The sequence below is a fragment of the Ranitomeya imitator genome, chromosome 1 (genome assembly GCF_032444005.1).
Source record: "Ranitomeya imitator isolate aRanImi1 chromosome 1, aRanImi1.pri, whole genome shotgun sequence".
NCBI lineage: Eukaryota > Metazoa > Chordata > Amphibia > Anura > Dendrobatidae > Ranitomeya > Ranitomeya imitator.
Genome location: NC_091282.1, coordinates 232,459,994 through 232,604,172, shown reverse-complemented (window position 1 = coordinate 232,604,172; position 144,179 = coordinate 232,459,994). Strand labels below are relative to the sequence as shown.

The 144,179-nt window shown below is 44.3% G+C and overlaps 2 protein-coding genes across 2 annotated transcripts; both read left to right on the top strand.

The window, feature by feature from the left end:
• The first annotated feature begins 30,905 nt into the window (after window positions 1–30,905).
• On the top strand, window positions 30,906–100,158 carry SUDS3 (SDS3 homolog, SIN3A corepressor complex component). Its single transcript, XM_069754495.1, has 12 exons — window positions 30,906–31,172; window positions 41,047–41,116; window positions 51,210–51,265; window positions 62,186–62,257; window positions 67,276–67,295; window positions 67,380–67,536; window positions 70,862–70,957; window positions 77,683–77,744; window positions 86,219–86,240; window positions 88,457–88,562; window positions 96,236–96,320; window positions 99,761–100,158. The coding sequence occupies exons 1-12, from the start codon at window positions 31,049–31,051 to the stop codon at window positions 99,857–99,859; spliced, it is 969 nt and encodes a 322-aa protein (XP_069610596.1). The 5' UTR covers window positions 30,906–31,048; the 3' UTR covers window positions 99,860–100,158.
• A 2,221-nt stretch (window positions 100,159–102,379) lies between these two features.
• On the top strand, window positions 102,380–103,451 carry LOC138666257 (uncharacterized). The gene is made up of 2 exons (XM_069754490.1): window positions 102,380–102,732; window positions 102,839–103,451. Exons 1-2 carry the CDS (start codon window positions 102,380–102,382, stop codon window positions 103,311–103,313), a joined length of 828 nt encoding a protein of 275 aa, XP_069610591.1. The 3' UTR covers window positions 103,314–103,451.
• Window positions 103,452–144,179: the final 40,728 nt, after the last annotated feature.

The following is a 144,179-nucleotide window of genomic DNA, read 5'->3' as shown; positions in this document are numbered from 1 at the left end:
AATCTCGGCTTATACTCGAGTATATACGGTAGGTAAGATAAAAACAGAACTGTTATAAAACATATTTACAGTTCAACGGAGCAATCAATGTATCAGGTGACAGTATGGTAATGATAGGTGTAGGACAAAAATTCCAAAAATCATAAGGAACGGTAAGACTATGCCCTCATGATGGGTACAAAGTGTGATATACTAGTACAAAATGTCTCCAAAGACTGCGGTACGATATATGGGAGAGAGGTAAAAACCAAATAGGTTAGTGAGACTGGTTATATAATGTATAAATATACAAAGAAAGAGGGGAAGGTGGAGGCCTGTATATGGAGCACAGCAGGTCGAGTAGCCTCCATTGCTCCTGAGCACACCCACACCAAATAGCCCAGAAAGTATCAATAACCAGTCAAATAGAGATATACAAGAACCCCAAAATGAGCCGTAACCGCAGCCATGAAAGAGTTAAGAACGATAATTACCCATATTATGAGAGGCAGGTGTGACCGGTCCTTAGTCCCCAACGCACGTTTCGGTGCGGGTACACCTTCTTCAGGGGGTGTGGTTTTGATGGAGGATGTAGCCTCCCTATATATTCAACACAAGAGGTCACATGGTATAATGGCACCAGTGCTGATACTGGATTGAAATCCAATAGGCCGCTCGGCCACATACACATCAGCGCTACAGAATCACGTGGGGCCGCCAACAACAACATCCGCTCCACAGCTGAGCGGGCAGAGGAGAGTCGCCCGGAAACGCAATAAAAACATGATTACACATGATTACCTCAATACACTGCAGTGACACACAACATTATTGTGGCTTTTTAAATCTAAAGCCTACCGATTGTGACGAGAAGACTGCAGACACGCTGCTGCTGCTTGATCCCTCACTATCCGACATCTGTGTACAAACAAAACATTTAGTACACACACATCCGACAGGCACTACACACTCAAATGATGTATACAGAGATATATAATACATAGAATTGTACTTACCGTATATACTCGAATATAAGCTGAGATTTTCAGCCCATATTTTTGGGCTGAAAGTCCCCCTCTCGGCTTATACTCGAGTCATATACCCGGGGGTCGGCAGGTGAGGGAGAGCGGGGGCTGTGTAGTTATACTTACCTGCTGCGGCGCGGTCCCTGCAGTCCCTGGCTTCCCCGGCGCTGCAGTTTCTTCCTGTACTGAGCGGTCACATGGCACCGCTCATTACAGAAATGAATAGGCGGCTCCACCTCCCATAGGGGAGGAGCTGCATATTCATTACTGTAAATGATCGGTAACTGTGACCGCTCAATTACAGGAAGAAGCTGCAGCGCCGGGGAAGCCAGGGACTGCAGGGACCACGCCAGGAGCAGGTAAGGGGAGCGCAGCGCTGCGCGATATTTACCTGCTCCTCGCTCCGGTGCGGCTCTGTCTGCAGCGTCCTCTGGCAGTGACGCTCAGGTTAGAGGGCGAGGTGACGTAGTCAGTGCGCGCCCTCTGCTGAGCGTCAGTGCTGGAGACGGAGCCGCACGAGGAGCAGGTAAATATTGAAAGCGGCGGCGTCCTGAGCGAAGAGAGGTGAGTATGTGATTTTTATTTTTTATTGCAGCACAAGCAGCAGCATTCTATATGGCACAGCATTATATATGGAGCATCTATGGGGCCATAATCAACGGTGCAGAGCATTCTATATGGCACAGCTTTATGTGGAGCATCTATGGGGCCATAATGAACGGTGCAGAACATTCTATATGGCACAGATTTATATGGAGCATCTCTGGGGCCATAATCAATGGTGCAGAGCAATATACCGTATATGGGGCACAGCTTTATAAGGAGCATCTATGGGGCCATAATCAATGGTGCAGAGCAATATACCGTATATGGGGCACAGCTTTATAAGGAGCATCTATGGGGCCATAATCAATGGTGCAGAGCAATACATATGGGGCACAGCTTTATAAGGAGCATCTATGGGGCCATAATCAATGGTGCAGAGCAATATACCGTATATGGGGCACAGCTTTATAAGGAGCATCTATGGGGCCATAATCAACGGTGCAGAGCAATAAATATATGGGGCACAGCATTATAAGGAGCATCTATGGGGCCATAATCAACGGTGCAGAGCAATATATATATGGCACAGCTTTCTATGGAGCATCTATGGGGCCATAATGAACGGTATAGAGCATTCTATATAGCACAGTTGTATATGGAGCATCTATGGGGCAATAATGAACGGTATGGAGCATCTGTTTTTATTTTTGAAATTTACCAGTAGCTGCTGCATTTTCCACCCTAGGCTTACACTCGAGTCAATAAGTTTTCCCAGTTTTTTGTGGAAAAATTAGGGGGGTCGGCTTATACTCGGGTCGGCTTATACTCGAGTATATACGGTACATTGCCTCTGATCGCTCACAAGATACACACACTGTGTTGCTGGCGTTTTCAGAGTGTGTTTGCATAGTATATGCTCCAAAATGGTTGCAATCATACTTCCTGTCACATGACCACATGGACTAGCCTCATTAACGCAATCCAACGTATGGTTTCATTTGGACATTTTGCTTGATTTGCTGCGTTAGCAATAGACTTCAATGGCAGAATTAACGCTTCCGTTACTCTTGCGTTAGCTTGACCGGACCCGAAAACGCTGCAGGCCATGTTGGAAGGTACATCATAAAAAAACGGAATGTTGCAAATGCATGCCGATTTTGACATGCGTTACGATGTGTCATACAAATGCAAGTGTATGGGTGCATTACAATGTCCGTTACATTGCGTTTTGCCTAGTTAAAAACATGTCCGTTAGATGGACTGCCCTAGCACAATGTGAACCCAGCCTTAGCCAAAATCTTAACATCTGCCGTCAGCAACGAAATTGGCCTATAGGATTCCGCCAATTTCGGGTCCTTACCTTCCTTTATAATAACTACAACTGTCGCCTCTCTCATGGATGCCGGCAGCTCTCCCTCGCGTAGCGCTTCATCAAAAACTATCTTTAATTTAGCCACTGAAATATCCAGTAAATTCTTATATATCTCAGCTGGGAGTCCATCAGCTCCAGGGGCCTTGTCATTGACATGACAGCAAGTCTAATCTCCTCTTCCGTTATAGGTTCATCCAACCTCCTCCTATCGCAATCCCCAATCCTAGGAAGTTTCGCCTCACCCAGGAAGTTTACAATGTCCCCCGATGTAGCCCTCAACCCAGATGAATACAACTGTTCATAAAAACTTCTAAACTCACCCAAAATATCCACTACATCTGTCAACAGTCCCTTCAACTGTCCTTAGTTTGTACACATACAGTGATTCTTTCTGTGCCGCCGTTACCACCGAGAGCAAGTGCCCCACTCTTTCTCCTTCCTCAAAAAAACGAATTTCTGAAAAGCTCTTCTTCTCTCCGTTTTTCATATACAACTTATTAACCGCTTCCTGGGCTTCCTTAGTCTACATTGCGATATCTCTTATGGGTCCGACACCATATCCTTTTCTGCTCTTTCTAATTTCTCTATGATCTCTTTATCTTCCATCCTAGTCTTGGATTTACATCTAGAAATCTCCCTAAAAAGAAGGCCCATCAGAAAAGCTTTCATTGAGTCCCAAACTACCCGCTTATCAGCGCTATCCTCATTAAATTGCCAGTACTCTGTGATCTCCTTCTCAATGTTATCCATATTAATATGTTCAAGCCACAAGGGGTGAAATTTCCACCCATCTCCCCGTCCAGTCCTCCCACCTGTCCGTCTAATCAAGAGCTCTATAGGCTTGTGGTCCGAAATCACTCTCAGGAGATATTCTATCCCAGAGATCATGCGTGTCATTAAATCATTTCCTAGTGCTAGGTCAATCCTGGAAAGGGAACTGTGGGTTGCAGAATAACTGGAGTAACAGACTACATTCTCATTCCTCACTCTCCAGAGGTCCACCATCCCCAATTCTGTCATATAATTCCCAAATGTCGACAGTTTCTTAGTGCCTCTGCTTAAACCTTTCTTACACCTGTCCCACCCTTCATCCATCACATTATTGACATCCCCAATAATCACCATTGGTAATCCCATACCCCGTTTATACAATTCAAATATTTCTTGTACCTTTTTCCCAGAATATGGGGGTGGGAAGTAAACAGCCGCCAGACATAATGGTTGCCCATAAATTTTGCAGAATAACAGAACATATTGCTCATCTCTATCTACATGACTCTCAATTTCTTCAAAAGGTGTGGACGCCCCAATCAGTACCAAGACCCCCCTAGCATATGAAGAATACGTAGAGTGATAAGACCTCCCTATCCACCTCCTTTTTAACACTTCTACCTTTTCTGCAAATAAATGTGTCTCCTGGAGACAAATGACATCCGGGCCCCGTTTTCTCACATATTCCATAATTGCCGTTCTTCGAGTTCCCTCCGACAGTACTCTTATATTCCAACTAACAACTTTAATTGTGTTTCCCACCATGAAACTGCACAAATACAAATTCCTGACCCCTTGAAATAGAATGTTGTTCGCAGCAAACTATAAGTCCCAATTTCCAGCAATAGATCTCACCCCTCCCCTCCCTCCTCCCCCCAATATTCATTAACACAATAACCCATAACTAATCCGCTGTTGTCTTTCACCTCTCTTATCAGAGAGTAGGTAGTCCAGCGTCTAGCTACCCTTCCCTCAGTACCTGTAATTCGCTGTAACTAGAACACCTCCCCAACCCCTCCGCATATAAAACAACATTATGACAATAAGTCATCTGAGAGCTGCAATAAACTATTAAACCAAAGTCCGGAGGTAACAATAAGGCAGCATCATCTTCATCTCCGAGATCTTCCTTTCACTTCCCTCCTTTTTTAATAGCCGTGAGCTTCTACTTATTTAAGTCCAGCCACTTAGTGGCTTCTTCTGGTGTCGGAAAAAAGTGAACCGCCCCCAGGGCCACAACCCTTAATTTCGCCGGGTAGAGAGTAGAATAAATCAATTTCAAGTCTCTCATGAAACGGGGAGGTGACCTATGACGTACGTATACGTCATAGGTCGTAAAGGGGTTAAAAAAGAAAGAAAACAGAATACTCACAGTGCAGCAGAAATAACGTAAGAGCAAAAACCTCTTTAAAGTCCGAGCTGCAGGTGACCCTGACTTCCTCTTATTCGAGTACCGTAAGTTGTTTTGACATTGCTGTGCTTATGTTCATTCATTTTGGCATTTTATTTCCTATTCAGGCGGGTTCTTGGTGGAATCTGCCTGCAATATTCGCCTTGTGCACATAACCTTAACCCCTTAGCGACTGCCGATACGCCTTTTAACGGCGGCCGCTAAGGGTACTTAAACCACAGCGCTGTTAATTAACGGCGCTGTGGAAAAAGTAAATAGCGCACCACAGAGTCGGATTTTCTCCAGGGTCTCGGCTGCCGGGGGTAGCCGAGACCCCAGAGAACATGATTCGGGGGTTTTTTAACCCACCCCGCATTTGCGATCGCCGGTAATTAACCGTTTACCGGCGATCGCAAAAAAAAAACAAAAAACGCGATCTCTTTAATTTCTCTGTCCTCCGATGTGATCGCACATCGGAGGACAGAGAAAAGGGGTCCCAGGTAGCCCCCCAATACTCACCTATCTCCCCTGATGCTCCTCGTGTCTCCCGGTGGGCGCCGCCATCTTCAAAATGGCGGGCGCATGCGCAGTGCGCCCGCCGGCCGGCCCCGCGAGAATCTTTGGGGTCTCGGCTGCCGGGGGTAGCCGAGACCCCAAAGAGCATGATCGGGGTCGGTTTTACCGACCCCTGTTTTGCGATCGCCGGTAATTAACTGTTTACCGGCGACCGCAAAAAAAAAAAAGTCAAAGTATAATTCTCTGTCCTCTGATGTGATCGCACATCAGAGGTCAGAGAAATAGGGGGATTTGGGGACCCTAGCATACTCACCTGTGTCCCTGGGTCCTCCTGCTGCTCCTCCTGGCCGCCGGCAAAAGAAAATGGCGGGCGCATGCGCAGTGCGCCCGCCATCTGTCTCTATCTGCCGGCCGGCAGGAGAAGAGCAGTTGGGGCTAAAATTAGGGTTAGGGGTAGGGTTAGGGGTAGGGTTAGGGCTAGGGGTAGGGTTAGGGCTAGGGGTAGGGTTAGGGGTAGGGTTAGGGCTAGGATTAGGGTTAGGGCTAAATTTAGGGTTAGGGTTGGGGCTAAAATTTAGGGTTCGGGTTGGGGCTAAATTTAGGGTTAGGCTTCTTTCACACTTACGTCGGTACGGGGCCGTCGCAATGCATCGGCCCGACATACCGACACACGTTGTGAAAATTGTGCACAACGTGGGCAGCGGATGTAGTTTTTCAACGCATCTGCTGCCCAATCTATGTCCTGGGGAGGAGGGGGCGGAGTTACGCCCACGCATGTGCGGTCAGAAATGGCGGACGCGACGTACAAAAAACCGTTACATTGAACGTTTTTTTGTGCTGACGGTCCGCCAAAACACTGATCCAGTGCACGACAGACGCGACATGTGGCCATCCGTCACGATCCGTCGGCAATACAAGTCTATGGGCAAAAAACGCATCCTGCGGGCACATTTGCAGGATCCATTTCTTGTCCAAAACGACGGATTGCGACGGATGCCAAACAACGCAAGTGTGAAAGTAGCCTTAGGGCTAGGGTTAGGGTTGGGGCTAAAGTTAGGGCTAGGGTTGGGGCTAAAGTTAGGGTTAGAGTTTGGATTAGGGTTAGGGTTTGGATTAGGGTTGGTATTAGGGTTAGGGTTGGCATTAGGGTTACGCTTGGGATTAGGGTTAGGTTTGGGATTAGGGTTAAGGTTAGGGTTGTGATTAGGGGTGTATTGGGATTAGGGTTAGGTTTGAGGTTAGGGTTGAGATTGGGATTAGGGGTGTGTTGGATTTAGGGTTATGGTTAGGGTTGACATTAGGATTGTTTTGGGGTAAGGGTTGTGATTATGGTTAGGGTTAGTGATTAGGATTATGGATCAGGTTGGGATTAGGGTTAGGGGTGTGTTGGGGTTAGGGTTGGAGCTAGAATTGGGGGGTTTCCACTGTTTAGGTACATCAGGGGGTCTCCAAACACGATAGCCAATTTTGCGCTCAAAAAGTCAAATGGTGCTCCCTCCCTTCTGAGCTCTGCCGTGCGCCCAAACAGTGGGTTACCCCCACATATGGGGCATCAGCATACTCGGGATAAATTGGACAACAACTTCTGGTGTCCAATTTCTCTTGTTACCCTTGTGAAAATAAAAACTTGGGGGCTACAAAATCATTTTGTGGAAAAATATATATATATATTTTTTTATGACTCTGCATTCTAAACTTCTGTGAAGCACTTGGGCATTCAAAGTTCTCATCACACATCTATATAAGTTCCTTGGGGGGTCTAGTTTCCAAAATGGGGTCACTTGTGGGGGGTTACTACTGTTTAGGTACATCAGGGGCTCTGCAAACGCAACATAACGCCCACAGACCATTCTATCTAAGCCTGCATTCCAAAACGGCGCTCCTTCCCTTCCGAGCTCTGCCGTGCGCCCAAACAGTGGTTTACCCCCACATATGGGGCATCAGCATACTCAGGATAAATTGGACAACAACTTTAGTGGTTCAATTTCTCCTGTTACCCTTGTGAAAATAAAAACTTGGGGGCTACAATATCTTTTTTGTGAAAAAAAAATATTTTTTATTTTCACGACTCTGCATTCTAAACTTCTGTGAAGCACTTGGGCATTCAAAGTTCTCACCACACATCTAGATGAGTTCCTTGGGGGGTTTAGTTTCCAAAATGGGGTCACTTGTGGGGGGTTACTACAGTTTAGGTACATCAGGGGCTCTGCAATCGCAACATAATGCCCACAGACCATTCTATCAAAGTCTGCATTCCAAAAAGGCGCTCCTTCTCTTCCGAGCTCTGCCGTGCGCCCAAACAGTGGTTTACCCCCACATATGGCACATCAGCGTACTCGGGATAAATTGGACAACAACTATTGCAGTCCAATTTCTCCTGTTACTCTTGTGAAAATAAAAACTTGGGGGCTACAATATCTTTTTTGTGGAAAAAAAAAATATTTTTTATTTTCACGACTCTGCATTCTAAACTTCTGTGAAGCACTTGGGCATTCAAAGTTCTCACCACACATCTAGATAAGTTCCTTGGGGGGTCTAGTTTCCAAAATGGGGTCACTTGTGGAGGGTTTCTACTGGTTAGGTACATCAGGGGCTCTGCAAACGCAACATAATGCCCGCAGACCATTCTATCAAAGTCTGCATTCCAAAACGGCGCTCCTTCCTTCCGAGCTCTGCCGTGCGCCCAAACAGTGGTTTACCCCCACATATGGGGTAGCAGCATACTCAGGACAAATTGGACAACAACTTTTGGGGTCCAATTTCTCTTGTTACCCTTATGAAAATAAAAACTTGTGGGCCAAAAAATCTTTTTTGTGTGAAAAAAAAATATTTTTTATTTTCACGACTCTGCATTATAAACTTCTGTGAAGCACTTGGGCATTCAAAGTTCTCACCACACATCTAGATAAGTTCCATGGGGGGTCTAGTTTCCAAAATGGGGTCACTTGTGGGGGATTTCTATTGTTTAGGCACATCAGGGGCTGTCCAAACGCGACATGGCGTCCGATCTCAATTCCAGCCAATTCTACATTGAAAAAGTAAAACGGCACTCTTTCTCTTCCAAGCTCTGCGGTGCGCCCAAACAGTGGTTTACCCCCACATATTGGGTATCGACGTACTCAGGAGAAATTGCACAACAACTTTTGTGGTCTAATTTCTCCTGTTACCCTTGTGAAAATAAAAATTTGTGGGCAAAAAGATAATTTTTGTAGAAAAAATGCGATTTTTTTTTTCACGGCTCTACATTATAAACTTCTGTGAAGCACATGGGGGTTCAAAGTGCTCACCAGTCACCACACATCTAGATAAGTTCCTTAAGGGGTCTAGTTTCCAAAATGGGGTCACTTGTGGGGGGTTTCTACTGTTTAGGCACATCAGGGGCTCTCCAAACGCGACATGGCGTCCAATCTCAATTCCAGCCAATTCTACATTGAAAAAGTAAAACGGCGCTCCTTCACTTCCAAGCTCTGCCATGCGCCCAAACAGTGGTTTACCCTCACATATGGGGTATCGACGTATTCAGGAGAAATCGCACAACAACTTTTGTGGTCTAATTTCTCCTGTTACCCTTGTGAAAATAAGAATTTGTGGGCGAAAAGATCATTTTTGTGTAAACAAAAGCGATTTTTTTATTTTCACGGCTCTACGTTATAAACTTCTGTGAAGCACTTGGGGGTTCAAAGTGCTCACCACACATCTAGATAAGTTCCTTAAGGGGTCTAGTTTCCAAAATGGTGTCACTTGTGGGGAGTTTCCACTGTTTAGGCACATCAGGGGCTCTCTAATTGTGACATGGCATCCGATCTCAATTCCAGCCAATTCTGCATTGAAAAAGTCAAACGGCGCTCCTTCACTTCTAAGTTCTGCGGTGCGCCCAAAAAGTGGTTTACCCCCACATATGGGGTATTGGCGTATTCAGGAGAAATTGCATAACAAAATTTATGGTTACATTACTGTTTTTACACTTGTGAAAATAAAAAAAATGGTTCTGAATTAAGATGTTTGCAAAAAAAAGTTAAATGTTCATTTTTTCCTTCCACATTGTTTCAGTTCCTGTGAAGCACGTAAAGGGTTAATAAACTTCTTGAATGTGGTTTTGAGAACCTTGAGGGGTGTAGTTTTTAGAATGGTGTCACACTTCATTATTTTCTATCATATAGACCCCTCAAAATGACTTCAAATGTGATGTGGTCCCTAAAAAAAAATGGTGTTGTAAAAATGAGAAATTGCTGGTCAACTTTTAACCCTTATAACTCCCTAACAAAAAAAAATGTTGTTTCCAAAATTGTGCTGATGTAAAGTAGACATGTGGGAAATGTTATTTATTAACTATTTTTCATGACATATCTCTCTGATTTAAGGGCATAAAAATACAAAGTTTGAAAATTGCAAAATTTTAAAAGTTTCGCCATATTTCCGTTTTTTTCATAAATAATCGCAAGTAATATCGAAGAAATGTTACCACTAACATGAAGTACAATATGTCACGAAAAAATCAGCGGGATCCGTTCAAGCGTTCCAGAGTTATAACCTCATAAAGTGACAGTGGTCAGAATTGCATAAATTGGCCTGGTCATTAAGTACCAAATTGGCTCTGTCACTAAGGGGTTAAATACTTTGCACTGGGGCCTTCGAGATCCAAGTCCCCCCACTGAGTATTGTGTGCAGTTCTTTGCAGTCCATATTACATATCCTATTTAAGTAAACTGTGTTCCTTTGCAGGTCCCCGCTGTGGATGTTCGGTACAGTGGGAATTTACAGCAACAAAATACGCACCAAATTGTGGATTTTGCAGCAGAAAAGCTGTAGATTTATCAAAGATTGCACCCATTTGCATTAAACCTGCAACATAGATGAATATGGCGGGCATTGGAAATCCACTTTACAAGTCAATTTACACTCTAAATTTTTTATTTGGTTAAATCATATCCACAATTTGAGTACTTTAGTAGGCCGTGGGTGTGCGACCTGCAAATCTGTGGCAGAAAATCAGTTTCATGTGGAAAATTATATCTATGTGTAACACAGGCAATGCAGCTTTAGGGCTTGTGCACACTACGGTAGTACAGCCCCTTATCAGCTCTATATTATACAGATCTGTAACACAGCTCCTACAGAAGTGGGCAGCACTGTGGCTTAGTGATTAGCACTGCAGCCTTGCAGCGCTGGAGTCCTGGGTTCAAATCCCACCAAGGACAACATCTGCAAGGAGTTTGTATGTTCTCCCCGTGTTTGCGTGGGTTTCCTTCGGGTTCCCGTTTCCTCCCACATTCCAAAGACATACTGATAGGGAATTTAGATTGTAAGCTCCATCGGGGACACCGATGATAATATGTGCAAAACTGTAAAGCGCTGCGGAATATGTTAGCGCTATATATAAATAAAATAGATTATGAAGTGTCCGGGGCCCTACTGCACATCCAAATGCATCAGAATTCCTGATAGATCTATAGAATTCTGACAGAAAAACAAAAAAATGCAAGGTTGGATCATGGAGGTATTGTGCCCTAAAAGGACTGCTGCTGAGGCCATGTTCACTATTTGGTGAGTTTTTTACCTGAGTATTTATAAGTCAAAACCTACCTTATAAACAACACAATTATAATAACTTAATAAGTACAGTGTGTCATATAAATATAACCCTTACTTAAAAAAACAAGCAAACAAGATTTCTCATCCACCCTAAGGCCATGTTCACACTATGCGGTTTTTACTGCGGAACCGCGGCGATTTTGCCGCTGCGGGTCCGCAGCTGTTTTCCATGCAGGGTACAGTACAATGTTACCCTATGGAAAACAGAAACCGCAGTGCACATGATGCGGAAAAACCCGAAAAAAACCGCGCAGAATTGCTGCGGAAAAAAAGAAGGACCATGTCACTTCTTTGTGCAGAATCGCAGCGATTCTGCACCCATAGAAATGCATTGATCCGCTTACTTCCCGCATGGGGCTGTGCCCACCATGCGGGAAGTAATGCGGATAATGTGCGGGTTATACCCGGGGTGGAGGAGAGGAGACTCTCCTCCAGGCCCTGGGAACCATATTTGTATTAAAAAAAAATAATAAAAATAAAAAATCATGTTATACTCACCCTCGGAAGTCTCAGCGCTGCACGTGGCCGTCCGGTCTCAGGTTTGCTATGCGACCAGGACCTTCGGTGACGTCGCGGTCACATGACCGTGACGTCACCGAAGGTCCTGGTCGCACAGCATCTTTGGAACCGGACCGCCGCCTGCAGCGCCCAGGAGATTGGGACGTCAGAGGGTGAGTATATATCATTATTTTATTATTTTTAACATTACTATTGATGCTGCATATTGCTGCATATGCAGCATCAATAGTAGGGGTAAATCCCGCAGCGGAACCCGCAGCGGAACCCGCAGGACAAACCGCGATAAATCTGCAGGGATAACCGCAGCGGGTTTGCCCTGCAGATTTATCAAATCAGCTGCGGGAGAACCCGCAGAATAAAAAGCAAGGTGTGAATGTGGCCTTAGACTCACGATACAAAGATCTTAAGGTCACATTATTAGTATTTATATATATATAGCACCATTAATTCCATGGTGCTGTACATGAGAAAGGGGTTACATACAGAGTTATAGATATCGTTTACAGTAAACAAGTTTAAAGTGACAGACTGGTACAGAGGGGAGAGGACCCTGTCCTTGCGGACTTACATTCTATACGTTCACGCTATTAGTATTTGGTCAGTATTTTACATCAGTATTTATAAGCCAAAACCAGGAGTGGAACAATCAGAGGAAAAGTATAATAGAAACATATGCACCACTTCTGTATTTATCACCCACTCCTGGTTCCAGCTTTCAAATACTGATGTAAAAAACTCACCAAATACTCAACATGTGAATGCCTTTTCAGCCCATGTTGATACAGTACTCGTTTCACTGTGGATATTGGCACAATCTTACCAGCTGTTAGGGCTAGCGGAACGCACCAAATAATTAGAGAACAGGAATAAGGTGCATTCGCAGCCCGGCGGTACAATGAGGATACACACATGGGTTAGCTTCACCCTGTGTGAAAGAAGCGAACCCTGTTGCGTCACAGGGCCTCAGTACCGAACATAACAGAAATAATAATATAGTAGCACAAGAGTGCATGCAGTGCCGCTCTGGCGGACGTCAATAACCACCCAGACTTGGGATTGGAAAGCGCAGTGATAGCGCACGGCGTCGCACTGGCGGTCACAGCAATAGACGCTGTTTGTGTACTTATGTTGGTAAGAAGTCGGGCGCTAGATTACAATCATCCTCCTTACGTGAGCATTCAAACACAAGGGAGGGGTTGGTTAAAGAGCGACTTTCACTCACAACACACACACGTAAACAAGAGTATACTAGCGCATGGCCATGCGGCCATGCGAACCTTTTATAGCTGCAGCAAGTTCAGGACCTTCCTAGAGGACCAATGAGAACTGCTGCAGTAACTGAGCAACTTCAGGACCTTCCTGGAGGACCAATAGGAGCTGCTGCAGTACCTGAGCATGTGACCCCAGACCTCCACTGAGAGGTCTTCCTTTGGGCATGCTCAGAAGGGAAAAATCAGGACTTAGTCCCAGAGATGTATGCTCGCCGCTGATCAGTACAGGCTATAATGGCAAAGCCTGGAAAGGCAACAGTAACCCTTTGCACAGAATCAGACTGAGCGAGGCGCTAGGACCAACGTCTCCGCTGAACAGGCTCCACTGTGGCTGATGCAGAATGAGAGACCGCAGCAGACATGGTTCAAGATTCCCCCTGAGCAGCGGCGGGAACTCGACTTCTAACATGCCCCCCCTCCTTGAGCCTCGCTACGCTCGAAGGCTGCAAAGAGCAGCAGAGCCCGAATGTTTTCCACAGGTTCCCAGGTTCTGTCCTCAGGACCTTGGCCCTTCCAGTCCACAAGATAGTATTTTTTGCCACGTACTAACTTGCACCCCACGATAGCATTCACCTCGTACTCATCCGTGGACGAACCCGATGTCCTGGCAGATGACTCAGAAAACCGGGACATATAGACAGGCTTCAAGAGGGAAACGTGGAAGGTGTCGGTGATACCAAGGCACGGAGGAATAGCCAAACGGTAAACCACAGGGTTAACCTGTTCCAGAACTTTGAAAGGACCAATGTAGCGAGGCGCAAACTTAGTGGACTCAACTCGCAGCCTGATGTTACGGGCGGAGAGCCACACTAAGTCGCTAGGAGCGAAGGTCGGAGCGGGTGCCGGTGAGCATCTGCAGAAACCCTCATTCTCTCCTTGGAAGCCCGAATGGCATCCTGTGTGTGGTCCCAAATGTCACGTGCCTCCACTGCCCAGTCTGCCACCCTGGAATCAGTGGATGACACGGGCATGGGCACAGGGACACGCGGATGCTGGCCGTAATTAAAGAGAAAAGGAGTCTGCCCAGTGGAATCGGCTATGGCGTTGTTCAGAGCAAATTCTGCCCAAGGTAGCAAAGATGCCAAGTCATCCTGCCTAGAAGAGACAAAATGTCGCAAATATGTCACCAGAGTCTGGTTGGCCCTACCAACCCATTCGTCTCGGGATGATAGGCAGAGAAGAGATTTAGTTCTATGCTGAGTAAACGACAGAGCTCTCTCCAAACCTCACGGATGCGAATCAGGCTGTAAGCACCCCGCAGATCTAACTTAGTAAATACCCTTGCTCCCCTTAGCCTGTCAAAAGCTCAGATATCAGGGGTAGTGGGTATTTATTCTTAACGGTAATGGTGTTAAGACCCCTGTAGTCTATACATGGACGTAGTTCTCCATTCTTCTGCAGGTGACACTGACTTCCTAATGAATCCTCTTGCCAGATTCTCTTGAATGTACTGGGACATTGCCTCCATCTCCGGGAGAGATAACGGATAGACTCGACCCCGGGGAGGCTCTGCACCAGGCAAGAGGTCAATAGGACAGTCATAGGGGCGGTGAGGCGGAAGGGTCTCCGCAGCCCTTTTGGAGAACACGTCCGCATAGGACCAATAGTGCTTGGGGAGAGAGGAAAGATCTGCGGGTACCTCTATAGAAGCAACCTGAATGCACTCCCTCTGACATCTACCCTCACATGATTTACTCCATCCCAAAATTTTCTCTGAGGACCACTCTATATGATAGCAAAGACATGGTAACCCCAACAGGACCTCATCAATTCCCTCAGGAATGACTAATAGGGAGATAATCTCCTGATGTGATGGAGACATAGAAAGAGTGAATGGAATGGTCTGATGTGTAATCTGTGAGTGTAGTGTCGACCCATTTACCACTCGAACGGTCACAGGTTTGGCGAGCATCACCAGGGGTATTGCTTGATGCTGGGTGAAAGCAGATGACATGAAATTGCCTTCTGCCCCGGAGTCCAGGCAAAGCTCTACCATAAGAGTGGATGGGCCTATGATAATTGTCCCCTTGAAGGACAATTTAGAGGAAAACGTCTCCGTGTCTAGTGTACCTCCTCTAACTACCACTAGACGCCGACGTTCCCCCGACTGCTAAAACACTTGGAGGCAAGATGTCCTGACTGCCGGCAAACATGACAGACCATAAGTGCATGAGCGGACTGGGACTTAGATCCCGCATGCAACGCCTCTATGGCCTCATGTGACTCGGATGCCTGGATCGGAGATTCCTGAGGTTTGGCGAAAGTGGGAGCCAGCCGAAACCTCTGCCTACACTGGGCTCGCTCCAACCTTCGCTCATGAAAACAAAGGTCGATGCGGCTTTCTAGGAAAGTTCCCACGCTCGAGGAACAACCAGCAGAGGGCGCATCACCGCGAATGAAAGTAAATATAGGTCATTGACCTACATTACCTTCATTCGCTGGGGTTTACAGCCACGAGCAGCACTGCATTAGCAGAACTCCTGGCTGTAAAATATTTTAACCCTTTCAGATGGATTTACATCGTGGGATGTTACAGATCTTCGGAAGGTATGTATATTGTTGGTTTATTATTTTTTCTTTGTTACAGAGCGAGGGTCTTCAGATGGATTGAGCGTAGAATAAAATATTACAACAACCTTTGTTTTTATTTCATTAAAATACTTGTAAATAATGTGTTTGTGTTTTTTTTAACCCTTTACTACTATTGGATTAATAATGGATAGGTGTCACAATTGACGCCTCTCCATTATTAATTTGGCTTAATGTCACCTTACAATAGCAAGGTGACATTAACCCTTCATTACCCCATATCCCACCGCTACACGGGAATGGGAAGAGAGAGGCCAAGTGCCAGAATAGGCGCATCTTCCAGATGTGCCTTTTCTGGGGTGGCTGGGGGCAGATGTTTTTAGCCGGGGGGGGGGGGGGGGGAGGGCAATGTTATGACCTGGTGGTCAGGACAATAATGGACCTGATGGTTAAGAGCACACGGAATGACCTGATAGTTACTGATAATAAAGGACGAGCTCTGGGACGTGGGAACTCTGCTGACCGCAATCCCTAATCCTATCAAACACACTAGAAATAGCCGTGGATTGCGCCTAACGCTCCCTATGCAACTCGGCACAGCCTAAGGAACTAGCTAGCCCTGAAGATAGAAAAATAAAGCCTACCTTGCCTCAGAGAAATTCCCCAAAGGAAAAGGCAGCCCCCCACATATAATGACTGTGAGTAAAGATGAAAATACAAACTCAGAGATGAAATAGATTTAGCAAAGTGAGGCCCGACTTACTGAACAGACTGAGGATAGGAAAGGTAGCTTTGCGGTCAGCACAAAAACCTATAAAAAGACCACGCAGAGGGCGCAAAAAGACCCTCCGCACTGACTCACGGTGCGGAGGCGCTCCCTCTGCGTCCCAGAGCTTCCAGCAAGCAAGACAACAATAAAAATAGCAAGCTGGACAGAAAAATAGCAACCAAAGAAAATACAAGCAGGAACTTAGCTTCTGCTGGGAAGACAGGTCACAAGAATGATCCAGGAGTGAACAAGACCAATACTGGAACATTGACAGGTGGCATGGAGCAAAGATCTAAGTGGAGTTAAATAGAGCAGCAGCTAACGAATTAACCTCGTCACCTGTGGAAGGAAACTCAGAAACACCCACCAGAGGAAGTCCATGGACAGAACCAGCCGAAGTACCATTCATGACCACAGGAGGGAGCCCGACAACAGAATTCACAACAGTACCCCCCCCCCTTGAGGAGGGGTCACCGAACCCTCACCAGAGCTCCCGGGCCGACCAGGATGAGCCAAATGAAAGGCACGAACCAGATCGGCAGCATGAACATCAGAGGCAAAAACCCAGGAATTATCTTCCTGACCATAACTGTTATGAAAGGCAATTCAGTATCACAATGGACATGGAGGTCAGAGCACATACAGTGATCTGACAATAACCCAAAATCATAGAACGAGCTCTGAGACGTGGGAACTCTGCAGACCGCAATCCCTGATCCTCTCCAAACACAACTAGAGGCAGCCGTGGATTGCGCCTAATGCTACCTATGCAACTCGGCACGGCCTGAGAAACTAACTAGCCTGAAGATAGAAAATAAGCCTACCTTGCCTCAGAGAAATACCCCAAAGGAAAAGGCAGCCCCCCACATATAATGACTGTGAGTAAGATGAAAAGACAAACGTAGGGATGAAATAGATTCAGCAAAGTGAGGCCCGATATTCTAGACAGAACGAGGATAGGAAAGATAACTTTGCGGTCTACACAAAACCCTAAAGAAAACCACGCAAAGGGGCAAAAAGACCCTCCGTACCGAACTAACGGCACGGAGGTACACCCTTTGCGTCCCAGAGCTTCCAGCAAAACAAAAAGACAAGCTGGACAGAAAAAATAGCAACAAATAGCAAAGAAGCACTTTGCTATGCAGAGCAGCAGGCCACAGGAATGATCCAGAGAAACACAAGTCCAACACTGGAACATTGACAGGAATCATGAATCAAAGCATTAGGTGGGGTTAAGTAGAGAAGCACCTAACGACCTCACCAGATCACCTGAGGGAGGAAACTCAGAAGCAGCAGTACCAGTTTCCTCCACAAACGGAAGCTCCCAGAGAGAATCAGCCGAAGTACCACTTGTGACCACAGGAGGGAGCTCTGCCACAGAATTCACAACACATAACCCTTCCACTTGACCAGGTACTGGAGTTTCCGTCTCGAAATACGAGAATCCAAAATCTTCTCCACCACATACTCCAATGTTGTGAGTTCTGTTTTTGGGCTCCCTCTGGTGGTTACTGATGGTACTGGGTGATTTGTGTTCTGCTGTCTCTGGTGTCCACCTGTTCTATTAGGATTTGGGAGTTTCCTATTTAACCGGGCTTTCTTGTCATTTCCCCACCGGCTATCAAGGTTATCAGAGTGTTTTGTTACCTCAGCTTCTGGCTTCAGTAATCTTCAGGACAAGCTAAGTTTTGATTTTCTTGTTCCACGTTTTGCTTTATTTTTGTCTTTTCCAGCTTGCATATAATTGTCTCTTTGCTGCTGGTTGCTTTAGTGGGCTGTAATTGCTCCTCATGTTCCATGAGTTGGAACATGAGTTCAAGTAATTACAGGATGGTTTTTTGAAGGGTTTTTTGCTGACCGCGCAGTTTACTTTTGTATCCTCTGCTATCTAGTTTTAGCGGGCCTCATTTTGCTGAATCTGTTTTCATACTGTGTATGTGCCTTCCTCTCATTTCACCGTCATTATATGTGGGGGGCTGCTATTTCTGTGGGGTATTTCTCTGGAGGCAAGAGAGGTCTGTGTTTCTTCTAATAGGGGAAGTTAGATCTTCGGCTGGTGCGAGACGTCTAGGATCTACGTAGGCACGTTCCCCGGCTATTGTTATTAGTGTGTTCAGGTTTAGGGTCGCGGTCAGCTCAGGTTCCATCACCCTAGAGCTCGTTGTTGCTTGTCCTTTTGTGATTCCCTGCCATTGGAATCATGACAGTATAGCCGGCCAAAAATGTTTGGGCTGAAGTAGGAGGAAAAGTAGTCTGAGGAAGTTTTTTTTTTTTTTCTCTCCTCTGAGGTTGCTGCCTAGCCTTAATTGCAGCCTGGCTGATTTTTTTTTTTTTCCTCCTCTTAATCCTTGAATGGCTCTGACCTTAGCTGTTTATCATGGACGTCCAGAGTTTAGCTTCCAGCTTGAATAATCTTGCTGCTAAGGTTCAAAATATACAAGATTTTGTTGTACATGCTCCTATGTCTGAACCTAGAATTCCTATTCCAGAGTTCTTTGCTGGAGATAGATCTGGTTTTCTGAATTTTAGGAACAATTGCAAGCTGTTCCTTTCTTTGAAATCTCGCTCTTCTGGAGACCCTGCTCAGCAGGTTAAGATTATTATATCTTTCCTGCGGGGTGACCCTCAAAATTGGGCATTTGCGCATTGGCACCAGGGGATCCTGCGTTGCTTAATGTGGATGCGTTTTTTCTGGCATTGGGTTTGCTCTATGAGGAACCTAACCAGGAGATTCAGGCTGAAAAAGCTTTATTAGCTCTCTCTCAGGGGCAAGATGAAGCAGAAATATATTGTCAAAAATTTCGGAAATGGTCAGTGCTTACTCAGTGGAATGAGTGCGCCCTGGCTGCAAAGTTCAGAGATGGCCTTTCTGAGGCCATTAAAGATGTTATGGTGGGGTTCCCTGCGCCTACGGGTCTGAATGAGTCTATGACTATGGCTATTCAGATTGATCGGCGTTTACGGGAGCGCAAACCTGTGCACCATTTGGCGGTGTCTTCTGAACAGGCACTTGAGACAATGCAATGTGATAGAGTTCAGTCTAGAAGTGAACGGCAAAACTATAGGCGGAAAAATGGGTTGTGCTTTTATTGTGGTGATTCAGCTCATGTTATATCAGCATGCTCTAAACGCACAAAAAAGGTTGATAAGTCTGTTGCCATTAGTACGTTACAGTCTAAGTTCATTCTGTCTGTGACTCTGATTTGCTCATTATCATCCATTTCCGTCGATGCCTATGTAGATTCAGGCGCTGCCCTGAGTCTTATGGATTGGTCATTTGCCAAGCGATGTGGGTTTAGTCTTGAGCCTCTGGAAGTCCCTATTCCTTTGAAGGGAATTGACTCTACACCTTTGGCTATGAATAAACCTCAGTACTGGACACAAGTGACCATGCGTATGACTCCCGTTCATCAGGAGGTGATTCGCTTCCTGGTATTGTATAATTTACATGATGTTCTAGTACTTGGTCTGCCATGGTTACAAATTCATAATCCAGTCCTTGACTGGAAAACAATGTCTGTGTTAAGCTGGGGATGTCAGGGGGTTCATGATGATGCACCTCCGATTTCTATCGCTTCATCTACTCCTTCTGAGGTTCCTGTATTTTTGTCTGATTATCGGGATGTTTTTGAGGAGCCTAAGCTCAGTTCGCTTCCTCCTCACAGGGATTGCGATTGTGCTATAGATTTAATTCCTGGTAGTAAATTTCCTAAAGGTCGTTTGTTCAATCTGTCAGTGCCAGAGCATACTGCTATGCGGGATTATGTTAAGGAGTCCTTGGAAAAGGGACATATCCGTCCATCTTCGTCCCCTTTGGAAGTAGGTTTTTTTTTCGTGGCCAAAAAAGATGGGTCCTTGAGGCCTTGTATAGATTATCGTCTTTTGAATAAGATTACCCTAAAATATCAGTATCCTTTGCCTTTGTTGACTGATTTGTTTGCTCGCATTAAAGGGGCTAAATGGTTCACTAAGATTGATCTTCGGGGTGCGTATAATCTTATACGAATAAAGCAAGGTGATGAGTGGAAAACCGCATTTAATACGCCTGAGGGCCATTTTGAGTATTTGGTAATGCCTTTCGGACTTTCTAATGCTCCTTCAGTCTTCCAGTCCTTTATGCACGATATTTTCCGTGAATATCTGGATAAATTTATGATTGTGTATTTGGATGATATTTTGGTTTTTTCTGATGACTGGGAGTCTCATGTTCAGCAGGTCAGGAAGGTGTTTCAGGTCCTGCGGGCTAATTCCTTGTTTGTAAAGGGCTCAAAGTGTCTCTTTGGAGTCCAGAAGATTTCTTTCTTGGGGTATATTTTTTCCCCTTCTACTATTGAGATGGATCCCGTCAAGGTTCGGGCTATTTGTGACTGGACGCAGCCTGCATCTCTTAAGAGTCTGCAGAAGTTCTTAGGCTTTGCTAATTTCTATCGTCGTTTTATAACTAATTTTTCTAGTGTTGTTAAGCCTTTGACGGATTTGACTAAGAAGGGTGCTGATGTTGCTGATTGGTCTCCTGCGGCTGTGGAGGCCTTTCAGGAACTTAAACACCGGTTTTCTTCTGCTCCTGTGTTGCGTCAGCCTGATGTTTCGCTTCCTTTCCAAGTTGAGGTTGATGCTTCCGAGATTGGAGCGGGGGCGGTTTTGTCACAGAGAAGCTCCGATTGCTCGGTGATGAAGCCATGTGCGTTCTTTTCTAGAAAATTTTCGCCCGCTGAGCGGAATTATGATGTGGGTAATCGGGAACTTTTGGCCATGAAGTGGGCATTTGAGGAGTGGCGTCATTGGCTGGAGGGTGCTAGACATCGTGTGGTGGTCTTGACTGATCACAAAAATCTGATTTACCTTGAGTCTGCCAGGCGTCTGAATCCTAGACAGGCTCGTTGGTCACTGTTTTTCTCTCGTTTCAATTTTGTGGTTTCATACCTGCCAGGTTCAAAGAATGTGAAGGCGGATGCTCTTTCTAGGAGTTTTGTGCCTGACTCCCCTGGAAATTCTGAGTCCACTGGTATCCTTAGGGATGGGGTGATTTTGTCGGCCGTCTTCCCAGACTTGCGACGTGCTTTGCAGGAGTTTCAGGCGGGTAAACCTGATCGTTGTCCGCCTGAGAGACTGTTTGTTCCGGATAGTTGGACCAGTAGAGTCATCTCCGAGGTCCATTCTTCTGCGTTGGCAGGTCATCCTGGAATATTTGGTACTAGAGACTTGGTGGCCAGGTCTTTTTGGTGGCCTTCCTTGTCGAGGGATGTGCGTTCTTTTGTGCAGTCTTGTGAGGTTTGTGCTCGGGCTAAGCCTTGCTGTTCTCGAGCCAGTGGATTGTTGTCACCTTTGCCTATCCCGAAGAGGCCTTGGACGCACATTTCCATGGACTTTATTTCGGATCTCCCTGTCTCTCAGAAAATGTCTGTCATCTGGGTTGTGTGTGACCGCTTTTCTAAAATGGTTCATCTTGTACCCTTGCCTAAGTTGCCTTCCTCCTCTGAGTTGGTCCCTCTGTTTTTCCAGATCGTGGTTCGTTTGCATGAGATTCCGGAGAACATCGTTTCTGACAGGGGATCCCAGTTTGTGTCTAGATTTTGGCGGACGTTCTGTGCTAAGATGGGCATTGATTTGTCCTTTTCGTCTGCATTCCATCCTCAGACGAATGGCCAGACGGAGCGAACTAATTAGACCTTGGAAACTTATTTGAGGTGTTTTGTTTCTGCTGATCAGGATGACTGGGTTACCTTTTTGCCGCTGGCCGAGTTTGCCCTTAATAATCGGGCTAGTTCTGCTACCTTGGTTTCTCCTTTCTTTTGTAATTCGGGGTTTCATCCTCGTTTTTCCTCTGGTCAGGTGGAGCCTTCTGATTATCCTGGAGTGGACATGGTGGTGGATGGGTTGCATCGGATTTGGAGTCATGTGGTGGACAATTTGAAGTTGTCCCAGGAGAAGGCTCAGCAGTTTGCTAATCGCCGTCGCCACGTGGGTCCTCGACTTCGTGTTGGGGACTTGGTGTGGTTGTCTTCTCGTTTTGTTCCTATGAAGGTCTCTTCTCCTAAGTTCAAGCCTCGGTTCATCGGTCCTTATAGGATCTTGGAAATTCTTAACCCTGTGTCGTTTCGTTTGGATCTCCCGGCATCGTTTGCTATTCATAATGTGTTCCATCGGTCGTTGTTGCGGAGGTATGAGGTACCTGTTGTTCCTTCGCTTGAGCCTCCTGCTCCGGTACTGGTGGAGGGAGAATTGGAGTATGTTGTGGAGAAGATCTTGGATTCTCATGTTTCCAGACGGAAACTCCAATATTTGGTCAAGTGGAAGGGTTATGGTCAGGAGGATAATTCTTGGGTGGTTGCCTCTGATGTTCATGCTGATGATTTGGTCCGCGCTTTTCATAGGGCTCATCCTGGTCGCCCTGGTGGTTCTCGTGAGGGTTCGGTGACCCCTCCTCAAGGGGGGGGTACTGTTGTGAGTTCTGTTTTTGGGCTCCCTCTGGTGGTTACTGATGGTACTGGGTGATTTGTGTTCTGCTGTCTCTGGTGTCCACCTGTTCTATTAGGATTTGGGAGTTTCCTATTTAACCGGGCTTTCTTGTCATTTCCCCACCGGCTATCAAGGTTATCAGAGTGTTTTGTTACCTCAGCTTCTGGCTTCAGTAATCTTCAGGACAAGCTAAGTTTTGATTTTCTTGTTCCACGTTTTGCTTTATTTTTGTCTTTTCCAGCTTGCATATAATTGTCTCTTTGCTGCTGGTTGCTTTAGTGGGCTGTAATTGCTCCTCATGTTCCATGAGTTGGAACATGAGTTCAAGTAATTACAGGATGGTTTTTTGAAGGGTTTTTTGCTGACCGCGCAGTTTACTTTTGTATCCTCTGCTATCTAGTTTTAGCGGGCCTCATTTTGCTGAATCTGTTTTCATACTGTGTATGTGCCTTCCTCTCATTTCACCGTCATTATATGTGGGGGGCTGCTATTTCTGTGGGGTATTTCTCTGGAGGCAAGAGAGGTCTGTGTTTCTTCTAATAGGGGAAGTTAGATCTTCGGCTGGTGCGAGACGTCTAGGATCTACGTAGGCACGTTCCCCGGCTATTGTTATTAGTGTGTTCAGGTTTAGGGTCGCGGTCAGCTCAGGTTCCATCACCCTAGAGCTCGTTGTTGCTTGTCCTTTTGTGATTCCCTGCCATTGGAATCATGACACTCCAACTCCCCCTCAACCAACACCGGGGCAGGAGAATCAACGGAAGGAACCACAGGCGCCACGTATCTCCGCAATAACGACCTATGGAACACATTATGGATGGCAAAAGAAGCAGGAAGGGCCAAACGAAATGACACAGGATTGATAACCTCAGAAATCTTATACGGACCAATGAAACGAGGCTTAAACTTAGGAGAGGAAACCTTCATAGGAACATAACGAGACGACAATCAAACCAAATCCCCAACACGAAGTCGGGGACCCACACAGCGCCGGCGGTTAGCGAAACGTTGAGCCTTCTCCTGGGACAATGTCAAATTGTCCACCACATGAGTCCAAATCTGCTGCAACCTATCCACCACAGTATCTACACCAGGACAGTCCGATGACTCAACCTGCCCTGAAGAAAAACGAGGATGGAAACCAGAATTGCAGAAAAACGGCAAAACCAAAGTAGCCGAGCTGGCCCGATTATTAAGGGCGAACTCAGCCAACGGCAAAAAGGACACCCAATCATCCTGATCAGCAGAAACAAAGCATCTCAGATATGTTTCCAAAGTTTGATTAGTTCGTTCGGTTTGGCCATTTGTCTGAGGATGGAAAGCCGAGGAAAAAGACAAATCAATGCCCATCCTAGCACAAAAGGATCGCCAAAACCTCGAAACAAACTGGGAACCTCTGTCAGAAACGATGTTCTCTGGGATACCATGTAAACGAACCACATGCTGAAAAAATAATGGCACCAAATCAGAGGAGGAAGGCAATTTAGACAAAGGTACCAAATGGACCATCTTAGAAAAGCGATCACAAACCACCCAAATGACCGACATCTTTTGAGAGACGGGGAGATCCGAGATAAAATCCATAGAAATATGCGTCCAGGGCCTCTTCGGGACCGGCAAGGGCAAAAGCAACCCACTGGCACGAGAAAAGCAGGGCTTAGCCCGAGCACAAGTCCCACAGGACTGCACAAAAGAACGCACATCCCGTGACAAAGACGGCCACCAAAAGGATCTAGCCACCAAATCTCTGGTACCAAAGATTCCAGGATGCCCAGCCAACACTGAACAATGAATCTCAGAGATAACTCTACTAGTCCATCTATCAGGGACAAACAGTTTCTCCGCTGGGCAACGGTCAGGTCTATCAGCCTGAAATTTTTGCAGCACCCGCCGCAAATCAGGGGAGATAGCAGACAAAATTACCCCCTCTTTGAGAATACCCGCCGGCTCAGGAACACCCGGAGAGTCAGGCACAAAACTCCTTGACAGGGCATCAGCCTTCACATTCTTAGAGCCCGGAAGGTACGAAACCACAAAATCAAAACGGGAGAAAAATAACGACCATCGAGCCTGTCTCGGATTCAACCATTTGGCAGACTCAAGATAAGTCAAATTCTTGTGATCTGTCAAGACCACCACGCGATGCTTGGCTCCTTCAAGCCAATGACGCCACTCCTCGAATGCCCACTTCATGGCCAACAACTCTCGATTATCAACATCATAATTACGTTCAGCAGGCGAAAACTTTCTAGAAAAGAAAGCACATGGCTTCATCACCGAGCCATCAGAACTTCTTTGCGACAAAACAGCCCCTGCTCCAATCTCAGAAGCATCAACCTCAACCTGAAACGGGAGCGAAACATCTGGCTGGCACAACACAGGGGCAGAAGAAAAACGACGCTTCAACTCCTGAAAAGCCTCTACAGCTGCAGAAGACCAATTGACCACATCAGCACCCTTCTTGGTCAAATCAGTCAACGGTTTAGCAACACTAGAAAAATTAGTGATGAAGCGCCGATAAAAATTAGCAAAGCCCAGGAACTTTTGCAGGCTCTTTACAGATGTCGGCTGAGTCCAATCGTAAATGGCCTGGACTTTAACAAGGTCCATCTCGATAGTAGAAGGGGAAAAAATGAACCCCAAAAATGAAACCTTCTGAACTTCAAAGAGACACTTTGACCCCTTCACAAACAAGGAATTCGCACGAAGGACCTGGAACACCATTCTGACCTGCTTCACATGAGACTCCCAATCATCCGAAAAGACCAAAATATCATCCAAATACACAATCAGGAATTTAGCCAGGTACTCTCGGAAGATGTCATGCATAAAGGACTCAAATACTGATGGAGCATTGGAAAGCCCGAATGGCATAACCAGGTACTCAAAATGGCCCTCGGGCGTATTAAATGCTGTTTTCCATTCATCGCCCCGTTTAATACGCACAAGATTATACGCCCCTCGAAGATCTATCTTGGTGAACCAACTAGCCCCCTTAATACGAGCAAACAAATCAGACAGCAACGGCAAAGGATACTGAAATTTGACTGTAATTTTATTAAGAAGGCGGTAATCAATACAAGGTCTCAAAGAACCATCCTTCTTGGCCACAAAAAAGAACCCTGCTCCTAACGGTGATGACGACGGGCGAATATGGCCTTTCTCCAAAGATTCCTTAATATAACTCCGCATAGCGGCGTGTTCTGGCACAGATAAATTGAACAATCGGCCCTTAGAAAACTTACTACCAGGAATTAAATTAATTGCACAATCGCAATCCCTATGAGGAGGTAGGGCACTGGTTTTGGGCTCATCAAATACATCCCGATAATCCGACAAAAACTCTGGAACTTCAGAAGGAGTGGAAGACGAAATAGACAAAAATGGAACATCACCATGTACCCCCTGGCAACCCCAGCTGGACACAGACATTGATTTCCAGTCCAATACTGGATTATGGACCTGTAGCCATGGCAACCCCAAAACGACCACATCATGCAGATTATGCAACACGGATTATGCAAAGCGGATATCCTCCTGATGTGCAGGAGCCATGCACATGGTCAATTGGGTCCAGTACTGAGGCTTATTCTTGGCCAAAGGCGTAGCATCAATTCCTCTCAATGGAATAGGATACTGCAAGGGCTCCAAGAAAAAAACACAGCGCCTAGCATACTCCAAGTCCATCAAATTCAGGGCAGCTCCTGAATCCACAAATCCACAAATAACAGAATAGGATGACAAAGAGCAAATCAGAGTAACGGACAATAGAAATTTAAACTGTACCGTACCAATGGTGGCAGACCTAGCGAACCGCTTAGTGCGCTTAGGACAATCGGAGATAACATGAGTGGAATCACCACAGTAAAAACATAGCCCATTCCGACGTCTGTGTTCTTGCCGTTCAGCTCTGGTCAAAGTCCTATCACATTGCATAGGCTCAGGCCCATGCTCAGATAGTACTGCCAAATGGTGCACAGCTTTACGCTCACGCAAGCGTCGATCGATCTGAATGGCCAAAGACATAGACTCATTCAGACCAGCAGGCATGGGAAATCCCACCATGACATCCTTAAGGGCTTCAGAGAGACCCTTTCTGAAGATTGCTGCCAGGGCACATTCATTCCACAGCACAGACCACTTTCTTAACTTCTGACAATATATCTCCGCTTCATCCTGACCCTGACACAGAGCCAGCAAGATTTTCTCTGCCTGATCCACTGAATTAGGTTCGTCATAAAGCAATCCAAGCGCCAGGAAAAACGCATCAACATCACGCAATGCCGGATTTCCTGGCGCAAGGGAAAATGCCCAGTCTTGAGGGTCACCACGTAACAAAGAAATAATGATCTTTACTTGTTGAACAGGGTCACCTGAGGAGCGAGGTTTCAAGGCAAGAAACAATTTACAATTATTTTTGAAATTCAAGAACTTAGATCTATCACCAAAAAACAAATCAGGAATTGCAATCCTAGGCTCTGACATCGGATTCTGAACCACAAAATCTTGAATGTTTTGTACCCTTGTAGTGAGATTATCCATCCAAGAGGACAGACCTTGAATGTCCATGTTTACACCTGTGTCCTGAACCACCCAGAGGTAAAGGGGAAAAGAGAGACAAAACACACTGCAAAGAAAAAAAAATGGTCTCAGAACTTCTCTTATCCCTCTATTGAGATGCATTAGTACTTTGGGCCACCTGTACTGTTATGACCTGGTGGTCAGGACAATAATGGACCTGATGGTTAAGAGCACACGGAATGACCTGATAGTTACTGATAATAAAGGACGAGCTCTGGGACGTGGGAACTCTGCTGACCGCAATCCCTAATCCTATCAAACACACTAGAAATAGCCGTGGATTGCGCCTAACGCTCCCTATGCAACTCGGCACAGCCTAAGGAACTAGCTAGCCCTGAAGATAGAAAAATAAAGCCTGCCTTGCCTCAGAGAAATTCCCCAAAGGAAAAGGCAGCCACCCACATATAATGACTGTGAGTAAAGATGAAAATACAAACACAGAGATGAAATAGATTTAGCAAAGTGAGGCCCGACTTACTGAACAGACTGAGGATAGGAAAGGTAGCTTTGCGGTCAGCACAAAAACCTACAAAAAGACCACGCAGAGGGCGCAAAAAGACCCTCCGCACCGACTCACGGTGCGGAGGCGCTCCCTCTGCGTCCCAGAGCTTCCAGCAAGCAAGACAACAATAAAAATAGCAAGCTGGACAGAAAAATAGCAACCAAAGAAAATACAAGCAGGAACTTAGCTTCTGCTGGGAAGACAGGTCACAAGAACGATCCAGGAGTGAACAAGACCAATACTGGAACATTGACAGGTGGAATGGAGCAAAGATCTAAGTGGAGTTAAATAGAGCAGCAGCTAACGAATTAACCTCGTCACCTGTGGAAGGAAACTCAGAAACACCCACCAGAGGAAGTCCATGGACAGAACCAGCCGAAGTACCATTCATGACCACGGGAGGGAGCCCGACAACAGAATTCACAACAGGGCAATAACCATGGACCCTCTCCAGGCTATTAATATCTGCCCTCAGTCACTGGCTTTACTACTCTGGCGGAGAAAATTGTGCGGGAGCCCAAACCAAGAGTGGGTGATATACGAATACAGAAGTGGTGCATATGTTTCTATTATACTTTTCCTCTAATTGTCCCACTCCTGGTTTTGGCTTACAAATACTGAGGTAAAATACTGACCAAATACTGCTAGTGTGACGGCAGACTTACAATCACAATTCATTTTTGTAATTGGGCTTCATTAAAAATGTTGCAGCATTTGCCTCAGGAGCTTATTTTAGGCGTTTGTGATCTTTTTCAATCAAAAATCGTCAAAATCAAAATCACCAATGCAAGTCAATGGGTCTGTGAAAAAAAAAAAATCAGACTCCACTCAGATGACATCCAGGTGCTGTCCGGTTTTCAAAAACCGTCAGAAAGGAAAAAGCCACATTTTATTTTTTCAATTTCTCCAAGTACGAGAAAAATGGATAACACTCGGACCACTCATCAAAATAATAGTTGTTTTTTTCGTACGTGAGCAAAACGGACGTCCGAATGAGGCCAAAAGCAGACGGTTTTAATGTTATGGCTGATCAGGTTAGATTATACATAACAATCTCTTGAAATTTTGGTCTGAGAAGTTCCCTGATTGACGAGAAACTATTTGATGACGTTCTGAGGTCCCTACAGCATAACAGAGGGGAGGTGAAGAATGAACCCTCCGTCCTGTCCCTCGCTGGATCCATTACAGCTCTGTGGGGGTCTCTGCTCAGCCATGTGGGGGACATCAGGTCATTCTGTGGGGGTCTCTGCTCAGCCATGTGGGGGACATCAGGTCATTCTGTGGGGGTCTCTGCTCAGCCATGTGGGGGACATCAGGTCATTCTGTGGGGGTCTCTGCTCAGCCATGTGGGCGACATCAGGTCATTCTGTGGGGGTCTCTGCTCAGCCATGTGGGGGACATCAGGTCATTCTGTGGGGGTCTCTGCTCAGCCATGTGGGGGACATCAGGTCATTCTGTGGGGGTCTCTGCTCAGCCATGTGGGGGACATCAGGTCATTCTGTGGGGGTCTCTGCTCAGCCATGTGGGGGACATCAGGTCATTCTGTGGGGGTCTCTGCTCAGCCATGTGGGCGACATCAGGTCATTCTGTGGGGGTCTCTGCTCAGCCATGTGGGGGACATCAGGTCATTCTGTGGGGGTCTCTGCTCAGCCATGTGGGGGACATCAGGTCATTCTGTGGGGGTCTCTGCTCAGCCATGTGGGGGACATCAGGTCATTCTGTGGGGGTCTCTGCTCAGCCATGTGGGGGACATCAGGTCATTCTGTGGGGGTCTCTGCTCAGCCATGTGGGCGACATCAGGTCATTCTGTGGGGGTCTCTGCTCAGCCATGTGGGGGACATCAGGTCATTATGTGGGGGTCTCTGCTCAGCCATGTGGGGGACATCAGGTCATTCTGTGGGGGTCTCTGCTCAGCCATGTGGGGGACATCAGGTCATTCTGTGGGGGTCTCTGCTCAGCCATGTGGGGGACATCAGGTCATTCTGTGGGGGTCTCTGCTCAGCCATGTGGGCGACATCAGGTCATTCTGTGGGGGTCTCTGCTCAGCCATGTGGGGGACATCAGGTCATTCTGTGGGGGTCTCTGCTCAGCCATGTGGGGGACATCAGGTCATTCTGTGGGGGTCTCTGCTCTGCCATGTGGGGGACATCAGGTCATTCTGTGGGGGTCTCAGCTCAGCCATGTGGGGGACATCAGGTCATTCTGTGGGGGTCTCTGCTCAGCCATGTGGGGGACATCAGGTCATTCTGTGGGGGTCTCTGCTCAGCCATGTGGGGGACATCAGGTCATTCTGTGGGGGTCTCTGCTCAGCCATGTGGGGGATATCAGGTCATTTCCGGTGTCGCCCTCAACATGGCAGCATGGGCCAAGTACCAGAGACCTGCAGGAGAGGGCCTAACACAGGTGTATAATGTGGTATTGCGTGCTAACCCTTTATCAGCCCACTAAATGGGCCAGTAAATGATGGCAGCCATTTTGCTGACTTGCGAATCTATTATAGCTCAGCTTCACTAGAAACCAAAACGTGTGGAAATTCGCTACGAATCAGTCTGCTTACATCTAGTCACCAAATAATCTCCTAACGCTTTGTGTCCTTACTGACTGACATGACACGTCCCTGCAGGCAGGAAACCCTGTACGGACACCCTGCAGGCAGGAAACCCTGTACAGACACCCTGCAGGCAGGAAACCCTGTACAGACACCCTGCAGGCCTCCTCCTGGCCCTCCATTGTTGTCAGCCTGATATGGCGCCCAGGAACCTGCAGGAAGCGGCGCAGTACACGGCCATGGACAGTCACATAGTGCGGGTGCCGGCTGCCCCTCCGCGGCCACTCTCGGTATCACACCCTCACTGTACAACCACCGAGAGATTTGTTTCCATCCACCACTGTACTTCCCGCCAGGTGGTGTCCGCTCTATTGCCTGTGTGGCCCTTGGGCGAAAATTCACTATTTCTGCCCTTAAAAGATGTAGTGTTGGCACACGAGGTGCAGCTGCATTCCCTCTGGTGGAACTTTGCTCTGTCTATAACGATATATTAGCTAGAGAGGCTTTTCGGGAGCCCTGAAATTACTGGCAATTCACAGGCTACGTAGAACGGAGACACAGGAACTCGGGCGGCGGAGGACCCCGTTGCTGTGCGCCGATTGTTGTAGCTGCTGTGTCGGTTCTCGTGTGGAAGTTTCCCGCTGCTGTTCCGGTCACTGAGGTCCGGCTGTGCCTGGCAGACATGAGCTCGGTCAGTGTGATGTCCCCGGCCGCGGCGGCAGCTAATGACTACTATGAGGAGGAAGAGCTGGAGAGTGCGGACGAGGACGATGACCGCAGCTTCAGGGGCCGGGAGTCAGACGAGGGTAAGAGGAGCCGGTGACAGGAGTGCAGGAGCGGTGGTGTTCAGGACTGAGGGTGGTGTTCAGGACTGGCGGTGGTGCCCAGGACTGGCGGTGGTGTTCAGGACTGAGGGTGGTGTTCAGGACTGGCGGTGGTGTTCAGGACTGGCGGTGGTGCCCAGGACTGGCATTGGTGTTCAGGACTGGCGGTGGTGTTCAGGACTGGCGGTGGTGCCCAGGACTGGCGGTGGTGTTCAGGACTGGCGGTGGTGTTCAGGACTGGCGGTGGTGCCCAGGACTGGCATTGGTGTTCAGGACTGGCGGTGGTGCCCAGGACTGGCGGTGGTGTTCAGGACTGGCGGTGGTGTTCAGGACTGGCGGTGGTGCCCAGGACTGGCGGTGGTGTTCAGGACTGGCATTGGTGTTCAGGACTGGCGGTGGTGCCCAGGACTGGCGGTGGTGTTCAGGACTGGCGGTGGTGTTCAGGACTGGCGGTGGTGCCCAGGACTGGCGGTGGTGTTCAGGACTGGCGGTGGTGCCCAGGACTGACGGTGGTGCTTAGGGCTGGCAGTGAGGCTCCAGCTGCTCCTGTCACCTGGAGGGAGCAGAGAAGATAGCACTTCACTTAATGCCTGAGATACGCCTGGTTGCTGACCCGAGACACTATCAGCCCCCGCTGCATCAGTCAGTCTCTCCCCCCCCCCCCCCCAGTGCAATGTCAGTCAGCCACCCCACGTGCTATGTCAGTCAACCCCCCCCCCATGTGCTATGTCAGTCAGCCCCCCCCATGTGCTATGTCAGTCAGCCCCCCCATGTGCTATGTCAGTCAGCCCCCCCCACGTGCTATGTCAGTCAGCCCCCCCCACGTGCTATGTCAGTCAGCCCCCCCCACGTGCTATGTCAGTCAGCCCCCCCCACGTGCTATGTCAGTCAGCCCCCCCCACGTGCTATGTCAGTCAGCCCCCCCATGTGCTATGTCAGTCAGCCCCCCCATGTGCTATGTCAGTCAGCCCCCGTATGTGCTATGTCAGTCAGCCCCCCCCACGTGCGATGTCAGTCAGCCCCCCCCACGTGCGATGTCAGTCAGCCCCCCCCACGTGCTATGTCAGTCAGCCCCCCCCACGTGCTATGTCAGTCAGCCCCCCCCCCCATGTGCTATGTCAGTCAGCCCCCCCCCCCCCCCACGTGCGATGTCAGTCAGCCCCCCCCACGTGCGATGTCAGTCAGCCCCCCCCACGTGCTATGTCAGTCAGCCCCCCCCACGTGCTATGTCAGTCAGCCCCCCCCCCATGTGCTATGTCAGTCAGCCCCCCCCCCCCCCCCACGTGCTATGTCAGTCAGCCCCCTCTAGTGTTGGCTCCAATCATTGCTGTTTTTACCCCCCTAGATGCAACAGCGCCCTCTGACTGGTCCTTCTCTAACATCATTACGGCAGATCGTGATTGTGGGTCCCGCTGGTTGCCATGGCAATGCAAGGCCCAGTAATGGCTGCAGGGTCTGTGTGTGTATATATATATATATATATATATATATATATATATATATATATCAAATATCTATGGAAAGGTAAATGGGGCGGCACAGCCTTCAAAATCTCAAGCCAAGTGGTAAATTCACACTTCAGTGCTTAAATGGGTTAACCTTTGCTGCCACATCGCACACCTCGGGTGCTCCTCGCATATGAAACAAGTCCAACTATGCAGTCCAAAAAGAAAGAGGAATAACGAGGGCACTCACCAGTCTTCTTATTGTGCAATAATCGCTTACTTTATTAATGTGACATCTAAAAATTCAAGGTCGGGCTACTGACCCGTAGAAGCGCAAGCATAGCGCGAAACGGCCGTCGTCTCCACTCCCCCCTGCTCACCTGAGCTTCGGCTCCATCGGTAGCCCGACCTTGAATTTTTAGATGTCACATTAATAAAGTAAGCGATTATTGCACAATAAGAAGACTGGTGAGTGCCCTCGTTATTCCTCTTTCTTTTTGGACTGTATATATATATATATATATATATCACCTCTCAATGTCACTTTTAAGCGGCACTCCAGTGTTTTTTTTTTTTCTGTGTCAGCGCTGGAGTAGTGACCCCAGTATTACATTTACCAGTTCTTCCCGGTGCTGCTCCCGTCGTGTTCCGCCATATTGTAACAGCAGCTCCTGACTGACCGTAAGTCCGATGTCACGAGCTCTCAATGTACAAGTGCTTCTCACAAAATTAGAATATCATCAAATATTTACGGTAATTTATTTCAGTTCTTCAATACAAAAAGTGAAACTGATAGGCTGCCGTCACACTAGCAGTATTTGGTCAGTATTTTACATCAGTATTTGTAGCCAAAACCAGGAGTGGGTGATAAATGCAGAAGTGGTGCATATGTTTCTATTATACTTTTCCTCTATTTGCTCCACTCCTGGTTTTGGCTACAAATAGTGATGTAAAATACTGACCAAAAACTGCTAGTGTGACAGCAGCCTTGTATTATATAGAGTCATTACATAGTGATCTATTTCAAGTGTTTTATTTCTGTTAATGTTGATGATTATGGCTTACAGCCAATGAAAACCCAAAAGTCATTATCTCAGTAAATTAGAATAATTAACAAAAATCACCTGCAAAGGCTTCCTAAATGTTTAAAAAGGTTCCTTAGTCTGTTTCAGTAGCTCCACAATCATGGGGAAGACTGCTGACTTAACAGATGTCCAGAAGGCAGACATTGACACACTCCACAAGGAGGGTAAGCCACAAAAGGTCATTGCTAAAGAAGCTGGCTGCTCAGAGTGCTGTATCCAAGCATATTAATGGGAAGTTGAGTGGAAGGAAAAAGTGTGGTAGAAAAAGGTGCACAAGCAACCGGAATAACCGCAGCCTTGAAAGGATTGTTATGAAAATGCCATTCAACAATTTTGGGGAGATTCCCAAGGAGTGGTCTGCTGCTGGAGTCATTGCTTCAAGAGCCACCACACACAGACATATCCAGGACATGGGCTACAAGTGTCACATTCCTTGTGACAATCCACTCATGACCAATAGACAATGCCAGAAGTGTCTTACCTGGGCCAAGGAGAAAAAGAACTGGACTGTTGCTCAGTGGTCCAAGGTGTTGTTTTCAGATGAAAGTAAAGTTTGCATTTCATTTTAAAGTCAAGTTCCCAGAGTCAGGAGGAAGAGTGGAGAGGTCACAATCCAAGCTGCTTGAGGTCTAGTGTAATGTTTCCACAAATAGTGATGGTTTGGGGAGCCATGTCATCTGCTCATGTAGATCCACTTTTGTTTTATCAAGACCAAAGTCAGCGCAGCCATCTACCAGGATATTTTAGAGCAATTCATGCTTTGTCAAGAGGAAGATGTGACACCAGACCCAACAATGCAGACAAGCTGAAGGCTGCTATCAAAGCAACCTGGGCTTCCGTATGTGCACACGTAGAAAGGACCTCTGCGGATTTTTTCGCAGCGGATTTTAGAAATCCGCAGGTAAAAGGCACTGCTTTTTACCTGCAGACTTACCACGGTTTTTATGTGGATTTTGTGCGGATTCCACCTGCGGTTTTACACCTGCGAATTCCTATTATGGAGCAGGTGTAAACTGCTGCGGAATCCGCACAAAGAATTGACATGCTGCGGAATGTAACCCGCAGCGTTTCCGTGCGTTTTTTTCCGCAGCATGGGCACTGTGGATTGCATTTTCCATAGGCTTACATTGTACTGTAAACACATGAAAAGCTGCTGCGGACCCGCAGCTGCAGATCAGTTGCGGATCTGCAGCAAAATCCGCAACGTGTGCACATAGCCTAACACCTCAGCAGCGCCACAGGCTGTTCGCCTCCATGCCACTCCACATTGATGCAGTAATTGATGCAAAAGGAGCCCCGACCAAGTATTGAGTGCATTTACTGAACATACTGTATTTTTCGTATTATAAGACGCTCCTGATTATAAGATGCACCCCAAATTTTGAGGAGAAAAATAGGATTTTTTTTCTTTTAATAAAATGGTGGTGCTTTTTATAATGCATGCGTCTTATTGCTTATGGGTGGTGGTGGCTGAGGTGAAGCAGGGTCACTGCTTCAGGCCACATGCTGGGATAAGGGGGTGTTCTGATGTGCTGCTGCGGGTGTCCGGCACTACTGCGGGTGACTCCGAATTGATATCTCATCTCCCCAGATTTTGGTGCCGAGATCTCCATCTGCGCATGCCCCCCAGGGGCCATTTTCCTGTAGTCCACCGCACAGGAAACCATGGGACTGCGGGGGGCTCTGACATTTTACAAAATGTCAGCAGAGCCCCCCGCAGCACCAGAGACACCGCAGCAGCGTTGGACACCCTCTCATCCCAGCCTACGGCCTGAGCAACGGTATCGGTAAGGTATATCCACATTATAAGACGCACCCCCATCTTCTCCCCAAATTTGTGGGGGGAAAAAAGTGTCTTCTAATCCGAAAAATACGGTACATTTCAGTAGGCTAATATTTCGGGTTTAAAAATCATTTTTCAAGCTGGTGTTTTAAAGTAGTCTAATTTTCTGAGATAATGACTTTTGGGTTTTCATTGGCTGTAAGCCATAATCATCAACATTAACAGAAATAAACACTTTAAATAGATCACTCTGTATTGACTATATAATATAAGTTTCACTTTTTGTATTGAAGAACTGAAATAAATTATTTTTTTTTATGATATTCTAAATTTGTGAGAAGCACCTGTAAGTCTATGAGAATGTACAGCACACCGAACACGAAGCTTAGGATTGAAGGAGGCAAGGTGAAAGATACCCACATTGGCAAGTCAAAGCTTGGTTATTACAAAGTATGTGTCTGAAATAATGTGTCCAGAAAAGAGTTCCAATATCTGCAAAAATTGTCCTCCAGTAATCGCTCTCCAAGAAAAAATACTACGGTACATCATTTCAAAGAGGCTAAGGTAGATAGTATAACTTATAATCAGTGGTGTGACTGGACTTTTGATACTTTTTCAAGAAGTGCAGAAGACTTTGTAGAACTTTTTTGTGACCAGCTGATGGTCCTTAAAGGGTTAGTCCGAAACCCAAAAGTAAAATTCAGTTAATAAATCTTTAAAAACTAATAACTTTTGTCATTTAAGTCATGGTAAAATTCCCTATCATTCACTTCCGTTCTGCAACTTCTGGTTCTGTTTATATTACCTGCTTCCTATGAAGATTTGTTTGAGAATCCCCAGTGCATGATGCACTTTCCGCTCGCTTGGGACATCCTGATACTCCCCTTTTTGGCCCTGACACAAAGTGACGCTCATTTTAAGGGCTGGTCCCTGTGGTGTCTCCCCAAGCACCCTGTGCGATGAGCGCAGCGTGCGGTCTGTTGTCTTCTTAGCTGATTAGTAATAAGCCACTTCTTACAGCCAGAAATAAAAACACTAAAGTGTAGTTATGATATGAGTGCTTACTTCAGGATTCAATAACTCTTCATTCATTCAAAAAAAAAAGATTTCAGTGATAAAAACTGACATTCTTCCAAGTTTGAGCAAGGTCTACTACTTCTCAGATGGCTCTTATGCACAGTATAACGCTAGATAAACCTTTATAAATGTACAGTTGTGGCCAAAAGTATTCACACCCCTGCAATTCTGTCAGACAATACTCAGCTTCTTCCTGAAAATGATTGCAAACACAAATTCTTTGTTATTATCTTCATTTAATTTGTCTTAAATGAAAAAACACAAAAAGAATTGTCCTAAAGCCAAATTTAATATAATTCCACACCAAACATAAAAAAGGGGGTGGACAAAAGTATTGGCACTGTTTGAAAAATCATGCAATGCTTCTCTAATTTGTGTAATTAACAGCACCTGTAACTTACCTGTGGCACCTAACAGGTGTTGGCAATAACTAAATCACACTTGCAGCCAGTTGACATGGATTAAAGTTGACTTAACCTCTGTCCTGTGTCCTTGTGTGTACCACATTGAGCATGGAGAAAAGAAAGAAGACCAAAGAACTGTCTGAGGACTTGAGAAACCAAATTGTGAAGAAGCATGAGCAATCTCAAGGCTACAAGTCCATCTCCAAAGACCTGAATGTTCCTGTGTCTACCGTGCGCAGTGTCATCAAGAAGTTTAAAGCCCATGGCACTGTGGCTAACCTCCCTAGATGTGGACGGAAAAGAAAAATTGACAAGAGCTTTCAACGCAAGATTGTGCGGATGTTGGATAAAGAACCTCAACTAACATCCAAACAAGTTCAAGCTGCCCTGCAGTCCGAGGGTACAACAGTGTCAACCCGTACTATCCGTCGGCGTCTGAATGAAAAGGGACTGTATGGTAGGAGACCCAGGGAGACCCCACTTCTTACCCCGAGACATAAAAAAGCCAGGCTGGAGTTTGCCAAAACTTACCCGAAAAAGCCTAAAACGTTTTGGAAGACTGTTCTCTGGTCAGATGGGACAAAAGTAGAGCTTTTTGGGCAAAGGCATCAACATAGAGTTTACAGGAGAAAAAAAGAGGCATTCAAAGAAAAGAACACGGTCCCTACAGTCAAACATGGCAGAGGCTCCCTGATGTTTTGGGGTTGCTTTGCTGCCTCTGGCTCTGGACTGCTTGACCGTGTACATGGCATTATGAAGTCTGAAGACTACCAACAAATTTTGCAGCATAATGTAGGGCCCAGTGTGAGAAAGCTGGGTCTCCCTCAGAGGTCATTTGTCTTCCAGCAGGACAATGACCCAAAACACACTTCAAAAAGCACTAGAAAATGGTTTGAGAGAAAGCACTGGAGACTTCTAAGGTGGCCAGCAATGAGTCCAGACCAGAATCCCATAGAACACCTGTGGAAAGATCTAAAAATGGCAGTTTGGAGAAGGCACCCCTCAAATATCAGGGACCTGGAGCAGTTTGCCAAAGAAGAATGGTCTAAAATTCCAGCAGAGCATTGTAAGAAACTCATTGATGGTTACCGGAAGCGGTTGGTCGCAGTTATTTTGGCTATAGGTTGTGCAACCAAGTATTACGCCATGTGCACATGCTGCGGATTCCGTTGCGGAATTTTCCGCAGCGGATTTGATTAAATCCGCAGTGCAAAAAGTACTGCGGATTTATCGCGGTTTTTTGTACGGTTTCCACTGCGGTTTTAGACACCTGCGGATTTTTAATATGGAGCAGGTGCCAAACCGCTGTGGATTCCGCACAATGAATTGACATGCTGCGGAAAATAAACCGCAGCGTTTCCATGCTTTTTTCCGCAGCATGTGCACAGCGGTTTTTGTTTTCCAAAGGTTAACATTGTACTGTACACTGCATGGAAAACTGCTGCGGATTCGCAGCGTCAAAACCGCTGCGGATACGCAGCAAAAAACGCAACGTGTGCACATACCCTTAGGCTGAGGGTGCCAATACTTTTGTCTGGCCCATTTTTGGAGTTTTGTGTGAAATTATCAATGTTTTGCTTTTTGCTTCATTCTCTTTTGTGTTTCATTTAAGACAAATTTAAATGAAGATAATAATACCAAAGAATTTGTGATTGCAATCATTTTCAGGAAGAAACTGAGTATTATCTGACAGAATTGCAGTGGTGTCAATACTTTTGGCCACAACTGTGCCATCACAAGAAAGCTTTTGGAGTAGAAGGTGAAGGGCACTTTTTTGCCGCAGGTCATGGCAGGTGTATGTGATGACTTAGGAGGCACCATGAAACGCCTTGCAGCTCCAGCTAGCCTCCAGAGGACATACTCAGACCAAATCTTAATATCCATGCAACTTTTTAACTGGAGTGAGAAAATGATTCCTTAAGGTACCTTCACACATAACGATATTGTTAACGATATCGTTGCTATTTGTGACGTAGCAACGATATCGTTAATGAAATCGTTATGTGTGACAGCGACCAACGATCAGGCCCCTGCTGGGAGATCGTTGGTCGCTGAAGAAAGTCCAGAACTTTATTTCGTTTCTGGATCTCCCGTGGACATCGCTGGATCGGCGTGTGTGACACCGATCCAGCGATGTCTTCACTGGTAACCAGGGTAAACATCGGGTAACTAAGCGCAGGGCCGCGCTTAGTAACCCGATGTTTACCCTGGTTACCATGCTAAAAGTAAAAAAAAACAAACACTAGATACTTACCTACAGCCGTCTGTCCTCCAGCGCTGTGCTCTGCTCTCCTCCTGTACTGGCTGTGACGTCACCGCTCTGCTTTCCGGCTCACAGCCAGTACAGGAGGAGAGCAGAGAAGCAGAGCGCAGCGCTAGAGGACAGACAGCGGTAGGTAAGTATCTAGTGTTTGTTTTTTTTTTACTTTTAGCATGGTAACCAGGGTAAACATCGGGTTACTAAGCGCGGCCCTGCGCTTAGTTACCCGATGTTTACCCTGGTTACCGGCATCGTTGGTCGCTGGAGAGCTGTCTGTGTGACAGCTCTCCAGCGACCAAACAGCGACGCTGCAGCGATCCGGATCGTTGTCGGTATCGCTGCAGCGTCGCTTAATGTGAAGGGGCCTTAAGAGGAGAGTTTGTTAAAACATTGGTTACAGGAAGCAGAACCCATCACAATACCACACTGACATTCCATGTAGTGAAATAGAAATAAAACCAAGGATTTTTTCATTCAGCAACAACAGTGAAGTCCTTGAAGTGATTGAAGGTGGCACAAGATTGGCGATGGATGACATAACTGGTGATGTGACCTGTGACTATGATCGTCTCTGGTGGCGGCTAATGTACTCTCCAAAGATTATGACAATGGAGACGTAGAAATGACTTTTCTGCACCTTCTGGTCCATCATCGTCCTTTGTGAATGCAAAAAACCCCCAGACATTTTAAAAGTAAAGAAAAATCAGATATCAACTCGGGTAAAGCCAAACTCAAGGAAATGACAGTGTTAGTAAGAGATTGTGGACAATAGTACATGTTACCCAGTAGAAGGGACAAATTGATGATGAAAGCTCAGTGCAAAGACTTACTAGTAATTATTTAAGACTAGGTCATACTGTCTTATTTTCTATGTAGGAACTGTTTTTTACCTTTTTTTGTGCAGTATGACGTTAAGGCTGTAAAGGCCATGCTCACATCTCATCTGTTTATGGCCTTGATATAACACATGTACTGTATATAGCTATATACTGGAGTGCATTGTATGGAATAGTCTGCTCCAGATGTATAGGGAACAGGAGGAGACCAAACGGATGCTCTTGTGGCCACCACTGGGAGGATGGCCCGTACTTCAGGAGCTTACACAGCATGTATGCGAAATGTATGTAACTGATGGAATGTGAACAACACAACAAATAGCTAATTGCATTAATTTTGCTCAGAAAAAAATAAAATGGCATTTAACTCGGATTCATGTGATTGTTGTCCTATGAGAAATAACCACATGTGACTTCCAATAACAGATAATTCTGATGTGATCAAGATATGTGCAGTAAATTGTTTGCTTGTGACCTCCCTATTTGTCTCAGTAGGAGCAGAGCTAAAGTTCCCGGAAGCTGCCACTTAAAGAGAAATTGGTCACCAGGTTTTGGTACCCCATCTGAAAGCAGCATAATGTAGGGGTGAAGACCCTGATTCCAGCAATGCATCACTCGCTGGGCTGCTTGCTGTCATTTTGATCAAATCCCTGTTTCTCCTCTGCAGATGTAGCTGTTCTCTGAATGCTGAGCTCTGTATAACCTTGCCCACACCGCTGATTGGCAGCTTTCTGCCTATGCACAGTGTACAATCCTTTCAGATTAGACAACAAAAACCTGATAACAGATTCCTTTTAAGAGCTGTGTTGATCATCCGGTCATTGGCTGGGATAACGGCTGAAGGTTTTTTTTTTTTTTCTGAAACTGGAAAATCATTTTAATAATTCAGACCAGAATGTAATGGGGTGAATCCTTGTTATCTGCCTTTGTGACCCTGACATCTTTGTTTTCCCTTATAATATAAAGATACTGAAGATGCGAGTGAGACCGACGTAGCGAAGCATGACAACGTGGACTACGTAGAAATGAAAGAACAGTATGTACACTTCATAGCATTGTGGTAATGTCCGTGCCTCATTATTGCCTCCTTTCTATAGTGTAGGTGTTACTGTGTGATGCCACACTATAAGAAAGTCCTGTCATTAGTGGTAAGGTGTGATCCTGAGGCTAAGTTTACATCGTCATTGTGCAACTTTGGGTTTCTGTCTCCATGACAGACGGGTACATGATCTGCCTAGCATTTACATGCACCAGTCTGGGCCGTAAATAGGTCCCGGCTAGCACATGTTGGCTTTTTTTTTTTTTTCTTTAAACTTGTAAAAACTACCATGTTCAAAAGCAAATAGGCTAACATTGGTCCTTGTGTAGTTCTTGAGAGCACACACTAAAATGTTTGTCCGAACATAGCCTAAATCTGCAATGTAGATAATTTATTCCCATAGTCCTAATTATAAGGTTAAGGACACTTCAAAATATTGGAATCAACATAATCTAATATGGTAGGGTGCCATAAAGATAAGAAGTGGTTTGGAGAAAGGTTACAATTGAATATCTTTATTAAATACCAACAAATATAAAACCAGTTAAAAAGACAGGGCAAAAAAGCCATCAGTAGTGGGGAGGAAGGCAGCAAAAAATGATGAAAAAAAAAATGTAATGGGGATGTGGTAGAGCTTATTTATATATCCGAGCACTGTTGTCTCCTGTATGGATAAACATGCTGACACAAAGGCCCAGCGAGTACTGAGAAGTTGCTTCATAGAACTGGGTTTTGCAAGTTCAGTGCTAAATAGATAACCATTGATGGACAGTGCTAAAAGATATAGGTGGATGGTAGCTAATATGCATCACACTAAAGTTCCCTCCCTTCACCTTGTAGACCCCCAGAGCCACAAATACCATAGATACAGATGTATAGAGAGTGTAAAGAAGGTTAGGTGAAGCATATTTCAGTCTCTGAAAGTACAAACGCAGGCTGGGGCGGGACAGGCACAAATTGTTCAGGGGTACAGTAATTATATTTACTTTACTAAGGATCATTGTATTTGTCTTTTTTTTTTTTTTTTATATATGGTTTTGCATACAGAATTTGTATTCACTTTGTATTCAATTTATATAGAAATACATTAATGTACTGTTACACTTAAGAAATAGTAGCCCATGAATGAAAATAGAGATAAATGTAAAAACATATATATATATCTCTATCATTTTTTTTTAATTTTTATTTTTTTACATCTTCACCTCAATCTCATGGCCTAGCGCATTACATACAGAAGGGTCCTAGGACAAGAACTCCATTATCTATTACCGAGAAGACAGAATAAGATGTAAAATAGAAGCACATTGTAGATGAGGAAAGTTTAGCCTAGTTGTGGCTAGAAATATTCAGGATCTGTTATGAATAGAATTAAGTACCTGCTGAGGGCTGATGATGCGGTAATTAACCATTTTGTGACCACATGACATAAAATTACATCATATGTTCATGGCATGTGTTTAGGGAGGGCTCAAGACCTGGGCCCACACCATACACGGCAGATGCTGACTGTGTTACACAGCCGTCATTTGCCTGTAACTGCAGCAGCTGAATATTGCTCCATTTAAATGTTGCTGTCAGCCACCCCAGCACTTTGACAGCTGGCTTTGCAGCGATGCACTGCCAAAGTGCCAGGACACGTTTACTGCCGCTGCTTACAGTCCTGTGAGCGTTGGTTGTCTTAGGGTATGTTTCCACGTTCAGGAAACGCTGCGTTTTTGAAGCTGCGTTGAGCCGCAGCGTCCAGATGTTACTGCATAGTGGAGGGGATTTCGTGAAATCCCGTCTCCACTATGCATTAAAAGACGCATGCGGCAGACCCACGAAAACGCACACGCGGCACGTCTTTTAAGAATGCAGCATGTCCTTACAATGCTCAAATAACGCAAGGACAACGTAGGTGACCTCAGGTGCAGATTTGGTCAGGATTTTACCTGCATCAAATCCTGATGCAATCCTGAACTTGGACACATACCCTAATGCTATCAACCTGCAGATTAATAGCTTTAACCAATGTGAAAGGTTCCCTTTAAAAATGTAAGTTCGTAATTCCAAATGCAAGCCCTCACACAGCTCCATTGACAGGAAAAGTAAAAGAAAGTTACAGATCCATGAAAATGGCAACCACTAAAATATCTTAAAAAAACCAAAAAAAAAACCCTGGAAGATCATGTTGCAGAGTCATTTTTACCAAATAATAAATGCCATAAAAACTAAAGTCTAAAAAAACAATGGTGGAATTGTTTTTTCCCCCTTATTTTTCAGTACATTACATGGCAAAGCGAATTGTGTCAGATATAGCAGAATTAGGTTTAAAAATTAATTTTTAATGTCATAAGGCTAAAATCAATCGAAACAAATGTAAGGCAAAACACTCAAAATGCAACAACAATGGACACAGACACTAAAAAAACATCGGCATGTAATATGTCAAGGGTTTACAATCCAGTGGTTCATACAGACTCATCTCTTGGTAAGATACCCAAATCTATTGTCCCCTAACAGGAAACGAGGTCCTAACAACCACCAATTTATTAAAAATAACAAAAGTGCCTTCAAGACCACCATGTAATTCATTCAGTATGGATCTAAAGGTCCAATTATGGAGACCCAAATCAGAATCCTAAAGGAAACATATACTACTTATATAGTGGTGGAATATACCAGCATTTACAAGCAATACCACTACAGTAATGGGGTACCAGCCAATCCTACAAACCACATATTCTGGTGATTATAAATCACATAAGTCCAAACAAATTTTAATGTAACCCCATGAGCGTAAATTTAACCAAAAAAAATCCCTAGTAAGATAATCAACTTAATGGGATTAGGATGCATAAACCTAAGCGATATAAAATGCATTATTTTATTTAGAAATTTGTTAAAAAATATTTAAAATTAAACACAGGTTTTTCCAAAAAAAGGTAGCCAGGTGTTTGCTATCAATAGCTGGGACTTTGGCAGCACAAGTAGGACCAAATAAATGTACCGTAGTTTATACCAAATGGGTATCTGAGATGACAATAATCCGTTTAGGGAATATACTATAAATACAAAGTACAATGTGCTTAGAATGATATGTATACAGCTGAAATCAGTACAACTGACTGAAAAGTTACAATAACAAATACATCTAGTGATGTACATAAATGTACAGCTCTGGCAAAAATGAAGAGACCACCACATCAAAACCCTGTCATGGGCAGCCCAATCTCCAGACCTGAACCACATTGAAAACCTCTGGAATGTAATCAAGAGGATGATGGATAGTCACAAGCCATCAAACAAAGAAGAACTGATTACATTTTTACTGCCAGAAGCAGTGTGAGAGATTGGAGGAAAGCATGCCAAGACGCATGAAAGCTGATTAAAAATCATGGTTATTCCACAAAATATTGATTTCTGAACTCTTTCTGAGTTAAAACATTAGAATTGTCTAAGTAGTATTCTTGTCAAAATGATTATGAACTTGTTTTCTTTGTATTATTTGAGGTCTGAAAGCACTGATTTTTTTTTTAGGGGGGAGGGGGGGTTAACCCCTTTCTGACCTTGGACGGGATAGTCCAAGCCCACATCAGCCCGCATCAAAGCCGCGACATGTCGGCTGTTTTGAACAGCTGACATGTGCGCGCAATAGCGGCGAGTGGAATCGCGATCCACCCGCCCCTATTATCTAGTTAAATACCGCTGTCAAATGCTGACAGTGGCATTTAACTACCGCTTCCGGCCGCGCGGCCGGAAAGGCGTGCATCGCCGACCCCAGTCACATGATCGGGGGTCAGCGATGCATCAGGATAGTAACCATAGAGGTCCTTGAGACCTCTATGGTTGCTGATGCTGGCTTGCTGTGAGCGCCACCCTGTGGTCGGCGCTCATAGCAAGCCTGTAATTAAGCTACATAGGAGCGATCTGATGATCGCTGCTATGTAGCAGAGCCGATCAGGCTATGCCAGCTTCTAGCCTCCCATGGAGGCTATTGAAGCATGGTAAAAGTTAAAAAAAAAATGTTTAAAAAAATAAAGTTTAAATCACCCCCCCTTTCGCCCCATTCAAAATAAAACAATAAAAATAAAATCAAATATTCACATATTTGGTATCGCCGCGTTCAGAATCGCCCGATCTATCAATAAAAAAAGGATTACCCTGATCGCTAAACAGCGTAGCGAGAAAAAAATTAGAAATGCCAAAATTACATTTTTTTGGGTCGCTGCAACATTGCATTAAAATGCAATAACGGGCGATCAAAAGAACGTATCTGCACCAAAATGGTATCACTAAAAACATCAGCTCGGCACACAAAAAATAAGCCATCACCCGACCCCAGATCACGAAAAATGAAGATGCTACGGGTATTGGAAAATGGCGCAAATTTTTTTTTTTTTTTTTTAAGCAAAGTTTGGAATTTTTTTTTCGCCACTTAGATAAAAAAAAACAACCCAGTTTTAGCATTTCGTGAACCTAGCAAAAAAGCCAAACAAAAAACCACCAATGATGTTGTTTAAAAGTACAACTCACATTGGCCATATTGACAGAAAAATAAAAAATGTATGGCTCTGGGAAGGAGGGGAGTGAAAAACGAGCATGGAAAAACAGAAAATCCCAAGGTCATGAAGGGCTTAAATTTTGACCATTTTTCCATTTCAGAAAAAAAATACAAAATTTATTGCTTTAACCCCTTAATCCCATATGACGTACTATCCCGTCAAGGTGACCTGGGACTTAATTCCCAGGGACGGGATAGTACGTCATAGTGATCGCAGCTCGCAGCCGACATCTGGCACTATGTGCCAGGAGCGGTCGCGTACTACCCTCGGCACATTAACCCCCGGCACACTGCGATCAAACATGATCGCAGCGTTCCGGGGGGCATAGGGAAGCAGGGAGGGGGCTCCCTGCGGGCTTCCCTGGGACCCTTGGTACAAGGCGATGTGCTCACCTTGTACCAAGCGTCTCCTCCCTGCAGGCCCCGGATCCAAAATAGCCGCGGGGCTACATCCGAGTCCTGCAGGGAGGTGGCTTACCAAGCGCCTGCTTAGAGCAGGCACCTGTAAGCCTGGAGCAGTGCACGTCAGATCGCTGATCTGACACAGTGCACAGCAAAGACCTTATACCATGATGTCCCCCCCCCCTTCCCTCCCGGGGCAATGTTATAAAGTAAAAAAAAAATATTTAGATACATACAGCGTCATCAGCGAAAAGATAAAAAAGTTATAGTCCTCAGAATAAAGCGATGCAAAAATAATAATTTTTTCTATAAAATAGTTTTCATCGTATAAAAGCACCAACACATAAAAAATTATATAAATGAGGAATCTCTGTAATCTTACTGACCCAAAGAATTAAACTGCTTTATCCATTTTACCAAGCGTGGAACGGTATAAACGCACCCCCCTTCCTCCCTCCCTCCCCCCCCCCCCCCAAAAGAAATTCATGAATAGCTGTTTTTTGGTCATACTGCCTCACAAAAATCAGAATAAAAAGCAATTAAAAAATGTCACGTGCCCGGAAATGTTACCAATAAAAACGTCAACTCGTCCCGCAAAAAACAAGACCTTACATGACTCTGTGGACAATAGTGTGTGACTGCTGCCAGTCATAAAAATCCGCTAAAAAACCCACTGTAAAGGTAAATCAAACCCACCCTCCTTCATCACCCCCTTAGTTAGGGAACAAAAAATTTTTAAAAAAATGTATTTATTTCCATTTTCGGGCTAGGGTTAGGGTCTGGATTACATTTGCGGTTGGGATTAGGGTTAGGGGTGTGTCAGGGTTAGGGGTGTGGTTAGGGTTATGGTTGAGATTAGGGTTAGGAGTGTGTTTGGATTAGGGTTTCAGTTAGAATTGGGGTTTTCCACTGTTTAGGCACATCGGGGCTCTCCAAACGCGACATGGCGTCCAATCTCAATTCCAGGCAATTCTGCGTTGAAAAAGTAAACCAGTGCTCCTTCCCTTCCGAGCTCTCCCGTGCGCCCAAACAGGGGTTTACCCAGACATATGGGGTATCGGCGTACTCAGGACAAATTGGACAACTTCTGGGGTCCAATTTCTCGTTACCCTTGGAAAACTAAAAATTTTGGGGGCTGAAAAACCATGTTTGTAGGAATAAAATGATTTTTTATTTTCACGGCTCTGTGTTATAAACTGTAGTGAAATACTTGGGGTTCAAAGTTCTCACAACACATCTAGATAAGTTCCTTGGGGGGGGTCTAGGTTCCAATATGGGGTCACTTGTGGAGGGTTTCTACTGTTTAGGTACATCAGGGGTTCTGCAAATGCAACGTGATGCCTGCAGACCAATCCATCAGGCGCTCCTTCCCTTCCGAACTCTGCCTTGCGCCCAAACGGTAGTTCCCCCCCCACATATGGGGTATCAGCCTTCTCAGGACAAATTGGACAACTTTTGTGGACCAATTTCTCCTGTTACCCTTGGGAAAATACAAAACTGGGGGCTAAAAAATAATTTTTGTGGAAAAAAAATAATACTGTAAAAAACTGTAGTTAAACACTTGGGGGTTCAAAGCTCTCACAACACATCTAGATAAGTTCCTTAGGGGAACAAAGGAAAAATTGGAGTTCCATACAAAAATAATAAATATAAATATATTTTATTGATTACATAGAAAAAGTAAACTATACATAAACAAAAAAGAAGCAAGGAGACCCTAGTACAAAAACATCCAAACCCCAGGCACCTATATATATAAAGAGAGAGATATGGTGTATAATGTATGTAACTGGCCAGCAATAGCATATAATACAAACCACCATATATCAGTAACAGCAATTGTTTCCATATAGACAAGTGTCACCCACACATGGAGGAAACAAAGCCATTAAAGTTCGTATAGGAAACAAGACATCTTACCCATGGTATGAGTGACCGGTGCCTGGGACCCTGGATAAATCCCCTTAGGGGATCTACTTTCCAAAATGGTGTCACTTGTGGGGGGTTTCAATGTTTAGGCACATCAGGGGCTCCTCAACGCGACATGGCATCCCATCTCAATTCCAGCCAATTTTGCATTGAAAAGTCAAACGGCGCTCCTTCCCTTCCGAGCTCTGCCATGCACCCAAACAGTGATTCACCCCCACATATGGGGTATCATTGTACTCACGACAAATTGTTCAACAACTTTTGGGGTCCATTTTCTCCTGTTACCCTTGGTAAAATAAAACAAATTGGAACCGAAGTAACTTTTTTGTGAAAAAAAATTAAATGTTAATTTTTTTTTATTGAACATTCCAAAAATTCCTGTGACGCACCAGAAGGGTTAATAAACTTCTTGAATGTGGTTTTGAGCACCTTGAGGGGTGCAGTATTTAGAATGGTGTCACACTTGGTTATTTTGTATCATATAGACCCCTCAAAGTGACTTCAAATGTGATGTGGTCCCTAAAAAAAAATGGTGTTGTAAAAATGAGAAATTGCTGGTCAAATTTTAACCCTTATAACTCCCTAAGAAAAAAAAATTTGTTTCCAGAATTGTGCTGATGTAAAGTAGACATGTGGGAAATGTTACTTATTAAGTATTTTGTGTGACATATGTCTGTGATTTAAGGGCATAAAAATTCAAAGTTGGAAAATTGTGAAATGTTACAAATTTTCGCCAAATTTCCGTTTTTTTCACAAATAAATGCAGGTAATATCAAAGAAATATTACCACTATCATGAAGTACAATATGTCACGAGAAAATATTCTCAGAATCACCGGGATCCGTTGAAGCGTTCCAGAGTTATAACCTCATAAAGGGGCAGTGGTCAGAATTGTAAGAATTGGCCCGGTCATTAACGTGCAAACCACCCTCGGGGTTTAAGGGGTTAAAATTCAGAGACATGTTGTCAGAAGTTTATTATTATTACTATTACTATTTATTGTTATAGCGCCATTTATTCCATGGCGCTTTACATGTGAGGAGGGGTATACATAATAATAACAAGTACAATAATCTTAAACAATACAAGTCACAACTGGTACAGGAGGAGAGAGGACCCTGCCCGCGAAGGCTCACAATCTACAAGGGATGGGTGAGGATACAGTAGGTGAGGATAGAGCTGGTCATGCAGCGGTTTGGTCGATCGGTGGTTACTGCAGGTTGTAGGCTTGTCGGAAGAGGTAGGTCTTCAGGTTCTTTTTGAAGGTTTTGATGGTAGGTGAGAGTCTGATGTGTTGGGGTAGAGGGTTCCAGAGTAGGGGTGATACGCGAGAGAAATCTTGTATGCGATTGTGGGAAGAGGAGATAATAGGGGAGTAGAGAAGGAGATCTTGTGAGGATCGGAGGTTGCGTGTAGGTAAGTACCGAGAGACAAGGTCACAGATGTATGGAGGAGACAGGTTGTGATTGGCTTTGTACGTCATGGTTAGGGTTTTGTAGTGGAGTCTATGGGCAATGGGGAGCCAGTGAAGGGATTGACAGAGGGGAGAGGCCGGGGAATAGCGGGGGGGACAGGTGGATTAGTCGGGCAGCAGAGTTAAGAATAGATTGGAGGGGTGCGAGAGTGTTAGAAGGGAGGCCACAGAGCAGGAGGTTGCAGTAGTCAAGGCGAAAGATGATGAGGGCATGGACTAGGGTTTTTGCAGATTCTTGGTTGAGGAATGAACGGATTCGTGAAATATTTTTGAGTTGAAGTCGGCAGGAAGTGGAAAGGGCTTGGATATGTGGTTTGAAGGAGAGATCAGCGTCAAGGATTACCCCAAGGCAGCGAGCTTGTGGGACTGGGGAGAGTGGGCAGCCATTTACTGTAATGGATAGGTTCGTGGGGGGGGCGGAGGGGGGGGTCACATGAGATGAGGGAAAGATGATGAATTCTGTTTTGTCCAAGTTAAGTTTCAGAATTCTAGCGGAGAAGAAGGATGAAATAGTGGACAGACATTGAGGGATTCTGGTTAGTAGGGAGGTAATATCTGGTCCAGAGATGTAGATCTGTGTGTCATCAGCATAGAGGTGATACTGAAAGCCATGAGATTCTATGAGCTGTCCCAGGCCAAAGGTGTAAATGGAGAAGAGCAGGGGCCCAAGGACTGAACCTTGTGGGACTCCGACAGATAGGGGGCGAGGTGAGGAGGTGGTGTGTGAGTGGGAGACGCTGAATGTCCGGTCTGTTAGGTATGATGAGATCCAGCATAGGGCCAAGTCTGTGATGCCAAGGGATGAGAGGGTCTGTAATAATAGGGAATGGTCCACTGTGTCAAAGGCAGCCGACAGGTCGAGGAGGAGGACAGAGTAGTGTCGCTTGCTCTTGGCGGTTAAGAGGTCATTGGTGACCTTAGTTAGGGCAGTTTCAGTGGAATGGTGTGACCGGAAGCCAGATTGTAAGCGGTCAAAGAGGGAGCAAGAAGAGAGATGGGAGGACAGTTCAAGGTAAACGTGTTGTTCCAGTAGTTTGGAGGCATAAGGGAGAAGTGATATAGGGCGATAGCTAGATACAGAGGATGGGTCAAGAGAGGGCTTTTTGAGGATAGGTGTGATGGAGGCATGTTTAAAGCTTGAGGGGAAAACACCAGTTAGTGATAGGTTTAGTTAGTGATAGTTTATAGAGTAAATTAACAATTTACATTTTACTCAAAAATATACCTATGAAGAAAAAAATCAGACAAACTGAACATTTTGCAGTGGTCTCTTAATTTTTGCTTGAGCTGTATAATAAGGGTCAAGTGACCTTGGACCAAAAGAAGGGCTGCAAACCAATCATTTATATGTGAAGTTACTTACATTAGTTTAGATACAGCTAAGGATATACCACTACTACAACTCCCGACAGTGCCGTTCTGTTAATTTTTAAACCTAATTTTGTTATGTCTAATATCATACTAATTGGGTTACCACTATCATGGCTTCCTAGATCTAAAGTGAATTGTGTTATTCAAAACTATAACTTGTCCCATAAAAATCAAGCCCTTGTACGACTGTTAACGGACAAACATAAAAAGTAATGGCTCTTTTGAAGAAAGGGAGGAAAAAATGAAAACAAACAAAAATTGAAAATTTCCCAGTTGTGAAGCTCAGTGCAGTTAAAAGTAAATGAAAAATGTTTCTTCTCATAGATAAGATGATAACTCTTGATTTTTTTTTTATTTTTTCATTCCAGGATGTATCAAGATAAGCTGGCCTCTCTGAAGAGACAACTGCAACAACTTCAGGAAGGTGGGCAGTAAGATTACCAGATGAAGGTGGTACTTATTCCTTAGTATTTATTGTCTTCAGAGTACCATCCCCTACCCCCTCCCCCGATGAGTTACTGATGTGCCTCAGATAGTCCTCATCTGCAAGTGTCATACATGATTAATTCTGTAGTAAACCATTAATTTCCAAGCTGCAAATTGTGTGATACAGTCTCATTCAATTGTAGCTCAAGGAATGTGTAAAGTACTTGGTGCCCTCGCATTGCATCCTTATGTTGCAAATCCGTGCCCTCGGGTTGCATTTTTATGTCGCGAATCCACCTAATCTTACATTCTCTACAGCCGCCAGAAATTGCCTCTTTTAGTACTCTGTGCACACCCAAGCTGACTCTTCCTTTTTTTTGATTTAAATAGATTTTTATTAACAATATAAAAAGAACATGAGAATGCCATTTACATTTCAATATGTCACATACACATTTTCTTATTTTAATAAACCCCAACATTACCCCAACAGCCCCCCTCCCCCATAAGACAGCTCATTCCCAATCTGCACCCCTCTGAGGCCATCTCTGCCTCGAGTAATTTACCCTTATCCAGGTCTTAAGAAACCCGACTTCTATACTCCTCAATCCAGTTCAAGCCAAGGAGACCACATTCTATTAAACATTTCTATTCTCCCCCTTTTTTTGTACACCCCCTTTTCCAATTTTAGACCATGTTGTACATATTGGAGAAATTCCCTCCTCGCAGGTGGTTCAGCGTTTATCCAATTTCGTGCTATCACTTTCCTAGCCATGTATAGTAGCCTAGCAATTGCAATCTTCCAGGTATTGTCAACTCCAATTTCTTCCACATATCCCAGCAAGCATACTATCGGATCTCTAAGAACTCTACCCTTAAAAGCTACTTCAACCCGGCTCAAAACCACCACCCAAAAAGCAGCCAGCCTAGGACACGTCCACATCATGTGATATATTCCTGCATTCTCACTCGCACACCTCGGGCACTCAGAATTGGCACGCAACCCCGCTTTGTGTAGCACTTCCGGAGATTTATATACTCTGTGCAAAATATATAGCTGCGAGAGCCTGTATGGTTCACTCAAGGACAGTCGCGGAACCCACTCCATCACCGATTCCCAGGTTTCATTCTCCATCGGCCCCACGTCTCTCTCCCATTTAGCTCTCGCCTTTATAGGTAAATCTAGCAAAAACGTGTGCATAAGGTCCTTATACAGGGTGGAAATAACTCCCCTTGTAGTCCCGTCACCACACACATACTCCAAAACTATATCATCTTGAATCCTGACATCAGCTTTCTTATTCTGAGCTCTAAAGGCATGTCTCATCTGCGCGTACTGATATTCCCCTGTGGATCGCAGACCAAACTCTACCTGCAATTGGGAAAAGGATTTCAATGCTTGCTGCTGGATTATCTGGTGAACAAAGCAAATTCCCTTAGTCTGCCATTCCATCAATCCTCCCAGAGCCTCAAATTCCTTTAAATTGTTGTTAGACCATATCGGTGTGAATTTAGTCAGCCCTGTAACCCCACGAATCTGCCTTAGTCTGTTCCATAATTTACGAATCAGGAACCGGGTTGGATATAATTTCCCTAAAGCGCCCAAGGAGCCATCTTCCAAACACCGAACCACCGGTCGTCGGCCTGTCACCTCTTCCATTAGGTGTTGTACTGCATTGGATGACGCCTCTTGCGCCCAGCCCTTCAAATGCTGACTCTGGGCTGCAAGAAAATATATTTCCGGGTTGGGCAAAGCCAAACCACCATCTTCCTTGGGTCGCTGAAGCGTCTCCAGGCTAATACGTGGATATTGTCTCCCCCATATCAAACTTCTAAAGAGGGCATTAATCTGCCTGAACTTCCCCCGAGGGATCCAAATTGGTGCATTGTGTAAAACATATAGAATTTTAGGCATCAGAACCATTTTAATAAGGTTAACCCTTCCGACCACCGATAGATGTAGTTTATTCCAGGCATCTACCTTCGCCTTGATTACCCCCATAACAGGAGTCAAATTCCTTTGTAGGAACTCCTCAATTGGCACCGAAATCCATATTCCAAGGTATTTAAATTGGGAAACCACCTTTAGCCTCTCATCCCCAACATCCTCACTCACATTCTCTCCTACGTCATCCACCCTAAAAAGAACCGATTTACCCCAATTAATTGTTAGTCCCGACACGGTACCAAATCTCTCAATAATTTCAATGGCCCCTCTCAGTGAATCATCCGGATCAGCCAGGAACAGCAAAACGTCATCCGCGTATAGCGCTATTTTTTCCTCAATTTTCCCATACCTAAACCCAGGGACTCTATCAGACTGCCGAATCTTAGCAGCAAGAGGTTCCACAGCTAAAGCAAACAGGAGGGGTGAGAGCGGGCATCCCTGCCTAGTACACCTAGCCAGCTCTATAGGCCGAGACAGCTCCCCGTTCACTCTAAGGGTATGTTCACACGTTCAGGATTTCCATCCTTTTTTTTTCAGGACAGTTTTTTTAAAAAACTGCAGCTCTTGGCAGAAAACGCAGGTCCTTTTTTTGTCCTTTTTTTGTCCTTTTTTGATGCGTTTTTTGATCCTTTTTTTACTGTGTGTTTCCTAGGAAGCTTTTTAGGGCTAAAATGGCTGAAAATACCCTAACCCTACCCCTAACCCTACCCCTACCCCTACCCCTAACCCTACCCCTAACCCTACCCCTAACCCTAACCCTACCCCTACCCCTACCCCTAACCCTACCCCTAACCCTACCCCTAACCCTACCCCTAACCCTACCCCTAACCCTACCCCTAACCCTACCCCTAACCCTAACCCTATTCTAACCTTAGTGAAAAAAAAAAAAAAAAAAAATTCTTAATTTTTTTATTGTCCCTACCAATGGGGGTGACAAAGTGGGGGGGGGGGTGTCATTTACTATTTTTTTTATTTTGATCACTGAGATAGGTTATATCTCAGTGATCAAAATGCACTTTGGAGCGAATCTGCCGGCCGGCAGATTCGGCGGGCGCACTGCGCATGCGCCCGCCATTTTGCAAGATGGCGGCGCCCAGGGAGAAGACGGCCGGACGGACACCGGGACGCCGGGTAAGTATAAGGGGGGGGCATCGGAGCACTGGGGGGGGGGGCATCGGAGCACTGGGGGGGGGGGGCATCGGAGCACGGGGGGGGGCATCGGAGCACGGGGGGGGCGGGATCGGAGCACGGGGGGGCAGCCACACTCCGCCCACGCACTTCCGCCCGCTCCCCCGCACTTCCTGCTGCAGCGGTTCTGCACATCAAATCGCAGTAAAACCCGCAGATATATTTTTGATCTGCGGGTTTTACTGCGATTTTGACCTCACAATGGAGGTCTATGGGTGCAGAACCGCTGCGGTTCAGGAAAAAGAATTGACATGCTCCTTCTTTTTTACCGCGGCTATTCAGCGCGGCTTTTTACACTAAATTCCGGATCATGTGCACAGCAGTGACTGTTTTCCATAGGGTTACATTGTTATGTACCCTGCATGGAAAACAGCTGCGGAACCGCAGCGGCAATACCGCTGCGGTTCCGCAGTAAAAAACGCACTGTGTGAACATGGCCTAATTCTAGCCGACGGTAATGACTACAACAGCTGTATCCAGGCCACAAACTGCGGACCAAACCCCATACATTCCAACACCTGCCAGAGGTACCCCCACTCAACACTGTCAAACGCCTTATGGGCATCTAGCGACACAATCACTCTTCGACCACAGTTATCAGACTCCACCTGTAAATTTACATATAACCTCCGCAAATTAATCGCCGCTGACCTATCAGGCATAAAGCCAGACTGGTCCGAATGCACCAGACTCGCAATAACACTAGAGAGACGGAGAGCCAACACCTTGGCCAGAAGCTTGACGTCAATAGTTAGTAAGGAAATTGGGCGGTACGACTCCGGTTTCCCCAAATCCTTATCCTCCTTTGGAATAACCACTATTATGGCCTCTCTCATAGAGGCTGGCAAGCACCCTCGGGATCTAGCTTCCTCCAATACCATTTTTAATCTAGAAATCAACACTTCTGCCAAACCTTTATAGATCTCAGAGGGTAGCCCATCAACCCCAGGCGCCTTCCCATTAGCCATGGACACCAATGCCCGACTCAATTCCTCCTCAGTGATAGGGGCCTCAAGGCTCTCCCTATCTGCCTCACTCAGTCTCGGCAGATCCAGACCCTCCAAGAAGGTCAATGTATCCTCTACCGATTCAGCAAACCGGGAGGAATATAAATCTGCATAGAAGTCCGCGAAGGCCCTCAAAATCTCAGGCGTTTCCGTTATTCTACCTCCACTTGCAGATTCCAAAGAGTGTATATATGAAGAACCTCTCTGAGCAGCAGCCACCACCGACAGCATACGTCCCACTGTTTCTCCCTCCTGATAAAACAACACTCTTTGGAAATCCCGCTTCCTCTCAGCTTTGTCTAACAGAATTTTTTCCAAATGATTTTGTGCATTTTTCATCCTTCTCTCTGCCTCAGGAGTTCCCAGTGTGGCCATCCCATCTTCTGCCTCCTTCAACTCCTCAACTGCCGCCTTTTCTGCCTCTCTCGTCCTCCGCTTACACCTACTAATGTCCCTAAACAGTAGTCCCCTCAGATACGCCTTCATTGCATCCCAAATCGTAAGAGCGTCAGTGCTTCCATCATTTAAGACAAAGAATTCCGCCACCTCCCGTCCTATACTTTCCAACTCAATACTCTGTAACCAATTAGGATGAATCTTCCAATCTCTCCCACTTATCGAACGTGTCCCCTCCAATCTAACCTCTACTTCAATTGGACTATGGTCTGACAAGGCCCTTGGCAGATATCTCACCTCCCCAACCAGTGTGTCTAAGATCCTGTTACCCAGAGCCATATCAATTCTAGAGAGCGTGGCATGCGCTGGTGAATAACACGAGTACCCTCTCTCCCCAATATGTCTGACCCTCCAAAGATCAATCATACCTATCTCCTGTATATAGGTGCCAAATGTTGTAATGTGTCCCTCCGACCTATTCTGAGTATTTTTATTTTTGTCCCAATAATCATCACAGATGTTATTTAGATCCCCGATAATCATTAACGGTGTTGGCCCCCATCTTTCCATTCGCTCCATTACTTCTCTGATTTTCCTGCTAGAGTAGGGGGGCGGAATATACATCGCAGCAACACACATCATCACTCCATACAGTATACACTGTATTAGTACGTACTGCCCATCCACATCCACATATACCTTCACCTCCTCATACTGAACTCCCGCTGGAACCAAGATTGAGACTCCTCTTGCATACGTCGAGAAGGTAGAGTGGTATCCCTTCTGAATCCAACGTCTATTTAGTACATCCACCTTTTCCCTTACCAAATGCGTCTCCAGCAAGCATATCATTGAGGCCCATTGGTCTCTTGCATATTGCAAACTCGCGGCTCGTCTAGATTTCTCCCCTAGGCCTCTCACATTCCAGCACAAAATCTTAAAACGGGTCCCCATCAATTGACTCATCTTCACTAAGAGTATCATCATTCTTGAGCACGAGCTGTCTAACTTCCCTCACCCCCCCTCTCCCAACTCCCCCTCCCACCCATCCCCCCTCACATCTGACCATTCCACCTCTTTTCAAGAGTGGGGCATCATCGCCCATAGCGAACACTCCGTTTGGCATTACCTTCCCAACCCTCCTCCCACCACTGTACATAACGGGATTCCATACATTTTGAAAAATAACGTGTCTCAAAATATTTTAACATAGAATTATTTACACACGCAAGAAACCTGCATACACTTATAATTTGCCGCTTACCCTTCCTCCCCCTTTCCCAGCAGCCATTACACCATCCCTTTAACTTTAAATGATTACAATCCAACTCCCTTCTTCACCACCCATACCCCCTGAGTTGTCAATCACATGACTCTTTTCCAACTGACAGATAAGTAAACAAAATCAGACTCTTCCCACAGTTTCAGTCTCCTTTTCCTTTAAGCTTTTTAGCATTAATATCGATCCACTGGGTAGCTTCCTCCGGCTTCTGAAAAAAGTGAATTTTATCAAACGCCACCACCCTCAGTCTTGCTGGAAACATCATGGAGTACTGCACTCCCAGCTCCCTCAGCCGTCTCTTGATACCCGTGAACATCATCCGTTGTCTCTGCACCAGAGTAGAATAGTCTGGGTATATAGCAATCTTTTGGCCTTCAACTGTCAGATCCGTCATGTCTCTGGCCCTCCTCAGGATAATGTCTCTGTCTCTATAATTTAGAATTTTGGCGAGTATGGTACGGGGATTCGCTCCAGGGACAGGTAGTTTCGGTGGGACCCTATGCGCTCTTTCTACCGCGAACACTTTTGTTAGCGCCATATCTCCAAATGTTTCTAACAGCCAGTTTTCAATATACTCAGTTGGATTCCTCCCTTCAGCCTTTTCAGGGATGCCCACTATGCGAATATTATTTCTTCTGGACCTGTTCTCAAGGTCCTCATTTTTAGCAGCCAATTCAGCTATTGCTTGAGTGAACTTCTTCTCTGCTTTTTGCAACTGCACTAAATGATCTTCTGCAGTGCTCACTCTCTCCTCTACCTCCCCCACACGTTTGTCAATCTTCTGCATGGCTGCGTTTATCTGGGCTGTGTCCCCCTTAACCTCCTGTATCTGTAAGGTCAGAGACTGTTTACATGAAGAAACCAGCGCAAAAACGTCTCTTAAGGTAGGCTCAGCTTCTGGCGCCATTTCCTCGGGTCCCCCTTCTGCCACCGCCATTTTGCTCTCCTTTCTCCCCTGTTGTACCTCATGTTCTCCTGCTGGGCTCTCCTCCTCCTCCTCCTCCTCGGTATCAGCTCCGGCTCCCTCCTCTGCGGCTTCCGCTCTGGCAAACTGCTGGAGCTTTGCCGCTACCTCCATGCGGCGTTCTCCTTGTCCGCCTTCTCCCTTGTGTCGGCGCCATCTTGGATTGCGCCTGCATCCCCGGCTCCCGTGTCCTTCTGCCGTCTCCTGGTCATGTTCGCCGGTTCCAGCGCTACCACTCAGCACCGCCGGACTCTCCAAGTCTCCCCGCAGCCGGTAAGCCCCCTCAGGGACCGAACGGCAGCGGCTCTGCAGGATTATTGAATATACAGCAGCGGGAGCTCACAGCCGCACGTCCGTTCACATGGACTCTCAGGCCACGCCAAGCTGACTCTTCCTTCTGCTCAGATTGACCACTGCTTTTTCTCTATAGGCTTCTATTGTGTCCTGCCCATATTGTGAGTTATTCCCGGATATGTATTATTCCCTGCTTATTAGTTGTCTGCATAGATCTTGCTCTATTGATTTGCAACTAGAGTTAAGAAAAAAGGTTTGCAGGATCCTGCGCAGGAGCCAAGAGTCCGTGGTGCCAGACCAGAGACATGCGAACCTCCTCGCTGGCCTCTCCTGATTTGAAGACCAGGCCAACGCTTGTATTGTGTCGCAAAGGGCTTCCTAATCTCAAGACCCATCGGGGATGCCGATGGGTAGGAGGGGTACCCATGACTCTGGTGTGGCGGCCACAGACTACCGATGTGGGTGATGTTAATTATTTTGCTCACCACTCTTTGGCACCTAACCAACTACATTATGGGTGTGCAAATAAAACACTAAAGTGATAATGTAGGGCAGCACTGGAGCAATGCAGCATTCGAGAATTGGGTTCAATCCCACCAAGGACAACATCTGCAAGGAGTTTGTATGTTCTCCCCGTATTTCCTACAGATTCTCCAGTTTCCTCCAACTTTCCAAGGCCACACTGATAGGGAATTTAGATTGTGAGCACCAATGAGGACAGTGATTATGTCTGTAAAGGGCTGTGGAATTCATAAGTATAAATAAGTACTGTATAATAAGTAAATCATGTACAGAACTCAGTCTAGCTAGGGACGTATTTTATGTAGATTATTTATATAGAGACTATGAATCATAAAATCCCAATTTTAAAAAAGTTATTGTGTAATATGTAAAGAAAACAATAATGCAAAGATTTTGAAATCTCTTATAGCCATATTTTTTCACAACAAAATATAGAACACAGATCAGAGGAAACTCAGGCATTTAACATTTAATTTGAAAACATTTACTCATTAAAATATTGTTGGCAGCAACACATCTCAAAGTTGTATAAAACACCCATATATTAAAGGGAAAAGGTCACCTCATTTTTGAGCTATGAGCTGCGGCCACTGCCTTCCGGGGCTTATTTGCAGCATTCTGTATTGCTGTAGATAAGCCCCCGATCTAACCTGAAAAAGAAGAAAAACAAGTTATATTTTACTCACCCGGGGGTGGTCCAGTCCGATGGGTGTTGCAGGTACGGCGCCTCCCATCTTCATGCGATGTCGTCATCTTCCTTGCTTCGTGTCGTAGCTCCTGCGCAGGCAAACTGATCTGCCCTGTTGAGGGCAGAGCAAAGTACTGTAGTGCGCTGGGCCTCTCTGACCTTTCCCGGCGCCTGGACACTGCAGTACTGTGCTCTGCCCTCAACAGGGCAGATCAGTACGCCTGCGCAGGAGCTACGACACGAAGCAAGGAAGATGACGACATCGCATGAAGATGGGAGGCGCCGTACCTGCAACACCCATCGGACTGGACCACCCCCGGGTGAGTAAAATATAACTTGTTTTTCTTAACTTTCAGGTTAGATCGAGGGCTTATCTACAGCATTACAAAATGCTGTATTGTTGAGCCCTAACCACATTTGTAATTTGCTTTATTATAACATTTCTTACCATTATTTTGATCCTGCTAATCCCTATATCTGTAATTTTTTTTCCTTTAGTTCCTGGGAGGAAGGGGAGTCTCAAACAGGAGGATGGCCATGCTGTCACTTCTCTGCAGCTTCTATCACCCCACGTGTAACACTTAGTTATCAGAAGGCACTGCTACTGTCACTTATTACAGCTTTTGTCACCACCAATCCCAGATCATGTCCTGTATAAAGGGGTTGGTTGGGAAGTGACAATATCTTTTATCATGCTGTCATTGCTGTGGCTGCCCCCACATTTTTAGGCCTGCCACACACATCTTCAGTTTCCACAGACCGAGTTCCGGCCTCTTTCCCTTGAATGAGATGTCAGCGGGGGTCGGTGACAGAAGCAGGGTGAGTGACAGCAGTGCTGCTCCACAGCCTCTATCACCATTCTCAAGCAAGTTGGCGTCACAGGACAGCAAAAGAAGCTGGGTGATGACACCATTGGTGCTCCCTGATGACAGTTCGTTTGCGGGCGGTGTTAGAATATGTGGGCCGGCGTTGTCACTGACCCTACTTTTATCACTGCCTCCTGTTGACATTCGCTTCAGGGAGACATGCGGCAGTGACAGTAGTAGGAATTGTGGCTCCAACAGAAGTGTGGTGACTGCCATGGAAGATGAGGGCATAGAAGCTGCTTCTCCGTTACCTCCCTGAAACAGGACATCATTGTAGGGTGGCAGTGACAGAAGCTGTAGTACATGACAGCAGCACCCCCACTCCTTGACGTTCCGTTTCAGTGATAGAAGCTACAGAGCATTGACTGTAGAACAATGCTCCAATGACTTCTCCTGAAGTAAGACATCACAGGATGTAAAGAAAAAAAAAACAAACACCCCCCCCCCCCCCAAAAAAAAAAAAATATACATATAGGGAATGGCTGTGTGTGGTTAGAGCTTAAAGATGGATATTTTAAATGGCATTATTGATATTGGACAATCCCTTTTAAAATTCCAGAGCTTACGCTTTTCAGAAATTTCCTTATGTCTGGAACAGCTTGAGAAAAATTCAGTAATGGAACCAAAATGTCATCACATAGCCCTATAAATGGTCCGTTTTTTTGGAGAGCCCATTGGAGTGCTGTCTCTCTTTTTTTTTTTTTTTTTTTCTATTCTGTAAGCAGGATGTTTTAAAATGATTTCTCCCTGCTGCTGGACTATTGTCTTTTCTTATGCAAATTTGGTTCATCTGAGTCTATGATGTCCATGCATAAGGGTACCGTCACACAGTGGCATTTTGATCGCTACGATGGCACGATTTGTGACGTTCCAGCGATATATCCGTGACGTTCCAGCAATCTCGCAGTGTCTGACACGCTCCTGCGATCAGGGACCCCGCTGAGAATCGTACGTCGTTGCAGATCGTTTGAAACTTTCTTTCGTCGTCTAGTGTCCCGCTGTGGCGGCATGGTGTAACAAAGGTGTGCACGATATTGTATACGATGTGCGCATAGTAACCAACGGCTTCTACATCGCACATACGTCATGAAATTATCGCTCCAGCGTCGTACATTGCAAAGTGTGACAGCAGTCTACGACGCTGGAGCGATATTGTTACGATGCTGGAGCGTCACGGATCGTGCCATCGTAGCGATCAAAATGCCACTGTGTGACGGTACCCTAAGAGTTTCTAGTCCACAGAGATTAAGTGGTGAGTTGACTATTATTTCTTTTACATCATGTCCTCATGTGGAACAGAAACCTCTATCATATATGATGATGATGATAATTTCATGGCTCCTGGTACATAATTATAATGAAGATAAGTCCTCCTACTTGATTGTAAAACTACCGTAATCACAGTGCTATCCTAGTAGGCAGAGATGTAGATTGATAGGGGAGTATAGAAGGATAAAATGCAGGGTGATATCTAGCGAAAGTAAGTTCTCCATATATAAAATATGATAATCTGTAGGCATAGAAAAAAAATTGCTAGATTAATTGTTTAATAAATACTCCCCTTCCCTACCACTTGTTACAAGAAATAAAAATCTGAGCTACAGTTTTCTTTTAATCATTTTAATTGTAATTCACTTTCCCCAACCCCAGTTGACAAACGGTAGAGAAGGAATATCATTGTCATTGATGATCTCTGATAACCTACAGTTGTTTCTGTAAGCCTCTATTATATATGTGATTTTGTGCCTTTATTTTATAATTAGGTACCCTGCAGGAGTATCAGAAACGGATGAAAAAATTAGATCAGCAATATAAAGAGAGGCTGAGAAATGCTGGTAAGAACATGAAAGAATGAACGGGGATCTCCTTCATTTTCATGGGTTTTCCGTTATTGAATGTTTTGACATGTGCTAATGAGCGGTTCTTATGGCCAGTACACCCAATCACATGTGGAAGAATTGATGGGTATATGCTTCCATTTACATTATAACATTCATTATATGAATTAACTAGAGCTCTTATTTTTTCTTCTTCTGTACAGAATAGCACAGCATGTTATATTATTTTGTATAGCAATAAAATGCTTATGCCTAAAATGTAATACTATCGGAAAAAGTCTGTGGCAAACCAGTTGTGACCACATATTTCTTTACTGAAGGAATACAAATTTTCAGGAAACTTTTGAGATATTGTATAATAAATAGTATAGATTGAGGAGCGTCGAGTGCTGAAATCTAGCTTGCACCTTGTAGAAGCATTATCACCTATCCATCAGGTAGGTGATAATGTATAAAGCGTGGAATTCGACTGCTGGGAACCCCATCGATTGGGACACTCTCATTCCTGTAAATCAGTGCCCATACTAAACTGCAGCTCCCTCCTTTCTCTTATGGTGAGTGCTGCCCTTGTTTGTTTTTTGTTTTTTTTTCCCCACCAGCCCCATAGAGAAGGAATGGAGCGGCGCTCGATCATGGACACTGTCTAACCATTCTAACAGGGTTAAACATGACCCCTTCTGCCAATATATGGGGATCGCAGCAGTCATTCTGTGATCACTTATATTGTGGATAGGTGTTAACTTCCATTTACTGGACGACCCCTTTAACCCCTTTCTACCATTGGAAGTACTATTCCGTCCATGTGGGGTGGGCCCTACTTCCCATGGACGAAGTAGTACGTCCAGCGCGATCAGACTTGCTCACGAGGGGAGCGCGGCCGGGTGTCAGCTGACTATCGCAGCTGACATTCGGCACTATGTGCCAGGAGCGGTCGCCAGGTCAGATCCCCTGCTTTGATGTGGGCTGCGGCGGTGAGCCCACATCAAAGCCGCGACATGTAAGCTGTTTTGAACAGCTGACATGTGCGCGCAATAGCGGCAAGTGGAATCACGATCCACCCACCGCTATTAACTAGTTAAATGCCGCTGTCAAACGCTGACAGCGGCATTTAACTGCCGTGCGGCCGGAAATGCGCTCATCGCCGACCCCCGTCACATGATCGGGGGTCAGTGATGAGTCAGGATAGTAAACATAGAGGTCCTTGAGACCTCTATAGTTACTGATGCCGGTTTGCTGTGAGCGCCACCCTGTGGTCGGCGCTCATAGCAAGCCTGCAATTCAGCTACATAGCAGCGATCAGATGATCGCTGCTATGTAGCTGAGCTGAACGAGTTGTGCCAGCTTCTAGCCTCACATGGAGGCTGTTGAAGCATGGCTAAAGTAAAAAAAAAATGTTTAAAAAATATGAAATAAATAATAAAAAAAAAATATATAAAAGTTTAAATCACCCCCTTTCGCTCCATTCAAAATTAAAAAAAATAAAATAAATTAAACCTACACATATTTGGTATCGCCACGTTTAGAATCACCCGATCTATCAATATAAAAAAAAAAGGATTAAAAGGATTAACCTGATCACTAAACGGCTTAGCGAGAAAAAAAATTCGAAAAATAAATTACGTTTTTTTTGGTCTCTGCAACATTGCATTAAAATGCAATAACGGGCGATCAAAAGAACGTATCTGCACCAAAATGGTGTCACTAAAAACGTCAGCTCGGCACGGAAAAAATAAGCCCTCACCCGACCCCCAGATCACGAAGAATGGAGACACTACGGGTATCGGAAAACGGCACTTTTTTTTTTTTTTTTAAGCAAAGTTTGCAATATTTCTCACCACTTGTATGAAAAATAACCTAGAAATGTTTGGTGTCTATGAACTCGTAATGACCTGGAGAATCATAATGACAGGTCAGTTTTAGCATTTAGTGAACGTAGCAAAAAATCCAAACAAAAAACACGCATAAGATTGCACTTTTTTTGCAATTTCACCACACTTGGAATTTTTTTCCCATTTTCTAGTACATGTCATGGTAAAACCAATGATGTCGTTCAAAATACATCAGAGTACATCTCGTCCCGCAAAAAATAAGCCCTCACATGGCCATATTGATGGAAAAATAAAAAAGTTATGGCTCTGGGAAGGAGGGGAGTGAAAAACGAACACGGAAAAAACAGAAAATCCCAAGGTCATAAAGGGGTTAACCCCGGAACGCTGCGATCAAAAATGATCGCATCATTCCGGCGGCATAGGGAAGCATCGCATAGGGAGGGGGCTCCCTGCGTGCTTCCCTGAGACCCTCGGAGCAACGCGATGTGATCGCGTTGCTCCGAGGGTCTCCTACCTCCTCCCTGCAGGCCCTACCCTACCTCCTCCCTGCAAAATGGCCGCAGGGCTGCTTCCGGGTCCTGCACAAGCACTTGTGGCTTACAAGCGCCTGCTGTGCAAAGTGTCAGATCAGCGATCTGACACTATAGTATGATGTCCCTTCCCCCGGGGCAATGTAAAAAGTTAACAAAAAAAAAATATTTACATGTGTAAAAAAAAACCTAAATAAAGAAAAAAAAATGTGTTCCAATAAATACATTTCTTTATCTAAATAAGAAAATCAAAAAAATAAAAGTACACATATATTTAGTATCGCCGCGTCCGTAACGACCCGACCTATAAAACTGTCCCACTAGTTAACCCCTTCAGTAAACGCCGTCACAAAAAAAAGAGGCAAAAAACAATACTTTACTATCATACCGCCGAACAAAAAGTGGAATAACACGCGATAAAAAAAAAAAGGATATAAATATCCATGGTACCGCTGAAAACGTTATCTTCTCCTGCAAAAAATGAGCCGCCATACAGCATCATCAGCGAAAACATAAAAAAGTTATAGTCCTCAGAATAAAGCGATGCAAAAATAATTATTTTTTTCTATAAAATAGTTATCGTATGAAAGCAACAAAACATAAAAAAATGATATAAATGAGGTATCACTGTAATCATACTGACCCGAAGAATAAAACTGCTTTATCAATTTTACCAAACGCGGAACGGTATAAACGCCTCCCCCAAAGAAATTCATGAATAGCTGGTTTTTGGTCATTCTGCCTCACAAAAATCGGAATAAAAAGCGATCAAAAAGGTCACGTGCCCGAAAATGGTTCCAATAAAAACGTCAACTCGTCCCGCTAAAAGCAAGACCTCACATGACTCTGGACCAAAATATGGAAAAATTATAACTCTCAAAATGTGGAGACGCAAAAAGTATTTTTTGCAGTAAAAAGCGTCTTTTAGTGTGTGACAGCTACCAATCATTAAAGTCCGCTAAAAAAACCCCGCTATAAAAGTAAATCAAACCCCCCTTCATCACCCCCTTAGTTAGGGAAACATAATAAAATTAAAAAAAAAATGTATTTATTTCCATTTTCTCGTTAGGGTTGGGGCTAAAGTTAGGGTTTGGATTACATTTACGGTTGGGATTAGGGTTAGCGGTGTGTCAGGGTTAGGGGTGTGGTTAGGGTTACCGTTGGGATTAGGGTTAGGGGTGTGTTTCGATTAGGGTTTCAGTTAGAATTTGGGGGTTTCTACTGTTTAGGCACATCAGGGGCTCTCCAAACGCGACATGGCGTCCGATCTCAATTCCAGCCAGTTCTGCGTTGAAAAAGGGTTAGGGTTAGGGCTAAAACAGTGCTCCTTCCCTTCCGAGCTCTCCCGTGTGCCCAAATAGGGGTTTACCCCAACATATGGGGTATCGGCGTACTAAGGACAAATTGGACAACAACTTTTGCAGTCCAATTTTTCCTGATACCCTTGGGAAAATACAAAACTGGGGGCTAAAAACAATTTTTGTGGAAAAAAAAGGATTTTTTAATTTTCATGGCTCTGCGTTATTAACTGTAGTGAAGCACTTGGGGGTTCAAAGTTCTCAAAACACATCTAGATAAGTTCCTTGGGGGGGTCTAGTTTCCAAAATGGTGTCACTTGTGGGGGGTTTCTACTGTTTAGGTACATCAGGGGCTCTGCAAATGCAACGTGACACCTGCAGACCAGTCCATCTAAGTCTGCATTCCAAACTGCACTCCTTCCCTTCCGAGCTCTGCCATGCGCCCAAACGGTGGTTCCCCCCCACGTATGGGGTATCAGCGTACTCAGGACAAATTGGACAACAACTTTTGTAGTCCAATTTCTCCCGTTACCCTTGGTAAAATAAAACAATGTGATGTAGTCCCTAAAAAAAAAATGGTGTTGTAAAAATGAGAAATTGCTGGTCAACTTTTAACCCTTATAACTCCCTAACAGAAAAAAATTTTGTTTCCGAAATTGTGCTGATGTAAAGTAGACATGTGGGAAATGTTACTTATTAAGTATTTTGGGTGATAAATCTCTGTGATTTAAAGGCATAAAAATTAAAAGTTGGAAAATTGCGAAATTTTCGCCAAATTTCCGTTTTTTTTCACAAATAAACGCAGGTAATATCAAAGAAATTTTACCACTATCGTGAAGTACAATATGTCACGAGAAATCAATGTCAGGATCCGGTGAAGCATTCCAGAGTTATAACCTCATAAAGGGACAGTGGTCAGAATTGTAAAAATTGGCCTGGTCATTAACGTGCAAACCACCCTTGGGGGTAAAGGGGTTAACCATAGAGACAGAAGTGATAATTAACTGCTCTCCTGATCTTTGGAGAGGCTGCTTGTACTGACCACAGAAAGTATAGGTCTGTGCAAAGTTCGCCAGTCTCTGTAGGAGAGACTAATACAGGTGACCGGCCGCAGAGCTCCTTTGAGCAAGGTCTTCTGCTCTCACTTCAGTGATGGTGGAGTTGCATTGATCTAAATGACTGAGATTTCTCTATTACATGTCACATGAAATTAGAAAAGATCTTTATGGCTAAAATATGGCGTCAGAGTTGTACTTTCTTAGATGTACAGGATATACACTTTTTATACACTAGTACATTAGTCTATGCTTGGGATAATTGTCATTTCTAAACTGATTTTATTTTTATTTTTCTTCCAGAACTTTTCTTACAGCTAGAGGTAAGTGACATTCCTGGCTCTTAGTGTATCGCATGCATCATTCCTATTAATTATTTACAGCCGTGATTTATATTATCTTCCTAGACTGAGCAGGTAGAAAGAAACTACATCAAGGAGAAGAAAGCAGCAGTGAAAGAATTTGAAGATAAAAAGATTGAATTAAAGGAGAATTTGATCGCAGAATTAGAGGAAAAGAAGAAAATGATTGAAAATGAAAAATTAACAATGGAACTAACAGGAGGTAAGTTCTGTCAATGCACAAAGGGAATAAATCAAAAATTACCTTTTTATTTTTCTTAAAATCAACTTTTTTTTAAGAATTTTGCATGTCCTAAAATTTGACAATTTACACTTTAGGCTACTGAGCATTGTAAAAGAAGTTTGTCATCCCCAAAATACCAATAAAACTGCATAACCATTTATTATAGAGCAGGAAACTTTTTTCTTCCAGGGACCCTTTGTTTATTAATGCCATCATTCGGGGGCCGTACTATATTATCAATGTTAGGTGGTAGTGATGATTTTGTTACTCGGTACTGCTTCTCCACATTTGTGTCGGTCTGGAGCACAGTTGGCTCTTTGCAATGAATTTTGAAAAGAACTCGGAGCATTAAGTTGTACCGAACAGCAATGTATATTACACTGCAGGTCTCCTCACAGGGCGCAGTCACTGCTCGCGTTATATTTATAGAGCTCAAGCATTTGGGGGGCCTGCAGTATATACATCATGTAGGAGACACCGAAACTGCTCTATATACCTCACATAGAGGAGACATTGGGGTTGCAGCATATACATCACATGATACACAAGGTGCCCATACATGATGGGAGGGGCCCATACATGACGGGAGGGGCCCATGCATGACAGGAGGGGCTGGGGGACCCATACATGACAGGAGGGGCTGGGGGACCCATACATGACAGGAGGGGCTGGGGGACCCATACATGACAGGAGGGGCTGGGGGACCCATACATGACAGGAGGGGCTGGGGGACCCATACATGACAGGAGGGGCTGGGGGACCCATACATGACGGGGGGGCCCATACATGACGGGGGGGCCCATGCATGACAGGAGGGGCTGGGGGACCCATACATGACAGGAGGGGCTGGGGGACCCATACATGACAGGAGGGGCTGGGGAACCCATACATGACAGGAGGGGCGCCGGGGGAACCCATATATGACAAGGGGGGGCCGGGGGACCCATACATGACGGGGGGGCCCATACATGACGGGGGGGCCCCAAACATGACAGCAGGGGCCGGGGGACCCATTCATGACAGGAGGGGCCGGGGAACCCATTCATGACAGGAGGGGCCGGGGGACCCATTCATGACAGGAGGGGCCGGGGGACCCATTCATGACAGGAGGGGCCGGGGGGCTCATTCATGACAGGAGGGGCTGGGGGACCCATACATGACAGGGGGGCCAAAACATGACAGGAGGGTCCGTGGAGGGAGGGCGGAGAGGGAATATGCATGGCAGGAGGGTATGGGGTGGGGGGCATATATACATTACAGGAAGGAAGGGGGGCATATATACATTACATGTGGTCTTGGGAGGGGCATATATACATTACAGAAGGGTCCGGGGAGGGGCATGTATACATTAAAGGAGGGTCTAGGGAGTATAGGCGGGGCATGTATACATTACAGTAGAGTTCGGAGATGGATGGGGGGCATATATACATTACAAGCGGGTCCGGGGAGGGGCATGTATACATTACATGAGGGTCCGGGAAGGAGGTGGGGCATATATACACTGCTCAAAAAAATAAAGGGAAAACTAAAATCCCACATCCTAGATATCACTGAATAAAATATTCCAGTTGTAAATCTTTATTCATTACATAGTGGAATGTGGTGAGAACAATAAAACCTAAAAATGATCAACGTAAATCACAACTGCTATCCCACGGAGGTATGGAGTTGGAATGATGATCAAAATCAAAGTGGAAAATTAAGTTACAGGCTGATCCAACTTCAGTGGAAATGCCTCAAGTCAAGGAAATTATGCTCAGTAGCGTGTGTGGTCTCAAAGTGCCTGTATGACCTCCCTACAACACCTGGGCATGCTCCTGATGAGGCAGTGGATGGTCTCCTGAGGGATCTCTTCCCAGACCTGGACTAAAGCATCCACCAACTCCTGGACAGTCTGTGGTGCAACGTGACGTTGGTTGATGGTGCGAGACATGATGTCCCAGATGTGTTCAATTGGATTCAGGTCTGGGGAACGGGCGGGCCAGTCCATAGCTTCAATTCCTTCTTCTTACAGGAACTGCTGACACACTCCAGGCACATGAGGTCTGGCATTGTCCTGCATTAGGAGGAATCCAGGGCCAACCGCACCAGCATATGGTCTCACAAGGGGTCTGAGAATTTCATCTCTGTACCTAATGGCAGATGGCAGTCAGGCTACCTCTGGCGAGCACATAGAGGACTGTGCAGCCCTCCAAAGAAATGCCACCCCACACTGACCCACTGCCAAACCGGTCATGCTGAAGGATGTTGCAGACAGCAGATCGCTCTCCACGGCATCTCCAGACTTTGTCAGGTCTGTCACATGTGCTCAGTGTGAGCCTGCTTTCATCTGTGAAGAGCACAGGGCGCCAGTGGCGAATTTGCCAATCCTGGTGTTCTGTGGCAAATGCCAAGCGTCCTGCACAGTGTTGGGCTGTGAGCACAACCCCCATCGGGCACTCAGACCATCCTCATGGAGAAGGTTTCTAACAGTTTGTGCAGACACATGCATATTTGTGGCCTGCTGGAGGTCGTTTTGCAGGCTCTGGCAGTGCTCCTCCTGTTCCTCCTTGCACAAAGGCTGAGGTAGTGGTCCTGCTGCTGGGTTGTTGCCCTCCTACGGCCCCCTCCACATCTCCTGGTGTACTGGCCTGTCTCCTGGTAGCGCATCCAGCCTCTGGACACTACGCTGACAGACACAGCAAACCACCCTGCCACAGCTCACATTGATGTGCCATCCTGGATGAGCTGCACTACCTAAGCACAACCAACATTCAAAAGTGACCAAAACATCAGCCAGAAAGCATTGGTACTGAGATGTGGTCTGTGGTCCCCACCTGCAGATCCACTTCTTCATTGAGTGTGTCTTGATAATTGCCAATAATTTCCACCTGTTGTCTATTCCATTTGCACAAGAGCATGTGAAATTGATTGTCAAACATTGTTGCTTCCTAAGTGGACAGTTTGATTTCACAGAAGTTTGATTTACTTGGAGTTTTATATTCTGTTTAAGTGTTCCCTTTATTTTTTTGAGCAGTGCACATTACATGCAGTCGCGGGGACTCAAACATATTATTTGAGCACGCTGAAGACACTCGGTTAGCACACCTTATCTGAGCACGTTCACTCATCACTAATAGTCAGGAACCAGGTGTCACTGACACTTGTAGCATGGCACTGTGCTCCTCCTGTGTCGTGCAATTGCACTGATTTTAGAGAAATATCGCTCTTACAAGTGTAGCGCTGTTTTGCCACACGTATCCGCTTTATCTAGTTTGCATACGGCATCGTAGACTTCTTATAAAAAATGTATTTCTGTTGACAGATTCCATGGAAGTGAAACCTATTATGACTCGAAAATTACGACGACGACCAAATGACCCTGTACCAATTCCTGATAAAAGAAGGAAACCGGCTCCTGATATCCTTTACATGTGGAACTTTGTTGTAAAGTCTACATAAGTTAGATTAGTTCTTTGTGCTGGAATTGTCAACTGTTGTTATATCAAGCTTGGGGAAAAAAGCTGCCTAAATGCTTTGAAGTAAGCAGGGGCTTTAGAGTCACGAGTACAGCTTGAAACACAGGTTAAAATGAAAAAACTTAGTGAATTGACATCTCTTTTGGCAGGGAAATACTCCGTCACAAGCAAATTAATAAACTTCACTAATAAGATTATGAGACCAAAATCGACAAATATCCTCACATTATGTATTGTTGTGTTGCTCCACTAGCAGCCTGTAGGTGGAGCCAGCGCTACAGCAGCGCCCAAACTTCTTATAAGCCAATGATACAGGAAAGAAATATATCTTGGTACCATGTTAGCCAGTAGATAGAAAAATATTTAGAATTGAGAGTCCTCAGTGGTTGATACCTTTTAATGGCTAACTGAAAAGATGGTAACAAATTGCAAGCTTTCGAGACTACACAGGTCTCTTCATCAGGCAAATACTAAAACAAATTCTGAAGAATCACATATTTATGCACAACATAGTATAGAAAAAAAAGGGAAAAACCATGGATAAGCCAGGTGACATGAAGCAGAATTACCATGGGTGATAAACAGTTACGTCCATAAATATTGGGCCAATTCTTAGATAAGGATTGTTTTATTGTCCTGTGATTAGGGTCTCTGTTGTGATGACCCCACATGGTCTGAGGGGCAAGTTCCTTAGTTGATGTAAAAAGACATAAATCCGTGCGACACATTCATTCCTGCAGTGAGATTGTCAAAGGTCGTCATCAGTTTATATTCCCAGACTCTTCTGTCTCTCTGCGATTTGAAGCTACCTTTTAGCACAAGTCATTTCATGTCCATAATGTTATGATTTGAGAGACAGAAATGTATTGCCACAGGTAGATCCATTCTTTTTTTTCTCTTATTGTATGGCGATGAGAGTTCATCCTTGTTCTCAGTTTCTGCCCTGTCTCCCCCACATACAGACCCCCAGTTGGACATTTAGTACAAATAATTAGGTACACCACATTAGAAGTGATGCAGCTGAAAATACCTGGTATCTTGTAGTCCTGATGTGAATTGGGGATCTTTATCTTGTCCGTGGTCATTATAAATGGACAGGTTTCACATTTTTTCTGGTTGCAAGGAAAGGTACCTGCAGCTGCTTCTTAGATATGGGGGCTGCCTAAAACACAGTAGTGTGGGGTCTGGAAAAATGGATTGTAATCGGGCATCTTTTTGCAGTAAAGGTTGTAATTTCCGTGCAGCTCCCCTTAGCACCTCCAGATTTGGATTGTAAGTAACCGCTAGAGGCACCCGGTTATTTTCTTCTTTAGCTTTGTAATGTAGCAGGTGATTCCTTGATATTCTGGTGGCTCTTGTGATCTGGTTTTCAATTATTCTTGGATGGTAGCCCTGATTCAAAAAGGTCTTTCGGAGGCGACCAAGGTGTTCATCTCTATCCATTGTGTTGGAACATATACGATTGTATCTGATGGCTTGGCTGTAGACAATAGAGTTTTTTATGTGTTTTGGATAGAAACTGTCCCATTTAAGGAATGTTGGACGGTCGATTGGCTTCTGATACAGGGATGTCTCTATTTTAGTGTTCTGCAGCTTAAAGGGAAGGTGCCACCAGTTTTCTTGTATTTTGTTTTTTTGTGAAATTAAGCTTAAAATAGTAATTAAAATGTATTAATGCAATGTTTGCACTGTTTGCAAACATTTCGATATGAAAAATATTATATATTTTTCTACAAATATACATATTTACCACTAGGGGGAGCATTTTCCGTTTTAGACCTCAAGCAGCTATAGTAAGATTTAGCAGCTCTGCCCCAGGGATATTAGACCACCCAAAAGGGGAGGGAAATGGTGATGTCAGCAGTTACTGCTCCAACAGTAAGAATGAAGAGCAGCATCACAGGGCAGCACCATTTTGTGTGTGACTGCCCTGTGACCTGCTATCACCAGCAGTTACTGCATCAGAGTGACAGCTCTGCATGTATGCATGTAGCATGCATGTATGTAGCATGCATGTATGTAGCATGCATGTATGTAGCATGCATGTATGTAGCATGTATGTAGCATGCATGTATGCAGCATGCATGTATGCAGCATGCATGCAGCATGCATGTAGCATGCATGTATGCAGCATGCATGCAGCATGTATGTAGCATGTATGTAGCATGCATGTATGGAGTATATATGGAGTATTTTTTTTTTTTCATTCAACACATTAGCCGGATGATGGGACTATTACTGTCCCATAATTGGCTAATGTGTCAATCACTGTCATTGTAGCAGGCATCGTTCGATGGGACTTGTAGTCCCATCGGACGATGCTTGCACACACGCATAGAGACCCCCCCACGCCGCACAGAGACCCACGCCCCCACAGAGAGGGAGAGCGACACGGGGAGAGTGCAGTTTACCGGAGATCACTGGGATTGTGGGGAGGCGGAGACACAGCAGGAGAAGCACACAGCAGAGTGTGAGAGCAGAGGATGTCTGCCCAGAACCTGCAGTGCCTGGAGTACAGAGGAGCAGTCAGTGCTTCTGTCCTGCGATAGAGAGCAAGTGGAGCTCGGCACATAGCACTGGACTATAATAAAATGGCAGCTAGTCACACCTACAGCAGTGAGTTGTGCAGCCCACAGAGGCGTGCCCAGCTCACTGCTAATGCTGCTGCAATGTTACAGATAGGGTCCGAGCCGGTCTATTATCTCCTATGTCCATGGGGTGCCGTAATCTGACACTGATAGTGCCCTGCTACTGCTGCAAAACCAAGATGTCAGCCCCCAGTGCATTCTTTCTACTCATATAACACACGGAATCTGTTTTACATGCATTCAAATCTGGGTTATAACAGCATGTTATGCTACATTACGTTGATTAATTAATGATCTACAAACGCGGTACCTTCCCTTTAATGATGTGTCCAACAAGTTAATTTCAGTGCAGGAGTAGTTGAGTGTCAAGTTGATGGTAGGATGAAATTGATTAAACTGTTCATGGAACGTCTTTAGCTGTGGCTCAGATTCCATCCAGATGATTAAAATGTCATCAGTGTAGCAGTGGTACGCCAGAGGCCTGATGGGACATGAGGACAAAAAGTCGCTTTCAAGCTTGGCCATGAAAAGATTTGCATACTGTGGGGCCATTTTACTTCCCATTGCTGTGCCGGTCTCCTGTAGATAGATCTTCTTGTCAAACTCAAAGTAATTGTGGGTGAGGATGAATTTTATAAGTTTCACCACAGAATTTGCATCAGTCCCTGTGTTTTCCAGGAAGAATTTGCAGGCATTTAATCCATCCTTGTGTGGGATATTGGAGTACAAAGATTCCACATCCATGGTGACCAGGACGGTTCCTTCTGGTAGAGGACCTATTGCTGATAGTTTATTCAATAGGTCAGTTGTGTCCTAAATGAAGCTGGGTGTCTCCTTTACCAGTGGTTTAAGAATGCCCTCTACCCATCCAGATATCTGCTCAGTAAGGGGGCCCACACATGAGATAATTGGTCTTCTTGGATTTCCAGATTTGTGGATTTTGGGAAGCATGTTGAATGTCCCTGTTCTTGGACTTTCTGGTATCAGGTCATTGGTTCTTATGGAATGAATGTGTCGCACGGATTTATGTCTTTTTACATCAACTAAGGAACTTGCCCCTCAGACCATGTGGGGTCATCACAACAGAAACCCTAATCACAGGACAATAAAACAATCCTTATCTAAGAATTGGCCCAATATTTATGGACGTAACTGTTTATCACCCATGGTAATTCTGCGTCATGTCACCTGGCTTATCCATGGTTTTTCCCCTTTTTTTTTTTTTTTCTTCTATACTATGTTGTGCATAAATATGTGATTCTTCAGAATTTGTTTTAGTATTTGCCTGATGAAGAGACCTGTGTAGTTTCGAAAGCTTGCAATTTGTTACCATCTTTTCAGTTAGCCATTAAAAGGTATCAACCACTGAGGACTCTCAATTCTAAAATTTTTTTATAAGCCAGTGATATTTTACATCATAGATTGCAATATATAGTCTTCATCCTTTTGAAGGACATGGTTTTGAAATTGAGTACAAGCTGGTCACAGTCTATATTGGTAGAACTTACCGTTAAAGCGAACCTGTCACCAGGTTTTCCTTATATACTTATATAAACTAAATCTACCACCTAAATGTTGTCTGCACCATCACTCCACCAACCTGTTTGTAAGAGCGCAGCTCCCCTGCATGTCTAAGGAAATACCTTTTTTTTTAAGCTTCAAGCACCATATGCTAAATAGTGCAGTCCAGCCCCATTGCTGTTGCTTGTCTGCTGCGTCCGCTGTTCCTGCAGTCGCTGTCCTCCTGTCTTGATGTGGCTGATGTCACCCACAGATTCTGCTGCACCTGCTCTGCTTTTGTTCTCTACTGTGGAGGGGCAAGGTTTGACCAGACCGTGGAAATGTCAGCCACTCCAATCAAGGCTGGAGGGCAGCAATTGCGTGGACAGATGAGGTGCCGAGCACAGATGAGCAACACCCATCACCCATTTACTTTATATAGGGGAAAACCTGGTGACCGGTTCCCTTTAATATTATGTGCGTGGACACCACAAATGTCAGCAGTTCTTTCCAAATTTTCTCTTAACTGCAGATACATGTGATGGCCAGCTTTGACAGTAGATCAAACTGAATTTTTATAGAGACTGTCCAGTAGGAGCAATATTTTTTCCTTTGATTTCTAGCCTTAAAGGGGTTGTCAGTGCTGTGGACCAAAGTCTGCTGTGTGTCTCTGTGACTGCAGATTGCTGAACCCTGACAGCAGGCCACATGAGACAATAAGGCATGTTGCCACAACACTGCTAGCACCAAGGGGAATGGTGACATAGTGTGTGCCACATGCTATCACGATTCGGCAGTCACGTAGAGGGATTGCAGACTTTTGTCCCAAACTCGGACAACCCCTTTTAAGATAGTGTTTGGCAGCTGCTTTTCTAATGCACAATTAGCCAGATATTTTTAGTGGTAACAGGCACACAAGCTTATTAACATGAGCTGATCAGGAGTTATAGCTGAAGGTTTGGCTGACTGTGATCTAAGTTGTGAAGGCAGAGATATAGTAAAAAATGTCAGATCACAGCTACTTTTCCTTTTTATTTGATCCAATGAAGTAATCAGTTGATACATCTAAGGCTGTATTCACACATCAGTGATTTTTCTTTCTCAACCATTTTTCATTAGTGGGCTCGGTCCAGTTTTCATTCATTATTGGTCTGTGTGTCAGTTTTTACCATTTGTATGTCATCAGATTTTCATGTGGCCTTATCCCAGCAAATAACACAAGGATTCCGCTCAGATGGCATCAGTGTGCTGGCTGTAATCTACGCTGTGCCACTCGCTTGAATGGACAAGTTCTGTCTCTTTAAAACAGACCAAAAGAGGACATGTTTCTGTATTTTTATGTGGGTTATGGGTCTGCAAAAAAAATAAAATGTGCATTCAGTGAAACACCACCTATACGAAAGGGAGGGAGCACCGCATTGGGGCTCATTTGCTCAACACCTCTTGTCCAAAAAGTACCCCAAAAAAGGAATGGAAACAATTTTTAACATTTAAATCCATATGATATTGATCATAATGGATGGTCCTCTGTTTTCTCATCTATTAATGGATTTTTTTAGCAATGTTTTAGAGACATCTCTAGTAAAAGCCAATGTAAAACGTAAATTAAAATATCGTTTTCCAACTTTCCAGATCCATTACAAATGGTTGTCAACTGGACATGTGAACAGAGGTGAAAATCCTTTGTCCTGATAACCTCGGCAAGGCTTTGTTGACATTACATGGGATCCCCTGTCTGTGTTCAGCTCTACAATAACGGTACCTTCACACATAACGATATCGTTAACGATATCGTTGCTTTTTGTGACGTTGCAACGATATCGTTAAGGAAATCGTTATGTGTGACAGCGACCAACGATCAGGCCCCTGCTGGGAGATCGTTGGTCGCTGAGGAAAGTCCAGAACTTTATTTCGTCGCTGGATCTCCCGCTGACATCGCTGGATCGGCGTGTGTGACGCCGATCCAGCGATGTCTTCACTGGTAACCAGGGTAAACATCGGGTTACTAAGCGCAGGGCCGTGCTTAGTAACCCGATGTTTACCCTGGTTACCAGCGTAAACGTTAAAAAAACAAACACTACATACTTACCTTCAGCTGTCTGTTCCCGGCGCTCTGCTTCTCTGCACTTCTCCTGCATCCTGTGTCAGCGCCGGCCAGCCGGAAAGCACAGCGGTGACGTCACCGCTTTGCTTTCCGGCTGACCGGCGCTGACAGTGCAGAGGAAAGCAGAGCGCCGGAGGACAGACAGCTGAAGGTAAGTATGTAGTGTTTGTTTTTTTTAACGTTTACGCTGGTAACCCTGGTAAACATCGGGTTACTAAGGGCGGCCCTGCGCTTAGTAACCCGATGTTTACCCTGGTTACCGGGGACCTCGGGATCGTTGGTCGCTGGAGAGCTGTCTGTGTGACAGCTCTCCAGCGACCAAACCGCGACGCTGCAGTGATCGACATCGTTGTCGGTATCGCTGCAGCGTCGCTTAGGGTGAAGGTACCTTAAGGAGTGCCTTTTTACAGTTGTACACTCATTGTTATCTTTTTTTGTGAAGTTTCTTTTCTTTTTTTCTCCTTAATACTTGCACCCCAGCTAAATTATCTTCTCACAGATGAACAAATCATGGAGGACTTACGGACACTAAATAAGGTATTGCAAACCACATGGTCGTTCAATTTTAATATTCAATTTACAATAATACAATTTAGGAGATAATGCAATCATTTTATTATTGCGATTGTACAAAAATGCCTAAGCCAAAAGTATTATGCCAGTTATTAGTGCCTACATCAAAATGTAAAAAAAGGACTAGAAAACGGAACTCGATTAACCTTTTGGTGTGAGGTACAACATATTGTATTGTATTTGTATGTAAACTTTGCAGAAAAGTCACAAGAACAACTCATTGGCCGTCTTAAATATGTTTGCTCCATGTCTTTTTTTTCTCCTTCGCCTCATTGGGGACGCAGGACCATGGGTGTATGCTGCTGCCACTAGGAGGCGACACTAAGTGAATACAAAAAAAGTTAGCTCCTCCTTTGCAATGTACACCTTCCACTGGCTCCAGCCTGAACCTATTCATGCTTAGTGTCTGTAGGAGGCACATGGGTCTGCTATTCAGACCATAATTTATTATCTTATTTTTGCCTTTTACTATTTTCTACGAGGAATATAGGGGCGACGAATCCTTTCAGGGGTCGATCTCCCCCCAACCAACAACAGGTGGAAACGTGGAGTATCGCCTCCACGTACCCCCTCATGCACTGATTGAAGATATGACTGAGCTGGCTTAGGTGCGACGGGTCCCTTCAAGGGCACCGCTCTCCCCACACCATCAACAGACAGGAGGAATGAGTCTCGCTTCCATGTACCCCCTTCTGCAGCCAGGCCTATTTGAGCCAGACCATAGCCCTGTCCCATCCTAAGGGACTGCACCCCTAGGATGTACAGAGGCATCGATGGCGTTCGTGCGGCCCCCACTGCATCACCACTGATTGAACAGCGGTGATGGAAGGAGGCGGACGGTCCGGCTCCACCTCCCTGACGAAGGGATAGTGCACCGTCCCCTGCAGCACCTGACCTGAAGGCAGAGCAGTCCGGCTCTGCACGTCATTCCATTGGCCTTCTGAAACAAAGGGGTAAGTGCCCGGGTCAGGTTCGGTGGGGGAGGGGGCTCCTGAGCACGCGCTGTGTCACTCCGGGGGTCCTTTCGGCTGGCACCGAAAATGTAGTCCCCGACTTAGGCCTCTGCTAGGCCACAAGTCGGAAACTCCACCTCCTTTTTTGCGTACGTCTCCCGGTGGATATGCCCTTTCCATTGGCGCTTCTCGTGGTGCAAGATTTCCTTACCAGGAAGTCTTTGTGGCCATTTAAAGGGACAGGGGATCCGTCCAGGGAAGTGTCTCGTGGACATGGCTACGGTGGCCAGAGACTGTGGCAGCTGGTGCTGGGACCCAGCGGGGTTCTGCAAGGGCTGCTTACAGAGTCCCTGGATGTTTTTACTCGCTGCTGAGCCAGGCTGGTCTCCACATTCCAAAACAGCTGCAACGCAGGTAAGGCCTCTTTCACACTTCCGTTTGCTGGCGGGTGTCGTAATGCATTGTTGTGACGTATCGACGGACGTCGTGAAAATAGTGAAAAATGTGTGTAACGCATGCAGCGTTTTGACGGATGCGTTACACACGTTGTTTCCTGAATTTCATTGGAGAAATTTCCAGGGACGAGAGAGAGTAAGTCACTGGATTCCTGCGTTTCACAGTGTGCGCAGGATCCAGTGTCCATAGGCTCCCATTTTGTGGAACGACGTATGCCGCAGGAGGCGTCGGGGAACGTTTTTCCACTGCAGACAAAAAAAAGTTTTTTGAAAAAGACGGGCCGTCAAATTCCGCAGGATCCAGTGCACGACCGACGAAACGTGTGGCCATCCATCGCGATACGTCGCTAATACAAGTCTGAGAAAATGCAGGATCCTGTTTTCTTAAAAAATGACGTATCTCGACAGGACTACAAAGACGGAAGTGTGAAAGAGGCCTTAGGCTTCTTTCACACTTCTGTCGGTACAGGGCCGTCGCTAAGCGTCGGCGCGACGGACGTTGTGAAAATTTGGCACAACGTGGGCAGTGGATGCAGTTTTTCAACGCATCCGCTGCCCATTCTAAAGTCCCGGGGAGGAGGGGGCGGAGTTCCGGCCACGCATGCGCGGTAGTAAATGCAAGACCCGACGTATGAAAAAACGTTCCCTTGAACATTTTTTCGTGACGACGGTCTGCCAAAACATGACGCATCCAGTGCACGACGGATGCGACGTATGGTCATACATCGCGATCCGTTGGTAGTAGTAGAAGTCTATGGGAAAAAAAACGCATCCTGCTGGCACATTTGCAGGATGCGTTTTTTCCCCAAAACGACGCATTGCGACGGAGGCCAAACAACGGAAGTGTGAAAGACGCCTTAGCTGCACAGAATACTTTTAGCCCTTCTCTGCGGTAACTTCCCCCGTACTGATAGCCCCTCATATAGCAGGGCTCAGGGAATCCCTGGGTACTTCACGTCTGTCCCTAGGACATCCAAGAAGCCCAGTAAGGCACACAGCAATTTTTCCCCAGCATGTACCACCTGTCACGTTGTTACCACGGGGACAGAATACGCCATTCTGCAAAGCCTGTGATCCCGTATGTTCTCAGGAGCACGATGCCGACTCCGTGGTATCTAATTCCCCTGAGTGGGCCACGTCTGTGTCTCAGTCCATGACTAATCTAACTACAGTGATTGAGTCCCTCCATGATCCCTCCATAGATCGGGCCATTCGCCTGCCTGTCTCAGACGGTTCCTCTACCACACAGGAACTGTCGACCTGCAGGGGCCGCTCTGTCGAGAGATTCACAGGCACTTAGAAAACGGGTCCATAGCACATCTCCCGGGCCTTCTTGCGCCTCAGCATCCGTGACTTCCATCTCTCGCTCCCTCTCCCAGGGGTCTGCAGCGAACATGGCTCTTAGTCCGAGTCTGACGGATCCCTTTGACCTGGACTCGCCGTAGTACAGGCGACGGTGGAGTCTCATGAAGGCCATCAACCAGACGTTAAGGGGAACCTGTCACTCCCAAAATGGACGTTGAGCTAAGCCCACCAGCATCAGGGGCTTATCTACAGCATTCTGCAATGCTGTAGCTAAGCCCCCGATGTATCCTGAAAGATGAGAAAAAGAGGTTAGATTATACTCACCCAGGGGCGGTCCCGCTGCGGTCCGGTCCGATGGGCATCACGGTCCGGCCCGGGGCCTCCCATCTTCATAGAATGACGTCCTCTTCTTGTCTTCACGCTGTGGCGCAGGCGTACTTTGTCAGCCCTGTTGAGGGCAGAGCAAAGTACTGCAGTGCGCAGGCGCCGGGCCTCTCTGATCTTTCCCGGCGCTTACGCCGCAGCGTGAAGAAAAGAAGAGGACATCATCGTAAGAAGATGGGAGGCCCCGGACTGAACCACGACGCCCATTGGATCAGACCGCCCCCCCCAGGATGAGTGTAATCTAACCTCTTTTTCTCCTCTTTCAGCTTATATCGGTGGCTTATCTACAGCATTCCAGAATTCTGTAGATAAGCCCCTGATACCGGTGGGCTTAGCTCAACTTCCATTTTGGGGGTGACAGGTTCCCTTTAAGGGTTGACGAGGACTCTATCTCTGCCCCGGACCATGCGGTGTCCTTCAAGAGAACTATTTGTCCTCATAGGGTTTTCGTCAACTACTCAGAGTTTCAGGACATACTTCGGCGGCATAAAGAGTGACCGGATAAACGCTTCACAGATCAGAAACCTCTTGAAGCGACATATCCCTTCTCTCGGATTTGCGTAAGGAGTGAGAGGAATCCCCTCCAGTTGACCCACCGGTATCTTGTCTGGCGTCATAAACCCTCTTATCCTTACCAGACAGGTCTTCAATTAAAGTCCCGACAGACCGTTAAATAAGTATCCTGCCATTTGGGGTTCGAGTCCTCAGGATCGACACTCTTGTCCTCCTTTGCTGTGGCGTGGATAGCCAAAGTCAGCTCTCTTGGAAAGATACCCTTGACAGAGCTATACAGACCAGTGAGCTTCCCTCGGAGACAGTGGAGCTGGCAATTCAGATTGCCTTCGCTCGGGTTATTTGGCGCACGCTTCTCTTAACGTAGCTAACTGTTCCGCGCTGGCAGCCTCTAACGCTATTTGTATCAGACGATCCCTGTGACGCAGCCAATGGCGAGCGGAACCTGCTTCCAAAAGACTAGCTTCTCGGCCAAAGCGGCCATCTATTCAAGGAGAAGCTAGATCAGCTTATCTCTGATGCCACAGGAAGGAAAAGTAAAATCTTTCCCCAGCACAAAGCCAAGAGACTCCCAGGTTTCTTAAAAAACCAACCAGTCGTGGAGAAGCCGACCAAAACAGTCCAGATCTAAGGGATCCAGGACCCATTTAATTTTCGTCTCAATGACTCCAGTCAACACCGGCAAAGTGGGCGATCGCCTGTTTTTTTTGTTTTTTTTTGTTTCATCAGGTTTGGCTTTCCATCGTGCACGAATGCATCAGGGACCTGGTGTCTTTTGGATCCAACACGGTTCTTCCCTTCTCGTCCTCCCAAGACAGAGGCGCGGGCAGTCTTTTTTTTTTTTTTTTACCGTGCCATCAAAAAAGACAGGTCAGTGTGGCCCATCCTGGACCTCAAGCTTCTAATCAAGTTTGGCAGGGTTCAGCTCTTCAGGATGGAGTCCCTCCGTTCAGTCATAACTAGTGATGATTTGCAGCTGCTAGACTGACTGAATACATGTGGGAATTCCCTAACTAACAGATAACCCTCACATGTATACAAGCTGTCTAGCAGTCGCAAATCATGCAGCTGCGGCGACGAAAACTAAATCTCCGAGCACATTCAAATACTCCGAGACCACCCGAGCATGCTCGGGGGAAACCCGAGTAACGAGTATACTCGCTCATCACTAGTCATAACCTCTATGGAAGTGGTGGAGTTTCTAGCATCCATCGACATCTGGGATGCTTGTCTTCATGTTCTAATCTTTCCCCCTCACCAGAAGTTTCTGCCCTTTGCTATTCGCGATGAACATTTCGTGTTCACAGCCTTGCCCTTCGGTCCCGCCACCGCTTTCAGAGTGTTCAAGAAGGTCATGGCGGCTGTCGGATCCACTCTGCACGCTCGGGACATGGTCGTGTTGCATACTTAATGACTTTCTAATCAAGGGACCGTCCTTCCAAACTGGCGCAGAGTGCGTGCGCATCTCTTTGGATACTCTTTCACACCTGGGCTGTTTGATAAATTTATAAAAAAAATTAAATAAAAAGTCTTCCCCAGTTCCATCTCAGCGGATATCCTTTTAGGTATGATCCTGGACTCCTCCCAAGTTTTGGTGATTCTCCCTCGAGACAAGATCTTACCCTTTCAACAGGGAGCATTTTGTTGTCCTTCCCCTCATTCCATCCGTTTCTGCATGGGGTGTACTGGTGGCATCGACGGAAGCTGTTCCCTTCGCCCAGCTACACCTCCGTCCTCTGCAGCATGCGCTTCTGGCAGCCTGGGACAGGAGCTTGTTCCCTCTCGATCGGCTGTGTCGCTTTCCCCCGCGGATCAAGTAGGTGCTCACATGGTGGACTTCGGGGCCTTCCCTCAACCAGGGGAAATCCCTTCTCCTAGTCCAATAGCTGGTGATAACTACCGACAATAGTTTCCTTGGCTGGGAAGCCGTCTTTTGTCACCACACTACCCAGCGACGCTGGTCAGCTCAGGAGTTGCGTCTCCCAATCAACGTCCAGGAGATTCTGGTAATCTGGTTATCCCTACAGCGATTCCATCACCTGGTGGGTTGCCTCATTCGGACATCGCCCCGGCTGTGGCATGCATCAATCGTCAAGGGGGCACTCGCAGCAATGCGCGAGGTGGTTCAGATCACATCGAGAGAGTAGGCTCTTCATCCAGAGGTCTTCCAGCAGATCTCATCGCTGGGAAACCCCAGACGTGGGTCTGATGACTTCAAGTTAAAATTCAAAGTACCCAGGTACATAGCTCGGTCTCGGGATCCAGAAGCCATTTGAGCGGATGCTCTGGCTTTTCCATGGAGTCGGTTTTGTTTTCCTTTACTCCTGAGGATCATCAGGAAGATCAAAGCGGAAAGGGGTTCCAGTGATCCTAGTCACTCGAGATTGGCCATACCCGGCGTGGTACGCAGAGCTAGTGCGGCTCGTCGCCGACATCCCCTGGCGTCTACCGGATCGAACAGATCTGCGCTCCCAGGGCCCGATTTCCACCAGAACTCAGGGGCCTTGTGTTTATCGGTTTGGCCATTGAATCCTGTGTCCCAACCCAGGCCGGTTTCTCCCTACAGGTGGTTTCTACCATGATTTACATCCGGAATTCTGCGTCAGTGCGCATCTGTCACTACACATGGGAAAACCTTTTTTCGTATGGTGCAGAGACCGGATGTCACCGTCCCCCCTCACCTTCTCCACTCCTACCATTTTGGAGTTCCTCCAATCCGTTTGGAGTCAGGCTCGGCGCTTGGCTCCCTCAAATGTCAGATCTCTGCCTTGTTGGTTCTTTTCCAGAGCAGGATTGCTTTCAATCTGCAAGGGAGGACTTTCATTCAGGGGACCTCTCATGTGGTATCCCCTATAGAATGATGTTGGATGTGTGGGACCCTAACCTAGTCCTGGGTGTTCTTCTGGAGACTCCTTTCAAGCCACTGCAGGACATCTCGTTGATCTTCCTTTATTGGAAAGTCGATTTTCTTCTCCCAGTGATGTCAATCAGGCGGTTCTCGGAGCTAGCCATCCTGTTCTGTCGAGCTCCCTTCCTAATCTTCCACCAGAACAAGGTGATTTTCAGGCCGTCCCCAGCCTTCCTGCCCAAAGTGGTCTCTTCTTTCTACCTCAACGAGGATATTGTTCTGTCCTCACTCTGTCCATCACCGGTACCGTCACACTCTGGCTAGGGTGAGGGCTCTCAGAAGGTACATCACGGACGGCGTCCTTCCATTAGTCGGATGCCTTATTCGTGGTTCCTGAAGGTAACAGGAAGGACTTAGCCACCTCAAAGTCCACTATAGCCAGGTGAGTTTGATCAGCTATTCAGGAATCCTACTGTGTCGGAGGCAAGCTTATCCTGACTGGGATTAGGGCACTCTCCACTTAATCGGTGGACGTTTCTTGGGCCTTTTGGCAACAGGTGTCGGCGGAACAGGGCTGCGACTTGGTCCAGTCTGCACTCATTATCGCACCACTACAATATCCACACTCAGGCTTCCGCAGCTGCGGGTCTGGGCAGACGGAATAGGTGGGTAGCGCACCTCTAGTCAGTTGGTACTGCTTTAGGACGTCCCATAGTCCTGTGTCCCCCAATGAGGCGAAGGAGAAACAGGAATTTTTGTGTACTCACCGTAAAATTCTTTTCTCCCAGCCATTCATTGGGGGACTCAGCACCCACCCTGTTGGCCTTATGGCTATGTTTGTTCTTTGGTTTGACATGTTGTACCTGTATTTGATGGTTATGATCTCCTACTGCTTTGTCACTGAACTGGTTCGGGCTGGAGCCAGTGGTAGGTATATACTACAGAGGAGGAGCTAACATTTTTTGTATTCATTTAGTGTCTCCTCCTAGTGGCAGCAGCATACACCCATGGTCCTGTGTCCCCCAATGAATGGCTCGGAGAAAAGGATTTTACGGTGAGTACACAAAAATCCCCTTTTTTTTTTATCTTACAACTATTTTTAAGATGCATAAAAAGCCACAATTTGTGCAAAATTCTGTATTACTGTGTGACATTTTGACACCTTGGTCTCGTGCTCTATTCTATCTTTAGGAAGAAGTATACCATTGCAGAAAGTTCCAGTTTGTGAAAATTTTTATAAACCTTTGACATGTGACATTACGGAAATGTATGTCATGAGAAGCTGAATAAAATGATGTCTGTCATCTGATGTCTGATTCCAGAGAAATCCCTCTTTTTCTTATATGTAAATGAGCTGTTCGGGACTATAGGTTGGACACTGATCTGTTATGAGAATCTGCCTGCAGTGCTTTTTATAAATGAACGCTGGAGTTACCAGTGTGATGTGTAATGGCCGCTCTCTGCTCTCCTGATCTCACTGTAGAGCTGTGTGTGATGATACCTGACACATCTGCAGGTTCCTATCAGCTTCAGCTTCTATCTGGCAGTCAGACAGGGTTGCAGTACAGCAGAGCTGTGAGAGCTACAGCTGGTAATTTGTCTGTTATGAAACAAAATTCAGTTCTAGTGTCTTAATTACATCTCAAGCACTGTTAATAACACCTTTCATTTATAATAATCTCTGGAGGCAGATTCTCCTACAGATCAGTGTCCGCCCCATAGTCCTCAACAGCTCACTTACATGAAATGTGGCCATCTCTGGGATAAGGCATTGCATCGCAGATATCCAGTTATCATTTTATTCAGCTTCCTATGACCTACATGCCCATATAGACAGCTTAGGAGGGTTGATCCTACTGACAGATTCCCTTTAATTTTGTTTAACTGAAAAGGATACAAATTATTTTATTTATTCCAAATGTAATCTTTTTTTTTGTTTTATTTTTGTTTGTTTTGTCTTCTTCAACCTCTTTCTGACAGTTAAAATCTCCTAAAAGGCCTGGTAAGTCCTTATTGATATCTAAACATCTTTGACTGTAGTCAGTATTTTTTTTTTTTCTTTTAGGCTTCTTTCACACTAGCGTCGGAATCTCCCCGTCGCAATGCGTCGGGGAGAGATTCCGACGCTAGCGTTTGCTGCATTGCACAATGGAGGCAGCGGATGCATTTTTCCGGCGCATCCGCTGCCCCATTGTAAGGTGCGGGGAGGTGGGGGCGGAGTTCCGGCCGCGCATGCGCGATCGGAAAAAGCGGTCCGTTGGGAGGAAAAAACGTTACATGTAGGGTTTTTTTCTCCCGACGGTCCGCCAAAGCACGACGCATCCGTCGCAAGACGGATGCGAAGTGTGCCAATCCGTCGCAAATGCGTCGTCAATAGAAGTCTATGGGGAAAAAACGCATCCTGCAAGCACTTTTGCAGGATGCGTTTTTTCTGCAAAACGACGCATTGTGACGGATTTAAAAAAACGCTAGTGTGAAAGTACCCTTACACCGATATTTTGTCATAGCTTGCATAATTTTGAAGTGAGATGTTACTTTGTCTCATGACAGACAATCACTTTAATATGATAGTCCCTTCTGTTGATCTGACTCCTGAGACCCTGAGCAAATAGCTGTTTTTTTATGTTTGACACTACTGAGGGCTTCTCCATTTCTCTGCAGCCACAACAAGAAGGGAAACTTGATATTAGATGTAAGGCTATGTGCACACGTTCAGGCTTTCTTGCAGAAAATTCCTGAGAATTCCAGACATTTTCTGCAAGAAATCCGCAAGAAAACCGCATGCGTTTTTGCCGCGGTTTTGCCGCGTTTTTTTCCGGACACTTCCCAATGCATTTTGGAGTGGGAAATCCGCAAAAAAAACGGAAAATTAATGAACATGCTGCGTTTTTTGCCACGATGCGTTTTTTTCGCGGAAAAAAACGCATCATGTGCACAAAACATGCGGAATTCATTCTAAATGATGGGATGCTTATTGTATGCGGTTTTTTTTGCGGTTTTGTAGCGTTTTTATCGGGAAAAACCGCGAAAAGACCGCAACGTGTGAACACAGCCTAACTGTTCAAATGGTCGCTGCAGAAGAATTGTAGATTTCCTTGGCAAAACTTGGAGGGGTTGAGAAGTTTTAATTGCCATAATAGCCTCAGTAAGAAAAGGGGTTGACTTTGAGAGTAAAACTAAAGCCTGAGATTGAAAATTAAGGCACATTCTGGAGTAACTGGTACAAGGATACAGAACCGTTTCAGGATTTTGTGATTTTTAGACAGTAATGAATGTTTCCAAATTATGAACCAAATAAAGCCCTACATGTAAGTGGGGAAAATGTGTCAGGAGCCAGTATGTGAGAAAGAGATGGTGTAAATGTTATGTTTTCTGTAATAGGATTCTGCCTATTGAAATTAAATTTACACATCACATTTGTCCCATTACTTAGCTAATCGTGGTGCACTGGGTCCATATTCCTAATATTTCTACTGTGATGGCAGATTTGAGTTAAAGGGTTGTACACTACTTGGACAACCCCATCTAAAATACTGTATTTCCCCTTATAATATAAAACCTCCATATACTCACGTCCTGTGTCATGCAAGCCTTGGGAGCACTGACATTGCTAACATGGTGCTGGATCTCCCAAGGCTTACTTGACATTGTTATTCCATGTGAGCACTGCAGCCACCATTAAGCTGATGTGCTCTCACTTCCTTCAGATGAACCTATAAAGTGAGAGCTCACCTGCTCAATTGGAGCTGCTGATTGGCTGTGGTGCTCGCATGGCATAACAATGTCACTTGAGCATCAGGAAACCTGGCATACACATCGCTGGAGCTGTGCATGTAAAGGAGGTGGGTATGTGGTGTTTGTATTTCACAAGGGGTATTGTAATATTTAAAAAGGGTCGTACAAGTTATGAACACATTCAGTATTTGTAGATGAAAAATCCGGAGTGTTTTTACACATTTTTGCATGCACTTTTGATGCGTTTTTCCCATTTATTTGAATGGATGAAAAGTTGACATGCTGCAAATTTGAATCGGCTTCAAATCTGAAGGAAGAAAATAAGCGACCCATACATGAGATTTCAGAAATGTAATTCACTTTGTTATTAAAATGCTGTGTTTTTTTTCCCATGGCAAAAATATGTGTAACCATACCCTAACACTGTGAATAAAGCATAATTGAGTTTGGATTGCACCTTGGAACCTCTTTATTTCTTTTCAGTATCACCATCTACTCCAGAACATCTTCCAGCAACGCCAGCTGAATCTCCTGTCCAGCGGTTTGAAGCTCGGATAGAGGATGCAAAACTCTATTATGATAAAAGATGGTAATTTAATTCAGTTTTGTTTTTTTTAAATCAAATTGACCATTAATTACAGGAATTGTCAAATGACAGCCCCATATGCTGGTTTAGTTTGACAAGTTTGTTTTGTTTAGAACTTAAGGGCATTTTCCCACAACGAAGTACCTTACATTTTACTCAATAGATCTTGCAATAATAATAAGTTCCACCATTGGATGTGTTAAAAAAAAAAAAAAAAAGTTCCTTTGCTGAGAAAATCTTAATCTTATAAATGTGCCCCCTGCTATGAGGGCTGTGTAGTCGATGTCAATTTTGTTGGATTCTGTATAAAATGGACCGGCTGACTCCTATAGTTATATTAAATTGGGTGCAGTAGTACAATGCAGAATATGCTGTTAATGTTTTCATAATAATTTGGGAAAGTTATGAAATGTCCTATAAATGTCTGTTCTGTTTCTGATGTAAGGATCTCGACTTTTAGTTGAGATGAATCTGTGCTGCACTTTATGTACATGCTAAGTAGTGACCAGTGCTGTGGAGTCGGAGTGGAGATGAATCAGTGCTGCACTTTATGTACATGCTAAGTAGTGAGGCAGTGCTGTGGAGATGAATCTGTACTGCACTTTGTGTACATGCTTAGTAGTGACCAGTGTTGTGGAGTCAGAGTGGAAATGAATCTGGGCTGCATTTTATGTACATGTTCGGTAGTGACCAGTGCTGTGGAGTCGGAGTGGAGATGAATTGGTGCTGCACTTTATGTACATGCTCAGTAGTGACCAGTGCTGTGGAGTCGGAGTGGAGATGAATCAGTGCTGCACTTTATGTACATGCTAAGTAGTGAGGCAGTGCTGTGGAGATGAATCTGTACTGCACTTTGTGTACATGCTTAGTAGTGACCAGTGTTGTGGAGTCAGAGTGGAAATGAATCTGGGCTGCATTTTATGTACATGTTCGGTAGTGACCAGTGCTGTGGAGTCGGAGTGGAGATGAATTGGTGCTGCACTTTATGTACATGCTCAGTAGTGACCAGTGCTGTGGAGTCGGAGTGGAGATGAATCGGTGCTGCACTTTATGTACATGCTCAGTAGTGAGGCAGTGCTGTGGAGATGAATCGGTGCCGCACTTTATGTACATGCTCAATAGTGAGGCAGTGCTGTGGAGTCGGAGTGGAGATGAATCTGTGCTACACTTTGTGTGCATGCTCAGTAGTGACCAGTGCTGTGGAGTCAGAGTGGAGATGAATCTGGGCTGCATTTTATGTACATGCTCAGTAGTGAGGCAGTGCTGTGGAGATGAATCTGTGCTGTACTTTATGTACATGATAAGTAGTGAGGCAGTGCTGTGGAGATGAATCTGTGCTGTACTTTATGTACATGCTCAGTAGTGACCGGTGCTGTGGAGTCAGGCATAGGCTGCTATATTCACACTTCGACGATTGTGTGGTGAGTGGTGACTAAAGCAGAACATTCAATTTTGTGACTCTTCATCCTGCAGATATTTGGCCTAGGCCCTATACTACTGATTAGCCAGGATATACTTTTTCCTAAAAATGTTTCAACCGCTTCTTAGGTTTAGATATACTTATTCCTCCTGTAGATCACAGAATGGAAAAGAGAAGAAAAGTAGATTTTCTTGCAACTTTAACATTTAAAAAAAATAGAATTATTCTGTAGCAAGGCTCAAAAATTGAGGCAGCTAATAATCTTATCATTAGAGTGAATTATTCAATAGTTTTTATTTAGTTCTGTTTATAGCTTTATGGAATACGGATTACCATTAGCTCTTTTTCTTCATGGTCTTTTTAATCAGACTGAATGATCTGATTTTAATATTAGAAGACCCCATATGACGTCATAACAGATCATTAACTTCATAAAAAGGAAACTTGTCTCGTGTCCAGTTTGGAAAGCCATTATATAGGAACTCTTCACTTTTTGCCTGTAGAAGATTTTGAGGGTTGCGATCATCTTCCCAGTTAGCCACTAGATGTTGCTGTTTCTACAAGAATCAGTTCATCTGTTTAGAGAGAAATACAATTGGCTTTTACAAAGATTGCAGAGATTTGTATAAAGATGGGGACTCTCCTCCTAAATTTTCTTTTGAAATCAGTTTGAGACATACGAATGGAATTATGATGGAAAACGTCTTTAATTGTCCAGAATTTTCCAATAAGCAGATGCCTTGAGCAAACCTTTAAAGGAGTTGTCTGGCCTTATTATACTAATGATTTATCTTTAGGATCGATCATCAGCATTGTATGAGTGCGGGTCTGACTCCAGGTACCCCCACTAATCAGCTGTCATGGGCTCTCTGAACAGAGCTTGAACAGCACACATCTGTACAATGTGTATGTGCCATTGCAGAAAAAAACTGAAGCTCAGCTGCAATTTACTATGCACTTGGATACCGGAGCCTAAAACTGCTGGTTGGTGAGGGTGCCGTGTGTCAGCCTCTGCCCCCCACCCACATCCCCTGATATGATACTGATAACCAGTACTAATGGTCAGTATCCGAAAGCCGGAGATCTCATTTTAAGGTTTTTTTTTCAACATAATTGTTGTTTATTGGTGTTTCTCAAAGTAACTTTAGAAATATAGCACAAAAACGTGTAGTTCACTCAACATTTGGCTGCATGGGATACACTGCATCTTGTAAACCCAGCATCAGACAGCACCTGCTAAGTGGCTTCCCAAACCCCCATTCCTAACGATGCTATTTCATTTATGTACATAGTGTACCAGTTAATAAGAAAGAAAGATATATCTAACCTCAGAATACCTCATGTCACACCATTACCTCTAAGATATGGCAGCGTAAGGTAATTTAATTATTTCATTATTTCAATAAAAGAAAGGACTTACAAGTAATAAAGCTAAGTTTGCTATGGTAGTAAAAAGTGGTTTCTTTCATTTGTTATTGTTATTGAAAATAAATAGAATCAAAAAATTGTGCAGGTTTAAGTGGCAAAAATAATTTGGACATGTTATGTAATGACCCATTATGGGCAAAACAGTGGTAGCCACATAGGTTACTGCCGATTGTAATACTGTGCCTGTACCTTGGTTGGGGGGTCCAACATCCACAAACCCCAATTTGAGCTTTTGCTGTTTTCACCTCTGGCAGCAGTCACATGTACAGGCTCGTACACTGTTTGATGGCTGCTACCGGTACTGTAGATCCACTCACTGAAATAAGCAGGAGCTGATCAGCAGTGCCTGACAGCAGTCACTAAGCAGTATGGTGGAAAGGCTGTGTTCTGCTCCATACTCTTAACATTCAGCCATCGCTGGTAACGGCTGATGGTGGATGTGCCATATTTCGGATCCCCACAAGTCTTAAAGCAACACTCCAGTGGTTTCTTCTTTTAATGTCAGTGCTGTAGTGCTAATGTAAGGTCCCTGCCCTAATATTATACTCACCAGCCGCTGTCTTCAGCTGTTCCCCGCACCACCATCTTGTGACCGCAACGTGTAACTGACCGGAAGTCACTCTGCGTCTCAGAAATGTACACACTTTAACTCCTTCATGACCTTTCACATATATTTACATCAAAGGTTGTGTCCCTGCCTTTGATGTGGCGTCGCACATGGTTTATTCAGTCATCATGTGCCTTTAACAATTGTAGATGGAGCGATGCTACACACGCTAGTTACATTCTGCTGTCAATCTCTTGACAGTGGGATTTAACACGCTCCGGCAGGAAGTACACCATTAATCCCGCCCATCAGCAGCCCTCTCACATGATCGCGGGGCGTCGATGGGATGTCATGACAGCAAGGGGGAGTCTGCTGAGGACCACCGTTCATGGCAAAATGATATTTTGTGAATGCCGGCCTGTGGCTGATGTTCGTAGGAGATGGTGAATTCTGTACATAGCACTGCTATGTGTGGCACAGGTGGTTGGATGATCACAGCTTCAAGTCTCTCAAGGGGGCCGTTAAATAAAGTAAAAAAAAAATGGTTTAAAAAATATGAAAAAAAAACAAACAAAAAAAAGCGCAAATTCAAATGAGCCTCCTTATGCCTCGTTGAAAATAAAACAATAAACAAATACATATTTGGTATCGTAGCTTTCAGAAATGTCTGATTTATCAAAATATAAAGTAAACGAATCCAAGAAAAAAAAAATCTAAACATTTTTGTGGCAGCCGCAATATTGCAAATTTTTTTTTTTTCACCACTGAAAATATGCCCTAAAAAAATATTCATGTTTGGTATCTCTGTACTCGTGCTGACCTGGAGAATCATAATTCCAGATCAGAGAGAATGAACTTTATTCCCCCCGTCGGTATTCAGTCATGGAGGCAGTGTCCATTTTGGTGGAGTCTGAGTCTGGATAACATGGACAGACTCTGACTCCTAAAATATATAATAAATTGGGTACAGTAGTGCAATGCAGAACGTGCTGTAAATGTTTTCATAATAATTTGGGAAAGTTATGAAAGGTCCTATAAATGTCTGTTCTGTTCCTGATCTAAGGATCTCGCCTTTTAGTTGAGATGAATCTGTGCTGCAATTTATGCAAATGGACGTCAGGGAAATTGAGGAGTCGGTTCGCCTTACCGACTCCACATCCCTGGTTTCATTCAAAAGTACAACTCGTCCCACAAAAGACAAGTCCTCATATGGCTCCTTGGACTGAAAAATAAAGTTCTGGCTCTTCAAATAAGGGGAGGAAAAAGCGAAAGTGGAAAAAACGCAAGAGCGTGAACGGGTTAAAAGTTTCTATCTATACCAGTCCAGGGCTGCGATTGGGGAGAAGCGGTGTGTGAAGCAAGCTTTTCTCTGAAGAGTCAAACATACCTGGCTGAGATCATGCAGCACGGACTGGCCGGCAGGCGTCAGCTGTCAGGTTCTCTGTAAATGGAAGACTTATTAGGTCATTAATAGAAAGCATTAGAACAACCCTTTAATTAGTTTTAATTGCTCATATAATATTAATGTGTAAAGCTTATCAGGCCAGTCTAGCAATGTCCTGAAATATTCTGCTGCTTTAGTTACAGGAAACTAAGTGATCAACAGCCATCGTTCCCTTTATGTGCAGGGAAACAGCTGACATAGTCTGTCATAGTCTTAACCCCTTCATGATGCGGCCATTTTCCATTTTTGTGTTTGTTTTTTTTCATCCCCTTCTTCCCAGAGCCATTTTCTGTCCACACAGATATGAGGACTGTTTTTTGCAGTACTTTTCAATGACAACCAATGTGCGAAAATTTCACACGGGTTAACTAGTATTTTCATTAGTACCATTTTGAGATAGATGTGACTTTTTTATTTATTGCTTTTAACCTCATTTTTTGAGGAACTTCAGCGACTAAAAACATCCCGTAATTTTGGCATTCTTGAATTTTTTGCCATTTACAGTGTTTACCGATCAGGCTAATTATGAAACCAATTTTATAGATCAGACTGTTCTGCAAGCAGCAGTACCAAATATGGGTAATTTTTTTAATATCTTTATTTTCATTGGGGGGAAAAGTGGGTGAATTGAACTTCAAGTTTTTTTTCTTTTTTTTTTTTTACTGTTAGTTCCGATCGCTCGTGCGATATGCAGCAATGCCACAGAATTGCTGCATAGAGCAGAAATCACGGTTTCCTATTGAAGCCCTGCCACAGGGCTCTGTAATGACAGGCACGCTGACCCCCGGCTGTCATGCCAACCCTTTGGCGACCCACAATCATGGCTGGGCAGAGTTAAAGGGGTATTACCATTCTATCTCCGTATGTAGTAGTAAGTAGTAATAATATTAGCAGATACCTCCAATTAAAAATGTAGTTTAGTTTTTTGATTTGCTATGTCGTTTTTCATGTGCAGGGCATTGCAGGACCATAGGTATCCATGGTTACATCCACTGAGATAGTGACAGTTAATTAGCTAGTTGCAAGTGGTTGTAACCATGGATACCTAAGGTCCTGCATTGCCTGCACATGAGGAAAGAGACAGAAAAAGTATTCTACATTTCTAATTGGAGTTATTTGCTAATATTATTCTTATCACACCTACTACATTTTGGGGTAGGATCGTGGAGATGGAAATGCCCGTTATTATCGCGGATGTGCGCGTGTTAAATGCCGCTGTCAGAGATAGACAGCTTTATTTAGCAAGTTAATCACAGGTGGAGCACTGCTTCACTCGCTATTTTTGGGGGCAGGTCCTGGCTGTAATACACAGCCATCACCTGCCAGGTATGGGGATGGTTCGCTGCGTGAGCCCGCTCCATACAGCTGCTTCCAACATGCGCCGTATATATACTGCGGATGTGTAGGGGTTAAAATGTTACAATAATTGTATCATGTCTTAAACAATCAAGACAATTAACCTATTTTGGTCATTGTGTGCTAAAAGCGTTGATTTATTATTTTTTTTTAATTTTATTTGGAGCCAGCCTTTTCAATGTACACATCATAGAGTGTATAGAATGGAGTTTGGAAATCCAGGCTTTACTTCACTGGTATTCCTCTTGATTTGTGCTGGAGCTTTGTTGCAAGGCTCCAGATGGCGACTGAAATAGTTGCCAATGCAACCAAAAGAATTGAGTGACCTTTGTAGCTTAGAGTCCTGCTGAAGAGACATAGATGTAAAATGTAACATACTGGCAGCCTGTAGATGTTGCTAGAGTGGATTGTACTACAGGAACTTTAAATGCGGAAAATGTGCAATTCCTCCCTTAATCCTTTCTTTTAATCATATTAATACTGAGAAAAAGCTTGGGGTCCATCCTTGCCATCTCCAACTCCCGACTGTTCTCTGTCTGGCTGTAAGACAACTTGCTGCAGCAGACTTCCTTCTGTGCACCTGCTGTAATAGGAAAGTTTGTGAAGCGTGGGTGGAATTTATCATCAGATTAATAAGTTGTATTCTGTGAATGTTCTTTATTTGACATTCAGTCGTGTAGTTTTTTTTTTTTTTAATTAAGAAAATAAATAATATCATTTTGGCTTCTAAATTTTTAGATTTAAGAGCCAACGATGGTCAATGTATTTGTTTTCTTGTAAAGGAGCCATGAGTAGGGATACATTTAGAATTAAAGGGCTTATTTAGTGCTGGACAGACCCTGTTTGATAACCTCATGTCAGAACTGGTTTTCCCAGCAGGTCACATTGTGACATTGACATGTGACATTGTTGTATCACATGACTGCTGCAGCCAATCAGTCGCCTCTGACCTGCTGTAACCTTTACTATTTCATCAGAGTGCATGTCCACTAAATATAGATGAGCTGCAGCCGATAAACAGCATGGATGCGTTCAGATGGCTTGTGAGACCTCTTCACACCCACTGACCCCTTATGTTTTGTCCGTGAGACACTGAGAAATTGTCAGAGGTGGTCTCTGGAGTTAGTTGATGCTTTTTAAAACTGTGGTTCGGTTTAGATGCGAATAGATTACCTTGCTTTACAATAATTGTGAATATACTTATATCATTATGGTGATAACGTTTAGGATATCGTTTAGCCCTAGCACAGGAGTGTGAGACAAGTCACTCACTTCTCTGGCCCTTGCACATTGCTCCATTTGTAACCTGCTTAGGTTTAGTCAAAATGATCATTGGGTCATTTTCAGCAGTATTTTTTTAAGCAGTTTCTTTTGCTTAAAAAAAAAATCTTATTTTTAAATAGATGGGTAGTACACGCAGTTGACAATGCAATTACTGACTGATGCTTGTATCTGATGGCCTGTCCCTTAATTCGTTCTAGGTACCACAAAAGCCAAGCAATATACCTGGAATCCAAGGACAACACAAAACTCAGTTGTGTAATTAGTTCTGTGGGAACTAATGAGGTAAACTTTTCATGCTGTAGATGTTACTGTGAACCCTGACTTATCTCATGCGGCAGAACAGGGTGAAGATCACGGTCATATTGTGACTGACATTCACAAATTTTCAGAATTTGCTTTTTATAAAAATAGTAATTTTGTTTATGAAGTTACAAGAAACCTTATCATACAATTTTTGAATTGACTGTGCAGCTATTTTGGGAGTAGAACAAACCTTTACAAATGACTCTTTACATTGCATACGACAGATCCCTGTATTTCAGTGTTGACTACAAAAGGCAAAATGGTGTGCAATGCCAAATGCAGATATGTCACGGCCATACTTGAGCAAGAAGACACCACTATGTATACCAAATTGCACACTGCACAAAGACATGAGACATTTGTATTCATTAGCCTTCTGACTGAGCACTCTGCATTTTAGCCACAGGTGTTTTTAATCACAGCAGGACCACTACCCCTCCACAGAGAGAGAGATTTTAGTCTGAGAGGACTCACATTAGGTTCCCATTCAGATGAAGACTTTATTCTCAGAGAAGAAAGGCATTGTTAGGACCTGGTAAATGAGAAATTCCTTATCGTGGCTACCAGGTACACATGAATTGGCCAATTTATGCGCTAAACTTTCTCAATTTTTCATATTTCTAGTGCAGTAGAAGAGCAATGTACTTTGAAGGAGCGGCACGTAGCATAGTCAGGGATAGCCAGAGGTTGGTACACAGAACAGCTGTAGATTCTTGAGGATAAGTGCAGGTGAAAGAAAGCTTGACTAGAGGCTGGGAGCTCAATAATCTTGCAAGGAAGTGAATGCAATGCCAGGTTTAAATAAGGTGTTCAATCAGAAACTGAGGGTGGAGACCAACAGGAACTCAGGGTGGAGACCATCAGAAACAACATAGGTACAAGTATTTGAGCAAGCACGGAACTGTCCAGCGAGCTGAACAGCTCAGATGGAAGAGCTGCTGCCTGGTGCACAAGAGCTTCTGGGTTCGAATCCTGACAGCCCCTTTGTCCAATTAGCCTTTTGGAATTGTTAAAGATGTGTCATTTACTGTCAGAAATCCTGCCTGAGTGTTAGGTCGGCACGTGACTGCATGTATGCAAATCTCAAACTTGGGGTAATGTGACTGCCTTCATTGGCAACGATATCTGCAGACTTTCATCAGAAGACTGGACAACCCGTTTGAAGGGAATCTGTCAGCAGATTTTTGCTACCTCATCTGAGAGCAGCCTGATGTAGGCAAAGAGAAGCTGAATCCAACTATGTGTCATTTAGTTTACTAGATGTAGCTGTTCTGGCATAATCACAGGTTTTAGATTTAGCAGTGAGAAAGCTAACCGTGCCCAGGGCAGGCTCTGTATATACAATGTCCATGTCATTTTATTATATCATTATGTGTGTTTCTGTCTTAAAGGGAATCTGTCACCCCCTAGAACACTTTTCAGCTATTACTATGGGCATACAGGTAATAGAAATGTTATTCTAGTCTTACCTGTATGCCTCATAGTTGCTGTGTAGATGCGACGAACTAGACTTTTATTTTATTATGCTAATGATTTCTTCCAAACTCCAGGGCGTGCAGCGCCTGGAATAAATCCCTGCCTCCTCTCTTCGTTATACTATCACCCCCTTCCCATGCACGTCATACTGACCTGTGACGTGCAGTTGAGGTTCCGGAATCCCACGCATGCGCCCTGCACTCACTCAACTACCTGTACTTTTTCATTCTCTGGTCAGTGTATTCAGTGTTGTGTGCCGGCACCTGCGCCCAAGAACCAGACCATAGAAAGAAGGAAGAGGTGTTACAGATTGTCGAGGAAGTGCAGGGCGCATGCGAAGGATTCAAGCACCACAAGTCACAGGTCAGTGTGACGTGCATGGGAGGAAGATAATATTATAATGAAGAGCTGAGGCAGGGAAGAAATCATTAACATAATGAAATAAAAGTCTATTTCTCCACATCTAGACAGCAACTATGAGGCTTACAGGTAAGACTAGATTAACATTTCTGTTACCCGGATCCCCATAGTAGTAGCTGAAAAGTGTCCCAGGAGGTGACAGATTCCCTTTAAACAAATTGATTTAAATCCATTTCTAGAGGAGGTCATATTTAATTTCATTTTACTGTGATTTTATAAATACTTTTATGCATTTAAATTTTGCTAGTACAGCGGTAAGGTCACCTTATTTTGTCTGAAGTGTGTTTACAAGGAAGGTTGCTACTAAGGACATTGATTCCAATTATCAGATTGCAAATGAATAGTCAATGCAATCTCACAAATTAAATATAGTCTTGCTTGATTGCCGTGGAGTCACTCCATTGTGCAATCACCGAAGCATGTAGAGATGCAGATATGATGTATCTGGTTAAACACCGCTGTGTAAAAGCTGCAAAAACATCTCCAATTTCTCTGGAGATCAAATGAAAAAAAGTGATAAATCTTTTTTTGATGTGTATGATCCATATAAATTGTGGAGCATCTTTTTTTTTTTTTTTTTTCATCTCTTTGCGAGTCCTATCAATTTTACTGTAAAACAATGTTATTGTGTCTATAGAGTTCTGATTACTCAGTCATTCCTGGTATATGGATTCATCCATCTCCTCTCCGCTTTTTATAGTGACTAGGCTGCCAACATGCATACGTTTGGGCTATAATATATGCCAGTTTCTGGTGTAAATTATAGTGAATCCATTGGAATGACACTGCCTTGTCCAATTTTTTTTCATCAATTTTTAAAAGGTATCTCAAATTTAAGCTATGTCCTGAATAGTATCCCAAACTGGAGCTTGTCCGTGCTTCCATTAAAGGGAATCTGTCACCAGGTTTTTGCTATATATAAGCTGTATCATGAGCAGTATGACAGACACCCTGATATTAGCAATGTGTCACTTAGTTTACTGGGTGCAGAAGTTCTGAAAGAATCGCCGTTTTCTCTGCTGCAGATCTAGCAGAGCTTGTAATGTTGTGCTCTGTATAACCCCGTCCACACCACTGATTGGCAGCTTTCTGTGTACACTGTATATTGACAGCTGCTAATCAGTGCTGGGGATGAGGTTGGACAGGGAGGCACGAGAAAGCTTGTCCTGCAGTGATAATCTCCTGCTGAAAATATGTTGTATTGAAACCGCATAACACAGCCCAGTGACACATCCCTGCAATCAGGCGCTCTTCTACATCATAGTGCTCTCAGATTGCAAAGAAAAATCCTGCTGACAGATTCCCTTTAAGAGCAGAATCATTAATAAGAGATTTAGAAAAATGATATTTGGACATGCTCCAGAACTAGAATGTTTGTTTATTTCTGTATACATGAAAGTAAACTTTGGGATCAGACAACAAATGAAATAAAAAATGTACTCGGTCAAGATTCCTACTTTCATCACCAGGGATTGGCAGATCTCTTGTACTTAATGCACCCTATTTTCTTTCATTGTTTGCAGATTTGGGTAAGGAAAAGCAGTGACAGTACAAAGGTGAGGATATACCTAGGTCAGCTACAGCGAGGAGTGTTTGTAATCCGCAGACGTTCAGCAGCTTGAACCCAACAGACTCTTCAAGAGACAATTCTCATTAAACAAAGTTAACATGCGACTAAATGAAAATGGACATCGCTGACTGGTATGGACAGAAGCTCAGATTGTGGTCAGTGAACCTTTCCAGAAATGAAGTTTTCATGGCATGTACAGATTCCATGGATGATCAGTAGAGGGCAAGACTTCAAGAAAGTATTTTTCAGGAAAAGCCTGTTCTTCACCATAGTTGAAGCAGTATTTTCTCCAATACTTGTTGTTAAATTACATACATTGAAGCTAAAAATGACAATCTCTTTCACCCAGAATTCGCTTTCAATTGTTTGTCTAATTTCTGTGCTGTAGGTGGGATTTTTTTCAAGGAATATGATCTGATCGGCGTAATTCCAACACCGCTAGATACTTAGATTTAGATGGAATTGGATGAAAGACCAGAATTGCCTCTTACCTGTTTTAATAATATCCTACAAGAGTCCAAACAGGAGGTTTGTTTTTGTTTTTTTATTTTCGGACAGTTTTAGGCAGCCTTTATTTTTATATCAAAATATAAGTCAAGAGTGTTTTCACGTTAAAGCAGTGCTGCAAACATTTCAAGTCGTGTTGCCTTTTTATCATACAAGTCTCAGGAGTTTAGAGTAAAGATGTGGGCTGTCTACTATGTCTGGGCTTTCCCCAAGACTTACACAGACTAAGCTGTTAAATTCAGTGTTTTTTAAAGTAGAAACCAGTTTTATCTCTTCATCCATCCATGTAAGCATCACCTGACCCAAAAGTAAGTAATAAATGTAAAACATTTACTAATTGATTTTTTTTTTTAATATACTGTACTGGGGTCACTTTGTGGAATTGATTTAATCTCTGGCCTAATGAACAATGTCTTGAGGCAATTAGTTTCCCAAAAATTGTGTCTCATTCTGATGAGGGTGAAATTGGCCATACACTTTAATAGTAGGGACAGGGCTGTAAACAACAATTGTTTTTTATTTTCTTTAAGAGATACTAAAATGTTCAGTTTTGATGGGTCTAAACTTGTTCCAATTGTTGTAGCTTTTGTAGAATTCGTTTCAAAGTTTTTGTCCTCAATAATCCTTTATATGGAGAAAAATGATGCTATTGCAGTTTGCAGCACAACATATGTCTACCCACTGCTAAATCTAAATTGTGAATGGTGCTTACAAAGTTGAAATGCAACATAACTTTGACCTTCCTCCTCCACTTTATCCACCTGTCTCTCTGGATCTGCTGGGTGTATTTATTCAAACCTTTGACCTCTGAGTGCCTCTCCTCAATAAGCCTTCTGATCTTAGTATATTGGTTCATTGAAGGTAAGTAACATTTGTATCTTTTGCACTTTTTTTTCTACACTCCATTTTCTTTTCAGAGAATCCCCTAAAGTATGCCTAAAAGCATTCTAAAGCTAGCTTTAACCATGGCAATCATAGGAAACCCAAGTTCCCTTTAATTGAGATATCTGGCATAAGGTGAGGATCTCTAGCCTTCCGGAATAGGCCTTTAGTCTTCTAGTTTTGGCCATTTTACTTCCAGTTCTTCCTTTCATTATCAAGAGCTTTGTGAAGACATTGACAGATCACCCAAACACCAGGGTTAATATATTAAAAATGGTGACATTCTCTCCTGTCCTCTTTGAGTTAATTATGTTCCTTTCATTATATGCTGCAGAATTTGATTCAATATCTCTATAAAGCTGAAGATTTTACGCATTCTTTGGAAAATGAGGCAGCCTGGGCCCTTTTGGTCAACTAACAGTGTTCATATGAAGAATTCTTCTGGTTAAATAGATTTGTTCAAAATATAGAGTCTACACCTAGTAAAATAGGTGCAAGACCTGTTCACATTGCATTATGAAGTACGTTCATGCCTTCGCCTGGGGCTTCAGTCAGAACTTGACCTAACTATATGTCTTGGCAGCTACATTCTAAGTAGTTAGAAAACGTTAACACCTTCTGGTGAGTGTTGCTCTTCTAATCATCATGGAGGGGTTGACTGGCAGAGGCGCAATGATGTTTGACTTTGCATATTGCTGAATTATACATTCTGTGTACCAGATTTGTCACTTATGACTGTTGTTACGGAGACAGAACTCGCCAATTTCGATGATGCAATGCTTGGTGGTTATTTAGGATTCAACCTTTCACTGCCTTGTAAAAACACATTTTTTTGGTTAATGTCTTATCAAAGGATGTCACTGGTAAGTCTTCTTTCACACTTCAGTTGTTTGTCATCAGTTAGGTCTGACATCGTGGCAGATCGACCGATCTGTCAAATTTGTTGAGAAAACGGTTCTAACGGATCCGTTTTTTTGACGGATCAGCTGCCTTGATCCGTAAAAAAAACGGATCTGTTAGAACCGTTGTGACCGTTTTCACATCCGTTGTAACCGTTTTTTGACGGATCCGTTTTTTAAAAAGGGAGGATCTCAATGTGATTGGCTACTGGAAACTACTGGAAAACTATATATACTGTGTATTTACACCACATCTTTGAAAGGTTGTAGAGAAAGTGGCAGAGATGGAAGGAGTACTGGCGAACATTGTGAAGATATGTGCGGATTTTACTTTTGAGGCAAATCGGTTGGCAGTCATCGTTCGAGACAAGGAGGAAGAAAGAATGCGCATCCTGCGGCAGCGGCGGAAGAGAAGGCTGTGGATCCATCCCATCACAGCCCAACGCATGACCCGTGGTGTTTATTCCACACTTTACATTGAACTGAGGGAAAACCCTCAGAAGTTCTTCAACTATGTGAGGATGAAAGCTGAAAATGTCGAAATGTTATTGGGCCATGTGGAAGACTCTATACGGAGACGAGACACCCAGATGCGCTTCTCCATATCACCAGCGGAGCGTCTCATGGTGACTATTCGGTAAGTTATTTTTTTTTTTAAAAATGATTCACATTCATCAGACTTATAACTGTAATGTTGTTTTTTGAAGTTTTTATTAATTATTGTCTTTTCCTTTTGTTAACAGATTCATTGCAACTGGAGAGTCGTTCTCATCCCTACATTTTCAGTTTAGTTTCTCAGGGATCATCAGAGATACCTGCCGGGCATTGTGGGAGTGCTTACAAGGGGAATACATTCCAGAGCCATCACAGGAGAGGTGGCTGGAGATTGCACAAAATTTTCAACAAATATGCCAGTTCCCAAATTGTGTCGGAGCAGTCGATGGGAAGCACATAAGGATCGTCAAACCTTCTGGCTCTGGATCAGATTTTTACAACTATAAGAAGTACTTCTCAATTGTATTGATGGCCATAGCCGACGCACACTGCAAGTTCATCGCTGTGGACTCTCAGATCTTTAAAACTTCACCAATGGGGCGTCATTTGTATGGAGAGACATTTGACTTTCCGCCCCTAGACCTCTCCCTGGAACCACCGGTCCACCATTACCATTTGTTAGCGTTGGAGATGATGCCTTCCAGCTTTCCCCACATTTGCTGAAACCCTTTGGAAGTAGTGGACTGACCCAGAGGAAGAAATTTTTTAATTACCGCTTAACCAGAGCACAAAGAGTAGTGGAATGTGCTTTTGGCATCTTAACTGCTAAATGGAGAATACTACTAACTGCAATTAAACTGCAGACTGAAACTGTCGATGATGTGGTGAAGGCTTGCGTGGTACTTCACAATTTTGTTTTATCAAAAGAACAAGTTTCCCTGGAGGATAATGTGTCAGAAAGCACCTTGCGGGATTACCACAACACAACTTTTCGCAGTCCAGTAGCAGTCTCCAGAATGTGGGACAATTTTGCAGACTACTTCATGTCTCCTCCAGGATCAGTTGACTGGCAGTATGAAATGGTTTAAAAAAATTTTTTTTTTCACACTTTGTAAAATTATCATTTTTTGTTTGGTTACAAAACCTTTGTACTTTAACCTTGCAGTATTGTATGTTTTGAACCGATACCCTTTAAACATTTTCTAATGTTACTATTACCATAACCTTGGTGGCTTTAATCCAGTTTAAAAAAAAAGGAAAGACAATAAAATTGTTTTTAAACCAAAAAAAGTTTATTATCTAGTTTACAGGTTCGCATAAATTTGGGGTGGAGATAGTAGCGGAGGGGCTGACAGGGTGGACCATGTCGAGAGTGGGGGACAGGACATCACGGGGCGGAACAGAAGTGGAATGGGTGGTGAAAACATGAGGTTGGGCAGAGAGTTGTGGTGCAGATGTGGTTTGTGTGAGGTATGAAGGTGTTGGTGGGATCGGGAACGGTGAAGTTAAAGGGGAAGAATGGAAAGGGGGAGGTAAAAACTGCGAAAGACTAGGGGGGAAGGAAGGAATGGCGAAGGAGGAGGAGGACGGACGGGAGGATAGACGGTGGCTTGAGAGGGGAAAGGTGTTGAAACATGAAGGGTAGGTGGAGGGGTTTGGGACATCACCTGCACTAGAGCAGTGTGGCAGCCTTGCATCACATGCATCTGCAGGTCAGGAGTTAGATTTTCCATGTGCCTGAGGACCGACTGAAAAAAACAGTGTCTTGGTGACTGGTTTGCATCTGATTGCATCCTATCCAGACGACTGCTGAGTTCAAGTATGCTTTTGTTAAGCATATTGTACCCAGCAGACGTTTGCTCACTCAAAAGCTTGATGGCACTCTGGAAGGATGCATTCAGATGCAAAAAATCAGGCGCATAGCTCCTTTCCTGACCTCTCTGGCACTGCCGTCCTGACCCCAAAGGGGGTCTAGATGTTGCGGCAGTAGCAGAGGGGTGGGGTAAAGGGAACTCTAACTCATCACCTGCAGCTTCAAGTGATGAAGTCCGCCCTGCTGCTCCAGCACTGTTGGATGAGGCTGAGGGATCAAACAAAAGGGAAGGTGCAGATACAGAGGGGTCGACGTGGTCCCCGGTGGCGGTCTCTTGAGAGATCGCTCGAGGGGTGCAACTGTGATGCAGGCTCCGGAGTGCTGGAGAAAGTGCTGTTAAAGAAGAAGAAAAAAAAATTAGTATCTTGATATTACAATTGCCCTTGCTGCCAAAAAAATTGAAGGTTACACATTTTTACAGTTTGACTGAAAATATGTGGTGTTGAATATTTACCTTCTGCTCAGCAGCGTCGACCGGAGGAACGACAGGGCTCTGGCATGTTTGTACCTACTCCTGCGTCCTCTAGATCCACTCGGGGCCTGCATCTCCTTATTAAATTCCCTCTTGAAACGATCCCTGAGTGACCGCCACCGCACGATAATCCTGTTACCTGGAAAGAGAAAGCAAAAATTGGTTACTATACAACACATTAAATCATGCTAACATAAGGTAATGAAGTGTGAATACTTACGCGCTAGATCCTGGGACCCAGCATCAAGTTCCTCCCAGTTATCCATAACAGCACTACACACTTCCTCCCATAGCCGTCGGGTGATTAACTGGTCAGCATGGCGGCGGTCCGACATGTTCCACAGCGGCTCCCGACTTTGTACCGCTTGGATGAGAGTGTCCACGTCAATGCCCTCCTCTTTGTCATCCTGTTCGGGAGCACGCTGTGAAGCCTAACAAAAAGATAAGAATAAAAAGGGAAAGATTACACCACATGAATTTTACAGTTTACTAAACACCAAACCAAAAAGGAACTTACTCTTCGGTGACCACCACGATTATCATTCCGACGACTATGGGAGGTGCTTTGAGGAACTCTACGTCGAGCCCCGGATTGTGAAGACTAATATAAATAAATAATGTGCTTGGATGGAGGCATATGTATTGTGTGTGCTGTGCTGAATGTTTGTGTTGGGTGTAGTGTGTTGTATGTGAGGATCGGTCTGTGCAAAACTTACACTATGCCTTCCCGCTCCTTGTATTTCTCTACCCTGTCCGTCTCCTTCTGTAAGCCCCTCTGCTTCATCTTCCTGTGAAAACAGAATAAAGGGTTAAAATACAATTGCCATAGTTGTACCAAAATAAAAAATTTATGAAGAAAAAAAATAAACACCTCAGTTTGCTGATGATGTGTTGGGGGGCTCTCAGAAGAAGACATTATGGTCTTGGGGGGCCTGCCTACGTGTCTTGGGTCCCTCTTAGTCCCTAGAATCTGCAAGTTTAAAGAGAGTTCTAAGCTACTATACAAAAGGATAGATGCAGCTTTCAGGACTTTACACTTACATCTGTTTCCAAAACTTGGGGGCTTGCGTCTATCTTGGGTTGGTCGGTCCCTTGCTTGGGTGCTTGGGTCCCTCTTGGTCCCTAGAATCTGTTTCCAAAACTTGGGGAGCCTGCCTGCGTACATCTTGGGTCAGTCCCTTGCTTGGTTCCTGTAAAATCTTCCAATTTGAAGACCGTTTTAATTAGAATGATTATGAATAAGTATGCCAACTTACATTTTGATTTCCCCCACCACAAAAAAAATAAAAAATTGTTAACCGTCAAACTTGATATGCTAGATATGCTTGATGCACAAGCTGCCAAACCCTCCACCTCCTGTTTCCCCACAAAAAAAAAACCCAAAATCCCTTGAAAGCAACACCAAAACTACTTCGAACTTGATATGCGCCATGCGCATGCTGGTAAAACCACCTAAACAAAATATTAACCTTATAAAAAATGTTCCTCATTCAAAATTAAAATACCAATTCCCAAAATTGTTAATTATGATTACCCTACAGTTTGTATTTTCTAAAACCAGATAACATTTTCTATAGCAAAGGTTTGCATTCCGCATTTGTATAAAGAACCTTTACCGCATGTATACCCAGTTTTAAATTCATCTTGAAATGAGACTACGGACAGCTTTGTGAAATTTTTATTACTATATTTTTTTAAATTAATTTTTTTTTGTTTGGAAAGTAGGAGCTACACTGCTCTTTGTTTGAAATACCAGTACAGTATGAAAAACAACAAAAATGCAGAACACATCACACAACATTTATACACACACAAAACACATGTTATAGCACAGCTATTCAAAATACCAGCACAGTATGAAAAATAAAAATATAAACAGGGCAGGCAGGCGCACACACACACCTCATACTGGATGGCAGTACTCACATGGCTGTCTCAGGCAGGGTCTGGCTGGCTGGGCCTCTCTGGCTGACAGGGCCTCTCTGGCTGGCAGGGTCTCTCTTGCTGGCTGGCACATTTGGGAATGACCTGTCCTTTTTATATAGTTTTGGGGTTGTCTGGGCAAAGTATCCACTTTTTGGAGCATGCTCAATTAAAAAAAGCGGATTGGGGCGACGGATCCGTCGCCCATAGGCGCCCATGCTAGAAAGTGGCGGACGCGATGGATCCGCTGCGGTCCGCCATTTCGGCAGCGACAAAAAACGTTACAAAGTCCTTCAATGTCTAGACAACGTCCGCCAAATCTCGACGGATCCGTCGCATGGCGGATGGAACGGACGACTATCCGCCACAATCCGTCTCTAATGCAAGTCAATGGGAAAATAGCGGATCCGCCAAAAAAAAAAGACGGATCCGCTATTTGACGAAAATGGCGGTTTGAAACTGACGACAAAAAACTGAAGTGTGAAAGAGGCCTAACGTGACATCTGTGAATAGAGAATTTTGGCACAAGTTAAGAAACTATTAGTGATCAGACGAATTAGCATTGTTCTTGGGTTGGTGGTCAATATATGGAGTATGTCAGACAGCACAAAAGGACTGTTCAAACCATTCACAGGTTCTTGGTTCACACTTGGTGTGGCTAAATAGTTCAGTGCACCTTCCTAGTTACTTATTTTGCATATATCTCTGCTCCTCCTACCTTAATTTACAGCTCTGGATTTACAGGAGCAAGACGAGTGCAGCAATAGATGGAAAACAAGTAGTTGGGAAGATGCATTGAGCTGTTTGACTTCACCAGGATTGAACTGATTGTCTGTGCTTGGTTTGAGCAGATCTTTTATACTGACACTTATTTTAAATTAATATGAATTAAAACGAAGACCTAGGAAGCCAATGTAATAAGAGTCCAAGAAAGTAATACTAAATGGGTATTAGATGTTTAATACAAAAGACTCGTTTATGAAAGCTTTTTTTTTTTCTTTTGTTCTTTCTATGGACTTCAAGACCCCTCCTGCACATGAGGTAGGCCTCACTGCTGGAGTTCTGATGCTTCTATGCAGCTCCAGAGATTATTTTGCCAATTCAAGATGAATTCATCATTTACGTTTATTGTATATTCATGATAATTATGTTTAAAAAGTTAATATTTGTAAATAAAAAGTTTCTTACTGCCATTTTGTTCTACGGTTTACTTTTCTGTATGCTGTGAAAATAATGATGGTTCATTCCATTTCAAGTGAACCAATGCAAGTTTCCTGTGTTTTTAATTATTTTGAGATTTTGTTCTTTGGGAATAGTGTGTTTAGAAAATGCAAAATGTTAAGAAAAAAAAATCCTATATATTTTATTTTTCAATTACGGTAATTGTTAATGTTAAAAAAATAATAATAATGTGCATTTGTGTTGTATGCCTATATATTTCTCATTATAACTCAGGCCAGAACCAAGATGGAGAAACAGGAAAAACACCATTCCATTCAGAACTGTACAGGCTTTCACTTGATAGGTCACACAAATATATTTCTTAATATTTTATCTATGCGTACTCAAGTGCAAAATTTTGAAAAGCATTTCCAAAGGATCAATGATATAAAATTTTCAAAAACTTCACATGTGGCTCTTATGCTCCTTGCCACATCTGGAGCAGAATACAAGTTGGATTCTCAAATGGATCATACATAAAAACAATAAAAAATAAAATAATAATAAATAAAAACTATTAGTGTCAATTTGAAAATCTTGAATTAAGATCTGGTCTGAAAGTCTAGGGTCTATCATATTTGGAAAACATTTAATGTTTTATCCTGATCTTAAACCAAGCAAATCATTAGCTAACTCTATAGTGGAAAAAGTGAAAGATTTTTTACAATAGTGATGACCTGAGCTGATTTTTGTCTGGTAAGAAAGATTGTGTGTCTATGCAAGTGAACGGTAAGAAGACTTACGTCAAAAAAAGGCTGGTTTGTGCCAATTTGAAAGACATGAATTTATTTAAAAAAATCCACTTCTGCCAAATGAGGATTTTCAACATTTTTCTGACATGCCACCTCAGAATTGTGTTCTGGCTGGTGGTAATTGTGCACACTCAGTATACATATGTACAGCACTCCAGAACACTAGGCTAATGAATGAGGTAAGCTGAAAGATGCTCAAATTGGTGAGGATGGCTCTTCACAAACAGGAAAATCTTTATAAATGTATACCATCAAAAGAAATATTGTGTAGTGGAAGCTGAATGGCACTTTATTTGCCACAGCTCATGGCAAAGGTGTATGTGATAGTTTAGGAGGAACCGTGAAACGCCTTGCAGCTCAAGCTAGCCTCCAGAGGCCATATTGAGATCAAATCTTAGTATCCATGCAACTTTTCAACCGTACTAAGAAATATTTTCCTAACTTCCAGTCATGTACTGTACCAACCAGGATTACGAAGAAGATAACAGTTTGTTAAAACATTGGTTGCAGGAAGCAGAACCCATCACAAGGACTCGGAAATACCACGCTGTCATTCCATGTAGTGAAACAGAGATAAAAACAAGTATTTTTTCATTCAGCAACAACAGTGAAGTCCATGACATGATTGAAGGTGGCACAAGATTGGCAATGGATGACATAACTGGTTATATAATCTGTTAATATGGTTAATGTACTCTCCAAGGATTATGATAATGAAGAAGTAGAAGTGAGTTTTCTGCACCTTCTGGTCCATCATCGTCCTTCATGTATCTAAAAAAAAAACTAGACATTTTAAAATCAAACAAAAATCAGATGTTAACTAGGGTGGACACAAATCCCATAACAGCCGTACATACTCTGACACAAGGAAACGCCAATTGTTAGTAAGAGATTGTAGACAAGATTACATGTCACCCAGTAAAAGTGACAAATTGATGATAAGGGTCCGTGTAAAGACTTACTATTAATTATTTAAGACAAACTCATATTGTTTTTATAGCTTGATGATTTAACCACTGCACTATTCTTTTTACAAACATGAAAAGGGACACATCTAATGACATAATAATGAAAAAAATTGTTGCATATTTACTTAAAAAGGTGTTAAAAATATTGATTCTTTTAATTTCGTATTAATCATATGATTACGATGAGAATGTATTTAGAAAATCATGCTTCGAACTTCCAACTTGAATCCCTGAACAAAGGTAACTATGAAAACAAGTAACACGTATGCATTTTTAAAAAATGTAGAACATATTGTTTTCCTCAAATCGCCTATCAAAATGTAGAATTTGACTCTTCGAAAGCTAAATATGAACAAACATAGTCTTGTGACATATCAAAGCCCGTACAATTCTAAACAAAATGGTTTCTCTCCCATCTCTTTACAATTTTTTTTATAACCTCTCAGGCTAAAATTAAGATAAAGTCATACTGTACAAGCCCAAAATTCACGCTTTTTCAAATCTTTAGTTAATTTTTTTTTTTTATAAATTTCTAATGAAGATAAAAATTTGAAACATAATTTTTAATTCCCAAACTTAGCAATCCATATCTGTGTTGTGCTAGTTTATTTCAAAAGAATAAAAAGTGTAAAAATCAATCATACAAGCTCGTGGTGTAACCTGGACACAGCACGTTGACCTAAACGTAGATAGTGGTTTTGCATGGAACACTACTTTTAAAGTTGGATTTACGCTAAAGATTATTTGTCTTATTAGCTTGTCCCATCAATTAATGTAGCTAGGGTTGAGCGAAACGGATCGGACAAATTCAAAAATCGCCGACTTTCGGCAAAGTCGGGTTTCATGAAACCCGATCCTAGTGTGGGATCGGCCATGAGGTCGGCGATCTTCGCTCCAAAGTCGCGTTTCGTATGACTTGTTCAGCGCCATTTTTCAGCCAATGAAGAAGGATGCAGAGTGTGGGCAGCGTCTCGGTCCCCACCATCTTACAGAAGGGCATGACAGTGATTGGCTTGCTTTCTGCTGGTGTCACAGGGGCTATAAAGGGGCGTGCACGCCGACCACCATCTTCTGCCGATCGTAGCAAGGGGAAAGGTTGCCGCAGCTTCATCAGATGAAGGGATATAGTTAGGGAGGGAACATTAAGCCCCGAAACTGCTTGTGCTGTAGCGATTTCCACTGTCCAACACGACCATTTGTTTGCAGGGACAGTGGAGGCTATATTTTTGTGCATCAGTGCTGTAGCTTATTAGGCTGTCTTTTTAAAAGCAAAAATCCTGTTGCTCCTTTCTGCACAGTTATCTTGTTTATTTGTCCACACTTGTGTGCAGCAGTCCTTTTTATTGCTGCCATACTTGTCCTGAGATCATTGTAGGGAAATTGAAATTGTACTACAGTCCTTGTATTTTTTCATATATCTTCCAGCCACTTTCTGCCACTTACATTGTGTTGTTTTATGCACAGGGCCTGAGGTTTGGTTTAGTCTCCCCCCCAAAAAAGTGAGATTCAAATTCTCACAAAGTGGATATATTTCAGTCCTGTTAGTTTGTGGTATATCAGCCAGCCTCTTTCTGCCACTTACATTGTGTTGTTTTTTTGCACAGGACCTGATTTTTGTTCTGTCTCCCAAAAATAAAATAGGGAGATTTAAAATCTCAACACGTTTATATACACCTACCTTGTTTTACAGTACCATATAACGGTTGTTATTTTGGTTAGATTTTCCAAAAAATGAGGAAGTCAGGTGGAAGAGTCCGTGGGCGGTGGTTGCGAGCTGGTGGTGGTGGTGATGCATCTGGGGGTAGTGGCAAAAGCACAATAGCACCTAAGGCTGGAGGTGTTGAGCCAGCGTCATCATCTGGCTACACAAGGCCTCGAAGGCTCCCTTATCTGGGAGTAGGAAAATGGCTTTTAAAGCCTGAGCAGCAGGAAAAAGTTTTGGCTTTCCTAGCTGACTCAGCCTCTAGCTCTTTCGCCTCCTCTTCAGAAAGTTCCAAATATAAAAGCAGCGAGTCGTCAGTGGATGCTCCCAGTCAGGAACAAGATGTTTCCTTGTGTCCTTCACCCAAACCAAAAGTGAAGGATGCGTCAGGCGACACTACAGGTTACTCCATGGAGCTCTTTACACATACCGTGCCTGGGTTAGAACGGGAAATTAACTGCCCATTACAAGATGAATCGGACATGGAGTGCACTGATGCACAGCCACAGCTAGATTATAATGCTGTTCCATTGACTCAGATCACTACATTGCCCTCGCAGTGTACTGAGCCAGAATCTGACCCTGATGAGACTATGGTGCCCCGTCTCAAACGCTATAGCACCTTACACAGTGACACAGAGGAAGGTGCACATGAAATTGAAGAGGAAGTGATAGATGACCCAGTTGTTGACCCAGATTGGCAGCCATTGGGGGAAGAGGGTGCCACTGCCAGTAGCTCAGAAGCGGAGGAGGATGATCTGCAGCAGCCATCTACATCGCAACAGCTGTCATCTGGCAGACCCGTATCAGGCCAAAAACATTTGACAAAAACAGTTTTAGGACAGCGTGGCCATCCGGTGAAAGTAGCACAGCGTGCAATGCCTGAAAAGGTATTCCATAGTAGGAAGAGTGCAGTGTGGCAATTTTTTAACCAAGATCCGAATGATCAGTCAAAAGTTATCTGTAAGAAATGCTCAAAGACCTTTAGCAGAGGGAAGAATCTTCAAAATGTAAATACAACGTGCATGCTTAGACATTTAACCAGCATGCACTTGCAAGCCTGGACTAACTACCCAACGTCCCGTACCATTGGTGCACCTGCTCAGAATGAAGGTAGTCAGCAACGCTACATTGCTTCCCTCACTGTAAGCCCACCGGTTAGGACACCACCAGCAGCAAATGAGGTATCGTCGCAAGGCCAAAGCAGTCAGGGAATCACAAGGTTATTGGTATGAAACACTGTATGTAGGCCAACATCGAGAATACCATCACCAACCCTCTCTCAATCCGCCATGTCCACCACCACCGCTAGTTCCACCATATGCACCTCTCCAGTCCAGCTCACCCTACAAGAGACTCGTTAGGAAAAGAAAGTTCTCATCCGCGTACACAGTATTTGAACGCCCACATTGCTAGACTAATCTCGTTAGAGATGATGCCCTACCAGTTGGTTGAAAGCAAAGCTTTCAAAGCCCTGATGGCCTACGCAGTACCACGCTATGACCTACCCAGTCAACACTTCTTTGCGAGAAAAGCCATCCCAGCCCTCCACCAGCATGTCAAAGACCGCATTGTCCATTCACTGAGGCAATCAGTCAGTAGAAAGGTGCACCTCACAACAGATGCATGGACCAGTAGGCATGGCCAGGGACGTTACGTGTCCATCACGGCACACTGGGTTAATGTGGTGGATGCAGGGTCCACAGGGGACAGCCATAGTGGGACAGTTCTGCCTAGCCCACGGTCTAGGAAACAGTTGGCTGTAGGCGTTCGCCACCCCTCCTCCAGGATCGAAAGCTCGTCCACAGAGCGGTCACATGACCACTCCATCCGCAGCTGCCAGTGTTGCACACGAGGTGTCCCATTATCAAACAGCTAGTGGTAAGCGTCAGCAGGCTGTTAGAAATGAAGTGTTTGGGCGACAACAGACACAGCGCGGAAGTACTGGCCGAATACTTGCAGCAACAAACTCAGTCATGGCTGGGCAGTGCACATCTTGAGGCAGGCAAGGTAGTTAGTGATAACGGAAGGAATTTTATGGCTGCCATAGCCCTTTCAGAACTTAAACACATACCTTGCCTGGCTCACACCTTGAACCTGGTGGTGAAGTGCTTCCTCAAAAATTATCCGGAGTTACCAGCCTTGCTACTGAAGGTGCGGAGACTTTGCTCGCACATCCGCCGGTCGCCCGTACACTCCAGCCGTATGCTGAACCATCAGCAATCGCTGAATCTTCCCCAGCACTGCCTAATAATCGACATTGCAACAAGGTGGAACTCCACACTGCACATGGTTCAGAGGCTGTGCGAACAGAGGCATGCTGTAATTAATTTGTGGGAGGATACACCTACATGGGCAGGCAGTTGGATGGAAGACATGGAGTTGTCTGGTGTGCAGTGGTCGAAGCTCCAAGACCTCTGTCAAGTCCTTCAGTGTTTTGAGGAATGCACACGGCTGGTAAGTGCAGACGACGCCATCATAAGCATGAGCATCCCACTAATGCGTCTGCTGATGCAAAGTTTGATGCACATTAAGGAGCTGGTGGCTGCAGCCGAGGAGGAGGGAAGCCTTGATGACAGTCAGCCATTGTCTGGTCAGGGAACTCTCCTGGATGAGGTGGTGGACGAAGAGGAGGATGATGGGGATGAATATTTATGGGAGGTTGGAAGGTCAGGTACAGGGTTTATGTGGGACACAAGTGATGTTGATTTGCAAGAAAGTGCTCCTCAACCCAGCACAAGCAGTGAATTGACACCTGGAACATTGGCCCACATGGCTGAGAATGCCTTGCGTATCCTAAAAAGGGACCCCCGCATTATCAAAATGATGACCGATGACGATTACTGGTTGGCCTGCCTCCTGGATCCACGATATAAAGGAAAATTACAAAATATCATGCCACATGAGAACCTTGAGCAAATATTGGCTACCAAACAAGCAACTCTTGTAGACCGTTTGGTTCAGGCATTCCCAGCACACCGCGGTGGTGATGGTTCTCACACGAGCCGTAGGAGGCAACATGGCAGAGGTGTTAGAGGTGCACAAATCTGAAGTGGCGTTGGACAGAGGTGTTTTATGACCAGTTTGTGGAGTGATTTCGCAATGACCGCTGACACGACAGGTAGTGCTGCATTGATTCAAAGTGACAGGAGACAGCATTTTTCCAGTATGGTTACGAACTACTTTTCCTCCCTTATGGATGTTCTCCCTCACGGGACATTCCCCTTTGATTACTGGGCCTCTAAAATAGACACCTGGCCTGAATTGGCAGAATATGCATTACAGGAGCTCGCTTGCCCTGCTTCTAGTGTGCTATCAGAAAGAGTCTTCAGTTCTGGTGGTTCAATACTGAAAAAAGGACACGTCTGGCTACCCAGAATGTTGATGATCTAACCTTCATTAAAATGAACCAATCATGGATTTCAAATTATTTTGCCCCACCTTCTCCTGCTGACACGTAGCTTGCCTGAAAAATGTCTTGCTTTTGGCCTCCTCTTACTGACTTCTGTTGTAAATTCTGCTTTTGGGCTCCCTCCGGTGGTTGTAGGTGGTAATGCAGTTGTCCCTGGGCTGCAGTCCTGGACAGGTGTATCTGCTGATTGCAGTTCCGACTGGGGTATTTAGGTTTGCAGGTTTCATTAGTCCTTTCCAGTTGTCAATGTTTCTTGGGAAGTGTTGGATCTTTGTCTGGCTTCTCCTACTTAGCTGCCAATTCAGCAAAGATAAGTGTCTGTTTCTTTTTCTATGGCACACAAGCTGTGTGCTTGTTTTTTGATTGTATTCCTGCTCTGAGTGTAGGAGTCTCTGGAGTTGCAGATATACGTTCCACGTCTTTAGTTAGATGGAGGAATTTTTTGTATAATCTGCTGTGGATATTTTTGGAAGGGTTTTAATACTGACCGCACAGAACTCTGTCCTATCCTTTCCTATTTTAGCTAGAGTGGCCTCTTGTGCTAAATCCTGTTTTCTGCCTGTGTTTGTCTTTTTTCTCTCCTACTCACAGCCAATATTTGTGGGGGGCTGCCTATCCTTTGGGTTCTGCTCTGAGGCAAGGTAGTATTCCTATTTCCATCTATAGGGGTATTTAGTCCTCCAGCTGTGACGAGGTGTCTAGGGTTTGTTAGGTACACCCCACGGCTACTTCTAGTTAAGATCAGGATTTGCGGTCAGTATAGTTACCACCTACTCCAGTGAAAGTTTTCATGCTGCTCCAAGGTCACCGGATCATAAGACTTCTCCAATTCCGCCATTTGCAGCTGCTGAATGTCCACCATAGGCCATTTGTATACCTCCCTAAATGGGCTGACTCCCCCCACAGGGCCCTTGTCACCACCTGGCGCAAGCACCCATGCGAGTGCCGTTTGCCTGGACAGGTGGGTGCGCCCACTCTTGGGCGACGGCACTGGCACAAGGTCCCTCATAGTACAATGAAGTGTCTCTGACGGTGGTGGTGCACAACCAACATTAGACACACCATCGTAATATGAGGGGCCCTGTGCCAGTACTGCCGCCCACGAGAGAGTGTTCCCCCAGCTCGAACAGTGCTCTACCACTTGCAATACTCACCTCTCTTTGCACCACCACTGTGTAGTCTGTGCTGTTAAATCCTTCAATGGCACTGCCAATACAAATTTGTTGAAATGATAGATGATGGTTAAAATATACAGGGGCCCTGGCCTCCATTTAGACCAGTTAATACTTTGCACCTACTACCACTGTCTGCTACTCAGCAGAGGAGCCCACCCCAGTACCTAGCTATGCCGCCTGTTTAGTCCTGTTACCAATTTTGAACTGCATTTAGCCTACTTTTTTTGTTGTGGGCCTACAAACTGTCTGCGCCACTCATTACAGTTCTCCACTGAACAAAGCAATGCTGCCTGTTTAGTCCTGTTACCAATTTTGAACTGCATTTAGCCTACTTTTTTATTGTGGGCCTACAAACTGTGTCTGCGCCACTCATTACAGTTGTCCTCCACTGAACAAAGCTATGCTGCCTGTTTAGTCCTGTTACCAATTTTGAACTGCATTTAGCCTCCTTTATTATTTGGGCCTATATCTGTGTTTCCTCCTCATCCTGCCCATTGCCCAGCCACTGCTAGATGAGTCTGCTGGTACATTGACCCAGACCACTACATTCCCCTTGCACTCTACACAGCCAGAATCTGACCCTGCTGAAAGTCAGGTTCCCCTTCCCGCATACTATTACATGGGGACAAAGAGGAAGGTGCAGATGAAAGTGCAGGTTCCTTCATCAGGTGGGGGGCATACTCATTGGCGACGTCACTGGCACAGGGCCCCTCATATTACGCAAAAGTGTCTCTGGCAGTGGGAGGCGCCACCCACCGTCGAACACACCGCCGTACTATGAGGGGCCCTGTGCCAGTGCCAACGAGTGGGTCCCCTCTGCTTGCTCAGGATCACAGCACTTGCAAAGTTGAAATACTTACCTCTCCCTGCTCCACCGCCGTGACGTATTCCGCTTTACCTGGGCCCATGAAAATCTTGAGCCAGCCCTCCCCCCCACAACTTTAGCCAAATGACCCCGTTTTCAATGCCTAACTATTATGAAGTAAATTAAGATTGACAAGCTTAAGAAATAAGAATTGATGTTTTTGGCATTAAAATGGACACTAGGTGTTTTCCTGTCCTCCACTCATTGCCGACTTTGATTCCCCATTGACTTGCATTGGGTTTCGTATTTTGGTCGGCCCTCGACTTTTCGCAATAATCGGCCGATATCACCCGACCTGACTTTTTACAAAGTCAGGTTTTGCGAAACCCGACTCGATTTTAAAAAAGTAAAAGTCGCTCAACTCTAAATGTAGCTATTATAAAGCATCATTTACATACACCTATACTACATTGCAGCAGTTTCAGCAAGATACACTTCTGTAATTTGTAAGTGACAGAAGTGAAATGAGCTGTCTCTGAAGTAGCAATGTTTGTTACAGTCTAACCATTCCTCTTAATCATAATTGCATGACATTTATTGAAGTGTTTACTCCTCTGTATTTCTGTGTCTCTGAAGCTTTGCAGATAGCGCTTATGGTTATGTTGCATTAGCAAACTGGCACAATTAGATAATTTGCCTGCAATGGTAAGTCTAAAATCCAGGAACAAAGAATTGACTTTTCCACTCTTGTATCTCAGGTGGTGTATAAATCCTTAAAAGGAAACACAAATTAAACGGCATCAAAGAGCTTTTCAACACATGCAAACAGCATTGCTCTCTGTCAAAGGAACAAGAGATTAAAACATGGAGAGGTCTAAAGAGTTCAGTCTATAAACACAAAGAAAAGTGTGCTCAGGTTCTGAGGATTTTCTGCTTATTTTCTGAACATGTCTGTATTAAATTCCTGCAAGTTTAGACCCTTGATATTGATTACTTTTATATTTGATTTATTACACCAAACAAATCGGAAAAAAACTCATTAAAATACAATATAAGTAACATTTAGATTACATATGTGTTCAGAAAACCTATTCAATTTTTCTCATTATCCACTAGACCAGGGGTCTTCAATATGTGGTCTTCAATTGTTGGACGGTATAGGAGTATAGATATTTATAAAATTATGGAAATATAGTTAAAAAAGGGCCTGTTCTCTAATGTCTAAAGAGGTATAGATCAGCAGGGCAGTCAGGGTTGCACAATACTTGTGGCTATGGCCATACAAATAAAGAGTGTGGTTTTATAAATTGGATATATGGTAACATCCAAGGCATCATTTCTGTTGAGAACTATACACAGTACTCCATGCCATTAGAACTGATCATAAAAATATATTGCATATGAATTTGTGTTCTAAACCTTTCAACCAAAAAACTAGATGACTAGTCTGAAATCTTGGTGTAGGGAATTGGAGTGCACATAACACGAGGAAGGGGAAGGTGGTAGTAGACTAATACTATAGTGTTGAGTTTGTCACTTCCATGGGGTTTAGGCTCCTTTCTTGGTTTCATTTTGTGTTTATCTCTAGAGCAGTTATACAAATTAGGCACTCTATGGTTCATTGCTTCTCTGACCACAGAGCTATTCACTTTCAAGGTGTCTCGAACAATGATTTTCTACCTGACTCTGGCTTATGGAATCTGAATTGTTCTCTGAGCAGGCTGAAATTCTGGAGGAATTTTGAGAAATCTACATCACATGGAGGAACCTCAGTACATGAGTTGCTTCCAAAGTATTTGTGACTGGTGGGAATATGTTTAAGTTAAGTTTCTTGTAGAGCAAAGGTCAATGCCTGGCATGTGAGAAATAGAAGGAATTCAGAGGACTGCAATGTGAGTTGCAAGATCTTCATTGTGATTGAGACATTAGGTAGGAGCTGGACGAATATACAGAAAAAGAGGGGAAGTTTTATGGCTAAAACTATTAACTTTGGAGAAATCACATGTATAAAAGAACATTGCATAATCAGATGACAATTACCAGCACACTGGCGACCTAGTAATGCATAAATATAAAATGGGATAGGTACGCACTAAGATAGCAAGTTTGCCTTTTTCTATAATATCAAATTTTCAGCACATTGACAGATAAATTAATATTTAGGCAAAAGAAAGCAACACATGGGGAATGTACAAATTCCAAGTAGTCATCATGGTCATAAAGACAATAGTCCCATCAAGTATCTGTTCACATGTATATTGCTAAAAAAAAAAAATTACCCGTAACCGTAATACAAAGCACCTAGCATGGTCATTGAGATACATGCTCTCCAATGCATATTTCATGTGTAGCAGTCTTGCTTCCTCAGGAGAACAGTGCACTATACTAAATTACAGGGCCTTAAATATCCTTAAAAAAGCGATCACATGATCGCTCAGAGGCCAATAATATCTGAACTATAGATGCTTCCGAGCATGCAGATGCATATGCCGAGAGCTGTGTGGGGGCCAAGTGAGGTGCTCATGCACATATTGTATCCCACCAAGGGAAAAAAAACTTATTTAATCTGGAGTAGGAATATTAATGTTATAAGACCATAATTAAAGTGTTCGTGCATGAGATACAATTAACAAAAGAATTGCATTTTCATTAATCATGACTATATAAAAAATAATACAAACACATAAATGGAAATGATGAGAACATGTAATAATAGTGAGAAGACCTGGACCTCAGACATAAACACCAAAAAAGAGAATCAACAACAGGCATGTGAGAAGGATTTCAGAGGGCTGCAGCGTAAGTTGCAATTGCTGCAAGGCCTTCACTGTGGCTGGGACACCAGATAGGAGCTGGAGGAGACCAAAAGGAGTCTGAAAAGGCATTATCCAGTTGAATCCTCTTTATTCCAAAGTGATGAACCTTAAGGGTATGTGCACACGTCAGGATTTTTAGCGTTTTTTTTGCGGAATTTCGCTATAAAAACGCTATAATTCCGCATTAAAGACGCTAAAATTATGCATCCTATCATTTAGAATGCATTCCGGATTTTTTGCGGAAAACGCTTACCGCTAAAAATCCGGACATGCTCTTATCTTTTTCCGGAATTTTTGCGGATTTCTCAGCCAAAACGACATTCCGGAAAAAAAAAAAAAATCCGCCAAAAATCAGCGCAAAATCCGCGCAAAAAAACACGCAATTTCCGCGAGAAATCTGCGCCAAAAAAACCCACGGATTTCTGGCAGAAATCTCAGGATTTGGTCAGGAAAAAATCCTGACGTGTGCACATACCCTAAGAAGTATGAGAAGCGTAACTCGTTTATTTTCAGGAAATTCCATGCCATCCACATGCTTTTGAGCTAATTGAAAAACAAAAACTGACATACAATGGGGGAAGTAGGAAGTAATAGGGGTTGTCACAGACTTTAATAGCAATTTCTACTACACCAACCCCCAAAGCTGCTGATAAATTCTTGTCAGGTAGCATTAGCTCCACTGAAGTTGGATCAGCCTGTAAGTTCATTTTCCACTTTGCGTACGATTCCCTAGGGTTTATTCTGTTGGACCATCCAGGAGGCCTGACGCCTTTTGAATTGTTGTAATGATGCTGTTTGGCTTCCCAGGAACCAACTAATTTTGTGGAGGGATAGAATGTCCATGCACAATTGCCGCAAGCTAACCAGTTTACTCAGAGATTTTTCCATCTTGGTCAGTCAAGGTTTTGATGAAGAAGATGAATAAAACTCTCTCCTTCTCCTCATCCCTCTTTGTTTCATTGTCTCTCACTTAAGCTTTGTGCCAAGTATTCCCCACCCCTTTACTATCTACTTTTGCCTATCAGAGCTTGTAATGGTTTATTGGGTGACTTGTTTTAGTTACTGTATTTGCTGGAGTAATAATGTGATGTCAGGGAATGATTTCTATTGTAAAGTGCTGCAGAGCGGTATTCATGACGGAGTTGCTGTCTGGTTATGTGCTGACACTTTACAGATAAATGGTGTCCCAATGTGCTGTCAGGTGTGGGGTGCATCACACTCACTTGTAGGCAGCAGGCATCCGGGCTTCTGTCCTCATGAGCCGCCCACACAATTCAGGGGGCACCAAGTTCTTTACAACAGGCAAACGTTTACTAGTCAGTTCAAGTTCATCAGGAGGTGACATGAGGGATGAGTCACAGCAATTCACGTTCCTTTTTCCTTCCTACAATATCTCTTCAGCACCGCCACCCGTTCGTTCTGGACTACCCCCAAGCCCATTGACTCGATCTGCCTCAGGGATTTCTTGTATTGCATCTGTGACCGGCCACCTGCCCCCCATGTAATTCCATGTCCCTCGACCTCAAGATGGCAGAAGACCAGGTCCACTCCTTGGTACGTGGCCCGAGCCTTCGGCTCCAGATGCTACAGGAATGTCCATCAGGGATCTCCCACTGCCTTAAACAATTGGCCCATGCTGCCCCTAGCAGCCAACTGCACCTGAACGTGACCATGGCACTGCATTTATCTACCCACACGCTATCAAGAAATGCCCTCTTTTATCAACACCAGTTCCTACCCACTGGGCTAGTTCCATTATTAACTAATTACTATCCTATAGACTAAACATATTGTTCTAATCTTATGTCCTATACTGTTGCTAAACTGTTTACTGTATAAACTGTACTTATGCAATCCTAAACTGATCCTATGCTTATCCTGCACTAGAAACTACTCACCTTATACATTAACACTTTACATGACTCATGAGCTTAGACAAACATATATCAATAGGCTAAGATACCCTGGAAAAATCCAAGGAAATATCTATCTGGTATCTACAGTCATGGCCAAAAGTATTGACACCCCTGCAATTCTGTCAGACAATACTCATTTTCTTCCTAAAAATGATTGCAAACACAAATTATTTGGTATTATTATTTTCATTAAATTTGTCTTAAATGAAAAAACACAAGAATTGTCCTAAAGCCAAATTGGATATAATTCCACACCAAACATAAAAAAGGGGGTGGACAAAAGTATTGGCACTGTTCAAAAAATCATGTGATGCTTCTCTAATTTGTGTAATTAACAGCACCTGTAACTTACCTGTGGCACCTAACAGGTGTTGGCAATAACTAAATTACACTTGCAGCCAGTTGACATGGATTAAAGTTGACTCAACCTCTGTCCTGTGTCCTTGTGTGTACCACATTGAGCATGGAGAAAAGAAAAGACCAAAGAACTGTCTGAGGACTTGAGAAACCAAATTGTGAGGAAGCATGAGCAATCTCAAGGCTACAAGTCCATCTCCAAAGACCTGAATGTTCCTGTGTCTACCGTGCGTAGTGTCATCAAGAAGTTTAAAGCCCATGCCACTATGGATAACCTCCCTAGATGTGGACGGAAAAGAAAAATTGATAAGAGATTTCAACGCAAGATTGTGTGGATGTTGGATAAAGAACCTCGACTAACATCCAAACAAGTTCAAGCTGCCTTGCAGTCCGAGGGTACAACAGTGTCAACCTGTACTATCCGTCGGCATCTGAATGAAAAGGGACTGTATGGTAGGAGACCCAGGAAGACCCCACTTCTTACCCCAAGACATAAAAAAGCCAGGCTGGCGTTTGCGAAAACATACCTGAAAAAGCCTAAAACGTTTTGGAAGAATGTTCTCTGGTCAGATGTGACAAAAGTAGAGCTTTTTGGGCAAAGGCATCAACATAGAGTTTACAGGAGAAAAAAAGAGACATTCAAAGAAAAGAACACGGTCCCTACAGTCAAACATGGCGGAGGTTCCCTGATGTTTTGGGGTTGCTTTGCTGCCTCTGGCACTGGGCTGCTTGACCGTGTGCATGGCATTATGAAGTCTGAAGACTACCAACAAATTTTGCAGCATAATGTGGGGCCCAGTGTGAGAAAGCTGGGTCTCCCTCAGAGGTCATGGGTCTTCCAGCAGGACAATGACCCAAAACACACTTCAAAAAGCACTAGAAAATGGTTTGAGAGAAAACACTGGAGACTTCTAAGGAGGCCAGCAATGAGTCCAGACCTGAATCCCATAGAACACCTGTGGCGAGATCTAAAAATGGCAGTTTGGAGAAGGCACCCTTCAAATATCAGGGACCTGGAGCAGTTTGCCAAAGAAGAATGGTCTAAAATTCCAGCAGAGCATTGTAAGAAACTCATTGATAGTTACCGGAAGTGGTTGGTGGCAGTTATTTTGGCTAAAGGTTGTGCAACCAAGTATTAGGCTGAGGGTGCCAATACTTTTGTCTGGACCATTTTTGGAGTTTTGTGTGAAATGATCAATGTTTTGCTTTTTGCTTCATTCTCTTTTGTGTTTTTTCATTTAAGACAAATTAAATGAAGATAATAATACCAAAGAATTTGTGATTGCAATCATTTTCAGGAAGAAAATGAGTATTATCTGACAGAATTGCAGGGGTGTCAATACTTTTGGCCATGACTGTATCAAACAGAGAACAAAGGACACGTTCTGCGCATATAAGAATAGCAAATCATATAGAAAAAAAGGTTAGCACACAGAAGTAAATAAAAATGTATTTTATTATTAACCCCTTCCCGACCTTTGACGCCACGTAGGCGTCATGAAAGTCGGTGCCAATCCGACCCATGACGCCTATGCGGCGTCATGGAAAGATCGCGTCCCTGCAGATCGGGTGAAAGGGTTAACTCCCATTTCACCCGATCTGCAGGGACAGGGGGAGTGGTAGTTTAGCCCAGGGGGGGTGGCTTCACCCCCTCGTGGCTACGATCGCTCTGATTGGCTGTTGAAAGTGAAACTGCCAATCAGAGCGATTTGTAATATTTCACCCATTATAACGGGTGAAATATTACAATCCAGCCATGGCCGATGCTGAAATATCATCGGCCATGGCTGGAAATACTAGTGTGCCCCCACCCCACCCCTCCGATCGCCCCCCCACCCCCCCGATCTGGCCGGTACACTGCTCCGGCTCCCCTCCGCCCTGTGCTCCGCTCCCCCCCGTGCTCGTGTCCGCTCCCCCCGTGCTCCAATCACCCCCCCGTGCTCCGATCCACCCCCCCGTGCTCCGTTCCACCCCCCCGTGCTCCGTTCCAGCCCCCCCGTGCTCCGTTCCACCCCTCCCGCGCTCCGATTCCCCCCCCCGTGCTCCGATCCCCCCCCCCGTGCTCCGATCCCCCCCCCCCGTGGTCCCCCCCCACCCTATCATACTTACCGATCCAGCCGTGGTCCCGTCCGTCTTCTCCCGGGCGCCGCCATCTTCCAAAATGGCGGGCGCATGTGCAGTGCGCCCGCCGAATCTGCCGGCCGGCAGATTCGTTCCAAAGTGCATTTTGATCACTGAGATATAATCTATCTCAGTGATCAAAATAAAAAAAATAATAAATGACCCCCCCCCTTTGTCACCCCCATAGGTAGGGACAATAAAAAAATAAAGAAATTTTTTTTTTTCCACTAATGTTAGAATAGGGTTAGGGTTAGGGGTAGGGTTAGGGTTAGGGGTAGGGTTAGGGGTAGGGTTAGGGTTAGGGGTAGGGGTAGGGTTAGGGGTAGGGTTAGGGTTAGGGCTAGGGTTAGGGTTAGGGGTAGGGTTAGGGTTTCGGTATGTGCACACGTATTCTGGTCCTCTGCGGATTTTTCCGCTGCGGATTTGATAAATCCGCAGTGCTAAACCGCTGCGGATTTATGGCGGATTTACCGCGTTTTTTTCTGCGCATTTCACTGCGGTTTTACAATTGCGATTTTCTATTGGAGCAGTTGTAAAACCGCTGCGGAATCCGCACAAAGAAGTGACATGCTGCGGAATGTAAACCGCTGCGTTTCCGTGCAGTTTTTCCGCAGCATGTGTACAGCGATTTTTGTTTCCCATAGGTTTACATTGAACTGTACACTCATGGGAAACTGCTGCGGATCCGCAGCGTTTTCCGCAGCGTGTGCACATACCTTTAGAATTAGGCTATGTGCACACGGTGCGGATTTGGCTGCGGATTCGCAGCAGTGTTCCATCAGGTTTACAGTACCATGTAAACATATGAAAAACCAAATCCGCTGTGCCCGTGATGCGGAAAATACCGCGCGGGAACGCTGCGTTGTATTTTCCGCAGCATGTGAATTCTTTGTGCGGATTCCGCAGCGTTTTACACCTGTTCCTCAATAGGAATCCGCAGGTGAAATCCGCACAAAAAACACTGGAAATCCGCGGAAAATCCGCAGGTAAAACACAGTGCCTTTTACCCGCAGATTTTTCAAAAATGGTGCGGAAATATCTCACACGAATCCGCAACGTGGGCACATAGCCTTAGGGTTAGGGTTGGAATTAGTGTTGTGGTTAGGGGTGTGTTGGGGTTAGGGTTGTGATTAGGATTATGGCTACAGTTGGGATTAGGGTTAGGGGTGTGTTGGGGTTAGTGTTGGAGTTAGAATTGAGGGGTTACCACTGTTTAGGCACATCAGGGGTCTCCAAACGCAACATGGCGCCACCATTGATTCCAGCCAATCTCGTATTCAAAAAGTCAAATGGTGCTCCCTCACTTCCGAGCCCTGACGTGTGCCCAAACAGTGGTTTACCCCCACATATGGGGTACCAGCATACTCAGGACAAACTGCGCAACAATTACTGGGGTCCAATTTCTCCTGTTACCCTTGTGAATCTAAAAAAATGCTTGCTAAAACATAATTTTTGAGGAAAGAAAAATGATTTTTTATTTTCACGGATCTGTGTTGTAAACGTCTGTGAAGCACTTGGGGGTTCAAAGTGCTCACCACATATCTAGATAAGTTCCTTGGGGGGTCTAGTTTCTAAAATGGGGTCACTTGTGGGGGGTTTCTACTGTTTAGGCACACCAGGGGCTCTGCAAACGCAACGTGACACCCGCAGACCATTCCATCAAAGTCTGCATTTCAAAAGTCACTACTTCCCTTCTGAGCCCCGACGTGTGCCCAAACAGTGGTTTACCCCCACATATGGGGTATCAGCGTACTCAGGAGAAACTGGACAACAACTTTTGGGGTCCAATTTCTCCTGTAACCCTTGGGAAAATAAAAAATTCTGGGCTAAATAATTATTTTTGAGGAAAGAAAACGTATTTATTATTTTCACGGCTCTGCATTATAAACTTCTATGAAGCACTTGGGGGTTCAAAGTGCTCACCACACATCTAGATAAGTTCCTTTCAGGGTCTAGTTTCCAAAATGGGGTCACTTGTGGGGGGTTTCTACTGTTTAGGCACATCAGGGGCTCTGCAAACGCAACGTGACGCCCGCAGAGCATTCCATCAAAGTCTGCATTTCAAAACGTCACTACTTCAATTCCAAGCCCCGGCATGTGCCCAAACAGTAGTTTACCCCCACATATGGGGTATCACCGTACTCAGGAGAAACTGGACAACAAATATTGGGGTCAAATTTCTCCTGTTACCCTTGGGAAAAATAAAAAACTCTGGGCTAAATAATTATTTTTGAGGAAAGAAAACGTATTTATTATTTTCACGGCTCTGCATTATAAACTTCTATGAAGCACTTGGGGGTTCAAAGTGCTCACCACACATCTAGATAAGTTCCTTTGGGGGTCTAGTTTCCAAAATGGGGTCACTTGTGGGGGGTTTCTACTGTTAAGCCACATCAGGGGCTCTGCAAACGCAACGTGACGCCCACAGAGCATTCCATCAAAGTCTGCATTTCAAAACGTCACTACTTCACTTCCGAGCCCCGGCATGTGCCCAAACAGTGATTTACCCCCACATATGGGGTATCAGCGTACTCAGGAGAAACTGGACAACAACTTTTGGGGTCAAATTTCTCCTGTTACCCTTGGGAAAATAAAAAATTGCAGGCTAAAAGATCATTTTTGAGAAAATAATTTTTTTTTTTTTTTTCATGGCTCTGCGTTATAAACTTCTGTGAAGCACTTGGGGGTTCAAAGTCCTCACCACACATCTAGATTAGTTCCTTTGGGGGTCTAGTTTCTAAAATGGTGTCATTTCTGGGGGATCTCCAATGTTTAGGCACACAGGGGCTCTCCAAACGTGACATGGTGTCCGCTAATGATTGGAGCTAATTTTCCATTTAAAAAGCCAAATGGCGTGCCATCCCTTCCGAGCCCTGCCGTGCGCCCAAACAGTGGTTTACCCCCACATATGGGGTATCAGCGTACTCAGGACAAACTGGACAACAATATTTGGGGTCCAATTTCTCCTATTATCCTTGGCAAAATAGGAAATTCCAGGCTAAAAAATCATTTTTGAGGAAAGAAAAATTATTTTTTATTTTCATGGCTCTGCGTTATAAACTTCTTTGAAGCACCTGGGGGTTTAAAGTGCTCAATATGCATCTAGATAAGTTCCTTGGGGGGTCTAGTTTCCAAAATGGGGTCACTTGTGCGGGAGCTCCAATGTTTAGGCACACAGGGGCTCTCCAAACGCGACATGGTGTCCGCTAACAATTGGAGCTAATTTTCCATTCAAAAAGTCAAATGGCGCGCCTTCTCTTCCGAGCCCTGCCGAGTGCCCAAACAGTGGTTTACCCCCACATATGAGGTATCGGCGTACTCGGGAGAAATTGCCCAACAAATTTTATGATCCATTTTATCCTACTGCCCATGTGAAAATGAAAAAATTGAGGCGAAAAGAATTTTTTTGTGAAAAAAAAGTACTTTTTCATTTTTACAGATCAATTTGTGAAGCACCTGAGGGTTTAAAGTGCTCACTAGGCATCTAAATTAGTTCCTTGGGGGGTCTAGTTTCCAAAATGGGGTCACTTGTGGGGGAGCGCCAATGTTTAGGCACACAGGAGCTATCCAAACGCGACATGGTGTCCGCTAACGATGGAAATAATTTTTCATTCAAAAAGTCAAATGGCGCTCCTTCCCTTCCGAGCCTTACCATGTGCCCAAACAGTGGTTTACCTCCACATGTGAGGTATTGGTGTACTCAGGAGAAATTGCCCAACACATTTTAGGATCCATTTTATCCTGTTGCCCATGTGAAAATGAAAAAATTGAGGCTAAAAGAATTTTTTTGTGAAAAAAAAGTACTTTTTCATTTTTACGGATCAATTTGTGAAGCACCTGGGGGTTCAAAGTGCTCACTATGCATCTAGATAAGTTCCTTGGGGCGTCTAGTTTCCAAAATGGGGTCACTTGTGGGGGAGCTCCAATTTTTAGGCACACGGGGGCTCTCCAAACGTGACATGGTGTCCGCTAAAGAGTGGAGCCAATTTTTGATTCAAAAAGTCAAATGGCGCTCCTTCCCTTCCAAGCCCTGCCGTGCGCCAAAACAGTGGTTTACCCCCACATATGAGGTATCAGCGTACTCAGGACAAATTGGACAACAACTTTCGTGGTTCAGTTTCTCCTTTTACCATTGGGAAAATAAAAAAATTGTTGCTAAAAGATAATTTTTGTGACTAAAAAGTTAAATGTTCATTTTTTCCTTCCATGTTGCTTCTGCTGCTGTGAAGCACCTGAAGGGTTAATAAACTTCTTGAATGTGGTTTTGAGTACCTTGAGGGGTGCAGTTTTTAGAATGGTGTCACTTTTGGGTATTTTCAGCCATATAGACCCCTCAAACTGACTTCAAATGTGAGGTGGTCCCTAAAAAAAATGGTTTTGTAAATTTCGTTGTAAAAATGACAAATCGCTGGTCGAATTTTAACCCTTATAACTTCCTAACAAAAAAAAATTTTGTTTCCAAAATTGTGCTGATGTAAAGTAAACATGTGGGAAATGTTATTTATTAACTATTTTGTGTCACATATCTCTCTGGTTTAACAGAATAAAAATTCAAAATGTGAAAATTGCGAAATTTTCAAAATTTTCGCCAAATTTCCGTGTTTATCACAAATAAATGCAGAATTTATTGACCTAAATTTACCACTAACATGAAGCCCAATATGTCACGAAAAAACAATCTCAGAACCGCTAGGATCCGTTGAAGCGTTCCTGAGTTATTACCTCATAAAGGGACACTGGTCAGAATTGCAAAAAACGGCAAGGTCTTTAAGGTCAAAATAGGCTGGGTCTTGAAGGGGTTAACATCAACAGTAAAAACACTAGTAAATGACAAGTCTAAAAATGATGGGGAGGTAACTGGTGGTAATAAGCCAAGTAAACCTAAAATCTGTATGTAACACTCCAGGTTCCTGGTTGTTACAGTGACATTGCTTTCCTCTCGGGGAGAGTGATGTCATGCTTGGAAGCAAGGAAGGATCTTCTATATTAGGTACACATAATCATACAACATGTCCACACTCCAGGTCAGAAGGGGGTGCTCTGATCCAGCTTATGGGTGGCTCCCCTATATATATATATATATATATATATATATACAGTGGGGCAAAAAAGTATTTAGTCAGTCAGCAATAGTGCAAGTTCCATCACTTAAAAAGATGAGAGGCGTCTGTAATTTACATCATAGGTAGACCTCAACTATGGGAGACAAACTGAGAAAAAAAAATCCAGAAAATCACATTGTCTGTTTTTTTAACATTTTATTTGCATATTATGGTGGAAAATAAGTATTTGGTCAGAAACAAAATTTCATCTCAATACTTTGTAATATATCCTTTGTTGGCAATGACAGAGGTCAAACGTTTTCTGTAAGTCTTCACAAGGTTGCCACACACTGTTGTTGGTATGTTGGCCCATTCCTCCATGCAGATCTCCTCTAGAGCAGTGATGTTTTTGGCTTTTCGCTTGGCAACACGGACTTTCAACTCCTCCCAAAGGTTTTCTATAGGGTTGAGATCTGGAGACTGGCTAGGCCACTCCAGGACCTTGAAATGCTTCTTACGAAGCCACTCCTTCGTTGCCCTGGCGGTGTGCTTTGGATCATTGTCATGTTGAAAGACCCAGCCACATTTCATCTTCAATGCCCTTGCTGATGGAAGGAGGTTTGCACTCAAAATCTCACGATACATGGCCCCATTCATTCTTTCATGTACCCGGATCAGTCGTCCTGGCCCCTTTACAGAGAAACAGCCCCAAAGCATGATGTTTCCACCACCATGCTTAACAGTAGGTATGGTGTTTGATGGATGCAACTCAGTATTCTTTTTCCTCCAAACGCGACAAGTTGTGTTTCTACCAAACAGTTCCAGTTTGGTTTCATCAGACCATAGGACATTCTCCCAAAACTCCTCTGGATCATCCAAATGCTCTCTAGCAAACTTCAGACGGGCCCGGACATGTACTGGCTTAAGCAGTGGGACACGTCTCGCACTGCAGGATCTGAGTCCATGGTGGCGTAGTGTGTTACTTATGTTAGGCCTTGTTACATTGGTCCCAGCTCTCTGCAGTTCATTCACTAGGTCCCCCCGCGTGGTTCTGGGATTTTTGCTCACCGTTCTTGTGATCATTCTGACCCCACGGGGTGGGATTTTACGTGGAGCCCCAGATCGAGGGAGATTATCAGTGGTCTTGTATGTCTTCCATTTTCTAATTATTGCTCCCACTGTTGATTTCTTCACTCCAAGCTGGTTGGCTGTTGCAGATTCAGTCTTCCCAGCCTGGTGCAGGGCTACAATTTTGTTTCTGGTGTCCTTTGACAGCTCTTTGGTCTTCACCATAGTGGAGTTTGGAGTCAGACTGTTTGAGGGTGTGCACAGGTGCCTTTTTATACTGATAACAAGTTTAAACAGGTGCCATTACTACAGGTAATGAGTGGAGGAAAGAGGAGACTCTTAAAGAAGAAGTTACAGGTCTGTGAGAGCCAGAAATCTTGATTGTTTGTTTCTGACCAAATACTTATTTTCCACCATAATATGCAAAAAAAATGTTAAAAAAACAGACAATGTGATTTTCTGGATTTTTTTCTCTCAGTTTGTCTCCCATAGTTGAGGTCTACCTATGATGTAAATTACAGACGCCTCTCATCTTTTTAAGTGGTGGAACTTGCACTATTGCTGACTGACTAAATACTTTTTTGCCCCACTGTATATATATATATATTCTGGTCTGGAGGGAAAATGAGTTCAGTCAGTCGGTCTGAGAGACAGAGGAGAAGGGAGCAGAGGGGTCGTTTAGCCATGAGAAGTGCTACAGCTCCTGGGGACAGAGAAAGACGAACAGATTGTAGAGAGTGTGTTAGAGAAGCGAAGTACCGGAGAGTGAGAACTGGGGAGGACACCTGTGAATGGGCTACCTCTCTACAGAGCGCAGACACCGGTAGCCGGAAGACCGAGAGATTGTGAGGGGAGAGACTCCAAGACTTACAGCAGAAACCGGCAGGACAGCTGGACTACAAGTCACCTGTCCGCCCTGACACCTGGAGACACAGTGGCTTATAGAGCCTGAGTCATGATAGAGACCCTATAAAAAGGCTCAAGCAACCTGTCATACAGGTTAGTGTCCCACCTTTAAGGAGGACAGAGAGAACAGTGAGGACCTTGACAGAAGCCATAGGCAACAAGGGACTACACCACAGCACTGGTAGGAAGGCTTCTAACTCCACCTAGTAGAGGGGACTCTGAACTCGCTTCCAAGCCGGTTGGACCCTGCCTGTACCTGTGATTTGGTGCCCAGGACTGTGGCTGTCTGACATCTTCAGTAAAGCAGGTACAAAGACTGCAATCCTGTGTCTTTTGTTTATTCTGTCACCCCACCACTCTGGCTAAACACACCGGGAGCCCTGGGGACCCTACTTCACCTGTGGGAAGTGACACCATCTTTGCTGCAGCACCATCATGCCCAGAGGGCCCCTTTTAAGCAGCGTCGGTCACCTCTGACCGAGAACCACAGGTGACGTCACAAACAAAAACTTTATTCAAAACCCCTTTAAAGGACCTTCCCTTTTACTTGGGTGCCCTGGCACCCAGGGCAATGGACCGGGTTGCCGCCACCATGACCTCCACTTTAACAATGACCGGACCCGGTACCGAGTACCCCTAAGCCTTGGCTGGGCACTCCATGTATAGCATGCAATGAATTTAAATATGGAAAGTATGACAAAAATATTATTTTATTGTGAACAACATTCATATAGTTATCCATACAATGACAATGCAATGCAATGCAAAGAGTTGTAGCAATAAGCATAATGTCCAGCTCAACACACATACACATTTGGTTTGTCAAAAAGTGATTTGTTGCAATGCAAGGAGCTGTGGCAAGACACCTAATGCCTAACCCAGACACACAAATTAAAAAAAATTGCATTAAATAAAGATTACATGAACTAAAAAGAAATGGTTTAACAAACAATACATGGCTGAAACAAAGGTGTAATTTCCCCTATGAGTGTTATGGCTGGCGTGCCTTCTTCAGGGAGGGTGGCATCTTATTGTGACTGACCCCTTTGAATAGTATAGTAACAACAATCAGACCGCGTATAGCATATCTGAATAAGGAACGATGCTGTTCATTGGCGCATGTAGGGCTGGAACCTGTGCTCATTGTTGCCGAGGGCATTATCAGAGGGGGTGGCCACAATGACATGTGGCAACACCCACGTGGAGACATGTGAGCGGAGCCACTGCCACATGACCATCCCCTAGCCAATAAAGATGCTGTCAACGGAGGGTTGGCGTACATGCGCTCCAGCAGGCACTGACAAGTATATTAGAAATAGAGGAAAAAAGAGCCCACAATAATAAAGTATGTGTAGATATATGGTAAATGGGCAAACCACCTGCTGGTTCCTTTACAGACTAGATATCCTGACCCCACAGTCACTAGTGGTTCCTGCATGAGCTGAGATAACCCTAAGCACAGACTAGACGATGGCAATTCAGACATATGCTGCCTGAAAGGCCATCGAGTGCTTGATGTGTTTCCTAGGATAAAATATGTACAGTTAGAGAATATGCCGCCAACTTGCTACAAAGAAACCAAAAATAGGTGTGGGGTAAAGAACATAAGCAGCAAAGAGATAAACCCTAGCTGGTTTTTCACTGACTGGCTTAAACTACAGCAGTGTGGGTGGACATCCAATTGAGACTATCAACAGCAGGGAAAAGTATATAAAGCTGCACCTGAAAGGTGATAGGGCAGACAAATGAGTAAATGATGACACCTGTTACCCTAAAAAGATCTAAGAAATGATAATACAAACTAAACACCGTGAGAAAAGGTGTATCTCCCATGGCTCGGTAGACATAGAAGCCAACCACAAAGCACTGGCTCACGGGTCAAAACCCAGACGCATGACAGGCATGTTGGGGCTCACTTAGGGGGCACCTGTACCGAGTAGGGCAATGGGGTCATTTTTATTGTGTTGGGGCCTATATGAAATCTGTAAGTTAATTCATGCTTCCCAAACAATAGACAGCATGCATCAGGCACAGTCTTCACTCTGAATGTTGCAGGGTTTCAGACAAAACATAATTTGAAAAGTTGAACTGAGGGCTTTGTAAGGAGAGAATTATCAGTCAAGGGGATTGGGACGGGGAGATTGCTGGGGATTTTCCTCAGATTAGTCATCTGAGACACATAGTACTTAGCCGATTTTCAAAGTAGCTTTTCTCTGAAATGCCGAATGACCTCCTATATACAACATAAGTAACACTTTCATTCATATCCTTTTCAATAATTATTTTAAAAAATTGCCAAATCCTGTAGCACATTAAACTCAACAATTTCTACAGTAAACGGCACGGGAACTTCCTGCTCACCGAAGTGAATTAGACGCAGCAGACAGTGTCATGTGGCCTTCAATAGTGAATGGTGGAACAGGGAGCTAAATCCTATGTGCTCTATCAAATTATTTGACAAAAAATAATCTTAGCATTTTAAAATAACCCCCCTCCCCCCCCACTATACTTACAGCCTCTTGAATCCTTGTGGCCACAATTTTGGCTTGTCTTTGTAAGTCTGACCTCTTTCAATGATGTCTTGTCAAATGTAATTGCTGCAGATCACAGGAGGTAGATGCTTTTACACGTACCATAGAAGAGTATTGCTATGGGAGTGCTGTGGAAGATCTAGGGGAAAAGACTAAAAACTTTCCTGCAGCAAAACAGATGCTAAAAATCTCCCCTTACCCGCCGTACCTCACCTTAGTCTGTGCCATATTGGTATGTATGCCTGACACTGTTTTGAAGAGGTTAATTCCTAACATGTCATCTTTATATCATCACAGACAGGTGCAATGAACGATAATACCTATACACAGATGAAAGCAGATATACCAATAAGAAGAGATGCTGCATAGAGCTCACCTCTTCTGGCAGCAATCAGTGTCTGTTTCATGCTGGACGTGGTATGGGCAAGAGGAATTTAATGACATATGCCCTATAAATGTTCATGTCATTGCTGTTTGCAAAAGTAGAATTTTCTTACACTGTTTATTACAAAGTTTTAGTATTCTGACATTTTATAACGTATTTACATTTGTATGGAACTACTTTAAGTCATGAGTTTCTTCGCTGTACACCATGAACTACTGCGTGCAGACATTTATTCTATTACATGAGTACTGCACAGCTTACTCACTAGTTAGGATAAGAATCATTCTTCTTGCTCTTCTAACAAAAGGTTTCATTGACATTAACGTGACATAAAGGGGCTTGTCCAGACTTATGATAATGTTGCCTTATCTTTGGGATTTCTCATCAATATATGTTTTGTGTGAGATGGAAACCCAGGAACCCCACTGATCAGCTGAGAATGAAATGAATAGCTGTGTAGTGGCCACTGCTGAGTACTGTAGCTCAGTGAACTGAGCTGTGTTGTTCCAGTCGCTGCCAGCTGATTGGTATCGGACCAACATTGATCTGGCATTTTATGACCTATCCAAGAGATATGTCATCAGTATCATAGGCCTTGACAACCCCTTTAATTTTGCTAAAGTTAAACTGAATCTATCCAACATTATACTGGGTACATGGAAAGGGATTAGTGGTGCCTAACGGGAATCCTGATGAACACAGATGCCAGGAACAAGTGGCTGGATACCACTCATTAGGAATAGCAAAAAAGGAGAAAAAAATTCCAGCACCAGGCGTCTCTTCATAAAATCTTCAATATTTTATTTTTATGTCAAGAAAGAAAACATGCGGGGACACAGCTCCTAAACACCTGACGCGTTTCGAACAAAGTTCTTAGGCATATGAACAATACATGAAAACATCCATATATAATCATTCCATTAAGTAAAATCATGTACACCTGTTGCTTGACATGATTGGTTTACATTCATTACAAAATCAAATGTGAGACAACCTACCAGAAAAACATAAAAATAAAATATTGAAGATTTTACGAAGAGACGCCTGGTGCTGGAACTTTTTTCTCTTTTTTTTGCTAAACTGAAACTATACCTTCAACAAATTTTGCATAAGTCAATAGTGCATGCGATTATATGAAACGTTGTAATGCATCTTATCAGCAAAATTAGCTTTATTCAGACACTTCTTACAGTTCAACCTGCCTATTGAACTTACCATCCATTGTGTGTAGCTCAAGTCTTGCTCAGAGGAGATGGACGCAAGTTGTCATGTGACACAGCCTGTTATCCTCTACAAGGAGGAGAGGGTGAAAAGGGAGCAGTAGGGAAGAGAATAGACAGAGGCAGAGAGAAAAACATTGTGCAGAGCTCTGTAACAAGTATTTTACCTCCCATCAGAGCTTGATTCAGATCAACACAGCCAAGCTCTGCTGTATAATGGTGTAATGTCCTCCATGTTAATGCAGCTTGCCTCTGTGAGATAAAAAGTGAACAAAGAGAAATCACTGCAGCTCATCTTCTTCCCCAGCTCCTGTGGATTGTAGAGTGCAGAAATATTCAGCATCAAGTCACAAAATGGCCACAAACCGTGTTTCTCCTCATGCACTGGTTATTCTGAAAAGTTACATTGAAAGCACAGTTACCTTTTAAACTAGTTATGGTGTGAACCTGAAATGTATAAAGTTCTCTGAAATCTTTACAATTGTCCAGTTTGGTCCTTCTGACTCCTCAATGTATTAAAAATACGTGCATTTCTATTTTTCTATATAGCTGTGTATTTTTACAGAATTTGAAGTGAAGTTTCCTTAGGTTAAACCCAAGTTGTTGAACTCTCACACGTATTGCTGTCTGCTCTGAGAGAATCATTACTAAGGTCTCTCGTGGTTCTGCTGTAATGGAACAATTGAAGTAAATAAAATTGCCAGTGGAAATTAGTTTTTATCCATTTAGAGTTTTCTCTAAAGGGAATCATCTAGCTCTTGCTACAGCTAATCTTTTCTTGGGTAGTCTGCATCCTTAACCTAGCAGTTGTCACCTCATTAGGACAAAATGAGGGAATATGTCTAGAAATGGCAGTCCGTTTTAAGTACATTGACTCTCCATGTATTATAGCATAAACTGTTCTCTCACATTCGGCAGTTCTCTGCACATTGAATGGTTATATAGATTATTACTATGTGTGTTCACCTTTGAGAATTTAATTTACATTTTAATGTTGTACATGCACATTTCGTCTTCTATTTGAATGACAACTTGATTAGGGGCATCTACCTACTGCTTGGTGCTAGAAAGGATTTCTGGAATTTAGATGAATTTCATTTAGTCTCAATTTTATTTGTTCCGGGAAAACTGCATGAGAGATGATTTTATAGCTTATGAAGTAATATCTGGGCGCCTGCTCAGTATTCTGTGGCGCTGTTTTGTTGTTCTTGAATTGTTTTATGCGTTTCTTATTATATACTCCCACTTGTATTGATTTATATTCTTCAGAGTGATTAGATTCACTAATCAAATCTAAAAGATACATTTTCTTAATTTTATTTTTCGTCCATGAAGTGCATCCAATTCTTCCTGAATTACTCAATTCTGCTAATAATCTGCTTAATAGAGGGTTTAAAGAAACCAGACCCAGAGAGGGATATGTTAGTAGTGTGAGGCAGTGACGGGTATTATATGCAAGGGACGCTAAGTATCCCCTAGGATGCGCATAGAAGGCTGCTGGAGCACATTGCAGTCACAGGTATAGCTGTGGTTGCAATTCAGAATAAAAGTAAATGTGGTCTTGGACAAGCTATTTGCCCAAGGCAGATTTAACCCCTTCATGACCCCAGCTTTTTTCGGGTTTGAATTTACGTTTTTCGCTCCCCTCCTTCCCAGCGGTGTAATCCCACACTTGTTTTTTGTTTGGCTTTTTGCTAGGTTCACTAAATGCTAAAACTCACCTCCATTCTGATTCTCCAGGTCATTTCCATTTCATAGGCACCAAACATGTCTAGGTTGTTTTTTATCTAAGTGGTAAAAAAAAATTTGCGCAATTTTCCGATACCTGTAGCATCTCCATTTTTTGTGATCTGGGGTCGAGTGAGGGCTTATTTTTTGTGTGCCGAGCTGACGTTTTTAGTGATACCATTTTGGTGCAGATACGTTCTTTTGCTCATCTGTTATTGCATTTTAATTCAATGTCGCGGCGACCAAAAAAAAACAATTCGAGTGTTTCGAATCTTTTTCTCGCTACGATGTTTAGCGATCAGGTTTGTCCTATTTTTTTATTGATACAACGGGCGATACTGAACGCGGCGATACCAAATATGTGTATAATTTTTTTTGGTTATTGTTTTATTTTGAATGGGGCGAAAAGAGGGGGTGATATAAACTTTTATTTTTTTTTTTCAACATTTTTTTTAACTTATGCCATGCTCCAATAGCCTCCATGGGAGGCTAGAAGCTGGCACAACTTGATCGGCTGAGCTACATAGGAGAGATGCTCAGATCGCTCCTGTGGTAGTTGAATTACTGCATTGCTATGTTCGCCGACCACATGGTGGTGCTCACAGCAATAAGGCATCAACAACCATAAAGGTCTTCAATAGACCTCTGGTTGTCATGCCGACGCATCGCTGACCCCGATCATGTGACGGGGTCAGCGATGCGCTCATTTCCAGCCCGATGGCCGGAAGCGGTAGTTAAATGCCGCTGTCAGCATTTGACAGCGGCATTTAACTAGTTAATAGCGGCCGGTGGATCGCGATGTAAACAGCTGACATGTCCCTGCTTTCATGCGGGCTCACCGCCGGGGTTAAGAATACCCGGCATGGGTTTTTATTTTTGGAGCGAACTACAGGATGGTAATGTGGTCTAACTACCTCTAAATACTTTATGTGTATTTCATTACTTTCGAAAGGTAACTTGATCCATTATTTGCTAACCCATAGTATACCAACTATTAACCTTAGATCGATAGACTGCTATATTTACATGATATTTCCTTAATCTCTATATACAAAGGCTATGTTCACCTTAATACACATGCATTCCTAGGAAATTGGTAAAAAGGAAATTATCATTTTCTCATATGTAGACACCCTAAAAAAAAATTAGAAATCCGATCATCCATTCACCCTCTATTTAACAGGGTAGTGCATATGGGTAGGAACAGCTCCATGTCACTTAATCCTGCTGGCCCAATTTGGTAGTTATGGATAAGTAACCTTCTTTATTTCTAATAGACCACATCACAAGCGGTTTCGGTATATACACCAGATAACGCTATATACGGTAATATTATCCAATGTAGAATACATGATATACTGTAAAAATGTACTTATGTGTTTTTTCTATTTAGCTTTTTTTGTCGTTTGATTATAATATATACTGTTTTTTGTTATGTATGAACAGATTGTCTTCCTGATGAAGGCGCGTGCCTGAGCCGAAACGTTGTTTGGAAACTACTTTTATTATACGAGATAAACTAATTAAAATTTCGAAAGCAACAAGTTTTCTCTTCACTTTTTTGGAGTGTGCCGGGGTTTGATCTTTTATATTTACAAGTGGCCCATGGCCACAGATTCCATTTAAAAACCCTGCAGTAAAGGGTTTGGGTGTGTCAGTCTTTGTTTTGCAAGAGACAGAGGTGTAGTGCAGCGGTGTCCACACTGAGCAGTGATGAGTCAGTGACCCAGGAAAAGTTCAAACTAAAGAATCTTTTAATTAACGGTGTACTTACAAACAGAAAGTAAATCAGATCCTCTGGATCGCAGCCAGGAAAACAATGACCTGTTGCCGTGGGCGACTACACTGTCGTGTACGCTAAGGGTGCCAGACCTTTTGGCTCCTCTTGGCCTTGTGATGCCTCATACAGGTTTGAACCCTGCAAAGCCGTCTGCTCTCCCTGCTTGCAAGACCAAAACTGACACCCCCAACCCTCTGCTGCAGGGGTTTTTACAAACAAACCTGTGGCCTTTGGCCACATTGAAAACCTGGAGCCAGGGAAGGAAATGGACTACCCCACTACCAATCTGTAGTCCATTTAAAAAATATTACCCCATGGTGGGTTTTCTTAAATCTGCCTTGGACAAATAGCTGGCCCAAAAGAAATGAAGGACAGCATCAAATCCAGGTGAAAAACGCTTCTTTTAATGTGCCAAATGCGACGTTTCAACCATCAGAGGTTTTTCACGTCGCATTTGGCACATTAAAAGAAGCGTTTTTCACCTGGATTTGATGCTGTCCTTCATTTCTTTTGGGTATGTACATCTCCATCTTGGTCCGTGGAGTTAGGACGGGCATCGCATTACCAGTTGTGCTGTCAGCTACCTTGGAATTTTGAAATAGCTGGCCCAAGACTGACACTTATTTCACTCCTTTCTGCCTTGCAATCAAAGCTATGCGTGTGACTGCAATGCACTCCCCGGCCTCCATATGCTTCTTCGCACATCCTAGGGGACACATAGCGACCTTTGCAAATAACAGCAGTCACTGCCTCACAGAGGTAACACAGAGCCAAGACAAGAGAACTGAATGCCTGGCCCCCCTCAGTGTGACACGGTGGTGGAGTCACCCACGGTAACCGATCTTGGAAACAGACTGTTTTGACGTCCGGCTGCGATCCAGAGGATACTGTGTGCTTTTCATTTTGTGTGAATTTTTGGACATTAAACACATTTGCTTTGAACTTTCCTGGGTCACTACCTCAATATGTGCACGCTGAACTACATTTGGTTGGAGAATGCAAGCAGTGTGAACTGAGGCATTCCCAAACCCCAGCTGCATGTCTGTCATTAGGTCTGCCACACTGCAACTGTTATGACTGGCAATCAGGCAACACAGCGTGCAGTAATCAGCGCACATACAGAGATCTGGCAATAACCAAAAACAATAGGACGAGCTCTGAGACGTGGAATCTCTGTAGACTGCAGTACCTGAACTATCCTCACACAACTATAAGCAGCAGTGGATTGCGCCTATCACTACCTATGCAACTCAGCACTGCCTGAGGAGCTGACTAGCCTGAAGATAGAAATACAAGCCTGACTTACCTCAGAGAAATACCCCAAAGGAATAGGCAGCCCCCCACATATAATGACTGTTAGCAAGATGAAAAGACAAACGTAGGAATGAAATAGATTCAGCAAAGTGAGGCCCGATATTCTAGACAGAGCGAGGATAGCAAAGAGAACTATGCAGTCTACAAAAAACCCTAAAACGAAAACCACGCAAAGGGGCAAAAAGACCCACCGTGCCGAACTAACAGCACGGCGGTGCACCCCTTTGCTTCTCAGAGCTTCCAGCAAAAGTTAATAGCAAGCTGGACAGAAAAAACAGAAAACAAACTAGAAGCACTTATCTAGCAGAGCAGCAGGCCCAAGGAAAGATGCAGTAGCTCAGATCCAACACTGGAACATTGACAAGGAGCAAGGAAGACAGACTCAGGTGGAGCTAAATAGCAAGGCAGCCAACGAGCTCACCAAAACACCTGAGGGAGGAAGCCCAGAGACTGCAATACCACTTGTGACCACAGAAGTGAACTCAGCCACAGAATTCACAACAGTACCCCCCCCTTGAGGAGGGGTCACCGAACCCTCACCAGAACCCCCAGGCCGACCAGGATGAGCCACATGAAAGGCACGAACAAGATCTGGGGCATGGACATCAGAGGCAAAAACCCAGGAATTATCTTCCTGAGCATAACCCTTCCATTTGACCAGATACTGGAGTTTCCGTCTAGAGACACGAGAATCCAAAATCTTCTCCACAATATACTCCAATTCCCCCTCCACCAAAACAGGGGCAGGAGGCTCCACAGATGGAACCATAGGTGCCACGTATCTCCTCAACAACGACCTATGGAATACATTATGTATGGAAAAGGAGTCTGGGAGGGTCAGACGAAAAGACACCGGATTGAGAATCTCAGAAATCCTATATGGACCAATAAAACGAGGTTTAAATTTAGGAGAGGAAACCTTCATAGGAATATGACGAGAAGATAACCAAACCAGATCCCCAACACGAAGTCGGGGTCCCACATGGCGTCTGCGATTAGCGAAAAGCTGAGCCTTCTCCTGGGACAAGGTCAAATTGTCCACTACCTGAGTCCAGATCTGCTGCAACCTGTCCACCACAGAATCCACACCAGGACAGTCCGAAGACTCAACCTGTCCTGAAGAGAAACGAGGATGGAACCCAGAATTGCAGAAAAATGGAGAGACCAAGGTAGCCGAGCTGGCCCGATTATTAAGGGCGAACTCAGCCAACGGCAAAAATGACACCCAATCATCCTGGTCAGCGGAAACAAAACATCTCAGATATGTTTCCAAGGTCTGATTGGTTCGTTCGGTCTGGCCATTAGTCTGAGGATGGAAGGCCGAGGAGAAAGATAGGTCAATGCCCATCCTACCACAAAAGGCTCGCCAGAACCTCGAGACAAACTGGGAACCTCTGTCAGAAACAATATTCTCAGGAATGCCATGTAAACGAACCACATGCTGGAAGAACAAAGGCACCAAATCAGAGGAGGAAGGCAATTTAACCAAGGGCACCAGATGGACCATTTTAGAAAAGCGATCACAGACCACCCAAATGACCGACATTTTTTGAGAAACGGGAAGGTCAGAAATGAAATCCATCGAAATATGTGTCCAAGGCCTCTTCGGGACCGGCAAGGGCAAAAGCAACCCACTGGCACGTGAACAGCAGGGCTTAGCCCTAGCACAAATTCCACAGGACTGCACAAAAGCACGCACATCCCGTGACAGAGATGGCCACCAGAAGGATCTAGCAACCAACTCCCTGGTACCAAAGATTCCTGGATGACCGGCCAGCACCGAACAATGAAGTTCAGAGATAACTTTACTAGTCCACCTATCAGGGACGAACAGTTTCTCGGCCGGACAACGATCAGGTTTATTAGCCTGAAATTTCTGCAACACTCTCCGCAAATCAGGGGAGATGGCAGACACAATGACTCCTTCCTTGAGGATACTCGCCGGCTCAGATAACCCCGGAGAGTCGGGCACAAAACTCCTAGACAGAGCATCCGCCTTCACATTTTTAGAGCCCGGAAGGTATGAAATCACAAAATCAAAACGAGCAAAAAATAACGACCAACGGGCCTGTCTAGGATTCAAGCGCTTGGCAGACTCAAGATAAGTAAGGTTCTTATGATCAGTCAATACCACCACGCGATGCTTAGCACCCTCAAGCCAATGACGCCACTCCTCGAATGCCCACTTCATGGCCAGCAACTCTCGGTTGCCCACATCATAATTACGCTCAGCAGCAGAAAATTTCCTGGAAAAGAAAGCACATGGTTTGAACACTGAGCAACCAGAACCTCTCTGTGACAAAACCGCCCCTGCACCAATCTCAGAAGCATCAACCTCGACCTGGAACGGAAGAGAAACATCAGGTTGACACAACACAGGGGCACAGCAAAAACGACGCTTCAACTCCTAAAAAGCTTCCACGGCAGCAGAAGACCAATTAACCAAATCAGCACCCTTCTTGGTCAAATCGGTCAATGGTCTGGCAATGCTAGAAAAATTACAGATGAAGCGACGATAAAAATTAGCAAAGCCCAGGAATTTCTGCAGACTTTTTAGAGATGTCGGCTGAGTCCAATCCTGGATGGCCTGAACCTTAACCGGATCCATCTCGATAGTAGAAGGGGAAAAGATGAACCCCAAAAATGAAACTTTCTGCACACCGAAGAGACACTTTGATCTCTTCACGAACAAGGAATTAGCACGCAGTACCTGGAAAACCATTCTGACTTGCTTCACATGAGACTCCCAATCATCTGAGAAGATCAAAATGTCATCCAAGTAAACAATCAAGAATTTATCCAGATACTCACGGAAAATGTCATGCATAAAAGACTGAAAAACAGATGGAGCATTGGCAAGTCCGAAAGGCATCACCAGATACTCAAAATGACCCTCGGGCGTATTAAATGCCGTTTTCCATTCATCTCCCTGCCTGATTCTCACCAGATTATACGCACCACGAAGATCAATCTTAGTAAACCAACTAGCCCCCTTAATCCGAGCAAACAAGTCAGAAATCAATGGCAAGGGATACTGAAACTTAACAGTGATCTTATTAAGAAGGCGGTAATCAATACACGGTCTTAGCGAACCATCCTTCTTGGCTACAAAAAAGAACCCTGCTCCCAATGGTGACGACGATGGGCGAATATGTCCCTTCTCCAGGGACTCCTTCACATAACTGCGCATAGCGGTGTGTTCAGGTACGGACAAATTAAATAAACGACCCTTAGGGAATTTACTACCAGGAATCAAATCGATAGCACAATCACAATTCCTATGCGGAGGTAGGGCATCAGACTTGGACTCTTCAAATACATCCTGAAAGTCCGACAAGAACTCTGGGATGTCAGAAGGAATGGATGACGAAATAGACAAAAATGGAACATCACCATGTACTCCCTGACAACCCCAGCTGGTTACCGACATAGAGTTCCAATCCAATACTGGATTATGGGTTTGTAGCCATGGCAACCCCAACACGACCACATCATGCAAATTATGCAGTACCAGAAAGCGAATAACTTCCTGATGTGCAGGAGCCATGCACATGGTCAGCTGGGCCCAGTACTGAGGCTTATTCTTGGCCAAAGGTGTAGCATCAATTCCTCTCAACGGAATAGGACACCGCAAAGGCTCCAAGAAAAATCCACAAACGCCATGACAGAATACGATGACAAAGAGCACATTAAGGTAATGGACAAAAGGAATTTGGACTGTACAGTACCAATAACGGCAGAGCTATCGAACCGCCTAGTGCGTTTAGGACAATTAGAAATAGCATGAGTAGAATCACCACAATAGAAACACAGTCTGTTCAGACGTCTGTGTTCTTGCCGTTCTACTTTAGTCATAGTCCTGTCGCACTGCATAGGCTCAGGTTTACTCTCAGACAATACCGCCAGATGGTGCACAGATTTACGCTCGCGCAAGCGACGACCGATCTGAATGGCCAAGGACATAGACTCATTCAAACCAGCAGGCATAGGAAATCCCACCATTACATCCTTAAGAGCTTCAGAGAGACCCTTTCTGAACAAAGCCGCTAGTGCAGATTCATTCCACAGAGTGAGTACTGACCACTTCCTAAATTTCTGACAA

Coding starts and splice junctions, on each gene's coding strand:
- LOC138666257 (XM_069754490.1), top strand. CDS start 102,380: ATGGAAGGAGTACTGGCGAACATTGTGAAGATATGTGCGGATTTTACT. Junction 102,733..102,838: donor CGTCTCATGGTGACTATTCG/GTAAGTTATTTT, acceptor TTTTGTTAACAG/ATTCATTGCAACTGGAGAGT.
- SUDS3 (XM_069754495.1), top strand. CDS start 31,049: ATGAGCTCGGTCAGTGTGATGTCCCCGGCCGCGGCGGCAGCTAATGAC. Junction 67,296..67,379: donor AACTTTTCTTACAGCTAGAG/GTAAGTGACATT, acceptor TTATCTTCCTAG/ACTGAGCAGGTAGAAAGAAA. Junction 70,958..77,682: donor AAGAAGGAAACCGGCTCCTG/ATATCCTTTACA, acceptor TAATACTTGCAC/CCCAGCTAAATTATCTTCTC.